At 35.1% G+C, this 144,179-nt stretch overlaps 1 protein-coding gene across 1 annotated transcript; it reads left to right on the top strand.

Moving 5' to 3' along the window:
• Window positions 1-36,008: 36,008 nt before the first annotated feature.
• On the top strand, window positions 36,009-134,748 carry LOC117341078 (nuclear hormone receptor HR96-like). The gene is made up of 4 exons (XM_033902911.1): window positions 36,009-36,115; window positions 118,188-118,346; window positions 130,287-130,404; window positions 132,092-134,748. Exons 1-4 carry the CDS (start codon window positions 36,113-36,115, stop codon window positions 133,474-133,476), a joined length of 1,665 nt encoding a protein of 554 aa, XP_033758802.1. The 5' UTR covers window positions 36,009-36,112; the 3' UTR covers window positions 133,477-134,748.
• The last annotated feature ends 9,431 nt before the right edge of the window (window positions 134,749-144,179 follow it).

Here is a 144,179-nt window from a genome sequence, read left to right as displayed (position 1 = left end):
CAGTATGATTCATTTTGGCTCTACCCTACTTTAGGGGTAGAAATAGGACCGGTAGAAAAAAACAATATACTGGTCTTACTGTAGATGGAGTGGCCTTTGGTCTTTGGCAGACAGAATGGACACGGGTGTTATCCCCCAAGGGGAGTGATAGGTCCGGTATTGTTTTAGATCTATGTAAATGACCTTCCAAAGATGGTAAATAATAATGTTAAACTTTTCCCTGGTGACACTGAAATATATTACATCGTTAATAACGTCACAGATAGGAGGAAATGGTAAAATGCTATGGACAATCTTAAGGAATGGTCTAATAATTGGCAGCTGAACTTCAACAGACGTCAATATCGTCTGATAAGAAATGACAATATAAGTTATTACCTGGTAGTACCACATATATTGATTAGACCCCGATGACACGAAACAGAGGTACCGGAAACATACAGGAATATAAAGCAAAGTTTTTCGGAGACAGTAAGAGAGCAATCAAATATCTTAATAAAACAACATTTATCAGATTGTACAAGTCATTAACACATGTAGGACCGCACCTAAAATATACCTCGGAGTAGTCATCGAAGATACAAAATGGCGTAGAAATTGAGGAGCAAGTCATCTACCTTCAGAGTACGCGAATTAAAGTATTTGTGAAATATAAGGGATTCACAGTAGTATGGCATGCATTGACAAGTGTGATAAGACAAAATTTCACAATCAACTGAAACAAAAAAACTGATAAAATCAGTGTGAGATCAACGTTCGGAGTTTACCACAATATGGAAGTACCACCAGCGGCACTAAATCGGATTGAATGCCACCTAACTACCGCCTGGAACGATAAAAAAGACAAGTTCTCCCACAGCAGCTATGCTTCAAGCCGCATGACGTAGACAAAAATGACAAAAAAAGCGATGGATCCAAGAGATCGCATGTACTTGCGGAGTGTTTTCCTGTTACCAGGGCAAAAGAACAAACAAAAAGCTAAACCTAAATATCATTGGTCATGTTCTCCAAGTAGTTCAGAAGTCATGTTTCAAATGATTATGGCAGTTAATTATTCAAGAATTTTATTTATGATTTTGAACTTTACAGAATCGTGCTGGAGGTAGACTGAAACTATATTCAATTGACGATAATCCACGATATCCTTACTTGATTGCCCACACAAGAGTTGGGGACGAACATGCCTGCTCTGTACCACTACATGTTGTAAAAGGCGACTAACTCTGTTCCCGGTGGCTGAATTCGTTCGCTTCTCCAAGGTATCTCGTTAAGGGGACAATGGAGAGCCCGAGAATAATGCCAGAATTAACAAATGCATGTTAGTCGCAGGAGGCGAGTTAAATATTTTTTTCAACATATCCATTATCGAGTACCGGGGAACACCAAACGGAATGATTAATAATATACAATCATTGACTTAGTTAAGGTTTATACAAGTATATTTATTTTCTGAGAAAAGGAATAGTCAGATGCCGAAGGCCTAGGAAAATGTCACATTCGAAGGTTTACAATTCCTTTTGTAATATGGCTGGAGTGTTTCCTTAATTTTCATTGGCCAATTTATTGCTTTCATCACAAGAACCTTTGAGTGATTAGACCTGTTCGTGCTAAAAATAGCTCAGCTGGGAAATTCCCCAGGCATTGCGGACATGTCCGTGCTATTAATAGCACGAACAGGTCGGCAATATTTGCCTCCAATCACGCAACGTTTTACTTTGGACAACAGACAATCAGAATGCAGGAAACAAACAATTGTTCGGCATCACTTTGTTTACAATATGGCAGACGAGATACCCCAACACGTTTCACTACTAAAAACGAAGAGGAATTACAAGGTATTTTGAAGAAGAAAGACTTGTTGAACACCCGGAAATATACTTTAGGTGCAACAAAACTATGCCCGCCATATTTAAGTGCCAAAAGTCAGTCTGCATGCCGACTTCGAAAACTTTAGCGAACGTTTTGAACAGGAGCCTTGGCATTTTTTCTGTTTATTTGTTTTAGTTGGCCATATTGCAAAACAGTTATTGCCTTTTGTGTTCGGTGTACACGAGACTATACGGACCTGGTCAAGAGTTTGTTCACCTCGGCCTGCGACCACGATTAACAAACTCTTGACCAGGTCCGTATAGTCTCGTGCGGCCGAGGTGAACAAACTCTTGACCAGGTCCGTATAGTCTCGTATACACCTCCAAAAAATGCAATAATTGTATAGTATTAACCTAAGTAAAGTCACTAACTGTTTTGTTATGCAAACGATGCATTATTACATGTAATTAAGATTATTTATTGGAAAATTTAATCTGATAAACAATAAAAACACAGGAGAATGATATAGAATAATTCAAATTGAAGTTTTATATTTCCCGTTAGAGAAACGACTTCGGCAGTATTACATGTAGCAGTAATCACATTCCTTATCTTCACTGAAAGTGTTACGACATCAACCAGTTAGATTTTGAAAGTTAACGTCATAACCGTGTTTCGCCGAATACTCCGGGAATAGCTTCACCTATGTCTACTTTCTTATTTTTTTGTGATTTCAATGCATGCTCAATATAATACTTTGTAAATAAAAAAAAAAAAAACAGCCAAAACCTTTGTATCAAGCCCAACATTAGTTTATTCTGCCATTTTTTCACACTTGTTACTGCCCGATGACCGATAACACTCTAGTGTGATTGTCCAAAAATACTTGGATGAAAAACTTTCATAAAAGCTTATATATGCTTGCAAGTATGTGAGAAAAATAATCAAACATGGGTCTGTTCCGCGAACAAGGATATCTCAACCCTCGTGTAAGAGTTTGTCTGGCAAGCACTCGGCAAGCCTCGTGCTGACTGGCCAAACTGTTACACTCGGGTTGGGATGCCACTGTCCACGGAACAGACCCGTGATAGATTCCATTAATCCCACATGGGTGTTCCACATGGGACAATTGTATCTTACATATACAAAGGTGTGAGAAATAACTATATAATATGTAATGAGAAAAATATTTTCTTCTTTTTTTGACTTTAAACATATTCTATTGTAAGAAAAAAGGGATTAGGCACAAGTTATTCCAACTTATGAAGCCTTCTCCAATAAACATATAATTATTTACAAACGATGACATAGGTATAATATATAGTAAAATCAACATTTATGGGAAGAAAAGAGAAAAAAAAAACTGAATAAATTAATTTAACATGCAATGTACATAATAAAGATATACAAGTATATTATATTCAAAATCTTCTGCTGGACTTTATGACTGCACATGTTCAAATACATAACAATTTACTTCCAAAGCCAAATTTTCATATGTTGAAAATCGGTACAACGATAATAAATTGGCGAAAACAACCGTCAATATATCCTTAATTACGATTATGACAGTAATCAAACAAAAAAAAAATATTTTTTTCATTTATTCAACTTTAGAATCGTTTCCCTGAAAACTGGACATATATTTTGCAAGTGAATATTGTATATCGCATAACTACAAGTGAAAAAGTCATTTAAATTGGGATTCGCCTTTGTATTGATCATGCCTTTATTTCAATGACTATGTATTGTATCATACATGTACATATTGTATTTACTGACGATAGGGAACAGGATGTCTACACACGCATTAGTTTAACACGTCTTATGGAATTCCATCTGCGTGTACTGTTTTTTCCTTCTGGTATGATGAATAGCCTGTTTATTTTTCCTCTCGTGTAATTGGGTTATCAAAGCTTGCTGTAGTAATTAAGGAGGCACAACAATGGTAACAGCCCCAATTAAATCAAGAACCGGATGATAATTCCATTATTGATCCAATATTACAATGATATCCTTGCTGACGTCCTAACAATGCAACGTTATAGCGAACCTGTTGCTCAACGTGTCAGTCATTAGTATTCTCTTATCCCTTAAGGTGTAAAAGTAGAGAGTATAAGGTCACATCACTTGCTCAGAATAGCGGGAATTTCCCTATAGGGACCACGGAACCAAATGATTTCCCATAGACGGTAATGTTAACGTTTACCACTGTACTGCTTAAATGGAGTTTTCAACACTGGTCCACTAGCCATAATTTTGAAGAATGTCATCTCAAAAACCTGTAAATAGAATGATTAAAACTTCTACCAATTTGAACTTTTTTTTATATGGGGGTCGCCATCTTGTATTGAATTCAGCACCAAAAATTCATCTAAATTTACAACAAAATACACACTTAATTAACTCCCCCTGACAAAAACAGGCTAGGAAAAATATAACTTTTTTTCAAATCATTTTACATTTACATGTATTGCCCAGCCCACACATAAAACTTTGGAAACTTCTCTCAACTAAATATCCAATCAGTAGGCCCCGATGCATTCACCTTCCTTTTAAATCTTCCCCAAACGGGGAAAACCCACAATCTATTTTTGATTTGGTTCTGTGGTCCCTTTAGCCTAATGGTAGGATGTTCGCATTGAGAGGGAATGGTCGCTCGTTAGCTAGACGTCTGGCGCTGTTACGGTATTTTTCATTACTCCTTCATATTATAGATCTGGTGTCGTTGAACACTCAAAGTGAAAGATATAGGAGATTGAGAGGCTTCCTTGGAGATAAAGATCAGGGGTTGTGGTTGTCGTCAGGGGCGACAACTTTGTGAAGGAGGGAAACGTGTAAAGGTAGAGAGTATAAGGTCGCCTTACTAGCTCAGACTAGAATTTCCCTTTAGCCTATCGTAGGATGTTTGTCTTGAGAAAGAAAGGTCGTTATTTTTCATGACTTCTTCTTATCATAAATGTACCTCCTAACGTTGGAGAGGATTCCCTACATCGCCTGCTGAGATATATCCATGGATATGATTATAGATTTGTTTGACATTAACATTTCTATGTACACTATCCTAGTGTTATTCATAGACTGGGATTCTTTGTTTGTTAGAATCCATGCTTTCATACGGTAAGTCAGATATATGATATCCGGAAAAGGTCACGTCTAATGATCTACACTTACTGTTCAAATGGCATTAGAAAGTCGACTACCTGTTGTCTACGATCCGGGATACATAAGGAGAGATATATATATATATATATGGGGCAAAGAAGTAATTCAAACAGTGTAAACAATAAGGTTTGTTAAATTTTCGAGGCAATCCGCCCCTTTATCAAAACACAAAAAATCACAAATACAATCACATAATATATATAAGAAGTACTGGAAATACAATAAAATACAATAAGAATAATGTTTTAGTAACTGGAGAAACCACAATGAACCCTTCGGCAAACGTGGGCCGAAGGCGGATACTAGCGTGACTGCATCATGTTCAAACACTAGAACGCTATGCGACCAACGGCAGAGATATTTTGAATTCCCCCGCACGTGAAAGCATTCCGAAAAGTTCAAAGACGATTCGTCCCTAAACACTGCTAGTGGACGACATTGCATTGATATAAAAACATGTTGCATTATCGTCTCTACAGTGATTGATTAAATATCGTGTACAAAGTCTGAAAAACTTTAGAAAAATATGTGTTAGATCATAAGAATTATAGAGAGTGGTGTGAAAAAACTGCTACAAATATTTATCAAGACTGAAAATATAAGAAATACGAATGCCGAAGTGTCCCTACAGGACGCTACGGGAAACAGACGATTCGGACCAACTCGGACCAAGATGCTGTTGCATGATGGCGGGAGGCGACTATATATATATCTGTTTGTGTGTGGTAGTAACGGTGGGAGAAACTACGCCATTTTAAAGCACGCGGAAGTTCGCTTAGAAGTAGACATGTTACTTTGGACTCACAGTATTTTTCTACTTGACCATTTTCTGCGGGTAAGGATGTATTTGAAAAGAAGTTTAGTATATTGCAATCAGATTTGCAAGTGTCGATTCATTGATTGCTCTCTCGCCTTCATCCAAGAGCTGACACACTGTTGTCTTCGAAACGTCAATACTGTTGACAATATACCACATTTTACTCAAAATGGGGTTAAACCATTGTTTGCGTTCTCGATAAACAAACTTCCCATGTTCATACAGATATCAATTACGTTTATATAAATTTATTTATTTTACAACTTTACAACAATAACGAAACAAAAAACATATATCAACTTCTATTAATCACGCTTGTCGGCCCGGATTGAAGCGCTTGAGAGGACTTACTGTGAGGAGGAAACCGAAGTACCCGGAGAAAACCAATGTGGTCGATCAGGTGACTCCATACCTTATAACCTCCGATCGGGGAATCGAACCTGGGCCGCCCAGGAAAAAGGCAAATGTGTGCATGCAAACTCAAATAAAAGTCTGCGAATTAAAATATATGTCAATATCGTGTGTTCTGTTATACACCACGATTGCTTGAAAAAAAATCTTGAATAAAGAATTCATTGAAAGAATAATACTGTCGTCTCGCACTTCCTCTTTCGTGCAGATTTGTTTCCAATCTTTGGGGTTTTTTCCCGCTAGAGGGCGTAGTATTTGTTTCTATAATTGGATTATCGATTTATTTGGCGAAGGCTTTTCCGAAATTCAAACTGATCCCACTCGACATTGGATATGTCATATCTACATATACTGAAAACCATTTAAGTTTCGCGAAAATGTTTTGTTTCTCGAACTTACCTCTTCAGACATATTCGCGGATACATGATTTCGCGATCGCTGATCTAGAAATGACTTTAACTTCGCGAATAATAAGTATCAAGATCATGGACTCCACAAGACTACTAGATTTGTATATCGGTAATTGGTAACGTAGCCGTCATCCCAAAGTGTTATTCACGTACAAATATTCGCGAAGGACTTAAATTCGCGATGGACACCCCGCCTAGTATTACGCAAAAGAAAGCCCATGCGAATGTATAGGTGCTTCTCAGTACTAACTACGGATTCTCCATCAATTTTGTATTATTTCTTCCCTGACTTTCATGCTGTTTATTTTATATTTATTTTTAAATCATGGATGATTAAAATTGTCATTTTAAAACAAGACAAATCTAATAAAATAACTATTGTTTTCATTGGATACTAAGTAATGTACAAATGTATATTGTTTATGATTTTCTCAGAAATGATTACATAGATAATGGAAATAGCCTTTAACTTGAACGAAATATTTGAAATGTTCGTAGAATGATGCATGGTATGTATATGTAAAATTGAAAAGTCAACCGTACAAAAACAGCCATATACAGGAATGACAGTACAGTATTACCGATTATATTGTAACACAACACATATCATGTCTGTCTCTTAGATATAACCAAACAGTTGCTGGGGAATATAATAGATAAAACAACAGGCATCTCTGACATAAAAATCGAATTCCGGAAATCCCAAAGACATTCTGCGTCCGATTGTGTTTCTGTTTAGATTAACAAAAGATAGGGATGATGTATCGCTGTTTTGTTTTTTTTCGGCATAGCCGTCTAATTTTGTTTTGGCCCCGGATATGACGCGACAGGTGGCGTTACTGGTCAAGATGAAGTACGCGATTGGTCAATGTAGCGGTCAATGTAAAATGCAGATATACAGTTTAAAACGAAACAAAGTTAAAGGGACCTCACGGTAAACCAATATTTATTTTGTATTTTCTATCATATTATTGGGTATATCTTTAAAAAAATAACCTTCTGAACAATAACCATTCGAATTTGATGATGTATGTACATAAAAACATAAATTATCAATTATTAAAAGGTTATCACTCTGAATATGCAAATGTTGTGACATATACGATAAACGCATGCGCACAAGAAACTAAAACACATGGAAACAAAAATGGCTTCCAATGTGAATCGACTGCGGTTGGAAACGATAACAGCTTCCGCAATGAAGAGAATAATAGGGAAATGGGTCAAACACAATCCTAGAATTAAACTTGGGAAGCTGTACAATAGATTGTAACAGTTCAAACATGAAAACAGCAGTAATACGGACGCCGCTCGTATTCTGCTTGATTGTTTGATAGTAGGTCATGACAATCTCGGTAGTATTTACACAAACTCTGTAATATTAACACAAACTCTGTAATAGTTCCACAAGCTCGGTAATATTTACACAGTCTGTACCAGTATGAACAGTGTTTACACTTATTTACACATAAATATGTGTGCCGTAATATATACAGAACGTGTTATTTAACATTTAAACCACTGTATAATATCGTTATCCAACTAACCCAGACGGAATATAGATATCGCCTTGTAAACTATCGTCTGTTTGTGTTGCCACGATTTCAAAACAGTCACGTAATAATTTAAAAATAATTTCCGCGCTAAATTAAGAGGGGGATTCCCAACTAAATCGAGTGATCAAGCTGGACATAGGGATTGACTGTGAACATTGGGACAGCACAGAAACATTCAGTGAAAATTGCAACGTTTATCGTGATGTCCCTTTTAAATTGAATGCAAGCTGAATAAGTGATGCATCTATTCAAATGACACATTTGCAGTCCTATTATCACCAAAAATGATTCAAACTGATATAATTTTGTTATCTGTGCTGAAACTGCGTATTTATTAATTAAAATGTAGTTCATTAATTTATTTCACCAGTAGTTTTACATTATAACCACCAGCATTAAAACTATGCCGTTTATCTTTTTTAAAGATATTTCTTGTTGTTTTTGTTTTTGTTTTGTTTTGTTTTTTGCTATATAAGTTAAAGCCACAATTTCCTGTTATGTTGAGATTTCTATGAATTTCACGTCTTTATACTGCATCGTTAATGATCATGTACATTCTATTGCCCATGACCTTGTTCTCGCAACGGAGCCTAAATACAGCCTGCATGCATGCAGCATATGAAATAACAATTAAATAAAATGTTCTGTTCCCAAGGTTTGATTTTCATTATAAACAATTTATTCAGAATCTTTTACTCTCTAATGGCATTGCTCTATATATTTCAGGCACAATGAATTTGTATTAGAGTAAAGACTATCGGTTTGACGTCATAGTTACTATGGCGACGGTGAGTACATCTGTACATGGATTAAATGCCATACATTTAGTTTCATATAATGGATAAGATTAAATAAGAAAAAACAGATGTTGACTGTGGCCTCAGTGGTCAAGAGCAGACGGTTGCATTAATTAAGAAGACTATTAACAGGTAACCATTTTCCTGTAGAAACTTTGAGTGAGGACAGAAAAATCCCCAGGGAGCCGAGGTTGATTTCCAGAAACCAATTTTCTATTTTTAGGAATGACTTGGACTTCATACATGAAGAACAATCTAATCACAGTATTTATCAAATCGAGCAAAGGATAATTTCTTTTTTGACAGAAACTTTTTTTTTCTTTTTTTTTTTTAATAATGACGATTTATATAATCTATATATTCTAACATGATAAAACAGGCAAGTTATGTGTTAAAAGTATTTGTTATGTTGATTGACGGAAATGTATTTGATAGCAGTCGACTCGGACACGGGCACGGACCTACTTATGTCACCTTTATTCACCTTTTCAAGGAAACATTAAAACAATTATCATGTTTGAAATAGTAGTTGTTTCTCCTTCTTAGCGCTCAGCATTTTAGGAATGGGACGACAGGTTTGCCCGTTGTCGGTATAATGTGACCGGGTGGGGTGTCCTGCTGGGTGTTTTCGGCTGTATGTTTCAGTGAGGTAGCACTATAAATCGCAAAAAGTTCCGGACTATCACAAGGAGACTTAACACGAACATACCGCAGCCTTCCTAAACACACATCCGCAATCACCATCCGCATGCATGTCGCACGTGCAAGAGGTCGTCCTTAAATGGCATTTGCTGTTGATAGAACGTTAAACAATTCTAAACCAAACCACTGTTCAATTGTGATTGTGATTTAGATTAATAAAGAGGCCCTCCACCTCTGGGTTGCGAGTTCGAAACCTACGTGGGGCAGTTGCCAGGTACTGACTGTAGGCCAGTGGTTTTTCTCCGGGTACTCCGGCTTTCCTCCACGACCCTGGCTATTAATAGGACGTTAAACAAAATAAACCAAACCAAATTAAGATCAATAAACTTATCTTTAGCCGTTGTATAATGGAAGCTCTGCTATAAACAAGGTATGCATGACTCAATGTGTGTATATATTATTTTTTATTGTGTAAATTAACTAAAAAGTAAAGCTAACATCTGCCAAAAGTCTTATACGGTTGTCGGAATCCCATTTACATAACTACCCTGCTCTCCGTTGCATGAGTACCCGTTAAAAGACTCGAACCCTAATTCTATAAATAGTACATCATGTAGTTTGATCAACATCTAGCAGCACAGAGATTTGTCTCCCTAGAGATAGATACATGTAATTCATCTTTGAGGAAGGTATCTAACCTGTTTTTAAAGTAGCTAAAATCTTGGATATTTTGTGAAGTCTTAAAACTGCCAATTATAGACTAATATTGTGTAAAAAATGTTTTTATTATAGAATCAAGTACATGTACACTGTATATATTTTCGCTGGGAAACTCACACTTTCGTTGTGTTCCTTTCCATGCAATTACAGAAAAAAAATGCTAAAGATAAAAAAAATTATGTATTTGAAAGTCACCAAATACGTTCGTTTAGAAGTATGTATGTATTGCATAATTGTTTAATGATATATAGATTTAAATCACATGCAGATGAATCACAATGGGTTAGAATTGATTAACATGAAATTGTATGAATATGCATTTTGGAGATATCAGATTGCCTTAACCAACAGGTCATGAAGTTAAGAGGTTCGATCTCACCAAATTTGGTTTGGTTTGCCTTTGTTTAACGTCCTATTTATGTCCTATTATCAGCCAGGGTCATTTAAGGACGTACCAGGTTTTGGAAGTGGAGGAAAGTCAGAGTACCCGGAGAAAAAACACAAACCTACGGTCAGTACCTGGCAACTGCCCCACGTAGGTTTCAAACTCGCAACCTAGAGGTGGAGGGCTAGTGTTAAATTGTCGGGACACCTTAACCACTCGTCCACTGCGACCCCCTATTCCCACCAAATAGCTGAACTTTGATATAATGATTGATAAAGACAATGGCCTCGATGTTGTAACCAGACCTAGATTTGTATGGCGGGTGTCGGCGAGCAAGGGGATGAGGTTATCCTTTCTGGAACGACTGGTCTTGTTAACCTGGTACGGTACGAAATGTTTCTGTGTGTCAATCTGTACATTTTATTCGTAACTTATCCTCGGGTGCTGTCGATTTTGAGTTTGAATTACGGGTTCGTTAAAATAATTAATTGGTATTCTGAACCCTACATGACAATGTAAACAATAATATCACATTTATAGATAAGAATAAAAATATCTAGTTATTTGTACTGCTCTATTTAAAGCATGATGCCATTCAAGGGAAATAGAAATGAAAAACACATACATATATATATATTTATGAATAGTGATAAGTTAAAGCATGCATGCACAATTAACATCTCTGACAGCTCTAGAAGGTAAAAACAACTGTATGATGTCCCTTACATCACTGACGAGTTCTAGGAGGCCAAAACAGTTGTCTGATGTCTCTTACATCACTGACAAGTTCTAGAAGGTCGAAACAGCTGAATGATGTCCCTTACATCACTGACGAGTTCTAAAATGCCGAAACAACTGTATGATATCCCTCACATCACTGTCGAGTTCTAGAAGGTCAAAACAGCTCTATGATATCCCTAACATCACTGACGAGTTCTAAAATGCCGAAACAGCTGTATGATGTCCCTACTATCAATGAGGAGTTCAAGAAGGGCGAAATAGTTTTATGGTGTCCCTAACATCACTGACGAGAGCTAGAAGGACGGGCCAGCTGAATGATGTCCTTAACATCACTATTAATAAAACCCTAATCTATTCGAACATGGAAAATGCATTATTAGATAATTATATTGTTGTTATTTTCGTCATACACAAATACAGGGTAACCTCTTTTGATAGATGGACATCAGTTCTATGTGAACAATTTTGTTTGTGTGAAACAGGAAGTAGCACATACATTCAAATTCATTATCTCGAACTCTGATAACTGAAAAAAATTGCATAACTATATGTAGATAAAATAGCTCCTAGAATAGCAATGCTATGTAATATAAAAGGTTTTTTTCGTGAATCTAATGACTTTCGGATCACGAGGTTCAATTATAAATTCAAAATCAAGTCCAGTACTAACCCATTCATTTTCTTCTCGTACTTAAAATTTGTTCAATTCATTAATGCCATTTTGCTGTTACAAGATAAATTTCAGTGCCACAAGAGATGCAGTACTACCTGAACCTAATTTTCATATGTCAAAGCTTGCACAGTGCACATTGATTATATTTACATATAAAAACCCCTAAATATTGTAATATCAAGGCCAATCATTCCGAAAAGCATGTTTAACCGGAACCGCCTCGAGGCTTGCGTAGGAGAAATAAGATTAGAAACAAAATTAAACTTGTGTTTTGATATCTTATAAGATTTTTTATCTTCACTCCTAATGATGCGTAGAAATCACTTGCGATGCGCATCGTCAGCAGTCATAGTTGATGTGTAAAATTAAGCGTGTACAAATCCTTCAGAAAGCCTTTAAGGTCGAGCACGTGTTCTCTACGTACCAATATGAGTGAAGATAGGATGCCATTGAACCAAAGGGTAAGTCAAATATCATTCTCATACTTCACAGGGTTATCCCACTTATCCCAGATTAATATACTTTTTCACCCCCGTTGAGGTGAGACAGTGGAATCTCTACCCGAGGGGAAGATTCTTAAGTTGCCATGCATAAGGCTTGCCGAGTGTTTGGCAGCTTAATTATCTAACCACCCCGAGGGGTGAGATTCCCCTGTCTCACTTCCATGGGGGTGAATGATTATTTTTCTCTTACCCTGTTTACCCTCTTATGTATCTAATATTGACGTTACAGCAATACAAGGAAATATGGTATTGTTGACGTGACGAATTACAATTGTTGAGAACGTGAGAAGAGCACGTGCAGCTGCCACGCGCAATATGATGCGCTGCTCACAATAACGTAACGTCATCATTTTACGAGTAACCATGTCGTAAATGATGACGTCATTAATTTTGAGGTACATTTCAAGGAGTATTGCTAATGGCGCGATGAAAAACTTTCATAAAAGCTTACATTTGCTTGCAAGTATGTGAGAAAAATAATCAAACATGGGTCTGTTCCGCGAACGAGGATATCACAACCCTCGTGTAAGAGTTTTGTCATGGTCAAGTGTGCTCTCTGTATCGGAGTAACATGACATGTTTGTGGGTCACAACGCTGTACAGTACAGATAACTCTATTTTGATACTGTGCCTGTACTTTAAAGAAAAAATCAGAACATAGATTTTGTTCTGCTTCAATAGTTGTCTGCAGTGTAATGAGTCATACTAAAATGCAGGAAGCTAGATACGATTAAGCAAACCATACATAATGCAAGTTCCTGAATGGTAGTTTTGCAAGACAACTACTCAACGTTTCGGATAGTGTCTACTTCCCAATGCGCTAAATTAACACACACGTTTTGGGATTCCAAAATAAAAACAGAATATTCAATAATAGTTTGTTTAGGTTAATGGTTAAAACACATATTTCGCTGGATGGACTATATCGTCGGTCCCGTGGAGTCTGTACGTTTCATTCGAAAAACATTTGGCATTATTATTCATATTTTTGTAGACCAATCAAAATGCTCCTTATTAATGAAACTCTTTTTTCAACTGGAAAATAGAAACGGTATACCAAGACGGCTGCGCCCATGTGTTGGCATTCTTTGTTATTCTATAAGGAACCAATAATATTACTGGATTTGGTTGATGAATAATTCATGAATATGTGACTGTACAAGTGTCCAAAGGGATCGATCAGAGCTATGCGAAGACAGATCACGTGGGTACCGACGATGGATGGTTTGATTCATTTACCCGGTATTCATCAAGTGAAGTAGCTACTAATGAAGAAACTCATATGTACCACGTGACCATATAACCCATTTTGCAACCACCTCCCCCCCCCCCCCCCCCCCCCCCCCAACAAAAAGAAAAAAGATAGAAAAAAAGGAGTTTTTAACCACGCTGTTTCGTTTTTCGCTCATCAAAATATCTCCAAGGCAACAAAGACAAATTTTCTTATAATGTTTTGCTGATTTTTGATGGCGATCATGCGTTTTGCTAAAAACGAAGCATGTTTGTGAAAACTGCCGAGACGGATACAATTTCCGTGTAATACTAGGTATCAGTACCGTCGAGAGCCTATTGGTTGAAAACAGATTAATATTTCTGCTGAAATTAATTAACTTAATGTAAAGATCACAACACCCCTCTAATCAATGTGCCAACAAAGTAGACTAGTGTTGCTTCTTGGAGAAGGGGAATATGCTCTACTGCGACTCTTGGGATTGGCTGACGGTCAAATACTGCTATAAAAACAATACTTCTACATATCACCAGGGCTTTCGACAGCATACATCTTGTAGAGTACTACTCGGTTGCGAACATTGTTATCAATACTTGATGCTTCACGAGCAACAAAGTCTGTGGCATATTTCAGTAGACAAGACTTGAGCCAATTAAGTGTCTCTGACTGAAAGCAGCTTGAAAGGGGGGGGGGGGGGGGGGGGGGGGGGGGGGGGGATTATAGCATACCAAGGGTCATAACAATCCGATATAGAGAGAAGTTTCGTTTCAAGGCTTCCCCGCGTAAAAATGAGGACAAAATGTCTACAAGATATATATTGACACGACAAATCTTGAAAAAATAAAATGATAATTTGACCAGGTGGCCCAGAAGAGTTAGCGTCACCAGCTTTATCAACTAGACTCGCCATATAAATCTTAGGTCAATCACAGGTAAAGTCATGTTTTTAAAATGAGAATCGGGGCTGTGATAATGAGTCTGCTAAGCCATTAGTGTACCTATTGAATAGTTTGTTTTGTCTTGGACTCTTTCTTTAATAACTATAAAATGTTTGTAAGACACCATTATTAAGTTTGACCAAATTCCATTAAAAAATGAAGCTGCTGAGTGTTTAAATTGAAAGATGTTGAGTTTTAATATATAGCAATTGCGACCTTGACCTATCAATCCAGAACACAACGATGTTCGAAGTAAAGTTTTACCAAAATATGTAATTGAATGAAGTCGCTTAATGTTCATATTGAACCTTGACGGGACAGGGTGGGACAGGACGGGACGGGACGGGGGCATTATACAGTGAGCGAATAGCTCAATGGACTCGCTGGTCGAAATCCCTACAAAAGTACAGCGTGTCTGCCTCTGTCAGAGTCAACTGTATTTAGCAACTGATTAATATTAAAGGTTTTTTGCCGCTCTCTCTATATATATAAACCAAAGCATTTATCCATCCCATTATTATTAACTTCAGTATGTTATTGACCTACGACCTTACCTACTTTTAATTCACACTAATCCAGTATCTTACGTAAACTATTACCGTTAATTTTACAGCGTATACTGTTTTAAATCTACATTAACACACATATATCTGCATGCGAATTAATCGTGGATGTTGTTGGAGAAGATATTGTCATTATTTAAATGAATGTAAGATTTAGTTTATGCAAAAACATATTTGTCGTTGTCATTGTATACATGTTTTATTTAAATGCTGTATGTTTTGTGGGAACAGACTTTATTTTTTATGTCCCCGCCACAAAATGGTCAAAAAAAGGTCCATTATGAGTATGTTTCTGACATTGATGTGTTTCAGGGTTTCAAGGTCAATGTCAAGGTCACTGTTGCTAAATATAGATAGTCTTAATCTGTTTCAGTTCCCACACCTAACAGCTACATTCTTTCAAAGATTTTAAGGTCACTGTTGCTAAATATAGAAAATCGTCAACCGATTCTTGTAGATACATAATTTCTTAGACATTTTAAAGGAACATCCGTCGTTGAAGCAATTTTATGCTATAAAATAAAGGTAAACGGGAACCTTTTATTTTTCTCAACTAGTAAAAATTACAAACTTTACCGTAATACCACACTCAAAGCCAGAAGATAACCCAAAGTTCTATGAAATATAAGTTTTTGAAAATGTCATTTCGACCTGAAGTGCGAAAATCAATCGCCGCCAACGCCTATAAATAAGAGCATGCCCAGACAATTTCAGGAACAAAACAGAAAGTGACGAACGCGGATCCCGAGATAGCATTTAGCTAATTGCTCATTAAATCAGAATCAGCGAGAGAATACGACATAATTGGGAATGTCATAAAAAAAAGTCGTATAAATATCGGCAACTAGTTAGAAAGATGGAGGAGAGCGTAAGCCACGGCCGTCGGTCGAACGAGGAATTTGCGTTGTTTTTTGCGGGATCCTCGACACGACAGCCTGGCAGATTCGTAATGAAGACATGCTTGAAGTTGCGCTTGCTACCGTGCGACAAATCATGCACAAACATTAAAACTAAATAGTTTTACCTCATCAAACCACAATGATTATACTGTGTATATGTCAGATCTCGTTACTGAATATGTAGCCATTTCCTCCATTAACATGCATATCACTAGTTTTGTTTACATGGTACACGTGTTTACATGGTACACGTGTTTACGTCCCGCGGTGCTCATTTTTATGCGACTGTGTGAACATGTAAGTTCATTATTGCATCATTTTTTTTATGTTTTTTTTTATATTCTGAACTCAGTTACTAGGTATGCATAAAAAGATCTGTAATTGGGATTGTGAAGCAATGACCTATTGTGTCACGTGATCTGAATCAAGCCGAGGAGACGTGGCGTAAAATTCGAATGTGGATTCACAGTGACATGAGTTTAAGCTTCTTTCATTTATAAATTTATAAATTACTGTGCAACTCATCTCTCCCGTTTGAACGAAGAAATGTCCCTTTGATGGAAATTTCAGTTTCCAAAGAATTTTGTTTTTGAGAAACACAAACACTTACAGAAATATCCTCATACAAGAGGGCTCTTACTCCAATCTGTCAGAACGCATGCAATGCATATTTATGATAACGTATTTCCGGATTTTTCTCACCACTTACGTTTCCCTTTCTTGACAATTACATGACTTAGTCCGTTTCCTGTCTCTGGATCATGTGATGGAAGTTAATACACAAACTAATGTCTATAAACAAAATGCAGCTTATACACAAAGTACCCCGAACATAAGTTTTTTTCTGCGTCAGAGTTCACTTCATAGACACTGTCCCGTCCCGATTCAATTTCATCACATACCTAGTTTATTACACTGTTGTGTTTCTGGGTTCCAAGATCAAGGCCAAGGTCACAGTAGCTAAACAACTTCATCAACTGTTTCCAATTTAACCCCAAGTAGCAGCACTCTTTCATAGATTTCCATCAAACATTAAATATAGGTCGAGTATGAGTATACTTCTGACATTGTTATGTTTCAGAGTTCCAAGGTCAAGGCCAATGTCTCTGTTGCTAAATATAGAAAATCATCAACTGTTTCTATTTTAACATCTATTAGCAGCTTTCATTCATGGATTTTGGTCAAACTTAGTACAAACACCGCATGATCACGCGATCACTCATACATTTATATTTGGATAAAAAGGTAAAATGAAAATTTCGTAAAGATGCACTAATATCATCATTATTATCATCTTTATTTCCTCCACAAAGAAGAGCATGATAATACAAATACAATCAATGTAACGTAGATAATACGTGACTATTTACATAGTGATATCAAGCAAAAAAGTGCATGCGAGTTCACAATATAATTTTATATACATATAGTTAATTATCATAGATATAAGCTGAGTAGTATATATGTCTAATATTCAATGTACATAAAAAAAAAAAAAAAAAAAAAAAATGCAATTCCTATAATTGGGAAAATTTTAATTTCCCTTACATCCACTACATAAGCAAGTATCGCACAAGTATGATGCTATTAATTATGTGTACAGGTCAAACATTCGTTTTATGGCATATATGGACTCTAATCTAAATTCTTCGTGATCAACTTCATTCACCTGATGGTTCATTGGACCACCTAGTAAAATATGTATTAATGAATAATCAGGTAGTGAATGCAGATATGTACTTAGTTCTAAACTTGAAATGGATGCTATAGTACACCATAGATTATCACGGAACACTGCAAAATAACATGAGTTACAAAATCTGTGTAGAAAAGGCCACAGTGGTGACATAAAAGCTGAACATTACTTACTCGAACAGTTACAATCAATTTCATTATGTATCCAATATTATAAAGACAATTTGGATGACGCAAAGCTAATTGCCATAAATAATGAGGTTTAAGATCGTCATGCAGCAATAAAAATCGTGTGAAGTCTGCGTCATTAGACATTCTATGCAACCAAGCATTAGTTTCATAATTTGATACAGATTTATAAATCAATGACTTCCAGTGTATTTTGTTTGGAAAGCTACCATCATCAAGAAAAAGTACAATATATTCATATAAGTTATACTTCTTAAGTATTCTAACGATATCGGGTATACAACCTTTTTGACTACAGTTGTTCACTATGTACATAAAAAATCTCGAAATGAATACTCTGCAGATTCAGTTATTTCTATTCATTCTGCAGATCCTACCTAAATACAAAAGTTTTTTAATATCAATGTACGCTTCTATAGAGAGCCATCCAATCAAGGAAGTACACATATCAGTTCTTGTTCTTTTTCCAAAACCTTGAGTTGACTTTACAATAAATGTTGAGCTCTTTCTAACATCAATAATTCAGTATTTGAAAGTACCCACAGTTCACATCCGTAGAGTGCAGATGGGTATACTTTAATTTTTACAATTTTAGCAATAGTTAAAGAATTTACACTCAGTCAAGTTAAGGTTAATTTTGTTAAATGTCCTATTAACAGCCATGGTTATTTAAGGACGTGCCTGGTTTTAGAGGTGGAGGAAAGTCGGAGTACCCTAAGAAAAACCACCGGCCTACGGTCAGAACCAGGCAACTGCCTCACGTGGGTTTCAAACTCGCGACCCAAGGATGGAGGGCTAGTGGTCAATTGTCAGGATACCTTTAGCACTCGGCCACCGCGGCCCCTTTAACTCTGAAAAAAATACATGTAATGAAATCCGTTGTTTAATTTATATCATGAAACACTGAAAATAGCCCTGATAATGTTTTTGCTTTTAGACCTGCTTGTGTTAAGCACATCCTTCACTTAGTCAAAAACTACATGTAATTAAATCCGTTGAAAATTTATATTATGAAACAATGAAAATAGCCCCGAATTTTCTAAAAAAAAAATTACTTTTAGACTTGCTTGTGTTAAGCACATCAATTTAAGACAGTTGACAAGAGAGACCGAATGTAAGTTTATGTAAATTTTATGTATTTCGCAGCACTTATAAATCAAGTTACACAACAACTGATATCATCACCTCTTGTTGTCACTGTCAGGTGTCAGGTGACGCCGAAAACGTCGCGTTCGATAGGTAAATTGAGCCCCAGCTGTCTTAAAGCCCCATATCCCCAAAGAAATATACATAAATGTTTACAATTTGACTTCTTTACAGACTTCAAACTTAATGTATACCTAACAAATTATTGCGAATCAAAAACAGGAGGAAGATGTGTATTAATGAAAATATACGGGAAATTCCCAAAAATGATAACTGGGTCTGACGGACAAAGTTTCTACGCAAATTAGTCCCACAATGCAACGGGCGGGTTATCAATAGTGCAGTGTACGTTGTTGTAGGCTCGTTCTCGACTCCATTACAAATCTCGCGATAAAAATAAATGCGGCTAGTTATTTTTATACACTAATGTCGCAAGGATTCCCCCGGTCAAGCGTTCAGTCCAACAGTCATTTCAATGATAGCGTGAATGAGCATCTTGGATTGCCATTTATGTGTGTAACTAGACTTTGAGGTTATTTGTGAGTGTGCAGCTCTAATGAAAACCAGTTTTTATTACTACTTCACCACCTGATCACATTATTGGTTGTACATGTAAGTGTGCAATAGATATCTTGACAAGGATTTCTTTATATATTTTTAATTATTCTTTCTTTTTCTGTATATGTAGCTCATAACTCACAGGGGGAGGGGGTAAACACTTATAAACTGTGCTTGTACGTAGATCTGACGTTCGATTGGAAATCTTTTTTTCGGGAGGTACCATTTTATGAGTGTATCATATAACCTTAATTAACGGCGGCGTCAACATTAAACGTTTTGAGTTGAATTAAAAAAGTTTAATAATCACGAGTGGTATTACAAAGTTACAAATTTGTTTTCTCAGCAATAATTTCAATTATAGGGCTTTGTTAATTACCGAACAAATATTAACATCGTCGTTTCGCTTAATTTCTCCCAAAGTACTTGTTCTTACATACAAATGTCTATAAACAGTCATCCAAGACATATTTCAGATCCTGAAACATATCAACTAGACTTGGTTAATTAATTGTAGAAGCTTGAAGCCAGCGACAACATTTGTGTTAAACTCAAAGTTGTTCAATAATAACAAGTGTTTTAATATGCCCCCCCCCCCCCCTTCCACTTGATAAGCGAATATAATCAAGAGCATCGCAGCACATCGTTTCAGATATGCTTAAATTAATTAGTCTGTGTAACATCGTAATTATGAAAGCAATGTAAAAGTTTTGCGTTTAATTCAATGTTGATTTCATTTTCTCTCTTTGTGCATACGGTTTCATCCATGCAGGGCCAAAAAACATACGGCTGGCTTTGATATTCTGAATTTTATCCATATCTTCGAGGTTACTGTCAAAATGGTATTGAACTGCAGGTGGGGTTTCAAAATGGCCTAAGACGCAAATACGATAACTTGTATGTCTATTGGTAGCCTCCGTAGTCCTACGTTTACAAATATGCATTGAAGTCCAAACATGTGCATACGCAAGAATATAACACTCGTTTTGAGCCAAAACAAATTTAAAAAATGTAAAAAAAAATTTTGATAATATTGATATTGAATGCATTAGGAAAAGGAGATAAAATGAATTCTGAGTAAGAACATGCTCTTGTTACATCAAGCGAAATATTCTCAAGGAAAAAACCTTCCTCTTTCAGTCCATTCGTAATCATGTGGTAAAAACATCTCCAAACAATATGAAATAAATTGCCCCGAAATAGTAATTAGGAGTTTTGTGTAGAGTAATTAAAATTGATTGACAATATTGCTATGCAGTTGTTGAAAGAAAAACGATCGTAGGCCAAATTTTGTTTTGCATTGAATTATTGTAAAAAAAAAACGAAATAAAAAGTTTATACGTGGTTTCAATAGTATACAGGGACTGACATCTACACAAGAATCCAACTAAATTGAATTTTATTTCTTTCATTTTCAAAATGGCCACCATGTTTCCTGATAACAACAAATATTAGATGTTCTTACAACTGTTGAATCAATTTTCTGACAAGTACGCTACATGATAGATTCATGCGTTGGTTTACACATTATAGGCATACCACCTAATCTGGAATCAAATATGGCTTCCTCGAATTAGAATCTGATTGACCATGTCAGTATTGGTCTATGATAAGACGGCATTTTTCATGTCAAATCACGTGATTCGAAATCTGGCAAAACATCCCCAAACCCTCGATCAACAACGACATTGTCCTCTTTCTCCGGTGAGAAGAGACTATTCATGGTGGCTTTTGTAATCTTCGCATCATTATCGCTTCCAGGAAAAGGTTCTACTGTGTCCAGAACATCAGGAAGGGCTATGCCATTGATCCGCTTCTTTCTGACCACAGTAGGAAATTCTCTGGAACTTTTGATCAAAATTCATGAATAAAGAGAAATGTACCGTCAAGTATGACAGTTGGTCGCTTGCCAATAAAATGCTTCGGAGAACAATGTGTTGTGTTTCAGATTTTCTCTTGTAAGATTTCACGTCCAAGGAACAATGGCAACATAGTTACGTCGAATGCTTTATTATAGAAGAAATATACTGGATATTGACATGTTAAAAAGAGTTGAACACGATATATTCGTCTTCTTGTTTACTCGGAACAACAGTAGTTCATCCTCGTGGTTTGGAGTGTAAATACAAGTGTAAATACAAGTGTAAATAGAGGAGGAACAATGTGAAATAATTTCTAGAAACTGTGTTCTTGTCTAGTATGTCCAGACTTTAGAATCTGCATCATCCAGAGAGGAGGAACACATAATAAGTGAAGACTTCTGCATAAATAGCATTAGTAATATCTTCAAAAGATCATTGATGATTTCCTTTGATCTGGAAGGTAGTCGAGACGTCAACAGTTCTCTTTCATCAGCGCGAATTTTAACTTTACAACTCGCACCTACACACCTATCTCTCATTGTGAGAACGACATTGTATTAGGTGTTTAATACGGAAGCGTATTAGGCTCACATTGGAGTATGTTTTTCATGGCATGCGGAAATATTTTATCTGGCGGCCGCCACTTATTATCTGGCGGCCGCCACTTAATTATCTGGCGGCCGCCGCTGAATTATCTGGCGGTCGCCACATATTTATCTGGTGGCCGCCATTTAATTATCTGGCGGCCGCCACATAATTATCTGGAGACCGCAATTTTGTTTTTACACTTTAATATGATATCTGCTACGGTAATTACAGTTATTGTAATTTATTTATTTATTCATTCATTTATTTATTTATTTTACATGTACATGTATGTATTATATCTGTTATTGGCTATTAAGTTTCTGATTTCCTGTTGAGGATTTTGAGTATTTATCATACTTGGTTATCTTTATTCCTATTTACAAATGTATCTGAACTTGTTTAGTTACATTTGTTAAATTCATTTTTATTTATTTTAAATTATGAATGTGCTCTTTTTTATTTTTATTTTTTGCTGTAATCTTCAAGGCGAACAAGTTCCTAGTATTTAGTTTTTTGTTGAGGACACAGTTTACCAGATGCTATACCATAAGTCTATTTAGCTTCTCAGTGCATGGCGGATGGATGTGAGTAATATCAACTGTTTGAAAGGGAAGTTTTCATATTGGGTTTGGGGAACGGGTTTTTCCATTTTTCTTATAAAACTTCATTGTTCATTTTTGCAACCATGATTCAATTGTTGAAGTTTATAATGATATCTAATTATGAACATGGATAGAATAAGAATAGGATGTTTGAATTGTCGGAGCTTGTCTAGTGATGGCATCAAGAGGTGGGACTTCTATCGATATCGATCCAAGTATGACATCTCTATTCTAACAGATACACATAGTGATTCAAGTACTCAAAAAGTATGGAGAAATGAATGGGGAGGAAAAGTATTTTTTGCCTCTTTCTCCTCTCAAAGCAGGGGTATTGCAATTCTTTTTAAAAACTCTTTTTAATATAAAGTTATAGATATTGTCTAAGACCAAAATGGAAACTATTTGTTATTGAATATTATAATACAAGATATAAAACTAACCCTTTGTGGCATATATGGCCCTAATGATGTCAATCCAGAATTATTTACTGACGTACAAAGGAAAATTGAATTCCTTGGAAATGATACTGTAATAATTGCAGACGATAGGAATGTCCCCTTAGAATATAAAATTGATAATAGGAATTATTATAATTATTATAATCATAGGAATCGTAATAATACAAAGGCCAATAGGGAAATTCATAATATCATACAAAATATTTTAGTCGATGTTTGGCGAGAGTTAAATGAAAAGTCAATGGAATATACATGATTTGGCCCTTATGGGAAAAAATGTCGGTTAGACTATTTTCTGATCTCATCAAACTTGCAACATTATATTCGAAATGCAGATATGGACATAGCATAAAAACCTGTCTATATTGAGTTAAAATTTAACAAAACAGAACGTGGATGTGGTACATGGAAGTTTAATGATAGTTTATTGGGGGATCCAGAATATGTAAACATAATCTAAAATACCGTAAACAAAGTGATTCCTCAGTATAGGACAGATGGTAACAATGATATAGTGAATGCAGTATATAGCATAGATGATAAATCATTATGAGAAACTCTGAAATTAATGATAATGGGGAAAACTATCAGTTACTCAGCTTTTAAGAAAAAAGAAAGAGATAAGTCAGAAAAAGAGTTGACAGATAAATTAAGAGATTTGTATAATACACATCGGTCAAATGATGTTGATAGTGTAAAACATGATATAGTAGATATTGAAGGACAACTTCAAACACTGAGGGATAAGAAAATACAAGGTATTATAACCAGAGTAAATGTAAGATGGAAGGTTGAGGAAGAAAAGAGTACTTAGTACTTTTGTAACCTAGAAAAAAGGCAATATACTGTAAAGATGATTACTAAACTAATTTCATCGGAAAGAAATGAGATTTATGACATTCGTGATATATTAAAAGAACAATCTCAGTTTTATTCGTATAGTAAAAAAGACACAGTTTTTATAGAAATACACCAATCAACTTTTTTATTTATGAAAATAGTCCGTATTTAAGTAAACTGACTATAGAACAAAGTAATTCAATGAATGGTCCACTCACGGTAGAGGAAGGTCTGAAAGCTTTGAAAAATATGAGCAATGGGAAATCCCCCAGGCCTTGATGGCTTTACAACAGAGTTTTACAATGTGTTTTTTAGTCTGACTTACATACATTCTTCGTTAAATCTATCAACCAATCTTTTCAGGATCAATCAATGTAAATAAGCCAACGTAAAGGAATAATAAAATGTATACCTTAATCGGGGAAATCAAATGTATACCTTAAAAATTGGAGATCAAAATACACTTTTAAATGTAGACTATAAGAAGCAGTATCTTCAATTGCCAACAGAATAAAACCCACTTTAGTGGATATAATAAATGAAAGTCAATCCGGTTTTGTAAAGGGTCGTTATATAAGAGAATGTTCAAGGATTATTAATGATGTTATATTCAAATCTGAAAAAATGATGTACCTGCTATTCAGTTAATATTAGACTTTGAAAAGGCATTTGATTCCCTTGAGAGGCCATTCATTGAAAAGAGTTTACAATTTCTGGGTTCAGTAATGATATTCTTAATTGTTTCACGACTTTGTACTCCAACATATCAACAACTGTTGAAAATAATGGACATCTTTCTATTTTTTTAATGTTACCCGAGGTGTACAAAGGAGGCTCTTTTTATCATCTGTCTTGAAGCTATAAAGTTTGATCCTGATATTAAAGGTTTTATCCAAAATAACTCGGAATTTATATTAAGTCAATACGCGGATGTTTCAACACTAATACTGGATGATAATAAGAAATCATTAGAAAAACAATTTATTATTGATTAACATTTTTGGAGAATGGTCTGGCTTGAAGGTAAACTTTGACAAAACTCAATTGGGGCAAAACGGGGCTGCGAAGAGGAAATTGAAAAAAAAAATCCAAAAGTGTATTGGAAGAACAGTGGTAAATTCAAGCTACTATATGAATCACATGTGATCTATCAAGAAAATATTTTTCTGATATTTAGAAATATTTAGTCTTTCCAAAAGCTATTCTATAATTTTATCTGGAATAGCAATGTAGATAAATTAAAAAAGAAATAATTTAATAGGAGACTATAAAGGCGGTGCCTTAAAGGTCCCTGATGTCTTTTCATACTGCAAAGCATTTTAAGTAACATGGATAAAAAAAATGTTTAGATTTGATAATCATTCAGACTGGAATAAACTATTCATTGACCATTTTGAAAAATATGGTGGCGATACAATATGGAGTTTAACCAGTTTTGGTCTTACAGAATTAAGAGAAAGGGAAAACTTGGGACCTCCCCTCAGCCCCTGAGGATTTTCTCTCCCAGTCTTTATGGTTTAATGAAAGTATCAAAATAAATAGATGACATGTTTTTTTAAAGAAAATTTGTGATGCTGATATATATTATGTAAAGAACCTTGTTGATGGAAATGGATTTCTTGACATATGAACAATTTATACATAAATATAAAAAAAATATTCACATTAATTTCATGAACTTCAATAGTCTCATTAGTGCCATTCCAAGAGGCTGGAAGAGATTGGTCAATGACCACAGACAAAATATTGAAAATATGGTACATACATGTAACTTAAATCAAGTTATTGAGTATTGAAAAGTTATTAGAAATGAAAGTTCTTGAACACGGAAAGTGCAGTTTTTGTAGTGGAGCACCAGAAACAATTTGCCATCTCTTTTGGGATTGCCCTCATAGCCAATCATTATAGACAAGTCTTATTAACTCTCTTTATGAATGTTATAGTACTTTTCTAATTGGTGCCACAGATGACAAGACAACCAATGGGTCTTAATCTAATAATTCTTTTGATTAAGAAATACATATCTCTGCAAAGACAATACAAACACATTCCAAATTTGGAAAACTTGTAAAACGTTTATTAAGAATTATAGAAGTTTATATTTATATTCCGTCTACAATCCTCCAACCAATGTGACTCAAAAGACCCGGCAAAAGTGGGAAAGTGTCCGATCTATCCTCATCTAAATCTAACAATTTCAATAAAAATGATTTATGGAATTTACTGTTGAAACTAAAGGTACCATGATGTAAATGAAATGTTAAAATGAATGATGCAATGGAAAATAAATATTTGATCTTAAGGCAGGATCAGGGTAAGTGATAAAGCTCTCTATAAGCTAAATGATTGTAAATGTACTGGATATAGAGGAAATTCAAAATGTAATCTGTACACACAAAAAGGGTCATTTTCCGATATTATCGGGGGCATACTATCTGTTTAAGTATTTTGGTATTTAGTTTATGGTTCAAACTTTCCTATTTTCGTTAAAATATTTCTTTCTGCTTTGAAACAGTCTGCGTTCTTAGTTTAGTAATTAAGCGACGTAATTGAAAAATAGGCAACTGCATCATCAATTAATTTGGGTTAATTATATAGCCAAGGGAACTAACTTTGATGCCACAAAGCAATGCATCGGTGAGTGGTCTCAGCGTGTAAGATATTATCTAGGCCGACCCCTATGGGAAATTAACGCTGCTGGAAACCACATCTTTCTCCTTTAAGTACATGTGCTGTCATATCACCAAACCTGAAATATACAAATATCTACGCATTGCCATCCTAACACACATTTCATATGCTGAATTTCTCTATAGTTTACTTTCACCTTGACTTTTCGTTTACTTGTTCGCTGTCAGTCCAATGTTGTTGTTTTTTTCTTTTTATGCTTGGTGATCTCAATACACATTTGAGATTGTGAATTCCGCCTACAGGTTACACTATTACTCGGACGTAGTTGTGTAATTGCACACATATTTTCTTATTTTACATATTCATGTAGCTAGATTATATCAGACATATATGAAAATTTAGTGATCTTGCGGAAAATTTTGAGTAGATTTTTGAAGAAAAAAAAAAAAAGCAAAACATAAAAAAAAACAAAAAAAAAACACACACATAAAACTCATAAAAATACAATTTGGAGATTTGGAGAAATATACATGTAGCTAAACAGTCTTTTAAAATATTTGTATGGTTATACAAGTGTACATATAGTATCACACACAATGTGATAAATACAACACATTTGCTTCATCCTTCCCCGCCACGAGTAGTTTATATCCTGATTTACGACTACATATGTTGGTATCCAGGGTTGAGTTACCGGTCCCCTTTTCTTCATAACGTATATAACTGATGCGATCTCTCGTCCTTGTCTAGACTATTTGCAGATAGTAATAACTTATTCGTTCCATGACTTAAAAATAGAAAGTGTTTGCAATTATTTTGTACGCTTCGTTGTGTTGGCTTACCCTTTTCAGCTCTCCTGCGTTCATTTGAAATGGTACATTGAACTTTGCTTTTTTTATGTTCGTGTCATAGTAGCCCCAAACAATGGCTTACTGAAGTATACCATTACAGTTTTACCTGTATATATATACTCACATGTGTGCAGAATGTCAGATTTTCTGCCTTGCGCATTTTTCTGTTTTTCAGCTCACTTGCACGAAGTGCAATTGGTCAGCTTATGCTGTGGTACGGCGTCTAGCATTCGTCCGTCTTATTTTTTTTTCTTTTAAACAATTTCTCGCTTCAACAACCAAAATTCCAAGAATCAAGATATATGTATTTGGGTGGTGGGTTTCTTGGAGGAAGTTCAAAAAAGTATGTGAAATGCACAATCCTGAGCCGTATTCAAACTCACAAGGTTCAAATTTGTTGAAACGCTTTAATTACTTCTTCACAATAACCAAACGTTCTAGAATTCAGACATTCGGCGTCAGGTACATGTACATGTTCCTCGAATGCAGTTTGGGAAAATAAATTACCTTGAACCATATTTAAGGTCGCGTGGGTACATTTTTGAAACCCTTATCCGAGCTGTTTTCAATAGCCATTGCCTCTAGAAATCAAGATATTTGGCTGTCAAATTCCTGAGATGAAGCCCGAAAATGTTTCTGGAAAAACGACCTTTATCCATATTCAAGGTCACAGGGGTCAATTATTTGAAACACCTTTTTTTGAACTTCTCTGCAAACTACTTTGAATCTAGACTGTTTGGTTATTAAGAGGGAGGAATCATATAAGAAAGACCTCTTCTTAATTACCCTTTGGGAAAAAATGGCCTTGAGTCACTCTTAAGGTCAGTGGGGTCAGAATTGTTGAAACTCTTATATAACTTAATAATTAAACGCCCCAATGTAAAGATATTTGCCCGAAGCCTGACAATTCTTGTGAATAGAAACGGCCTTGGCCCATACTCAATATCACAAGGGAGAAATTCGCTGAAACGATCACACGCACTCTGATTAAAAGGTCTCCTATCTTAATTTTAGCCGTAGGGTCCTGGTATAAAGCGAAACAAATTTCCATTTGAATCATGATGTTTAACTCAGTTCTTCTTAGGGGAAAATTCTAGAATAGTAACTGAAAAGAAATTATCTTGACCAATACACAATGTCACAGGGGTCGACTTTGCTCAAACACTCGAGTAACCTCCTTCGCATATCTGAAAGGCCTTGAATCATTAAGGGTCATCCATTTAGGAAAATAATGGTGAATCTAAAAAAAAAAATCAACAAATTGGCACAAAACTGAAAAAAAAGATATATCCACAAATTGGCACAAAACTAGTGTTATATTACAAAAGTATGGAATGGAATGTATTTCAATTCATGAAAATGTTCCTATTAGTAAGAACGATGAATCCAAGAGAAGAGTTTTAAAAAAGCCCTCAAACTCAGTGAATGAGCAATATTTGTGTTCAGAGTTTTTAATAAAGTTTCATAAGAGCATTTTTGGTTATATAAATGCCTCCCTATATGCCATATTTGTACGATATCATTCACAACGGCCATTTGCATTTCAAGGTCGAAACAGAATTGATGTGTATACGTAATGTACCAGGTAGAGTGAAATCTGGTCAAACAACTTCCCCATTGCTTGCTTTGGACACTTAATTGTGTTACAATGATACATACATTTTTCGCATGTTTTGTCGACATTTACAAACAGCTGATCAAATACCATATCATCAACAAGACCCATGCTTAGATGATACACACTAACAATGATCGATGTTAAATATCACCACTGTAGTGATGTATAGGCTTGTAAAAACATCACTGGATTTGCTTTTTATAACACCCTTGAAGCCGTGAGGTTAGCGATGCTAGCCTATTGGGCCGCTTGTGTATGCATTAAAAATTGTTGGTGCTTTACCATCATTGTAGTAGGTTATTGTATCATGTCTGATGTGTTGAGGTTTTCTGATGTGTGATGTTTTCTGATGTGTGCGGTTTTCTGATGTGTGAGGTTTTCTGACTTGTGATGTTTTCTGATGTGTGATGTTTTCTGATGTGTGCGGTTTTCTGGTGTGTGAGGTTTTCTGATGTGAGATGTTTTCTGACTTGTGAGGTTTTCTGATGTGAGGTGTTTTCTGATGTGTAATGTTTTCTGATGTGAGATGTTTTCTGATGCGAGATGTTTTCTGATGTGTGAGGTTTACTGGTGTGTGATATTTTCTGATGTGAGAGGTTTTCTGGTGTGTGATGTTTTCTGGTGTGTGAGGTTTTCTGGTGTGTGATGTTTTCTGATACGAGATGTTTTCTGATGCGAGATGTTTTCTGACTTGTGAGGTTTTCTGGTGTGTGAGGTTTTCTGATGTGTGAGGTTTTGTGGTGTGTGAGGTTTTCTGGTTTGTGATGTTTTCTGATACGAGATGTTTTCTGATGCGAGATGTTTTCTGACTTGTGAGGTTTTCTGGTGTGTGAGGTTTTCTGATGTGTGAGGTTTTGTGGTGTGTGAGGTTTTCTGGTTTGTGAAGTTTTCTGATTTTATTGTACCGTTGAGGCATTGAAGTAATGCGCTATGTCGGATTACTCGGCATTAACGGCATTAAATTCGTAGTCAAACGACTTTTTACACTGCTTGTAGTCTAGATAAGTACAAACTCCCAACAGACATTATACACTGATTTGAACTGAATGGACTGTGTAAATTACAGCTCTACCCACAGGGACTTGGCGCGAATTTCTAACCCACGGTCCATATATAAATGTGGCACTATTAGGGCACGAGTTGTCTTCCTTTGTCGTTTGAAGCACAATGTATCCTATATACTACGTGATGTTGATCCGAAGGTAAAGGTTTGAATGTCCTGCTGTTTTGTGATGAATATATGTAATATTATTATATATATACATGTATGTATGTATAACCATTGAAAATAGTGCTTATACACGTGCCCCCCCCCCCCCCCCCCCCCCCCCACACACACACACACCTGTGGGGGTGGGCACTTGATTTACAGAGTCAATAAAAGAGGCAGCCACTATCGTAAAGGTACAATATATATGAGCCATGGGGAGATCATGACCTACAAACCACGAGATCACGCGCCACAGTAAAACGCGAGGATTGCTACATAGTAACATAAACTACTGAAGCTGTGTGGGCGCAGACATGAGGAATCACCAGGCATTGATTGACAGCATACAACAACTTACACAGTGCTATAGACATTTTTAACAGACCAAAAAGGAAGAGTGGGAGAGGAAGAACGAGTAAAAAAAGAAAGAATCGTAAGATCGAAAGATAAAACAATGACAACATCGTGCGGGACGTCAAATCAGCAGACATAGATGTACAACAAAGTACATGTATGCGTAATCATCATCATCATCATCATCATCATCACCACCACCACCACCACCGCCACCATCGTCGTCGTTAGTTCGTTCATTCGTTCATTCTTCGTCACGCTGGTATCAAACTAAATGTGATGTAGGGACCGTAGGTTGGAAATTCGCGCCAAATCCCTGTGCCAAAAATACACCGGTATGTAAATATATAGTATTCGCCATCACGTGTCATCTCGCCTCCTCCCTCATTGTCAAGACCCCATTCCTCTGAAGTACTGACTGGTAGCAGTTTTCGGATTATCTGTATTCTCTGTTGTTTTCCGAGAACACGCGGATTGTATCGATATCATAATGGTACATCTGAACTGATTATTACGTCACTTTTAGACGGATACTCCGATTTCCAACGTATTAAAGCCTGGGTGTACATGTGGTCCTATGAACGTGATAGCCGTGATATTGTCATACGTACATTGTATAAAAAAATCATAAGTCAGTATCATTTCACTCACAGTGACCGTCTCGATCTGTATATAGCACACAAACAAATTCACAAACAAACAAACAAGCAAATAAATAAACTAAAATAACAAAGTAGTGTGCATTCGTAGTTTCATAAGGAATAATAAACAAGAAATATCTTTAAAAAAGTTAAACGGCATAGTTTTAATGCTGGTGGTTATAATGTAAAACTACTGGTGAAATAGATTAGCGAACTAATGAATGCGTTTCAGCACGGATAACAAAATTATATCAATAATGTCATTTGAAAAGATACATCCACCTATTCAGCTTGCATTGAATCTTAACTCTGTTTCGTTTTCAACTGCAGATACCGCATATTATTTAGGAAACCCTTTGATGTCGCACACAGCTCGGCGACTCTCATCAACGTTTCTGATTGGTTGACCAATCAGTGTACACAGAGACATATATAGAGAGATAAGAAACATCGCTATTTTCTCGTACAAGTGGTGGCTCCCTTTATTCGTGACCACTCAAGCATATCCCTTATCGAGAGCGCCTTGTCCCCTATCAAACACACGCGAGCACAGGTAAATCGGGCTTTGGGCATGTGTGTATCGATGTACCGAAACTTATTCGACATGTTCTGGTTAATCCGCCATTACGTCAGACCAAAACATCGTCAATTTTAAATACACACAAAAAGCGCATTTTATTTAGGCCACTTTAAAAGTTACTACATTATCCAAAAACTATCACACTTATGGGATATAGTCTTGATGATTATTTTCGAAAATCCATTGGGTCCTATTCGACATGTCCTAGTTTTGTAATTACGCCGCCATTATGTCAGACCAAAACATCCTCAATTTTAAACACGCACAAAAAGCACATCGTTTTATTTAGGCCACTACAAAAGTTACTACAATATCCAAAAACTATCATACTTATGGGATATGGTCTTGTTGATCATGCACATTGCTGTCATTAATCCGTATTTTCGAAAATCCATTGGGTCCTATTCGACATGTCCTAGTTTTGTAATTCAACCGCCATTACGTCAGACCAAAACATCGTCAATTTTAAACGCACACAAAAAGCACATCGTTTTATTTAGGCCACTACAAAAGTTACTACATTATCCAGAAACTATCATACTTATGGGATATGGTCTTGTTTATCATGCACATTGTTGTCATTTATCCGTATTTTCGAAAACCCCATAGGGACTTTTCGAAAATTGGAGATTCCCGCCGATCTTCCCTGCTGTGTGCTTGACTTTCACACTCAAAATACAAACACTTTGACAGCAAATTGTTATATATTTCATATTGATGACACTTCTGCACTTTGATATTAATAAAATTAAAGCATGTCATTGGATCTGGGTGATGATTTCAAATAGAAATTATCGATTATTATGTGTCTGGTTTTCAAGTTTTCTCCAATATGGCGTCAGGTGAAGACTGAACGGAGCGTCCGCAAAGGATTGTGGGAAGGACAGGGGCCACCACGTAAACATAGGGACAAGTAGAGAGTAGCCAATCTCTCTATATATGTCTCTGGTGTACATCACAAGTTTGAAAACAAAGGTTGGGCTAAAATGGTCAGTCAAATTTTCCATTTTTTTTCCAAAATTGTTTTTTTTTTTATATATATATACAATCACCAGAGACATATAAGTATCTTCCACAATTCAAACGAACGTTCATTTGAAATCACGTGGGTTCTTCGTAAAAACGTAAGGGTTGGGAAATCACAGCGATCCATCCCAATCGGAACTCCTCGTCATTTTCTACGTTCGCAGACGGAGGCGAGGTGTTCCGATTGCGATCCATCCGTCACGGTTACATCAAAGGATCGCGTGCATTACACATGGTACCAGGAATATTGCTATTCCCTCTCGATAGAAAACATTAATGTAGCATCTTCAACATGATTTGAAAAAAATCATGGATTTTATTTAGCTCGTTTCGATTGACGTCATAGATATCTTGAACTTTAACTAATAGTAACAATTACACTGTTCTAAAAATAAAAGAAGTTTGAAGAAAGTAAGATGGCTTTTAAAAAAATATGTTTGAGAACACTAGTACTTACGTTCCCTAAGGTACACTCTCTCACTTTAGGATACTCAATTTGGCATTACTGATATTATCCGAGAAAATTAATCACCATGTAACTCGTAATCCGCACGGTTTGGGCTGGGGACGAAGGTGTCCGGATTATCGAGGGTCCATTGTATATGTCATATGTGTTAAAATACTTATGCTGGTAGGAAGGGCTACTGCGTCTGCTGAAATGGGTGACATGGATCTGATTTTAAAGTCACACGGGTCAAAGCCGTTATGAATTTTGATAAGTCTTCTCAATAAATATAAGGCCCATTGTCATGATAAATACCTAGGCCAGTACAATCCTGGGACAAAGAGCTGAATTATGTAATAATTAGGTTTGTTCAAATTAATGACCATGGCCTATTTTCAAGATAACAATGGTTAAATTTATCAAAAATATGCCAATGACCTTCAAATCCACGGCAATGACATTCAGCAAGTAGCATGCTGGTAGTTTGTAGGATAAGGGATGGCTGCTCTGGGTTCTTTCTAGGTCACGTGGGTTTAATGTACGTGCTGAAATAATTTTGTGTTTGTTCTGGAGTACCAAAATTTCAGTTATGATAATTACTAAAGTATACAATCACAGGGACTTGGCACGGATCCTCAACCCTTAATTATCGATATATGTATTACACTAAATATTTTGACCGTTTGTACCGTGAACGCAAAGAGGTCTTCAGAGACAGATCCATGTGTCTTTTACTAAAAATCAATTATTTTACATGACTATATCATAAACGAATGTCTTGGTCAAACGAAAACGGTACTGGTGGTCCTGTCATGAACAATATTTAAGGCCATTGGATAGAGGTGAATTTCCATCATCCCTTTCTAGGCAAGTGTCCGATGCATATTGGATATCTATACATGTAGGAATAGTTTGGGATGGTTCCTTATAATGGATTCTCGAAAGCTTTCAACAAGGTTAGTCATTCTCTTTTCTGCCATAAGCTCTGATAAGTTTCATATCTGGATTGAAAACGTTTTGAGTAATAGAAAGCAGGATGAAATAGGTGAAGAAAAAAATGTGTCGACCTCAAGTCTGGGGTCTCTCAAGGCTCAGTTTTAGCCCCATCTCTTCTCCTTCTATATTAATGGCATCCCATCTGGTCCAAATTCCACTGCATGTCTCTTCGAAGATGACATCATCGTGTATCTTACTATATAACATCCCCTTCTATACCGGTCGTCTACAAGAACAATGTGTATAGACAAAGCAAGTTACTTTGGCATCACTATCCAGTAATTAACACTTGAAATGGAAGTATCATACTCAGATAGCAATACATTAAATGGGAGTCTCTTATACATGTATATCAAAGCCAATTCCACTCTGGGCTTCTCCGACCGTAGAAACCTCGAGAGTCAGTCATATCGAGCACAGAAATGATTCAAACAAGGGCGGCCATACATGTACATAATGTATCTTGTCACCAACAAGCACAGAAACACATCCAGTGTTTGTGACATATGTTACAGTGCCTAAACTGGCGCTCCCTAAGTTAGAACTTAATTTGAAGGAAGGATTTGGTGCTAACCATGCTACACAAATAGCATTCAATAGAATCACATTAAAAAGACCCCCTAAATTGTAGTCCCCCCAACCCACCTCACAAGACAAGCACACGAGAAAACATAGCAAACTCTGCCATGTAGAACACAGGGACTTCAGAATTAGTTACAGTCTACGTGTATTTGGACATTCCCTAGTGTGTATAGCACATTTTGAGACGTTTTGGGGGGCTTAAAATTCGGTCAAAATGAGTCGGTTTTTTTTTTATCTAGCCCCCCCCCCCCCCCCCCAACGTCTCATTTTTAACAAATTTTAACACCCCCCCCCCCCCCCCCCAAAAAAAAAGTCTCAAAATGTGCTATACACACTAGGGAAGGTCCAAATACATGTAGACTGTATCTAATTCTCAAGTCCCTGTGATGTAGATCACTGGTATTCACTCATCAGTGACCACCGATTATTGCATCAATTTCCTCAACTTCAGCCTTTAAGTCAGCAATTTGCTGTGTTTACTAAGTCAAGTCGGTCTCTTCTTCCCCTTTTCTTGTCTTTCCTTTAAGCATACACTCGCTCATCTGGACACAATTATCAGTTTGATAAAGGAGGTCAATAGTGTATACATGTACATTTGTAGATGGCCGCTTTTGGTCCTGTGCCATCTTTACGTAAACATACTCAACAATTCATATTATTTTTGCTAAAATTATACCATTGTGTTAAAAAGGTGGTAATTTATAATCAAAATAAATTTATGAAAATAGTTATTTACGATGCTAATCTACCCTAATCCTGCCCGATCCTGAAAATCGTCTAACGGTTTTCAACGTATCCAAACAATAAAAGTGTGTCATAACTTCGATTCGTTTACATCGAACGCGCCCAAGAGCTAAGCTGCAAAGGGCAAGGTCATGAGAAATTTTTATAATGGCTGTAATGTGAAATGATGTTACAAGCGAAGTGCAGCGAAGAGGATTACTGCACATCATCGACACACCACTCAATTGAAAAGGAGCATGGTAAGTTGATATTTTGAGTATTTATGTTGACTCCACTTGACATTTTCACAAACAAGCGACTGTTAATTTGTGTGGCCCTGGTTTCTAGCCGCGGTGACAACAGGTACACTGTACATAGGCCTAACAGTTAGACTACCATACGGTGCAGTGCGTTTTCAATCTAATTTGTAACATGTTGTAATACTTTTGACATTGATTCTTGTTTAATACTTGTAGCTTCGTCCCTGTATCAATCAACTGGTTTTAAATATAACATTCAGTGGCGTGGCTAGGTGAAAATTAAATAGTTAAACCTTGTTTCTCTCGGTTTTTTTTCTTTACTTATTTTTTCCGGAAAAAAATTGTGGATGCTTTTGCATAAAAAACAAATATGGTAGCTACACCACTGTCAATTTGTATGTAAGGTGAGGTACACCAATGCAATATAAATTATTTTAGTATGCAATATTTTTGTCGCTTTCAAAGCAATGTTAAAACGACATCATGTTGAAACATTTTTTTGCATATTTTTGGTTTAGTATTCCATATCTATCAACTGTATCGCCTTATGACCAATGGCAATTGGATTTAGCTGAAATACGTACATGAAGATGTGAATTAATAATTATAAAAGGGAAATATATCGCTGTTGATCAACAGTCTGGATATGTAATTTTTTTCATCATATTTATGATATAAAGCATCCACATGCACACCACACACCTATTTAAAATATAGCCTCGTATAATTCAACTGTTTCAAGTGTTTATTCCATGCCTGTATAACATAACTTGAATCAGAGTCGTAGTCGTAGCTTTTTCTCACAGGTTTGGGATGGGGTCTTTTTTTTCATTTTGGGAAGAAATTTGGTGAATTGGGAAAGACTTTCTCAGGAGTAAACTCAAAATTTTGGGAATTTGGCTTAAAATAAATAATTTTGATTGGGAATAGGGCCCATTAATGGCACCAAAAACCCTTGAAACTAGAAAAAATCTGGAAATAATCAAACAGATGTTTCAGTATATATATAACACTTTATGATTAAAACAGAAATGGGCTGTCAACATTATACTCAGTAATTTTTTTAGGTGTCTCTACATTTATTGTACAACTTAAATGTACAATAAATGAACAGAAACCTGAAAAAAAATAGTGTTTTATATTTTAACAATTTTTTCCCTGTTTTTAATTACCCTGCGTAAAAATTCCCAATGCAATATAGTCCCTATAAAAAATTGTAAGAAAATCCCTGATATAATGAGTGATGAAGTATCGATTTTTTTTTATTGTATTCCATTTATTTAAAATATTACCCATGTTTCCACCACAAGATTCAGCAATCCTGGATTCATTTATTCTTCGTTACTTTACAGTTTTGCTGAACATTAAATTTCTGATTTTCTTCAGATGGCAATTTTTCCAAATGGCCTGGGAAAACACTGATTATTTGAATTTAGACTGAACTTCATGCATTAATTCAATTGTAGCCTGTTTGAATTCGTCTATATCTGATAGAACAATTTGTCCTGAACATGCAAAAGGCTGACATCTGTTCGTGCAACTTGTCATACAAATAGCAAACTTTACTCACTGTGACCCAACAAATATTTAGAAATATATATATGACACTAGTAGAGCAGAGTATCGCAAGGTGGGTAGCGATACGATTCATATCGCGATACACAGATCAAGATATGATATATATCGTGATATATGAGAAGCTGATGACCTATCAGATGTCTGATAATCCATCGTACAGCTAGTAGTGATGTTTTGTTTGTGGTATTTCCAGAATATTAGAATCTCACAAAGCATTCTTGAATTTCTATAATTTGCATTTGAAAGAACTCCAACAGGCAGCATTATAAGCTGCTAGAATGGCCTTGTCAGCCATGTTGTTTACTACAAAGCGTAAGCTAAGGTTGGTCAAGGGAGATAACTACACATTTTCAAGTATCACAATACAAATCAAGGATAGACAATTCGTCAATTCACCACACTGCGATCCAATGCATCAGTGAATCATATACACCACTAGACACTGACCTTAATGGGGGGAGGGGTTATGATAATAATAATAATAAAGTCTTTATTTAAAAACTTGATAACAAAAAGAGTCAAAGACTCGTCTCCCTTTTGGTCAAGTTCACAAAGCATAATATGTACAGTATTTACAAAAGATAGGTTTCTTCCCGTCTGTTCATCCGACTGGCTGCTGTCTATCAGTCTGTCCACTCAGTTTTCTGCATTTTCTCAGCAATATGTCTTATGCCATATGTTGGTGAAAGTTGGTATGTAATTTAACTTCAGGGCATCCAGTAGACCCTTGAGAGTATGTTTTTGACTCCCGAAAATGAGATCCGACTCTTGGGTTGAAGGGACATGTCTATTTCAAGTATTTGACATATGTTTTAATTGACCCTTCAGATTTCTCAGAAATAGTGATTTGACTTCTGAAATTACTAAAAGTCAAGGGTCAACTGGATGCCCTGTAACTTCACTTTGAGTATATATCTACAGATCAAATTTGCGTTGCAGGTTTTTTGGGTCAAGGTATAAAGGTATTGTACTTTAGCAATACCCAGTGCTTGAATTGCATGTTCATGAAAAAACAAGGGATTTATATTCTATTGATTACATTACGGACACCTATTCTGATGCCATTTACCCATTATAAATCTGCTTCTCTGGCTATTTGCTTGCTCTATCATTATTCTGCTGAATAATGAATAGCTCAACATATGGGATACATTTAAAGTTTCAATATAAATGAATATAAAATTAATAAATATTATGCAACTCTAGATCTCTTAAAGCATTGAACTGTTTTTGTATAGTATTTATGATCAGTTTGAATGCCAGAGCTTTGCAAGCAAACAAATCATAATGTGTGTATGATTTGTTTGCTTGCAAAGCTCTGGCATTCAAATAGATCATAAATACCATACAAAAACAGTTCAATGCTTATATTTAAGTTCCTTTTACTTTTTTTATTTCTTAAATGCTATAAATTATAATTCCTATTCAAAATTCATAATTCCAGCCTTACCGACAGTCAGCAGATTTTTTGTCAGTCGTTGGAACAGCCGGAACACGGTCACATGCTTTTTGGCAAACAAAATAGTACATGGAAAATAAGAAAAAAAAAAAAAATTTGTTAATCATTTTAATACCAACTAAATGCGCAAATGGCATATTTTTCATAACAAGTAATGTAGACAAAATAATTAGTCGTTAAACTTAATTATCCTGGATATTGTAGTTCCGGTTTGTGTTGTATTAATACGCTGATATATAGTGTAGCGTGTGATGGATGGCATTTAAACGTACATCAATGCCAGAGCTCTCAAACAGACTATATAGTGACAATGCCCGACAAATGTAAATATAAACAATTAAATGCAAATATCTCAGGATCAGGAAATTATAATTTATACAACTAAACAATAAAAGGATATATGTAATAGTATTATCGACAACACAGCTGTGACAATATATGGCAAGGTACACTGCGCAATCGTAAAGACATTTAAGCAATGAACAGTGGTTTCAATGTTGTTATAGTCGATATGGCAGCAAGATGTATGGTGGGCAAATGGCATGGGAACCCGTTAGGGTTCCATGCTACGTTTGCCGACCATACATCTTGCTGCCATATCGACTATAACAACATTGAAACCACTGTTCAATACTTATATTTACATTGTCTTACCATTTTCGTCAATTTTGAAAAAAACTAAGCCAACCCAAAAAAATCCCGCCTTTTTAAAAGTCACATGACCCACTGGGTGTTATAGCCTGAGGCACTTGGTGTTATAGGCATATGGTGGCAACTGCCTCTTAGCATTGCCAATGGGGAAATGCGGAGCAAATGTAATTATAATTATATGTCTGTGGTTGTGAAATGAAGCCTGTTTGGGAACAGACAAAGATGATAAATACCAACAAACAAATCATATTACTCCAAAGATCAAGGCAAACTATTTAAAATCTAGATGGTCATTCTCACTACGTTACATGAACATCTAACAACACCCCATGAGGGGTCGGGGTGACATTTTGGATTTAAGCCAATCAAATCAGAATCTTGGAAGTGAATATTATATGTCTGAATTAGCATTCAGACTAGATCTAGAGTACATAGCTTGCATAATCTGTCAAATTGTTTCAAGTCATTTCTTCCCAGAAAGCATATATAGCTACATGTATATATGCTGTGCCGAAATACTTTGCTCCAAATGCATGCTGTGACGAAATGGTTTACTTCAATAACATCGATAAATTGACAATTCACCCTGAAAGTGAAATGCACATATCTCAAAGGTCATCAGAACGTGACCCCTTATGGCCATCTAGATTTTAATTAGATTGAAGATGTGTTATATTCAATCACTGTCAGTGTCAGGCAACATTATATGTGTGAATGCTTTCTAACTGGAAACAGTGATAAACTGTTAGTTCTGTCAAGCCAAGACTATCTTTTCGCTTCAAATGCTGTATTCAGATATTGCAGGTCCAAAGTGAGTGAAAGTATCAAAATTGGTAATTCCATTGGAATAAACTATATATTTTCACCATAAAACCTGATATTTCACTGAAAAATGCAATAAATTGTGATAATATTGCAGAAACTTGCTGCAAATATATTTTCACCATAAAACCTGATATTTCACTGAAAAATGTAATAAATTGTGATAATATTGCAGAAACTTGCTACATTAAATACTTAATAATAAAGAATGTTTATTCATTTATTTCAACTTGATTAAACTGCTTGATTTTCAAATTGTCTCTTCATTTGATGGCAGACACATTTGATTGACTTTAACATAGCAGCTGGATTTTTACATATACAGTATAACATCTATATAGATAGCAAAAATTGCTTCAAACTTAATTCTGATGTGGCTTACTCATGTATGTTTGTGTGTATACCAACTAATGAATTTAGCAGCTAGGACTTTTAAATCCTCTTGATTTATAGCCATATGCCTGGACATGTGTACTTTGAGAAAGATATAGTCTTGACGGGGAGTAAATTGGATATTTTGATGAATATACTGGACAGCATTTTCTGTTGTCCATTAATTACATCATTGATTATTTTCATTTTTTCACTTCTTGGATGTAAATTAATTTTGATTTTGTTTTTATTGTGGATGGCTTAATTTCCATGACCATGCACGTGGATGTGGTTTATGATTCACAACAAGTTTATGGTTGCTAAAAAACCTGTTTTCTTGAATGTTGCAAATTGGATTTTTATGCATGCAGGGAAAACACTGTCCTCTTGCAATTGGTTTTGATCTGGATATATTGACTGTAGTACGGTACCCTGTTCTCAAGGTACTTTGGAAAACGACTGTTGCCGTAATTGTTGTTGTAGGCATCCGATTCAGCTGAAAAGACAATGTATTATTAATGATTATGTCAATAATTGTTGAATGCATGCAGCCCAATACCACTAGTGTCTACAAATTACCTTTATATAAACAAAAAAGCTCATGCATTTTTATTTATTACATTTTTACCAGTGAAATATCAAAAATGATTCATTCTATAAAAGTGATATTTTTCACAAGTGAAAAATATCACTTTTGCTGATTTGACCAATCAAATTAATGATTAGAAAATACCAAAATAATTGACCAATCAGAAAGCCTGACATATATGTCAGCACCTGGACAGGGGGAACTACTTTTTTGTTTACAATTAATAATTATTATCGCTGTAGGCCTAGTTAGCATACGGGGTAGGTTTTTCGTTGATAAAAAATGTAATAAACAGAATATCTAACAGTGTCTTCAGTAATACCAAATATATTTCACTCGTGTGGCTAATATTTTGATATCAAAATATTAGCCCCAATCGTGAAATATATTTGGTATTACTGAAGACACTGTTAGATATCCTCTATGTATTAAACAGCCAGTTTTTGTAGTTACTGTGAGTATACATAGGGAACCTGCAACAATAGGATAACAGGGAATATATGGTAATTAATGTACACAAAATATTCCTGTCTGCTGAAATGTTTTCATTGTGTTTGAAATTTTATGACGGGTCTAAATTGGGTTATTGATTTGGCTCGACCCAAATGCAAATTTGTATCATTGACATTACACTACAGACTTTATAATGAATCAGTTTGGTCAGTTGGAGATTACGTTTTCCTTGGGTATCGATCCTTTTAGAAAATAAAATATACCCAAGGTGTCGACTGGATATTTTACAAAAGATGTCCCATTCAAATCTAATGGGGTTCTTCTGTACATACTTTAAATGGATTTCCTGAATATAAGGTAGCTAGCCTATGTCTATACTATGTATATATGTATATTTCGTTTGTTTCCCGTCTAAAGTTTGCAAACATATTCTGTTTATATATATCTACATTGTAATCAGTCCCTTACTTTAAACATCGCGAGTGGAATTGATGTGATGGCAGTGAGTGCTAGTACACTATGGATTGAATGTTTTTGTTTTTGTTTTTCTATGCATATACCGTTAAAGAAATAAATGTACATACATTGTTTTTTCACTTTCATAATCGTAATCAACCAAAGTTCAAGGTAAAAAAATCACATTTCCTGCATAATATCTGAGACCTGTAAAAGAAAATTAGATACATTTTTTTTTTCATTATATTTATATCATGTCATATGTCATTTCAAAACAGATCATGTGCCTTTAACTTTGAGGAAATAGATCAGGAACCAGAACATATAAGGCATCTTTGCTTGAAAGGGGGCCATGATACTTTTTGTAGCTCAGTTGGTTAGAGTGACGGCCATAAACCTCAGGTGAAGATCTGAGGTGCGTGGTTCGACATTCGATACCGGTGTTGAATTGTGTTCTGTGAAGCTTAGAGAAACAGGCCAGTCTGTGCTGTTGTGGTTGTGTCTTTGAGCAAAACACTTTACCCTAATTCCTCTTGATGGTTATGGGACAGGCCTACTCACACTATGTTGTTTAGTGAGGTAGTCACCTGCTACTACAAGGAGACCCAGCCTCAAAATGACCCTGGCTATTCACAGGGCGATAAACCCAACCAGGGCTTTTTCTCACTGGTTTGGGAAGGGGCCGTTTTGTCTCATTTTGGGAAGAAAATTGATGAGTTGCAAAAGACTTTTTTAGGAGTAAAGGGCAAATTTTGGGAATTTGGCTTAAATATGAAATAATTTCTATTGGGAGTGGGGCTCATTGACGACCCCAAAAAGTCTCCAGAAAAAGCCAACAAACAAACTGTACTTTAAAGGTTGCTTTTAAATAGTTGAAGCATGCTGTCACCAGTCAAATCAGTCTGATGTTATCTATAGTTGGGATAACCGACCTTATTGATTTTGTTGTGTAAAGTTAGAAAACCTCTGTTGTAAAAAATGTGAATATTTAATGTTAAGTGCTGTTTTATTGTAATAGCAATAATCTAGTTGATCAAAATACTTCACTCCTCCACAATATGTGTTCTTAATGCAGGTGAAATTGTTGGAAGGATGCATCTAATTTTCATGACCTATGAAATATTAAGGTTTTTTTTTTCTTCAGCAAACATATATATATATAAAGAGTAAAACTTGTAGGTACTATCAATTAAATAGTTGAAAATATATATATATATATATATAAAGAGTAAAACTTGTAGGTACTATCAATTAAATAGTTGAAAAATATTCAACACAACAACCTTAAATAAATTAATCGGCTGAAGATGGCCGCTATAGGCCTGAAAACGTTAGCAAAACACAAAAGTTGTTGTGTTGAATTTATATTTTTCAACTATATATACTTAAAATGTTTAATCAATTATCAGTTCTGCTTGTAGAAGGTATTTCTTGTAACATCTTCATGTGAAAATGAATGAATTAAAAGTAATTCAAACGAAAGTGTTGAAATGTGAAAGTACCAGCCTAAACTGGGAAGTATTTTAACTAGTCTTGTTTATAATTATTACAATCAAATTTACCGAACTTCAATCCTTCATTTAGCAGCTAGAGCATAGTTTCGGCTGTGCTGTGCATAGTAAATCAGAGTTGAAAATATTTGTTTATTTCAATATTTGTTAAATGTTTATTCTGGAAAAATGGAAAGAGATATTCAGTTGATTTGTAATTTAATTTAATTTGATTTAAATATATATATTAATAGAAAAAAAACAAGAACAAAAAACAAACAAACAAAAAAAAACCAACAAAAAATAAACACAATAACTTATATTCATGCAGACTGTCTAAAATAGTACGGGTTACTCTGGGGCCGTTTTTTTCTCCCCATGTTTTTGCTGAAAATCTTGAAATTCTCAGAATGTGCTTTATTATAGGGAATATATCATCCACTTTCCTCAAATCCCTGAATTTCTCCCATAACATGATCAACAAACAGAAGCATTGCTGCCTTCATGTAGAGTATTATGACCCTGGTACAGTGAGTTACAGATATGTTGTGACCTAGTATCTGGAACATGTGTTACTGAACTGCTTGTCCCAGTGTTTTTATACCTGTCTGGAAGGGTGAGCATCTGTATGACATATATATGTGCTTTGGCAAGACATACCGACTCAGGCTGGTGAACCCTCAGAGATCCACGATCTGGTAATTGTGATTATCATCAATTCTTAAATTATCTATATAGGAGTCAGCTTTCTGTATCCTAGCTGTACAACCACATCCTCTGATTGCCACTTGTATGCATAGAATGAGGGTAAAAAGACAGTTACCTGATGATGATGCTGATAGCAGTATAGCATTTGTCTATGGTGATACAGATCTCATATATCCTGTAGAAAGATTCTCTTAAGAAATTTCTTAACAAAAAAAGAAATTTGGATTCAAATTATTTAAAAATTCTGCTTTTTGAAGACGATTTCATTACAAAGACCTCAGATCATACATGATGCAGACATTTTGCATCATCTCTAGACATTTGTCTATCGATCTTCCTTTACTTTCACACTGTGATGGGTGTGATAGCTGATGCATGTGGATGTTGTAATGAGTTCAGCGACTTTGGTGATCATGAGGCGTGATGGCTTTAAACCATTCTTTCCAAACAGACGTATACTTGCCTCGGACTCCCCTTATAAAGTTTGGGAGACTCTGCTTCTTCGTATCGGACCATAAATTTTCACTTGAATTATTAGTGAATTTTTTTTTTCATTATATGATTTTAAAAATCAAATAAGTTCAACAGAAATTTAAGGGCAGCTTTAAATATAATGTTTTGAGTACCGGGGGGGGGGTAATTGAGTTTATAAGTTTATCAAGGTCGAGGTCCATAAATTGTTTTTTAAGTCCGACATATTGCCAATGAATGTTACATATAGAAATGTTGTTGGGTCCAGAGAACACCTTGAGTAACATTTATATCTATGATATAATCTATGTAAGCACTTCTCCAGTAAAAACACACATTTATGTAAGTAAAGGATAAAAAGTGTATATTTTTTTGTCATTAAGGTTAAGTGCCTTTGCAGGAACTGGGAAAGGAATATACTTTGCATATACATGTATATATGTATCTCTCTTCAAGTTGAAAGGAGCCAAAACGATTCATAGCAGTATAGATGACTACTGTGCAGCGTACCCCCTCCTCATCCCTCAGATCAGGGAGGGAGGGAGGTAATTAATAAGTGTCATCTGTTGATCATTGAAGGAGGTTATTTAAGGCCTGAAATAGTGCTTGACGTTTACAGATAAATACATGTAATAATGTTCATATTAAACAATACATCTGCAGGAATCAATTTCAAATTCACTAATATTATATTTTCCCTCATTTTTATTGCAATAATATACCAAAATCCTTCAGATTTGCTTTCCTTTTGCTGCTTTCACTTGGAAACAGTGTCTTTAAGGTAAAAATAAATGAAATTTGATGATTTTTCAAATTTCCCCTTTTCAGTATTCAAAATTTAGTCCAAAAACAGTTCCCCTTAATTCTAGATTTATATATATAACTGATAGTTAATTTTTGTTGTTGAAAACTGGGGATAAATGATCATTTAGTAAAAAAATAATACCAACTCATTGAAAGAAAAAAGAAATGTGGTTGATAAATAATTGATGAGTAATTAAATGTCAAACAGCTGAATCCCCCTCTGGGGTTGAGATGTACTTTACACAGTTTTTGGTGCATTCTGCATTTACATGCATTGGTATGGATAATTTTACATTCGTTTAAGTTTTGTGTAAATTATTCTTGTGTGAAAATTACATGAATTTTGGTGGCAATAGAATTGTATCCTGAACATTTGAATAGTAAAATAGTGTTCAAATTTTGGTTAGTAAAGTCTAATTTACATTATTACACCTGTGAAGTTGATACTGACACTACGATGTAACATACCAGGATTTAAATGTTATGACAAAATAACTTTATCATATGCCTTAAATATGTTCCTATATTGATGGCGTTAACTATTGATTCAGAGAGGAATCATTCAAGTTAATAGGACGTTAAACAAAAAACAAACAAATCCTGAGGGATAAAACATCACACAATTAAAAAGGACCATATATAATATCACAAAAAAAGTTAAAAGTTTTAGAGTTGTTGCAATTGGGTCAAGGTCAGCATGACTATTTTTTAGAAAATCCTTTTCAGCGCTTTAAGCAGCTTCATCCCTTGAAAAAGTTTGATCAAACATCACACACTTATAATGGACCTTATCTTTCAGACAGGTTTGAGTTTAAGGGCGGTGGGGCCAAGGTCAGGATCACCATTACAGTTTAAGAAAATTTTGTCAGCACTGTAGCAGGTTCAAGTTGATTCTTTAGAGGGAATTATATGAAAAAAAATCACACAATAACTATGTAGAATTAGATCTTGGACAAGCTTCAGTTTTAACCCTTATAACCCTATGAAATTTTAGTGGACTCTTCCATTCATTTATCATTTGAAGTCCAATATGGTCAGTAGGGGTGAAAGGGTTAATGAACCAAATTAACAGTCAGTTGCAGATTTCAATGTAGTGAACTTATAAAGAGCCAGCTATTTTGATTGGTCAAAAACAAAAGTTATGTAAGATTCTTTAATTTATGCATCACTGCGGTAGGTATATTACATTGATAAGCTACGTACATTTTCATCGGTTGATAATTTCATATTTTGCTCAATAAAATGAACATGTGTCTGGTTGAGGACGTAAACAAATGATACCATCTTATGTCTGCTAGCTATTATAGTTACTAAATATACATCCATATATTCATAAAAGATTTTAGGGGATAGCTAAGTTACCTTTTATGTATACAAATTGTGTTTCTAACTATGATCCAGTTCTTTGAATATAAATCAATTTACTTTAAGGTAATGAAGAAAGCTGAGCCAATCAAAAATGTACTGTAATACGAAAAAAAAAAAAAAATATGGTTATACAATGTGTAGTAGTGTGTGACCATGTGCCTTTAATTGAATCACCTTTACACTTCATTAGCCATGTGTGTAAGTAAACCCGTATATATGTCCTAGATTACCTTGTATAGGTTCAGTAAGTTTTCAGGTGAGAGGCACGTGTGGAGGATGTTTTCCTGTTTCTAGCTAACATATGGCACAAGATGAGGTCAGGTTACCCGGCTCTGAGGTATATATATATGTTCATTTTAACTTTAATAATGACCAGATTTTAAAATAATATCAAATATCCGTTATATTGTTACAAGGTACTGTAACTATATATAGCTATATGATTTGAAATACTGATACTTATATATGTGTACTGGTTGATATTGAAAATGACGAAGTCATATTGTACTTACAATGTAATATAACGATACGGGTCAGGGGACAATGTAATATAACAATATTGGTCAGGGGAAAATGTAATATAATGATACGGGTCGGGGGACAATGTAATATAACAATATTGGTCTGGGGAAAATGTAATATCACGATATGGGTCGGGGGACAATGTAATATAACGATATGGGTCAATGTAATATGACGACATAGGTCGGGGGACAATGTAATATAACGATATAGGTCGGGGGACAAAGTAATATAACAATACGGGTCGGGGGACAATGTAATATAACGATATGGGTCGGGGACAATGTAATATAACGATACAGGTCAGGGGACAATGTAATATAACAATATTGGTCAGGGGAAAATGTAATATAACGATATGGGTCGGGGGACAATGCAATATGACGACATGGGTCGGGGGACAATGTAATATAACGATATGGGTCAGGGGACAAAGTAATATAACGATACGGGTCAGGGGGTCAATGTAATATGACGACATGGGTCGGGGGACAATGTAATATAACAATATTGGTCAGGGGAAAATGTAATATAACGATATGGGTCGGGGGACAATGTAATATGACGATATGGGTCGGGGGACAAAGTAATATAACGATATGGGTCAATGTAATATAACGATACTGGTCGGGACAATGTAATATAACAATATGGGTCAGGGGACAATGTAATATAACGATACTGGTGGGGAAAATGTAATATAACGATATGGGTCGGGGGACAATGTAATATAACGATATGGGTCGGGGGACAATGTAATATGACGATATGGGTCGGGGGACAATGTAATATAACGACATGGGTCGGGGGACAATGTAATATAACGATATGGGTCGGGGGACAATGTAATATAACGATATGGGTCCGGGGACAATGTAATATGACGATATGGGTCAATGTAATATAACGACATGGGTCGGGGGACAATGTAATATGACGACATAGGTCGGGGGACAAAGTAATATAACAATACGGGTAGGGGGACAATGTAATATAATGATATGGGTCGGGTGACAATGTAATATAACGCTACGGGTCAGGGGGTCAATGTAATATGACGATATGGGTCGGGGGACAATGTTATATAACGATATGGGTCAGGGGACAAAGTAATATAACGATATGGGTCAATGTAATATAACGATATGGGTCAATGTAATATATCGATATGGGTCAATGTAATATAACGATATGGGTCAGGGGGATAAAGTAATATAACGATACGGGTCGGGGGACAATGTAATATAATGATATGGGTCGGGGGACAAAGAAATATAACGATACAGGTCAGGGGAAAATGTAATATAACGATATGGGTCGGGGGACAATGTAATATAACGATATGGGTCGGGGACAAAGTAATTATAATATAACAATATGGGTCAGGGGGACAATGTAATACAACAATATGGGTTGGGGGACAATGTAATATAACGATATGGGTCGGGGGGAAATGTAATATAACGATATAGGGTCGGGGGACAATGTAATATAACGATATGGGTCAGTGTAATATAACGATATGGGTCGGGGGGTCAATGTGATATGACGATATGGGTTGGGGGACAATGTAATATAACGATATGGGTCGGGGGAAAATGTAATATAACGATATGGGTCGGGGGACAATGTAATATAACGATATGGGTCAATGTAATATGACGACATAGGTCGGGGGACAATGTAATATAACGATATAGGTCGGGGGACAAAGTAATATAACAATACGGGTCGGGGGACAATGTAATATAACGATATTGGTCGGGGACAATGTAATATAACGATACAGGTCAGGGGACAATGTAATATAACAATATTGGTCAGGGGAAAATGTAATATAACGATATGGGTCGGGGGACAATGCAATATGACGACATGGGTCGGGGGACAATGTAATATAACGATATGGGTCAGGGGACAAAGTAATATAACGATACGGGTCAGGGGGTCAATGTAATATGACGACATGGGTCGGGGGACAATGTAATATAACAATATTGGTCAGGGGAAAATGTAATATAACGATATGGGTCGGGGGACAATGTAATATGACGATATGGGTCGGGGGACAAAGTAATATAACGATATGGGTCAATGTAATATAACGATACTGGTCGGGACAATGTAATATAACAATATGGGTCAGGGGACAATGTAATATAACGATACTGGTGGGGAAAATGTAATATAACGATATGGGTCGGGGGACAATGTAATATAACGATATGGGTCGGGGGACAATGTAATATGACGATATGGGTCGGGGGACAATGTAATATAACGACATGGGTCGGGGACAATGTAATATAACGATATGGGTCGGGGGACAATGTAATATAACAATATGGGTCGGGGGACAATGTAATATGACGATATGGGTCAATGTAATATAACGACATGGGTCGGGGGACAATGTAATATGACGACATAGGTCGGGGGACAAAGTAATATAACAATACGGGTCGGGGGACAATGTAATATAATGATATGGGTCGGGTGACAATGTAATATAACGCTACGGGTCAGGGGGTCAATGTAATATGACGATATGGGTCGGGGGACAATGTAATATAACGATATGGGTCGGGGGACAATGTAATATAACGATATGGGTCAGGGGACAAAGTAATATAACGATATGGGTCAATGTAATATAACGATATGGGTCAATGTAATATATCGATATGGGTCAATGTAATATAACGATATGGGTCAGGGGGACAAAGTAATATAACGATACGGGTCGGGGGACAATGTAATATAATGATATGGGTCGGGGGACAAAGAAATATAACGATACAGGTCAGGGGAAAATGTAATATAACGATATGGGTCGGGGGACAATGTAATATAACGATATGGGTCGGGGACAAAGTAATTATAATATAACAATATGGGTCAGGGGGACAATGTAATACAACGATATGGGTTGGGGGACAATGTAATATATCGATATGGGTCGGGGGGAAATGTAATATAACGATATAGGGTCGGGGGACAATGTAATATAACGATATGGGTCAGTGTAATATAACGATATGGGTCGGGGGGTCAATGTGATATGACGATATGGGTTGGGGGACAATGTAATATAACGATATGGGTCGGGGGAAAATGTAATATAACGATATGGGTCGGGGACAAAGTAATATAACGATATGGGTCGGGGGACAATGTAATGTAACGATACGGGTCAGGGGGACAATGTAATATAACGATATGGGTCAATGTAATATAACGATATGGGTCAATGTTATATAAGGATACGGGTCAGGGGGACAATGTAATATAACGATATGGGTCAATGTAATATGACGATATGGGTCAATGTAATATAACGATATGGGTCGCCGGGACAAAGTAATATAACGATATGGGTCAATGTAATATAACGATATGGGTCGGGGAACAATGTAATATAACGATACGGGTCAGGGGGCCAACATATTAGGAAAGATTTTTATTATTCTTATACATTTTGAAGAGTCTCCATCCAAATCTATATTTGAAGCTCATATCTTACTCCATTCCGGGCTGGTGATCAGCTTGGCATAATTATGTGGTTATTTGTCAGGCGTCCATTCCTGTTTGTTGATCGTTACTGTTCCTAAAACTTAAAAGTTACTAAGTCATGACTGAAGCTGTGACTCAGTAGATTTTGAACAAATTTGGTTCACAGAATTCTTAAGTGAAAAGGAAGAAGTTTTGTAAAAAGGGTGGGTCTGGCCTTCTAGGGGCCTGAGGATCAGCAGGACCCGATAAGGGAAAGATAGAAAATTCTTAGTGCAGCTTTCTGATTGGTTGAGTTTTTTTTTCATACCACTATGAAAACAATTCCGAGAATGGCGCGAAAAATGTGACGTCACAATACAGCAATTGACGTTGTGTATTGATTTGAGAAAAATAATCCCATATAAAACCAGTAAAATTGTACATGAAACATGTTTTAAAGTAGAAAATTATTTTCAAAAAGTTTTGTTTGCAAACTTCATACAGATTCATACAGTTTGCAAACAAATTTTTTTTCATACCCCGATGAAACTGAAAAAAATTGACATCAATGCTATAAGTAGCAATGACAATTTTTGGTCCATATTTGGTGTGCAGCATCCTTATGTAAAGGGAACCAATTTAGTATAAATCGTAAGTGTTGGCCCCCCAGGGGCCAGGTGATGTGAGTATTGCGTAGTGCCAAATTATCAGGGAAATATAGCAAATTCTTTAAATCTCTCTCTTTTTGTAGAAATATAGAGACAACTGTTTCCCCATATTCACCACAATATCTTGGTGAGCAACACAGGTCCTTTATGGCTCTTGGTGATCATATTTTGCCCCTGTAGGAATGATTTTCTGTTGAAATTATGGTTTCATTATTATGTCAGTATTCTCTGTTAATTATTACAAATTGTCAGCACTTTTACCATAAACTAACATTTAAGAGCTTACATGGGCATTTTACCAGGCATTTGAGCCTAGCAGGATGAATATATTACAACCAAATGTTAAAAATTTAAACTAACAAATGTATTATATTCTGATTTAAATAACATCAATATATTTTTTAAAACTGAATTATTTGTAGATTGAGTAAAGCTGTTGACTTAATGCATACAGATATTGTATAATATGCTTCAAGTGGTTATTTTAATTATAAATATTTACATTTGAATATAAACTAACTATGACAGCATAACTGGCGTTTGAATCACAATTCCTTGTGTATATGAATACATTAACAATGATAGGACTCTATTTATTTGTGACCTCAGTATCAGATTTGTTCCTAGCTGCTTTTAATTATTGTACTAAAAATGAAGCTGTTGTAGCAGCTGTCGACCTTGTATAGTCATGTCTCTGGCAGTAGATGGATGAGTTTGCACTATGTAACAAACACAAATTCTTTGCTATTTAAGGTACAGTATATATGTTAATGGCAACTCGACTGTAAAGTGATTTCATTATGTGCAAAATTTAAATTGTTCTGGGTGACAATTTGAAAAAAAAAATCATATACTGATCATGATGTAAAATATCACATTAGAAGAAATAGTACTCTGAATCTCTCCACCTATATTTGCAATTGTCACCCAATACCAATGCTACATAATTAGCCTTGCATATGTGAATGAACAGGGAGAGACGCTGTGTGACTGGAATCGAATCTGTTTTTCCGGTGTTATTATCCCCGGCTCTTTAATTATACAACCTCCTAGCCAAAAGAAGCATATACTCTGTCAGCTGAGTGACATCTTTGCTAACCAAGGGTTACACTACCCTAAGCTCCCATTTCTCTGAAAGGGAGCTTAGCATTATATTGCCCTTGGTTACCAAAGAATAGCATAGTGTAACCCTTGGTAATTAGCAAAGAATAGCATAGTGTAACCCTTGGTTAGTGAAGAATAGCATAGTGTAACCCTTGGTAAATAGCGAAGAATAGTATATGGTGTAACCCTTGGTAATTAGCGAAGAATAGCATAGTGTAACCCCCTTTGTTAGCAAAGAATAGCATCGTGTAACCCTTGGTTAGCGAAGAATAGCATAGTGTAACCCTTGGTTAGCAAAGAATAGCATAGTGTAACCCTTGGTTAGCGAAGAATAGCATAGTGTAACCCTTGGTTAGCAAAGAATAGCATAGTGTAACCCTTGGTTAGCGAAGAATAGCATAGTGTAACCGTTGGTTAGCGAAGAATAGCATAGTGTAACCCGAAGATGGCTGAGTGACAGAGACCTTAATTTTACACTATGTACAAAATTAAGCCACAGCGACCCGCTCCTTTTACACTTATACAACCAACTGAACAATCAGAATGGATAAATTTCCTCACTTTATAATCTGTTGGTTTGGTAATAAAACAATGGGTGATATTCTCTACAGGTACACCAGCAGTGTATAGCAAACTTTGGCTTTGCAATTCAGGAAGGTGACTCTTACGAGAAAAAACCAAAAACATACATGACATTTTTTTGAAAATCTGCAGGGTCATTACATGATTTCTTTTGTGCGATAATTATGTGTCCGTATAGCCACAAGTCAATGCTAAATTTGGCATTGTATTTGCCCAAAATAAAATTATTGTTTCAGAATTTTATTCCATTATTAATGTATAGTGTTTAATTTGTCAAATTTTGGTTATATAAACCAAAACCAGACACGTCCTTAAATGACCCTGCATGGCTGTTAATAGGACGATAAACAAAATAAACCAATAAACCAATAACATATTATATCGCCACCCTTGTTTTACTGCCAAATTCGGCGTCAACAAAAGGTGGCAGTATAATTAATGAGAATAGACTTAAAATAACATGATTTCATTAATGTTTAATAATATGATGAGCACAAAAAAAAAAATATCACTTGACTTTTCAGGGACTCTGAACACATAAACTGCATCAAACTGTTTTGAGTATTATGATATGCCAGATCTAGAGCTTATTTTGCACACAGAGTTATCTAGAGGTATAATAAAATTGACATTTTGTCATTTAGATCTTGTCATTTAAATAGGCCATTAAATACCATCTCAAGACAGTTTAATGCTTACAGCATGCCCCATTACTTTATCCTGTTAGGGATTAAGTGTACCCCTCCTCTGAAAATCTGAGTGGTATATTATCAAAGCATGAATCCAGGGGTACAAGTACGAATCTTAAGGGACACAATCACAAATCTAGGGGTACAAGCACGAATCTTAAGGGGCACAATCACAAATCTAGGGGTACAAGTGTAGTAGGAGTGGAAAAATGCACAGCCAGACCGGGGTTCGAACCGGGGACCTCCAAACACTAGCCGGATGCTCTACTAATTGAGCTACCTGGTCGCCGATGATCGACCTGGTCCAGTTCCGCTACACTCTTCCCTCCCTTTTTTAAATCTTCGACCCCGAAGACTTCACAACCCAGGTTCGGGTATCCCCTTATCAAGTATTCACCTCACTTGAAACAAGGTTTGGTCACAGGCACCAAATGTAGTAGGGTGGAAAAATGCATGCCTAGACCGGGGTTCGAACCCGGGACCTCCGAACACTAGCCGGATGCTCTACCGATTGAGCTACCTAGTCACCGATGATCGACCCAGTCCAGTCCCGCTACACAAGTACGAATCTTAAGGGGCACAATCACAAATCCAGGGGTACAAGTACGAATCTTAAGGGGTTACCAAGAAGCACAAATCTAGGGGTACAAGCACAAATCAGTGTAAGTATCTACAGATCAATTTTCAGGGTTTATTGTGTCAATTGGTCAAGGTCACTGTAACTATTTTTAGCGAGGGCCAGTAGGGAACATGTATTTAATTGCTTTAGCAATTACCCAGCATGCTTGTTTTTACAACGATAAATGTGAAACAAATTACATCAACTTAAATCTGTTAGCTTACTGGCCCTGAGGTGGAATGTCGTGATATGTCTTACTGTGGGAGGAATCTGCAGAAAATTAACCCACATAGTCAGACAGCTGACTGTGGTACCCTATAATTACTTCAGCCACCTAGGTGATCTAAAGACAAGTATGTAATTATCACTGTTCCATCTGAATATCCAAAACGTTAGTACTACACCTACATTGTACCCAGATGAATCTGCAATACTTCCACTGAGGGAAACATTAATTAAACTCAGTATCTTGATCGTATAAATTTTTGGCAAAAGCTGCAGGTGCAAAAAAAGCAACAATTGTCACTTATAATATTTAACCGTGGCACCATAGGATTTTGTCTGTGTGTTTAACACTAAATATCAAATCAATGAATCAAATGTTCCTTAAGATTCTATTTTCTCATAGATTAACTAGTAATTTGTCAAATTTCAATCTTATCAATTATTTTATTCTGCCAAAATATTAGGCATAAATTGACAAAATGTGCTAAAAGTATAACAAGGGTATATTGAAAATTACATAATTTTGTTGGAATAATTAAATAATGATAAAAATTTGCATGTTTATTCATTTTACATTAACTATACATATATATTTTGTTTACCGATCTGCACATGACTACAAGCTGTTCCGGTTGTTGAACCCACTGCTGAAGAAGTCATTAAGGCAGGGATTTAAAACGAACTTGACTTTTATTCACATTTTAAAAAATTTAAGAGACTGCACCCAATAAAATGGCGTTAAATTGTCTTGATATGGTGTCTATATGGGTCCAGAGCTTTACACATAAGCAACTAGAGCAAGTTATGGCATCAATATTTATTTGTCTGTAAAGCTAGGTGTGAAATTTAATTGACATTAAATACCATATTTAGACATTTTAATGCTTTTTACTTGATAATAAGATGCATAGATATCTTTTAAGTGAGCATAACTTTTTCTGACTGGATGTCTCTTTCTAAGATGCAAATTTTTGCATGACTGAAAAATCTTTAATTAGTTTAATAATATAAAACTGCTCATGGAGGTAATTCATGCTCTACTCATATCATTACGTGTACGTGTTCCTTCTGCCTCTCCGGATCCCTCCGCTACCTGTGATTATATACACATGATATAAAATTTATTTATTTCAAAACATTTGTGAAACAAATTATATCAATTTATGTTAATTATCCTTGTTGGCCTTGATGATAGCGAGTGAAGGTCTCTGCAATACTGCATGAAAAAACTAGAGCAATCCCATGTGATCAGACAGCTGACTACCTCATACCTAAATGTCTGAACACCTGATCAGGAGATTCTAACCGCCCAACCACTGAAAGGCAAGTGTAGTCACACTGTGCCATCCAGCCGCCCTTGCAACACATGTACATGTACCCTGATGAACCTGCAGTACTTCCTTAAGGGATTTAAGCACTTTCTCCAATATTGATATATCATCGTATTCATATGAAAACAGGCTGATAAGTGTTTTATATGACATATGATCTACCAGCTTTTTACCTCACAAAATTATCTTTCCGTGCCATATGGTAGATTTGACATTTATAAAATTCAACATCAGAAATATTAAGTTAAACTGTATAGATAACTTAATATTGTTTATAATTCAACAAAGTTTGAAACTGTTCTGATGAATGCTTATTTCCACATTTTTATTGTAGAAAACATTTTTCCTTTCCCAATTGGTCCACCCTTGCTGAGTGGTTTGGACTGATTTTGACAGGGTCAGATCTTTTATATTTTTGCAGGTAATTTTTTTTAAAAGGGCAAAGGGCCTTCATTATGATATATATCGTAAATTCATATCCATTAATATGCATATGCAAATGATTAATTTACAACTGGCATTTAGATGGAAATTTTATTTTAAGACATTGGGTGCATATACAGCTTAATGTCCTTTGCAGCAGCTTGAAAGTTTGAAATTCAGACTTATCTAGTGGCAGAATGGGTTGACTTAATTTGGAGCCAATAATGATCCCATGTTGCAATGGAAACAATGGCGATTATTTTGGATCATCACCATTTCCTTTAATTTAGGCCTCAGCATAAAATCTCAGGTCAAATAAGTCGATCTAAACTAGTGGGGACCACGATATAAGCTCAGTTGGTTCAAGTGTCTTCACATAATCAAGATCCGAGGTGTGTGGTTCAACCCTCCCTACTTGTGTTGGTTTATGTTTCTCAAGAAGCTGAGAAATGGGCCGCTCTGTGCTGTCATGGTGTGTCCTTGGGCAAGACAGCTGACTCTAATTATTCTGGACCGCATGCCACAGAACTCCCATATATTGTTCAGTGAGGTAGTCACCAACTTTTACAAGCTAGGAATTTGATATCTCAACCAGAGTGTCAGAGGTCAACAAGAGGCTGATGAAGCCAAGGTCGAGATATCCTTGTCCATGGTACAGGCCTATTGTTTGATTAATTTTCTTACATATTTGAAACAATAAGTAACAAATTCTAAGGCATTGTGAAACCTTTTCATTATACAATCACAATGCCGTTATATATATCCGTTATCACGTTATTAATTTGAGTCGCGGTTACACAACAAAGTGATGATATTTACTATTGTTGGTGGCGTCACATAGTGTGTGACAGCTTGTTGGGTCAAATACAGCAATTTATTTACACGCACTCGGGGACAATGGAATTGTGTTTTTGTTATTATTTCATTGAACAGTAATAGGCGAATGGGTGGGCGGGCTTATTAATGTATATATACATGGGGTTATTGTAAACATTTTACAATATACTGTACGTGTAATGAATGAGGACAAATTGAGGTGAGCTGTTGGAGCTAATAAAAGTATATGTAATACAGGTTTGAGTGTCACTGTGTGTATGTCAAACCTCTGGCCTTGTGCCTGTATAGTCATTTTATGTTACCTGTTGTACATGTAGGCCGATGGTTCCGGTCTAGTTAACTCGGCACTTGGCCTTTAACTGTATTGGGCGAATTATAAATGTACACGTATAGTATTATCAAGTACTTTAAGTGAATGTATAGAAAATATAGAAGTTGGTGTAAATGTTAGTCTGCTTATAATTACAGTATATATGTACACCTAGTGCAGAACATACGTCTGTCTGTTACGTGTACTCGTGTGTTATAAACATGTATATACCTTTATCAGGTATTTTCAGAAATTTTACGTACCCAACTGACCCAAAATGAGGGAAATCTGTCAACATTTAACTGAACTTTCAGAAAAATTGTTAAGCATCATGAACAAAGTGTTTTGATGATTTTCATTTCACCGGAGGAAATATATTTAAGAATAAAACTGAAAATAGATATTTCATATATGTTTTATAATATTTCATGTTTTACAATATTTCATGTATTATGATATTTCATGTTCTATAATATTTCATGTTCTATAATATTTTTTGCTTTACAATATTTCTTGTTTTATAATATTTCATAAATAATTTGACGCATTCCTACATGAGTACATGAATACTTTGACAAAAATTTTATTGTAAACATAAAGATTAACTAATCAAAAATTATAGAATTGTCTTTTCACAAATTGTGAATAGTTACTTGTAATTGCTGTTTGGGAATATTTGAGTCTTTGGGAAATTTTCGATTGGGAATGGTTTTAATCCTGCACATTTAATGTGGGCTAGTAACAGTCCTCAGCCAAATCAGTCATGTATATATAATTATAACATATAAAAGTGAAGTATATAGCACCATTTACATCATCAATACTCACTTAAAATGTACTCAGTTACTTATTATGAATATCTTTTTAAAAGTCATAAAGGGTTTACGATATTCACAGAAAAAGGTATGTCCATTTTTTCAGGAAAATGATGATTGAGTCTCAAGTTGAGTAAATGTCAGTATTTCAGGGAAAATAAATGGCGTTTGACTCTCAAGTTGAATAAATGTCAGTATTTCAGGGAAAATAAATGGCGTTTGACTCTCAAGTTGAATAAATGTCAGTATTTCAGGGAAAATAAATGGCGTTTGACTCTCAAGTTGAATAAATGAATTTTAGAAAAAGATTACATGGTTCAGTTGTCAATGTGTCACAATTGTAGTTAAAGGAGACACTTAAATAATTGTTTTCCATTACTTATTATATACCGATTTTTGACATACAAAAATTACATTTCCTGCCCAATACTCAAGATAAAAGAAAAGTTCATATATATGTTTTCATTTACACATTAAATAATTAAATTGTCAAAACAGACAATTTTTTGAAGGAAATATCATATCTTATGTGTTTTGAAGAACATGAATATTTCATGATCAAATGCACCTTATACATATTTAAATATGCATATAAATTCATCTGCACCAGTTTAGGTCATTTCATTTATAACGATTAATTGATAGCTTGCAGGTAGCCTATTGCACTTGATCTCACTACTAATTAGCATGAAAATGTTGCTTATAGGTAAACATTTTCACAATTGAATATTTTGCATTATGTGAATGGTTATGCATGTCAACTGTACATGTCCGTCCCTGCTTTAGGGACTCAGTCGATTTACCCAAAGTTTAGCATGAATCACCACTGAAATTAGGTGATTATGAAAATTGCTCATATTTTCATAGTTTCAATAAATCCTAATTACTACACCAATCATGATTGTTTGGATATTAATTAAATCATCACTGTTAAAAAAAAACAAAAAAAACCAAAACAACTCATTTGCATGGACTAATTAATTATATAGAGATACATAATGCTAATGTGTCAATCATTCTGTTTTGTTAAACTCATTCTGCCAATATGATCTGAATTGATTATGGTATGACTTGGATTTTGGGGCTTTGGAACATCAATCTGTCATTTAAATTATGCACTGATTAGTGATAAAGTTCAAGGGTTGATATTAAAAGATCCTTAATCTAGACCAATATATGTAAAATGCAAAGAATAATTATAGAACTTGTCTGATTAAAGAAATGAGTAAAACAATAGCTCTCATTAGTGGCTGCTCTCATGATCATTAGCATATAATTACATATGCAGATCTAGATAAACTGCTTAATTCAAACCAGTAAATTCCTGAAGAACTTTGTTTTGATTTGCCTGGAGAAATGTCACAGACATTTTAAAGGGATGTCAAAATGATGAACCTAATTGTCATGAAAATTTACATGAGTGGCCGTTCATTACTGTGCCTTTCCATGCTTATTTTCTGAAAAAATCATATTGCTTTTCTTGCAGTGTAAAATTATGGTAAATTCATGTAAGATTGTGGAAACACATAATTGTGGTCTTTCTTTCTATCACATACAGGTCAGTTATCTCCCCTTGATATTTAATCATGTTGCTGAGTTGAATAGTCAGCCCAACATGCCACCTGTCTACAATATCAGTGCTATCAGGGGGAATAACTCTTACAATCTGTACTCAAATGTTCTATACATGTATGTCTGACATATCCGATTGGAAATCTTTTTTCCCGGGAGATAGCATTCTATGAGTGTTTCCTATCCCATTAAGTGTGATGTAACATAAGTACTTGTAGGTAATGATAATTGTTCTGGTATCAGGCCTACAAGATAAAATATCTGTGCTTTTTTTTTGCCTTAATTTAATTGTCCTGAAATTATTCTGAACATTTAATGAATAACTTTCAAAGCCATGATTCTTATTGTCTATGTAACTTTGGCAAAAAACTATCCAAACATTGTAGATTCGCATACCTTTGATGCTGCCATTTTTTTTTCCTGCCATGCTAGTGCCAGTGGAAACGCATGTATTAATTATATCTGCTTCATTGAAATTTCCTCCTTCTTTGATCTTTCTTCCACCACAAAAACAACCTTAGATTGTTTCTTTAGCTCATTTCATAAGATGTTAACTCAAAGTAGAAGTTCTGTTATGTTAACACACATTTAACTTATTGAGATACCTTATGTACTTGTATTCCTGATGTAATGATGATATATTTGAACCTCGAGAATCGTTGTAAGGTCAACTGTATATATACTTATAGCTCCAATTTGTTTGTTGGATATGTTAAAATTAAAAGCCTGATCACTCATGTATGATACACCAATATACCCATTCATGATCGCTCATGCATGAGACACTGATATATCTATTCATGATTGCTCATGCATGAGACACCAATATATCCATTCATGATCGCTCATGCATGAGACACTGATATATACCATCATGATCGCTCATGCATGAGACACTGATATATCCATGCATGATCGCTCATGCATTATAGACACTGATATATTGTATGCCATTATGATCTCTTATACATGAGACACCCATCTATCCCATCATGATCGCTTATGCATGAGACACCAATATATGCCATGATAATCACCAATATAACCCTCATATCGCTCATGCATGAAACGCGTCACGATAATGGATTAACTCAGTCCTTAGTAGGTCAGTTAATTTTAACTGGTAGGGTCGGTTTTCAAATTATACCAACATGAACTCTGTCAAAATCAGAGTTGTCTGCATCAATCTTAGATGTTTTGGAAATTGCACTTTTCCTATGATACATACACTGCTCACATCTTTAAATGTACATGTATATATAAACATATTTTTTGTTTGTTTGTTTGTTTTTGTTTAACGTCCTATTAACAGCCAGGGTCATTTAAGGACGTGCCGGTTTTGGAGGTGGAGGAAAGCCGGAGTACCCGGAGAAAAACCACCGGCCTACGGTCAGTACCTGGCAACTGCCCCACGTAGGTTTCGAACTCGCAACCCAGAGGTGGAGGGCTAGTGATAAAGTGTCGGGACACCTTAACCACTCGGCCACCACGGCCCCTATACATATCGGAGTATAGTCATGAATATGCAAGTTAGTACATATATATGTATATATGTGTGCTGAAAGAAATTTGTGCTGAAGGGAGAAGGCCGTTATATTGACATCATTATCTGGGTTGCTGGAGTACGTATCAAAACACTTACATCAACATTTGATTCACAGCAAAAACATATAATTTAACCCCTCCATTAACTGATAACATACCTGAATAATTGAGACTAAATCTTTGCATATATCCTGTGTTACTAATATATAGAATGCTATGGCATCATTATAGGGTGTGTTATATGGCCTGTAGAATTTGCCAGGATGATGGGGAGGAATTCACAGAACCAGTCGGTAAAATAAATGGCCACCACAAAAGATGCGAACACCACGGAATCGATCTTTACATTCAAATCCCTGTCACCAGATGAGCCTCAAGCTCTTTCAGGTCTTTACAATGTTTTTCATTACAGGGCCCAACACAATGAATTCAAAAGCTAGTTGTCTAGTTTAAGATGAAGTCTTGTGTGACCTAATATATTGAAATCACCTTTTGTCATTTGTCAATTATGTGTCATCCATCCATAAGCAATTTGCTTTTTGGACTCCTTCAGAGAAACCAGGACTGAACTATTGCAGAAACTTTTCATGGCCAAAGGGCAACCAAATTTTTTTATATATATATGGTCCCCACCCTCTTAATAAAGGGACCTCAGAGTGGTGAGGCAATACGAATATGTCAAATTTCAAAAATTTTCTTTTCAAGACTAATTAATATGGAAGAATCATTATACTCTTAATAGATGCCGGGAGGGCTTGAAGGTGCTTTACCAAAATTGTAAATTTCATGACCCGTATAGAGATGCCATCACATTTCTTCCTCAGGCCGGGGAGGGGTTAAAATTCACTATACATTTTTAGCTCACCGGTTAGGAGTAACCGTGAGCTATGGCTGTACCCCCGGCGTCGGTGTCCCACCCCACTTTAAAGTTTTTGGGATCAGTTTTTGGAAAGCTTCTAAATCCAAAAGTATACACCTCCCACCTTTCTAATTTGGTTTATACATTCATTAGAGGTCTATATGAGTGATGTTATGGTAAAATCATGCAGAAAAAAATTGTGATTTTTTCGCATTTTACCATTTTGTGGACTTAACTTTTTTAGCACCAAAATCCACTTTAAAGTTTTTGGGATCATTTTTTTTAAAGCTTGTAAGTCCAAAAGTATACACCTCATGCCCTTCTAATTTGGTTTATACATTCATTAGAGGTCTAGGAGTGATGTTATGGCAAAATCATGCAGAAAAAAAATGTGATTTTTTTTTGGCATTTTACCATTTAGTGGACTTAATTTTTTTGGCACAAAAACCCTCTTTAAAGATTCTGGGGATATTATATGACTTACAATGCTTATACTTACATAAAAAAAATGAATGCATATATATAGTGTGATTGCTGCCGCTGGTGAGCTTTCGCAATCATTGATTGCACTTGTATGTACTAGGGAATTCACATTTTTGAACATCATATTTGTTGAATTGCCATTTTTACTTTATACAATTATCAGTTTGAGATGGCATTTTACACATATTGGCCTTATACAATCATTGACCCCCAAGGGCTGTAGGGCAGGGGTCATGGCTGAATAGTGAAATGCACAACTCAAAGAACTTGAAATGTTGCATGACAAATGATCATCAGTCATAATGGAAGTTTACATATAATTAGAGGACTCTTAACCAGCTACAGATCACTGGTAATTGGCCCAAGTCATGACCTCCTAAGCTTGTTTAAAATTCTCTAAATGAATAATCTGATGATGATTGCAGTATTCATTTATAATTATGATAACTATCAATAATATATAACTATCGTGTAGTCCACTTGGTAACATCATTGCCATGTTTGGTTTGTTTGGTTTGTTTGGTTAACGTCCTAATAATAGCCAGGGTCATTTAAGGACGTGCCAGGTTTTAGAGGTGGAGGAAAGCCGGAGTACCCGGAGAAAAAACAGTCAGTACCTGGCAACTGCCCCACGTAGGTTTCGAACTCGCAACCCAGAGGTGGAGGGCTAGTGTTAAAGTGTCAGGACACCTTAACCACTTGGCCACCGCGGCCCCCATTGCCATGTAATATTGTTCCAAACCATTAACCGTTCCTTACATTCACAGCTGATATGTAAATGATATGCAGGGCTTGTGCAAGACTCGTGTTATACAATTAAAAAAGTATGAATTAACTAATATTCCTGACAGCTAGCTGTCATGCATAAATAATGAAAGTTCTAAGGGATTCCATTAATCATTTATTCACTTGAAACAAATCTATGGTAGTCTTTTCCGGGGATAGCCGTACCATCGTCATTTTCACTTTGATGTTTCATGTCAAGATTTGTTTCTCAAAAAGAAGAAGTCCAAACTTGGCAACAGTATATATTCAAATCAAATAGGGGATATCTCAACACACTGCTTTCATGTATGGAATATCATCCAGAATTTATGATCGAGTGACTTTGGAAATTTTTGGGATGATTGGAATCTGGACTGTTCTGTGTTTAGCAGTATCTCAAAAAGTATCAGTGGTTTTCAAATAAACCTAGAATATAGTTGCTTTTGCAGTATGGACATCTTATCACACCCTATATAAATAGATTACATGGATTTTGATTTTCAGGTCACCAGTGGGCAGTGGCCTAGCTGAAGGGCTGGTGATCATGAGCTTTAGGCCAATTAATGTGCAGCGTCTGTTGTTTGTCATTCTCCTTTAACATTTCTTTAAATCCCTACTTAAATTCTTTAAATCCCTACTAGTCATGAACACTGGAATGGATTTTGATGAAATTTGGTCTGGTGGATTATTGGGTAAAGGAAATGAAACTTTGTATAAATGGAGGGTATGGCTCCCTATAGGCCAGAGGGGCGGGACCCAATAGGGGAAAATGAGGTCAATGATCTTTACATCCCTACTAGTCCATAACTGTAACACCCTGAGATCTTATAGATCTGGTGTCTGATACACTTGTTCTTAATCATAATAAGGATCACTAGATAGCAGGTGAGTAATTCAGGCCCATTTGGCCTTTGTTAGAGGATTGAGTTGCAGTCCTCATGCATATTCTGTATGCATACAAAGTGTTTTTGTAAATGTGACACATTATTATGCATCATGCACCAGGATAACTATAATGTAATGATATAAATCAGCCAGTTATATATATATGAATATTCCTCTTCAAGTTAACAGTTATAATTATTTACAGGACAAGCAAGGTAAGTATGCCCTAAGATGTTCGTACATTTGAATACAGAATATTTTATAATTTGAGGTTAGTTAATTTTTCCTGCCTTAGGTTATTTTAACTTTCAGGACTGGTGCACTTGTCTCCGTATTTCCTTTTTGGTGGATCATATTCCCAAAATTAATTAGTGTAACTAAAAATAAGATAAGAAAAATGTCAGTCACAGGGGACAAATCCAGTCATGATTCCTGTGATATTTTACTTTGCTCTGTATAGGAATAAGTAAACAAAATTACCGCTCTTGAAAACAATGATCAGCACTTAATTTTCTTCCGCAAAGATGTGTGTTTGTTTTTCAAACCTGATATTATACAATAAAGTGTGGTTTTGTGATACAGTACTTATTCAGATCATTGGGAGCAAATTTAAAGCCGCTGTTCTGATTGTTTAGTTTTGATTAAATGTGTGTGTTGCATGTCGATAAGAATTAGGTAACAATAATTACTCTAAGGATTGATTTCTGTCCCGTCCCGTCCCGTCCAGTCCCGTCCCCAAATTGGATTATGCCCTTGTGAATATAATACCGTATATCAGGTTTTTTTTAGCGAGTGTCTAATTTTCGCTATTTTCGCGACCAGACTCGGTCGCGAAAAATAAGTTATCGCTAAAATTGGTCACATTTTACAGTAAGAGTTAGCTCCCTTGTAGGAGTGTTGTCATTGTCCGGTCACCTGTTTACACATACCGTATACAGGTGTGCTTAATTGGCCGTGACTCGACTGAACTGTTTTATTCAATAAAACTGTACTCACAGTTGATCTTATGTTTTGTCCTTTGTATACAATGTAGATCGTTTTGAAATCATAACGAGAGTGGCATTGCCAAGTGAAACATGGCCATGCTACGATTTGTAACCGTTACACGGAAGGACAAAAAAAATCCGGTCAGGGACAGACCTGAGTTTGCTAAAGCAAACAAACGTGTAAATAAATTATTATTACTGTACTTCTTCGTTTTTGTTGTATATGAAACATATGTATGCTAAAATTTGAATTATACATTGTGAAAACGCTAAAATTGAAATACGCTAATAATAAAACGTGTCATTTTGTACAGAAAACGCGAAATTTGGCATACGCCAAAAAAACCCGATATACAGTAACTGATTACTGGAAAATCCTGAGATATCCCTGCACTTTTCCTTGACAAAGTCTGGATAAGAAGGGAAAAGTAGGGATTAAATTCCATCCTTAAAAATCTAGGGATATCTTGACTTGTTGCTGTCTGGATAAATCAAGATATCCCTAGAACAACAGTTAATTGTCCTGTCTTATCCAGCATGTTCTTCACTGAGTACTGTAGAGATTTCACTGGATATTTCAGGACTTCAAGTATTGCATATTGGAATAGTCAGGACTAGAAAGGACTTCAAGCGAATTCAGTAGATGATTGAAGTCCTGTGGTTCCCATTAAACACTGGCAGTGGGGACATTTATGTCTTACAGACATTTTCCTGTTTGTAGCTGCATCAAAGTATAGGTACATATTGCTTGTTGCGCGAAAGCGCAAGAAGTTAAATATGTACTTTCCCCAATGAAATACATTTCGTACACTTGTAACAAAATGTGAATATCAATCCTTATATATTTACATTTAATCACGATGACATTTTTTTTTTAAATTAAAAAAAAAAATCACCTAATACACATTGTTGGAACAGCGGTCAGCTCAAAAGAATGTGCAGCTAAATTATTCAGAAAACACTAGAAGGCGCTGCCGTGGTGTCATTGATGAGTGACAGCAAACAGAACAGTTTTGAAGGAAAACAATATAATCAACACGTTTGGCAATATTTATTAAAATATTTAGACATTACGTTTTATTTTTGCTAATCAACAATTCATCATTAACATATATTTCTTTGATTGTATAGCATTAAAATCATAATTTACCACCTCACGTTTGTAATTTGACAAGTGCCTAACGAAGCTGCCCGATATAGATGGGCAATCCTAGTCACTGTACATGTTTATCGAAAATTACTAGCATTGGGCTGGACACCCTTGATCTACTGACAATGCAACGCAAGTGTAAATATAATTAAATGTCATTCCTGTAATTATTAGGGGCCACAGTGGCCCGAGTGGATCCTTAATCATTAGCCGAGTCCACCTCTGGGTTGCGATTTCAAACTCACGTGGGGCAGATGCCTGGTACTGACCAATCAGGTCAACGGTTTTTCTCTGGGTATACTCTGGCTTAAATTCTTCCACCTCCAAAATTCCTCCACCTCCAAAACTGGGCATGGCTTAAATTCCTCCACCTCCAAAACTGGGCATGTCCTTAAATGGCTGTTAATGGGACGTTAAACAAAATAATTTTTTTTATAACAAATTATTCCTGAACTTCAATGATAAATTAACATATAGATATACATGTGTTTGCAAAATGTGTTATACTGTTACCTCTAAATGCCAGTTATCTTTTTTGATGATAATGTTTTGTTTCAAGTAAAATAAAATTTTCATATCATTGTTTATTTTCCCCAATTTTGTTAAATTTGATTTCCCCCAAATCATTTACCAAGGAAAAGATTCAGTAACAGCCTGGGTTAATATATAACCTTCCCACTACAACAGTGAATCATCGAAGCTGTCATATATCGTCACTGGATCTAATCTATAGCTATCAATAGGTCAGCAAACCAGGTAAGTAATGAAATATACATTTAGAATACATTTCGTATGTGTCGTACAAAAAAGTCAGCCATCCTCAACAGTTTTCGCATTATTATCAGTAACAGTCGCTCTAAAATATGAATAGGATTACCCTACTTCCACAAATCAACATCAGAATATATATATATAGCTTACACTGAAGTAATAACAAGGAGATTGGACAGCAGATGTGTTTAAGTAATGACTTACGAAATATCTAAAATTTTCTATATCAATAATTTTGTATTGATAACTTGTATTTAGAATGTGAGCCAGTTGCATATGAGGATTAATATTTGTAAATATGAAACATTTACCTGTGTATCGTTGGATTGATGGTCGTAAAACCGTAACATTTGTCATAATATTTTTTTTAGGTCATTCTTTGAATAATCTTCAGGGTACCTGAATGGTATATAGTGTAAATATTGGACTCATATTGATCTTCTTTAGTGCTATCAAAATAAATACATCTTATTATACAAATATATCATGGGTGGTGTCTGTGCAATAGTCAAGAATATTTGACACAATTAAAGGTACTGGTAATCGACTGATGTTCTATTGCACGAGGCTTCGGCTTCGGCCTCATGCCAAAGAACATTGGTCGATTACCGGTACCTCGTGTCAAATATTCTGGACTAAAAAAAATATTTGCACATGCAGACACCCATGATATGTTTTATTACATAATCACTAAAATACACTAAGAGAAGTTTCCATGATTGTTGTCTGGCAGTGTTGACATCTGAGTGACTTAGATGTTTGACATGGTAGGACTAAATTCCGAAATGTCACAGGTCCAGTTAAAGAGTTCGCACATTATCAAATTCTGAAACATCACATGTGTTCAATAGTTTGTATGTGACCGCGCAATAGTCATTTTAGCTGTGCAAAAGTTAAAAATGTAGCTTATGCGTATAGTTAAGGAAAATCAACCGCATTATGTAATAAATACATGTATATATATGTATCAGATTAATAGAATTTTGTGTTAGTGCAACTTTGGTAAACAATAAAAGAAAATAGTTATTGCAATTTTTTGAAATTTTGGAGACAGATGTTTTTACTTTTAGTGTATTGTACTAAATGTGGCTTAATAATCTTGATGACAAGGATGAAGTTAGATAAATACAATAATACCGGTTTGGTTTGTTTTTGTATTGTTTAACGTCTTGCTGTCAAAAGCAAAAGTTACTTTAGGATGTGCCTCCGGATGTACATGTACGTGTGCAAGATGCATCTATTGGTGTGGTGATTCCAGTGTGTGTATGTGTTACGAAAATTCCTTTTTCTCTCCTTGTGATATCGAGGAACTACATGCCGACCTGTAACATTAAAGACCCAAACTTAGGTAGTAGAAGACTTTTGATTGGTGTTACTAATTGTCCTTACAGCTATGCAGGGTCATTTTAGGTCGGAAGAGTTTGAAGGATTTCACATGTTTGATGGGGAATTATTAAATTAATTTTGTTCATTGTTACTTGATTTCTGCTACATAATTGCATGGAACATGTTGAATATGACTTTGACATATTGTATGCATACTGCACTGACATGAACATAATGTTTCTTTCACGTTAGTAGACTAATATACAGTGGATTATACAAATATATATCCATAATGCCTATTACTCCAAGATCAAAGAGAAGGAGAGGGCGGTCAGGTGGCACGATGGAAAATTAATTAACACAATTGCATTTCATCTAGGTACCCCAGGGTTCGATTAATTTGATCCCCCTATTGGAAATAAATAGGTAGGGTTACCTTTCCGACCACCTGCCCCCTGGTTTCCTTCCACACTATATATATTAGACCCCTCTTGGGCTTCCATCTGGGCCGACAAGTGTGATTTGAATAGAAGTTGATATAAACTTCTTTCATAATTCTTGTTAAAAAAAATAAAGTTCACATTCGATCATTACATTCAATAGATTTCATCAAAACTTCTTCCATGGGTTGCCTCAAGTATGTCAAAATCTTCATTATGTATGAACATTGTTTATATTTATTTATGACCGGCAAATGCTTGTTCCTGCGTATAGTGTGCAATGGATTTTTAGCTTGCCAATTAATTTTTGAAAAAAGTTTGCACTATACTCGCATATTTACGGTATTTATGCACAAATGGCATGTTTATAACTTGGTAATAATTTAGTCTAGCTAGCTGCAGCTCTATAAACTGAAAATTTGAAATATTACAGAATTTATGGATTGATGTTTGTTTCAAGATATTTTTTTTTGTTTTGGCTTAAATTCAATAAAACGTATCTACCCATGTATATGAAATTTCAAATTTTAAGAAATTTAATTCTCTTAAGTTGAAGAATATTGATGAATCAAAAGGGGACCAATTGCTATATATACTATATGTATATATATATACTGTGAGGATCGAGCCTCCATCATCCGCGGTGGCTGAGTGGTTAAGGTGTCCCGACACTTTAACACTAGCCCTCCACCACTGGGTTGCGAGTTCAAAACCTACGTTGGGCAGTTGCCATGCAGGTACTGACCGTAGGCCGGTGGTTTTTCTCCGGGTACTCCGGCTTTCCTCCACCTCCAAAACCTGGCACGTCCTTAAATGACCCTGGCTGTTTAGGATGTTAAACAAGAACAAACAAGCCTCCATCATCATCACTAATCCATGTGTTACGATACGCCCTGTTTATTATAATGAATGGGCAGGGCAGACAGTTTTTGAGATGAGTAGATGCGTGGATCAGATACATTGTATTTAGATTAAATTCTTAAACAATAGTTAAATCACATTTTAACAAATAGGATGATCATCACCAGTCCATGTGTTCCAGTACGCCCTGCTTATTATAATAAATTGGCAGTGCAAAAAGGTCGCTGGGCAGTTGTTGTTGGTGTACTAATAGACTGAGAGCGTATTTGGTAGCTGTTGTGTGGATATCTGGAGATACAATGTATAAGATAAAAGCCTAAACAACCGTTATATATATATATAATCACAATAGGTTTCTATATTTACATCAGACATCCTCTGTAACCATTCCAAGTGTGTAATCAAAGCAGTGGAAATATTGAATGGTGGGCCAGCACGGTGTAGTACTCTATGTAATGCTATAGCCTTCATTGTGATATATGGAAAGGCTATAGGAAAAGAACTATGAAATGGACCCGTGACGATCAGAAAACAATGGCTCAGGTCCTTCCTAACTGGAGATGGTTCGGGGATAAAACATTCGAACCAGAAAGACACGGCCAAAGTATTGTTACGGTAGATATTTTTTTATTTTTTGTTCTGTGTGCCTAATATATAATTCATGTCATTATATATATATATGTATATAAGATTATTGATCTGGACTGTGTATACCTGACATTTAAGTTGGTGTGTGGTTATTTAAACTGTTCACCTCCGTCATGATCAACTACTTGTTTCGGACACATTGGTCATCACTCAATCAACACGTACTGATTAGAAAATGAAATTTTAAGAAACTTAAGGTGGACCACCTGCAAGAATATGTGAAATACCAGGAAAGAGTACGTCATACACAGCTAGGACCTAAAAATGGCTTCGCGAACATCGGTTGGCCCTGTCTACCTGTTAATTATATAATTAGTGACTTCAACATTTAACTATATGGTGAATAGGGAACGATCGATCGATACTTGTGACCATGATGTACGTGTTAATCAACAAGATAAATTTAATTCTAAAGACTTGTATGCTAAGGTCAATAGCTCGCGACTTTCTGTGAGATTTTACTTTAAATCTTGCAAAAATATGCATCAAATTTATACATTTTATTATAGTTATTATAAGTGTGACAGTATGTTGCTGGAATATAGGAGTTTTGATGTTGATAATCTTAAGTGGTAAGGAAAGAAATTATTTGATGTTAGATGACAGCGATGTTTGTATTCAAAGAAAAATGAACCCAGATGTGAGATAGCAAATTAACCCACCAGTAAATATAGAACCAAAGGGATTTTGCTGATCGTAAAGATTTTAATTAATTATCTCACTCATTCAAGGAGGCAATTAAAAATTCAAGCTTTATGTGAAATTATGTTGTGGTGTGGTGTGTGTGAGCCCCGGCATTAATTTCTGTCTTCACCTTTTCCTTTCAAAAACTTCTATTGAGATTTAATTTGAACCAAATTTCACAAAATCAAGTTACGTTTTGGCTGGTTAAGGTTCCTTTAGATGCTGCCTAACAAAATTGTCCAAAAGAAATCGCCTTGACCCCTAATTCTGGTTAACCAAAAGGCTTTAAAATCTTAGTCATGATGTTTAATTAACTGCTGATTTTCATGAAGTTGAGCATATATAAAATTTGAGAAAAGAAATGGTCTTGACACATACTCAATGATACAAGATCAACTTTGCTAATTAAAACACTTAAGTTATTAAATTTGTTTCATAAACTCGAGAAAGGCTTAGAATCATTTAGGCAGTGAATAACATGCAGGCCCATGGGGCCTCTTGTAGGTTCATATGTTTTATATATAAAAGGTAATATATATCTCCCTTATCTCAAACGTTCCCCTTATGCAGGGCCATGTTGTAAACTAGACATTGTCTAAATATGTTACCCTGGTTAAATAAAAGATATTATTATTATTATTTATAATTATATAAGTAATGCCAGTGTGACTGTTTGTTACATTTGTATTGTGTTGGTTTGTTACAGATATAAATTGTGACGGTTTGTTGGTTTAATTGTTACAGATATATATTGTGACAGTTTGTTACAGATATATATATTGTGACAGCTTGTTACAGATATATATTGTGACAGTTTGTTGGTTTGTTACAGATATATATTGGGGCAGTTTATTACATTTTGTATTGTGGTGCGGTTTGTTACATATGTATTGTGGTGCGGTTTGTTACAGATATATATTGTGACGGTTTGTTGGTTTGTTACAGATATATATATTGTGACGGTTTGTTGGTTTGTTACAGATATATATTGTGACAGTTTGTTGGTTTGTTACAGATATATATATTGTGACGGTTTGTTGGTTTGTTACATATGTATTGTGACAGTTTGTTGGTTTGTTACAGATATATATATTGTGACGGTTTGTTGGTTTGTTACAGATATATATTGTGACAGTTTGTTGGTTTGTTACATATGTATTGTGACGGTTTGTTGGTTTGTTACAGATATATATTGTGACAGTTTGTTGGTTTGTTACATATGTATTGTGACAGTTTGTTACAGATATATATTGTGGCAGTTTGTTGGTTTGTTACATATGTATTGTGACGGTTTGTTGGTTTGTTACAGATATATATTGTGACAGTTTGTTGGTTTGTTACATATGTATTGTGACGGTTTGTTGGTTTGTTACAGATATATATTGTGACAGTTTGTTGGTTTGTTACATATATATTGTGACAGTTTGTTACAGATATATATTGTGGCAGCTTGTTACATATGTATTGTGGTGCGGTTTGTTACAGATATATATATTGTGACAGCTTGTTACAGATGTATTGTGGCAGGAGGTAAATGATGGTTATTATAACCATGTGTGCAAGCTGATTGTGGGGATTGCATATTAAAATACTAGCTGGGCAATTTTGTATTGCTCAAACAAATTGCTCAGAATTTTAAACAAGTCATGAAGGCCATAAAAAGATCACATTCATTTATTTGTTATTCATTTGTTCCTATTCATTTATTTCTCAATTCACTATCGTACATGTAATATGAACCAAATATTTACATTATTTAAATACCTACAATACACATTCAAGAATGAATTATTAGAGACAGGAGGTCTCTTAATTCTCCTGTCTCTTAATTTAGGTTCTGGTGGCTATACATATATTATATATATATAGTAATTGTATAACATTGCAATGGAAAAAATATGGTCACCTGAAAGGGAGTCGCTATAACTCAGGTGTTCGATCTCTATTAGGCACGCCCTGCGAGATGGTATTCATGAATGTTCATGAATCATTCATGAATTTTTAAGAATACTGTAAGTTTTTGATTCATGGAAAAATGTTCATGAATATTCATTGAATACTTCTCATGAACTATTCTTGAACTTTTATGAATAACTTTACAAATTCACTAAGATTCATGATCGTTCATCATATGTGATTATGAACTATTCATGAAGTTTCATGCATAGATGATATTCATTAAAATTCATCAAAATGAATGAAATAGTAAGAACAGTTGATAATGAATTTTGAAGAACTTAAATGAATGAGAATTTTATGTGATTATGAACTATTCATGAATTTTCATGCATTGATGATATTCATTAAAATTCATCAAAATGAATAAAATAGTTACAGAACAAACTTGATAATGAATTTTGAAGAATTTTAATGAATGAGAATTTTACTTTAAAATGAAACATTTTCTTGAATAAAAGAATACCTTACATCTTAAATAAAATTGAATAACTTCAACTTAATATCTAAAATGTTTTTAAATTTCCATGTCTATATTACAATTTTGTTGTTGGCTTTAAAGAAGAATAAGGAAACTGAACAGGCTTAATAACTAAATCCCTTTACAATAAGAAAAAGTTCAAATTTCCCGCCAAATTTTCCCGCGCCCCATAACTTCTTGCAGGAGAGTTCCAATACATGGCAGCCATGAGGCTTTTCTCACAGAGATGAATAACATGTTATTTTACAAATGAAGGCAAGTATTTATCTTTCATACCTTAGTTAATGATCAATATAAGATTTATTCAACTCTGGAAGTATGTCAACCTGTTTATAGGTAAGAATTAACTTAAAACCAATCACCATGCATGTGACCTAAATCTACACAGTGCACATAATATATAACATAACAGCTTTGGCATTTCTTAAATTGCATTGCCCATTTAACTAAATTGTACAAACATACATCATATGTACAAAGAGAATTAATGCAATAATGAACATGAATCACTCTTTATCAGAAGAATATTAAAAGAATTTTAAGGGTCTACATGATTGTGTACATATACCCATTTCAAGCAGTTATAAATTTGAAACAAGTGATGGATCAATTTGAATGCAATTTTTAATGAAAGGATTACAAGGATATTGGCAGACATGCGTAGTGATACAGTTCATGACGAACTTTGATGAAATTAAGTTGTAAAATGCATGCAAATTCATTTTCTAAACAAGTTTCATGACTCATGAATGATCATGAATTAAAAAAAATTAATTCTGGATTGTCTGATTTCATTCATGAATTAATCATGAATTGTCATGAATAGAAAAGTTCATGAATATTCATGAACTATGATGATTTGATGAATGAAAATCTTGATTTCAGGATTAATGAATGTTCATGAAATATTTCATTCATGAATATTCATCATAGTTTTAAGTTCATGAATATTCATGAACTAATCATGAATTGTCATGAATGAAAAAGTTCATGGGTATTCATCATAGTTTTAAGTTCAAGAATATTCATGAACTAATCATGAATTGTCATGAATGAAAAAGTTCATGAACATTCATGAACTATGATGATTTCATGAATGAACAATTTTCCTACATAATTCATGAATATTTATGAACATAATTTGAAAAAAAAATATTCATGAAGTTTTAAGTTCATTAATTTCATGAAAATATTCATGAATAAATCAAGAATATTCATGAATTTTGTTCATGAATAATTAATGAACGTTTCATGAATGTTCTTGAATTATTCATAATCATTTCACAGGGGTCTAAGGTTTGACTGCTGTCACATATAATGTAGTACATATCACATACTGATTGCGATTATTATAATGCAGTCTATAATCTTTAAACATAGTTTATTATTTTAAATTATATGAAAAGACCAGGGGATCATGCAGGCACAAGTTAAATTTCCCTCTCCCAACTGTGTGGGGAATTATTTTATTTTCTAATGAATGTTTATTGACTCTTTTTGAAGCCAAATCAATTCTATACTTTTAATTGAATGCCTTGTCTTTACATAATATTACTTGGTTTTTCTAGTAATTTTCTTGAACATGCAAGCAAAAGAAAAAAAAATGTGACCTGAAATCAGAATTGATTGAGAAATACTGTGGTTGTCTCCCTTTCTGTCTATGACTTTATACAGTTAAAGATATTGATCAGTGTCGTATTGACTCTGTTATGGGCTTACTTTGAAGTGTCCCCATCCTCTTTCCTAGAAAAACTATGGCTGGTTTGAAGTTTGAATACATGTAGTAATTAACGAAAAATAGTGTTGTAAATAAAAAATTTCATTTTCAATAACACGCAAGAGTTAGCTGAAATATATAACTAACTATTCTTCTTTTGATTGGTAATTTGCCACTTGGATGCCCAAGAGATGTAGCTTATTCGGTGGAGAGATCTAGAGACTGAAATTAAAAAGATTCTGAGAGACAAGAAAATGATGAGGTTTACTCAATTGAGAGATTTACTGTTGGAGAAAAAAACAGGAAAACTAAGGGAAAGATTCCTTTATATATATATGTAATGTAAAACATTTGATGCAGGTGTTCATACGCAAAGAACTGAATTACAACATTTGTTGGCCCTAAATATAGATCTGGAAACATGATTTTATTAAATGGCCCCATTATTAACACACAAAAGTTAAGAACAATAAACATCAAAACAATATACTGCCTCACTTGTAATGATAAGAACATCTCCGATATGGAATGTTAAATTAACTTACAGGGTATGTTTTTAAGATCCAGGTTTACAACATGATGAGGTAACTAAATGATTTGAAATGGCATACTGATGTATCATCATGTTGATGTGGATTAATGTTCATCCATTTAATCTGTGAGCTTCCTAGGTTTTTATCTTCAGCTCATGCATGGTCAGTCAGTACAGAGCATCAATACCTGTGAAGACCTACTGTGAGATGTCCGATTCCTTACTTAATTGAGTAGTAACTGGTTTAAATTTGGATTTCTTGGTGATCTGAGATGTCTGCAAATTCCTCACTTTATTGATCATGAGTGGTAACTGGTTATGATTTGGATTTCTTGGTGAGATGTTTGATTCCTCACTTAATTGATTGAGTGGTAACTGGTTTAGATTTGGATTTCTGGGAAAACTTAGATCAGACCCTGCATTATCCTGCTGTGGTGTAATAGTGGTTGCAAGTAATCCTGAAATTGCTCCCAGGATGACATGAAGAGAACCTCAATCATGTTTATAGGTGTAATTTTCAGTAATAAAGTAGTTAACAGCTACAACAAGACACGCTTCCAAACCACTTAGGCTGTAAACCTTATAACTGGGAGGCTAGTATATGTTATCTATATATAAACCATTGTTGCTGGACTATATAGCTGTGAGCTCCATCCACTTGACTAGGTCATATATCAGTCATGCCCTACATTTTCATCAATGTTAAATCCTTCACTTAGAAAATTTCTTAAATTAAATCTATTCCCATATATAGGAAAGCATTGCATACTGTAACTCAATGGAAATTGAATGAAATTAAATAAAAACATTTTTTTAACCCAAATAATGTTTAAAGTGCGTCGGGGAAAAAGCTTGAGCATTCTTGTATTAAATTGTTTAATAATGGCGCCTTAGATTGACCTGTTATCATTGTAACCTAATTGATTTATTCATCTGAGAATGATCAATGGTCACAGGACATCTGGTAAAATTTTACTTAAATCACTGCAATTAGTTGTAGTTGTAATTATTATACCCCCCGCAACGAAGTTAGGGGGGTATACTGGAATCAGGTTGTCCGTCCCTCCGTCCCTCCGTCCCTCCGTCTGTCTGTCTGTAGACGCATTTGTCCGGACAACTCCTCCTAAACTGATGGGCCGATTCCAATGAAACTTCATACAAATATAGAGGACCATGTGTAGATGTGCATGCCCTTTCTTTTTCTCAAAATTATTGTTGCTATGGCAACTGGTCACTATAAACAGGTTTTCCGATAAGAACCCCAACTTTAAGTTTGTCCGGACAACTCCTCCTAAACCGAAGGGCCGATTTCAATGAAACTTCATACAAATATAGAGGACCATGTGTAGATGTGCATGCCACTTTCCTTTTCTCAAAATTATGGTTGCTATGGCAACTGGTCACTATAAACAGGTTTTCCGATAAGAACCCCAACTTTAAGTTTGTCCGGACAACTCCTCCTAAACCGAAGGGCCGATTTCAATGAAACTTCACACAAATATAGAGGACTATGTGTAGATGTGCATGCCACTTTCTTTTTCTCTAAATTATGGTTGCTATGGCAACTGGTCACTATATCACTGGGTTATCTTAGTTAGCCTCTAATTAACAGTTCCAATTCACCATTGACTCATGCAGATTGCGGGGGTATTAGTCAGCCATCCTGGCGACAGTTCTAGTTTTTTTTGGCCTATTCTTTGTTGTTTTTGGACGCGAGACCCGGCCTGGAACAGCCCTGGTGATGCCTGCTTTTAATTTGTGTACTGTTTTCTTGCATAAAATGTAATTCCATGTGATAGTATGCTATAGTACCAGATCATCTGTTATTATTAAGTGATCCTTAGTTATCTGGTCATGGCCATTGGTACTATTGTCTCATGTTAGTCACAGACATTTGATAAAACAGGTAAAAATTATGCGACACTTGAACCCACTAATCATTTTGCTAATTATTAGTAAATGTCACATTCGCCAGAATCACTTATTTGAAGTTCTATTGATGTGAAATTTATATCAAATTAAAGGTTTTAGTTTCTCCTACCTGGAAAAGCATGCCATTACATTGGATTGCGTAGTGAGAGCTTGAGGTTTCCTGGAAAATAGATCGAGCTAGTACACCAGTACTATGAAGATATAACCTTGGTATAATAACCCTGATATATATAGTAACCCTGATATAATAGCCCTGATATATATAGTAACCCTGATATAATAACCCTGATTTGGTATCCCTGATATAATAACCCTGATATAATAGCCCTGATATAATAACCCTGATATAGTAATCCGTCTTTTGTCTAACACGCCATTCTATTTACAGTTGTAATGTTATTTTTTTTCGCTTTTCAGATTTGAAGACCTTTGATTAAGAAACATTTGAGAGAACAAAAAAAAAAAAAAAAAAAAAATCACCACCTCATCATGATAAGATAATTTAGTAGTGTATAAGACCTCTATATATTGTCTCCTCAAACTCAAATAGAGACACAGAATATACCAGCAGCTTATTACTGCAGTAAGGTCATACAGTGGTCAGATTTACAATGCTGGACATATATAACTGACCATACCTATGTAGGTCACTAGCTATAGCTGGTCCTGGCCTTCTAGCAAAATAGTACACTAAACCAATCACCCAAATTATATAATAGTCAGTGTGCTGCAGCTCCAGATCAGGTTAACAAGTTGGTGATGTTATATATAGTATTATGAGTGTTATTATAAGTTCCCTATGATGGGTCAGTGGGTTGGATCTGGTAGGTTTCTCCCTGGCAGTTTTGTAGGTTAATTATTCAAAAGCCAGCACTGATAAGAAGCTTCATTCCTTGAGGGATTTTGATCAATCTAATTAAAATCTAGATGGTCATTATCACTACGTTACATGAACATCTAACAACATCCCATCAGAGGTCACGTCCTGATGACCTCTGAGATGTGTGTATTTCACTTTCAGGGCGAATTGGCATTTTGTCGATGTCATCGAAGCAAAACATTTCGTCACAGCATGCATCTGAAGCAAACCATTTCGGCACAGTATTTAGCTATATGCTTTATGGGACGAAATGACTCGAAACAAATTGACAGATTATACAAGCTATGCACTCTAGTCATGCTAATTCGGACATATAAAATTCACTTCCAAGATTCTGGAAGTAGTCCTTTGATTGGCTAATCCAAAAGGTCACCCTGACGTGACCCCTTATGGGATGTTGTTAGATGTTCATGTAACGTAGTGAGAATGACCATCTAGATTTTAAATAGATTGAATTTTGATCAAACTGCACATAATGATACAGGACCATAATATATCACAAAACAAGTTTTAATTTAGTGTCAGGGTTTAAAGGTCAAATTCAAGGTCACTGTTCTAATTTTATGGGGGCCATGCATAGGGGAAGCTTGCATTAGTTGCATATATTAGCAATATAATGCTTGTTATAATTATATGAAATATCAATGGCTATAAAATGTATTTAGCTCACCTACTCATTTCGTTATAATAATTTTGAGCCCACCTCATGCAGAATTGGGAATTTCAATTTGTGTCCTTCATATATGCAATGCAAGATCGCGAAAGTCGAGCAAAAATTGAAATGCCAACTTTTCTAACCTTCTGCTGAAAGGTTCACTAAAATTTTAGAGCATAACTCAGAATTTGATTTGGATGCACCCATGGTTTTGTATGCTATAAATACACAGAAAGATAGGCTGTAGTCTATTTTACTTGATTGTATCTTTTTTAGATTGTTCCAATTTTTACAAATTGTTTAATTGCAGCAAAAGTATAGTTGTACATGTTTTGCAGAAATTTGCATAGAAAATCAATATAAGTAAAAGAGCTATTTGCTTCATAATGCCATATTAGGATATGTTTGCGATATAATCAATTTGGCCTTTGGGATGAAGGATGATGAAATTAATATCCGTGCAATATGCATGAAGATCGATTATGGTAATGATTCCTCTTGACATTTTCTTGTCCATTAAATTGCACTACTGCATACCCAAGCCCTTAAAACGGCCATTAAAAACCTCATTAAAATTTCCCATAATAAAACCATCAATTATGCTATTAATTTTGTACCTTTAATTGCTATTAATTGAAAAATTTTAATACAAGTTTGATAGTCTTTAAATGTGACAGTTTTCAATTTTAATGATCATCAAAGGGTTGAAACAAATCAATTAGTTCATGGTACTTAATTAATACATTTTAATGGCTATTAACAAAACATTTATAATGATCATTATTTATTTTATTAATGGCTTTTAATTTAACATTAATGACTATTAAAGGTACAAAATTAATGGGTCTGAAAAAAAACCAATAAAATTTAAATGCATTTTAAGGATTTTAATGGTTTGACAAAAACATTAGTAGTCATTAACTCTTATCATTACTGTCAAATTGCCCATTACAAACCCATTAAAGTTTTCACTAAGTAATTGCCATTACAATGTAATAGGGCCATCAATAATTAGTTTTCAATGTAATGGACATCAAATCTTATGGTGTAATGGGCATTAAACATTTTGGTGTAATGTAATGGCCATTTGGTTTGGAGCAAAACCATTTTTGTAATGCCCATTAACAGTGTCATTACTTTCTGAAGTGTACTCTGTAATGGCCATTACATTTCGTCAGAAAAGGTGTAATGGCCATTAAAGGTGTACAAAACTTATAGACCATTACAAGAAAATACACTTTAATGGCCATAATTTTTACAAATATAATGACCATTACTTTTAAAGTACAAAAACTGTTTAAAGATCAACACAATGGTAATGGCCATTACGTTTTTACAAACAAAAGTGTAATGGCCATTATATATATACAGGTATACAAAATTAATGGACCTACATGTGACCATTACATTAGACGCATTCAGAAAATTTAGAAAATGCATTTTACCACTTAATTTCATCAAAGTTCATCATGAACTGTATCACTATGCATGTTTGACAATATCGTTGTACATGTAGTCCTTCCATTAAAAATTGCATTCAAAGTGATCCATCATTTGTTTCAAATTGATAACTGCTTCAAAAATGGGTATTCACAGTACACAATCATGTGGACCCAAAATCCTTTTAATATTCTTCAGATACATGTAAGAGTGATTTATGTTCATTATTGCATTAATTCTCAATGTACATATGATGTGTGTTTGTACAATTTGGTTGAATAGGCAATACAATTTAAGAAATGCCAAAGCTGTTTGAATATAATGTACACTATGTAAATTTAGGTCACATGCATGGTGATTGGTTTTAAGTTAATTCTTACCTATAAACAGGTTGACATACTTCCAGAGTTGAATATTTCATTTCCTGGTAGTCTTGTATTAATCATGATCCAGGTATTAAAGATAAATACTTCCCTTCATTTGTAAAATAACATGTTGTTCATATGTGTGAGAAAAGCCTCATGGCTGCCATGTATTGGAACTCTCCTGCTTGAAGTTATTGGGCGGGAAAAATTTGGCGGGAAATTAGAAGTTTTCGTATTGTAAAGGGGTTTAGTAAGCCTGTACAGTTTCCTTATTCTTCTTTAAGCCAACAACAAAATTGTAATATAGACATGGAATTCAACAATAACAATATAATGAAAAATAAGATACTGAAATAATACATTAATTTAAGGTCAACAATTCATGGTAGTATATTAAACATTGTCATATATATTACAATATGATGTGATGATATTTGTAATATTTGTAATGGCCATTACAAGAAAAAAAATGTTACTTATGAGGAATTGCACATTGGAATAACAAATGTAATGGCATTACATAAAGGTACCATTAAGTAATGGCTATTGCATTATGACCATAATTTGTTATGGTCATTAAATGAAAAATGTAATGGGCATTACATGAAGGTATCAATAAGTAATGGCCATTGCATTGTGATCATAATTTGTTATGGCCATTAAATGGAAAATGTAATGGGCATTACATGAAGTTACCAATAAATAATTGCCATTACATTGTGATCATAATTTGTTGTGGCCATTAAATGGAAAATGTTATGGGAGTACATAACATCCACAGTTAGTAATGGCCATAACATTATGATGACTCCACTCTAATGGCCATTACAAACAGAATAAAGGCCATTAAGAAAAATACAAAACATGAAGTAATGGCCATTATTTTGTTAATGACCATTACAAAGAAAATATTAATAGGAAAGTAATTGAAATTTAGAAAAATAATGCCCATTACATTACTTAACTCCAGGTTTGTCCCAAAAATGGAAACGAGAAATAATGGCCAATTTTAATGGAATCAGTGTTTTTAATGGTTTTGTAATGGGTTTGTAATAGATTTGTAATGACTTTGCTGGGCAGTAGTGTTGGTAGATAATGCTTTATGGTGAGGATAGATTTAATTGAATAATGATTTTGCAGCGCATATTGAAAGAGGCTTTCAATTTTGCTGTCTATATTAAAGGCCTTGAATTTACATTTGGTATTGGTTGCTGCGGCTCAGTATTGTTTTGCGTACTATTTATAACACATATTGAAGGTCATTTTACGACATACCGTAATCTTTAAATTATATATAATCACTAAGCCCTGAAAACTTCACTTTGGCCTAATGAAAAGCCTGACAGCTTTTGGTATCTTGAAATGTCCTTGAAATTATGCTATACATTAAAATTTGCTTCCTGTTTGTATCTAGATTAAACGAAGATATGTTTATGTGATTATGTAATACACATGTAATATCAAAATCAGAAGAGCAAGTAACACTTTGTCCAAATCAAAGGTCTGTAAATTGAAAGGTGATCGCTAAACAAGTTCCGACAGTCATCACCAAATCAGAAATTTTGTATCCAAAAGCTAGTCAATGACAATACTGAATTCACATGTTAATTTCTTGTATAATGCCTAAGTAAATGCTCTTTGATGTATCTGACAGTGTTTATTAGTAAAGATCAATAATGTCTGAACCAGAACACTGCAATTAAACTGAAAGTTCACTCGGATTAAGGCTAGCTGCAGTGCCACATCATAGCGCTTCATTCATTGCATTCCTTAAACCTGTACCTACGCGTGCTACCTGTGAATTCAGGTCACAGTTCCAGATTTTGATGTACAAAGTACACATACAAGGCATCGATTGGAACAGCTCCTCATTACAGTGTTTACAACAGCATATCTTCTATCAGCCATCAAGATAGATACGATCGGAGACAAAGATTTGTTATGTGTCAAAACTTTTGTACTCTGATTGTTAACCAGCATTTATATTTCAGAAAGATGACATGCAGTCTCATTGATTTGTGGAATAGCCTGATCTGCTAGCTACCATGTGATTATATACTTACTATAACCTAAAGTCCAAAATATTCACTTTTGCTTGAAGTTGCTTGCATTCCTATATAGGGGACTTTGCTGACAGTTCAGTGTTTTAAAACTTTGGTTATAAAGACCAACAAACCACATCCAAAACCATATTAGTTATGATGTCCATGCTGTGTGACTTACAGGAGAAAAGATTGAACATACAGGGAGAAAGGAAAAGATAAGAGATCCAAAGTATTGTCGGGCAATTTATAGATCATTGTTGGTCCCTCCCAGGTATATAGACAGGTATTATAGATCATTGTTGGTCCCTCCCAGGTATATAGGGAGGTATTATAGATCATTGTTGGTCCCTCCCAGGTATATAGACGGGTATTATAGATCATTGTTGGTCCCTCCCAGGTATATAGACAGGTATTATAGATCATTGTTGGTCCCTCCCAGGTATATAGACAGGTATTACAGATCATTGTTGGTCCCTCCCAGGTATATAGACGGGTATTATAGATCATTGTTGGTCCCTCCCAGGTATATAGACAGGTATTATAGATCATTGTTGGTCCCTCCCAGGTATATAGGGCGGTATCATAGATCATTGTTGGTCCCTCCCAGGTATATAGGGGGGTATTATAGATCATTGTTGGTCCCTCCCAGGTATATAGACAGGTATTATAGATCATTGTTGGTCCCTCCCAGGTATATAGGGGGGTATTATAGATCATTGTTGGTCCCTCCCAGGTATATAGGGGGGGTATTATAGATCATTGTTGGTCCCTCCCAGGTATATAGACAGGTATTATAGATCATTGTTGGTCCCTCCCAGGTATATAGACAGGTATTATAGATCATTGTTGGTCCCTCCCAGGTATATAGGGGGGTATTATAGATCATTGTTGGTCCCTCCCAGGTATATAGACAGGTATTATAGATCATTGTTGGTCCCTCCCAGGTATATAGGGCGGTATCATAGATCATTGTTGGTCCCTCCCAGGTATATAGACAGGTATTATAGATCATTGTTGGTCCCTCCCAGGTATATAGACAGGTATTATAGATCATTGTTGGTCCCTCCCAGGTATATAGACAGGTATTATAGATCATTGTTGGTCCATCCCAGGTATATAGACAGGTATATAGACGGGTATTATAGATCATTGTTGGTCCCTCCCAGGTATATAGGGGGGTATTATAGATCATTGTTGGTCCCTCCCAGGTATATAGTCAGGTATTATAGATCATTGTTGGTCCATCCCAGGTATATAGACAGATATTATAGATCATTGTTGGTCCCTCCCAGGTATATAGACAGGTATATAGACAGATATTATATATCATTGTTGGTCCCTCCCAAGTATATAGGGGGGTATTATAGATCATTGTTGGTCCCTCCCAGGTATATAGACAGGTATTATAGATCATTGTTGGTCCCTCCCAGGTATATAGTCAGGTATTATAGATCATTGTTGGTCCCTCCCAGGTATATAGGGGGGTATTATAGATCATTGTTGGTCCCTCCCAGGTATATAGACAGGTATATAGACAGGTATTATAGATCATTGTTGGTCCCTCCCAGGTATATAGGGGGGTATTATAGATCATTGTTGGTCCCTCCCAGGTATATAGGGGGGTATTATAGATCATTGTTGGTCCCTCCCAGGTATATAGGGGGGTATTATAGATCATTGTTGGTCCCTCCCAGGTATATAGACAGGTATTATAGATCATTGTTGGTCCCTCCCAGGTATATAGACAGGTATTATAGATCATTGTTGGTCCCTCCCAGGTATATAGTCAGGTATTATAGATCATTGTTGGTCCCTCCCAGGTATATAGGGGGGTATTATAGATCATTGTTGGTCCCTCCCAGGTATATAGACAGGTATATAGACAGGTATTATAGATCATTGTTGGTCCCTCCCAGGTATATAGGGGGGTATTATAGATCATTGTTGGTCCCTCCCAGGTATATAGGGGGGTATTATAGATCATTGTTGGTCCCTCCCAGGTATATAGGGGGGTATTATAGATCATTGTTGGTCCCTCCCAGGTATATAGACAGGTATTATAGATCATTGTTGGTCCCTCCCAGGTATATAGGGGGGTATTATAGATCATTGTTGGTCCCTCCCAGGTATATAGACAGGTATATAGACAGGTATTATAGATCATTGTTGGTCCCTCCCAGGTATATAGACAGGTATTATAGATCATTGTTGGTCCCTCCCAGGTATATAGACAGGTATTATAGATCATTGTTGGTCCCTCCCAGGTATATAGACAGGTATTATAGATCATTGTTGGTCCCTCCCAGGTATATAGACAGGTATTATAGATCATTGTTGGTACCTCCCAAGTATATAGGGGGGTATTATAGATCATTGTTGGTCCCTCCCAAGTATATAGGGGGGTATTATAGATCATTGTTGGTCCCTCCCAGGTATATAGGGGGGTATTATAGATCATTGTTGGTCCCTCCCAGGTATATAGACAGGTATTATAGATCATTGTTGGTCCCTCCCAGGTATATAGACAGGTATATAGACAGGTATATAGACAGGTATTATAGATCATTGTTGGTCCCTCCCAGGTATATAGGGGGGTATTATAGATCATTGGTGGTCCCTCCCAGGTATATAGACAGGTATTATAGATCATTGTTGGTCCCTCCCAGGTATATAGGGGGGTATTATAGATCATTGTTGGTCCATCCCAGGTATATAGACAGGTATTATAGATCATTGGTGGTCCCTCCCAGGTATATAGACAGGTATATAGACAGGTATTATAGATCATTGTTGGTCCCTCCCAGGTATATAGACAGGTATATAGACAGGTATTATAGATCATTGTTGGTCCATCCCAGGTATATAGACAGGTATTATAGATCATTGTTGGACCCTCCCAGGTATATAGACAGGTATTATAGATCATTGTTGGTCCCTCCCAGGTATATAGACAGGTATTATAGATCATTGTTGGTCCCTCCCAGGTATATAGGGGGGTATTATAGATCATTGTTGGTCCCTCCCAGTTATACAGACAGGTATATAGACAGGTATTATAGATCATTGTTGGTCCCTCCCAGGTATATAGACAGGTATTATAGATCATTGTTGGTCCCTCCCAGGTATATAGGGGGGTATTATAGATCATTGGTGGTCCATCCCAGGTATACAGACAGGTATTATAGATCATTGTTGGTCCCTCCCAGGTATATAGACAGGTATTATAGATCATTGTTGGTCCCTCCCAGGTATATAGACAGGTATTATAGATCATTGTTGGTCCCTCCCAGGTATATAGTCAGGTATTTAGATCATTGTTGGTCCCTCCCAGGTATATAGACAGGTATTATAGATCATTGTTGGTCCCTCCCAGGTATATAGACAGGTATTATAGATCATTGTTGGTCCCTCCCAGGTATATAGACAGGTATTATAGATCATTGTTGGTCCCTCCCAGGTATATAGACAGGTATTATAGATCATTGTTGGTCCCTCCCAGGTATATAGACAGGTATTATAGATCATTGTTGGTCCCTCCCAGGTATATAGACAGGTATTATAGATCATTGTTGGTCCCTCCCAGGTATATAGACAGGTATATATATATATATTATAGATCATTGTTGGTCCATCCCAGGTATATAGGGGGGTATTATAGATCATTGTTGGTCCATCCCAGGTATATAGACAGGTATTACAGATCATTGTTGGTCCATCTCAGGTATATAGACAGGTATTACAGATCATTGTTGGTCCCTCCCAGGTATATAGACAGGTATTATAGATCATTGTTGGTCCCTCCCAGGTATATAGGGGGGTATTATAGATCATTGTTGGTCCATCCCAGGTATATAGACAGGTATTACAGATCATTGTTGGTCCATCTCAGGTATATAGACAGGTATTACAGATCATTGTTGGTCCCTCCCAGGTATATAGACAGGTATTATAGATCATTGTTGGTCCCTCCCAGGTATATAGACAGGTATTATAGATCATTGTTGGTCCCTCCCAGGTATATAGGGGGGTATTATAGATCATTGTTGGTCCCTCCCAGGTATATAGACAGGTATTATAGATCATTGTTGGTCCCTCCCAGGTATATAGGGGGGTATTATAGATCATTGTTGGTCCTTCCCAGGTATATAGACAGGTATATAGACAGGTATTATAGATCATTGTTGGTCCCTCCCAGGTATATAGACAGGTATATAGACAGGTATTATAGATCATTGTTGGTCCCTCCCAGGTATATAGGGGGGTATTATAGATCATTGTTGGTCCCTCCCAGGTATATAGACAGGTATATAGACAGGTATTATAGATCATTGTTGGTCCCTCCCAGGTATATAGACAGGTATATAGACAGGTATTATAGATCATTGTTGGTCCCTCCCAGGTATATAGACAGGTATTTAGATTATTGTTGGTCCCTCCCAGGTATATAGACAGGTATTATAGATCATTGTTGGTCCCTCCCAGGTATATAGGGGGGTATTATAGATCATTGTTGGTCCCTCCCAGGTATATAGACAGGTATTATAGATCATTGTTGGTCCCTCCCAGGTATATAGACAGGTATTATAGATCATTGTTGGTCCCTCCCAGGTATATAGACAGGTATTATAGATCATTGTTGGTCCCTCCCAGGTATATAGACAGGTATTATAGATCATTGTTGGTCCCTCCCAGGTATATAGACGGGTATTATAGATCATTGTTGGTCCCTCCCAGGTATATAGGCAGGTATTAGATCATTGTTGGTCCATCCCAGGTATATAGACAGGTATTATAGATCATTGTTGGTCCCTCCCAGGTATATAGGGGGGTATTATAGATCATTGTTGGTCCCTCCCAGGTATATAGACAGGTATTATAGATCATTGTTGGTCCCTCCCAGGTATATAGACAGGTATTATAGATCATTGTTGGTCCCTCCCAGGTATATAGTCAGGTATTATAGATCATTGTTGGTCCCTCCCAGGTATATAGGGGGGTATTATAGATCATTGTTGGTCCATCCCAGGTATATAGACAGGTATTATAGATCATTGTTGGTCCCTCCCAGGTATATAGACAGATATTATAGATCATTGTTGGTCCCTCCCAGGTATATAGGGGGGTATTATAGATCATTGTTGGTCCCTCCCAGGTATATAGGGGGGTATTATAGATCATTGTTGGTCCCTCCCAGGTATATAGACAGGTATTATAGATCATTGTTGGTCCCTCCCAGGTATATAGACAGGTATTATAGATCATTGTTGGTCCCTCCCAGTTATACAGACAGGTATTATAGATCATTGTTGGTCCCTCCCAGGTATATAGGGGGGTATTATAGATCATTGTTGGTCCCTCCCATGTATATAGACAGGTATTATAGATCATTGTTGGTCCCTCCCAGGTATATAGACAGGTATTATAGATCATTGTTGGTCCCTCCCAGGTATATAGGGGGGTATTATAGATCATTGTTGGTCCCTGTCAGGTATATAGACAGGTATTATAGATCATTGTTGGTCCCTCCCAGGTATATAGGGGGGTATTATAGATCATTGTTGGTCCCTCCCAGGTATATAGACAGGTATTATAGATCATTGTTGGTCCCTCCCAGGTATATAGGGGGGTATTATAGATCATTGTTGGTCCCTCCCAGGTATATAGACAGGTATTATAGATCATTGTTGGTCCCTCCCAGGTATATAGACAGGTATTATAGATCATTGTTGGTCCCTCCCAGGTATATAGACAGGTATTATAGATCATTGTTGGTCCCTCCCAGGTATATAGACAGGTATTATAGATCATTGTTGGTCCCTCCCAGGTATATAGACAGGTATTATAGATCATTGTTGGTCCCTCCGAGGTATATAGACAGGTATTATAGATCATTGTTGGTCCCTCCCAGGTATATAGGGGGGTATTATAGATCATTGTTGGTACCTCCCAGGTATATAGGGGGGTATTATAGATCATTGTTGGTCCCTCCCAGGTATATAGACAGGTATTATAGATCATTGTTGGTCCCTCCGAGGTATATAGACAGGTATTATAGATCATTGTTGGTCCCTCCCAGGTATATAGGGGGGTATTATAGATCATTGTTGGTCCCTCCCAGGTATATAGGGGGGTATTATAGATCATTGTTGGTCCCTCCCAGGTATATAGACAGGTATTATAGATCATTGTTGGTACCTCCCAGGTATATAGACAGATATTATAGATCATTGTTGGTACCTCCCAGGTATATAGACAGGTATATAGACAGGTATTATAGATCATTGTTGGTCCCTCCCAGGTATATAGACAGGTATTATAGATCATTGTTGGTACCTCCCAGGTATATAGACAGGTATTATAGATCATTGTTGGTCCCTCCCAGGTATATAGACAGGTATTATAGATCATTGTTGGTCCCTCCCAGGTATATAGACAGGTATTATAGATCAGTGTTGGTCCCTCCCAGGTATATAGACAGGTATTAGAGATCATTGTTGGTCCCTCCCAGGTATATAGGGGGGTATTATAGATCATTGTTGGTCCATCCCAGGTATATAGACAGGTATTATAGATCATTGTTGGTCCCTCCCAGGTATATAGACAGGCATCGGGCATAACTGGTCCCCTTACTAATGGGTATCTCTGAACAAATTTCCTATTTCTATACGGTTTCCATACAGGATTTATAAATCCACGTGGGGCAGTTGCCTGATACTGACCGATACTGACCATATAGGTCGTAGGTTTTTCTCTGGGTACTCTGGATTCCACCACTTTCAAGCTTCAACCAGGCATATATGTCCTTACATTGTCCTGGCTCTTGATGGGATGTTAATTGAATAATAAACCTGAAACCTGTATCCCAATATAGACATGCAAGTTGATCATTATGTTCCCCCATGAGTCCCACTCACTCCTCCACCCACCCACATTCAGTCGCATATCTTTAAGAAAATTATCTATTGATCAGATGTATTCTATACCCCCGAGGAGGATAATCATTTGGAGGATAATCATCGGGTAATGGTTTTGACAGCATGTGTGATAACCCAACTACAAGATCTGACAATCCTAAGGTGATTTTGACATCATCTTCATTGCATGAATCCTGATCAGACATATGCCTCCAGGTCGGATGCTTCTGACAGTATCTTCAGCTCTTGAAACAATATTTGACCTGGGTGAACTCACATGAACTGTCTGTTACACACATCATGTGTTTGGTAAGCTAGGTCAGTACTTGGTTGGTGTGTTAATTAAATTACACTAATACAGTATCATTACCAAGTCCAGGCCTAGGTGGTTGATATGATTCCTGCCCTAACAAGTTATTGATTTTACAGACATTTAAATGTTAGGCTTGCTGGCTCCTGATCTTGTTAAAGATAGACTATCAATTCAGCAGGAGACTATCTTCTGTATGTATACATTAGCCTCTAATTATTATGAAAGGTTTCCAGTTCAAAGTTGAAGTCATAAGTCTCTGATCATTTTATGATTATACCAATCTCCACCAACATGTCCCTTTTGCCCCACCCCATCTGCTCTTCAAGTCTAACCTGTCCTTTTCACCTGCTCATTTTAGGGGTTCCCTTTCGCCCCACCCCACTTGCCCTTCAGCCTCCACCCACCTGTCCCTTTCACTACATCCCATTACTGCCTTTTCGCCCCACCCTACCTCCCTTCAGCTCCACAGCCCTGTCACTTTTGCCCCACCCTAGCTGCCCTTAAACTGCGGCCACCTGTTCTTCAGCTCCAGGCACCTGCCCTTATAAGCTCAATCCACACTCTTCAGCTCAACCGCCCTGTTCCTTTCGCCACGCCCATCCTGCCCTTTTCCCCACCCTACATGCAAGTAGAAGGTCTTTATCACATAACGAGCCCTTTGCTTTAATTTAAGAATATCAAAGGATGATCTAGACCAATGATTAAAAGGTTCAAATCTATCGACAGTGTCATATATAATACGACCAAGCTCCATTTCCATCAGTATTGCTTGATTTATAAGAAAGAAATACATTAACTCAAGACAATTTCCATAGAGAATTAATGCAATGCTCTTCAAATTTTCTTGTGTGCTTCTATGGAAAATTTGATTGATGTCATTGAATTGAAACTTAAGGACCAGCTAAGGTTTGATACTGTCATGCCAAGGTGTGATATTTCATTGTGATAGCACTATAAAAACATCTATACTGAAAGGAAAACTTAAAAATCGCCTATTTTACAGGAAAAAGAAATAATTTCAGGGTAATTTGACCTGTCGCGATAGAATGATTTTGAGACGAGTTTGATAGAAGAATAAAACATAGGCCGAACGCTCCAATCAGTGCTGCTCTGTTGACATTGGTATTGGATGAAAAATGGAACCATGCATCAATGAGGAGGGTCAATACCCTGATAAATTCACCTCTATAAAAGTCTTGTCTATCAAGGTCAGATTAACTATATCAGAGTCTAAAGTCCATCCCTATAACAAATCTTGTCTATAAAGGTCATATTTAAATTACCCAGAATGAAAGCCAATATGAGGTCATATTAACTATATCAAAGTCTTAAGTCCATCCCTATAACAAATCTTGTCTATAAAGGTCATATTAACTATATCAGAGTCTAAAGTCCATCCCTATAACAAATCTTGTCTATAAAGGTCATATTAACTATATCAGAGCCTAAGCCCATCGATCCTTATAACAAATATTGTCTATAAAGGTCATATTTGATATATACCAGAGTCTAGGCCCATCCCTATAATAACAAATCTTGTCTATAAAGGTCATATAATATACCAGAGACTATAAGCCCACCTTTGTGACAATAAAACAATTAAATCTTGTCTGTTTATCTGTTATTGAGTTCACAATGTAAAAACAACAACAATAACAACAACAATGTACATTGTATACGTATATATAATTGACCTTTATTTAAGACTGTCAGCTGACCCTGAGTCTAATATTCTGTCTGTCCTTGTGATTGTTCAGTCAAGGACTATATAGATATGATTTATATCCCTTCGGGATGTTTATGACCCTGGCTGATGCTATGACTTCTTAAGACAAAACATAGGTGTATATATATTCCTGAAATGATTCACTGACTGTGTTAGTGTTTAGAGTACATGTAGTAGTTTCATTTTTGTAAGGTCAAGGCCTCCTAGTAGACATCAAGTAGATTTGATATAAAGTGAAGCAATTAATACGTTTATTGGTTTATTTTGCTTAACGTCCTATTAACAGCCAGGGTCATTTAAGGACGTGCCAGGTTTGGAGGTGGAGAAAAGCCGGAGTACCTGGAGAAAACCGGCCTTGTAACGGTCACATAGGTTTCGAACTCGCAACCCAGAGGTGGAGGGCTAGTGTTAAAGTGTCGGGACACTTTAACCACTCGGCCACCGCAGCCCCTGATTAATTAATACAGTTCAACTGAGATTGTTATTTTTAACACTTTATAATGGTTATTAATTGCTGAAGACTTCATTTAATTTAATTGTTACCATTTTGTCTCCTTTAAATTACCTTGGCATGTACCAATTGTATCCAGCAATAAGCCCCGGGCTGACTGTAACGATTTGATTCTGCCAGAATTACCAAGAAATATTTCAATGTCCTGTTATAATTAGCCCATATGTGGCTTAGAATAGTAATTAATGTGGCAAGTTCCGGGACCCATATTTGTTGCTGTTCAGTATAGATCCAAATACCAACAAAAAGGTATCTGAATGTCCAGTAATATAATTATAAGCCCAGTACGTATAAGACCAACTGAGCCAGAGCGAACTTAAAAAGTTTATACGAGGTCAAACCAATGCTGCTATTAGTAGATCCTTGTGGGCAAAACGACATGGCTATTTTCAAATTTGTGCAATTTAAATGATACAAGTGAGCTAGCTAATCATGTCCCATTGAATCATACCTTTTTCACATGTTTTCGTGAAATTTACGAACAGCTAAACAAATTACGTGTCAACAGCAAGTCCCATGGTTTACCATTATACACATTAAAAGTTCATTATGTTACTAATGTGAAATTGCACCATAGTAGGAATTGATAGGCTTGTAAAATATCACTGTTTTGACTTATTTTCTGTTTAGATGCCCCTTTACTGTGCATGACTTGCTGATCCTATCAAAAATGAAGTTCTATATATAGCCTCTGGTTGAAATCAATAGAGTTTTATATTAGCAATTCAACAATGATTGGAAATAATAATACAATACATTGTATATGCTAATTAAGACCATGGTCATGCAAATGTCAGAAACAATTGAACAGGAATTATTATGTTTTTTTTAAACATAAAAATTATACTTTCAGAAATTTTCAAAATTCTAAATTTTCTTGAACCAATTATTATGTGGTGTCAAATTAAGATAAGACATTCCTGAATTTAAAGGTTTTCAATTTTAATTGATGTTAATGTGTTAATTTATTTTAGAAAAGTTAGGTTATTAGGACTCAAAATTGATTTTCGGGAGTTTATCCATAACATAAAGTTAATTAATCTTTGTGCAGTAGTTAAAATTATGTAGCTTTTCATTTTAACATGGTCTGAATTTTCAGTTTATGAAAATGAGTTTTATAGGTCTGAATCTGCATTTTATGATCTGAATCTGCATTTAATGATCTGAATCTGCATTTAATGATCTGAATCTGCATTTAATGATCTGAATCTGCATTTAATGATCTGAATCTGCATTTTTATTATCTGAAGGTCAATTTTATGATAATGAATTTTCATAAATATGTTTATGATATGAATTTTCATTTTATGATCTGAATTTTTTCGTTTTATGATCTGCAGGGTCCATTTATTTAAATGCTTATGACTTCTAGTTAAATCACTAATTCACTCTTGATATACTAACCATATTCGGCCTAATACAGATTGAAGTGTATTTAAGCTAGCTTACAGAAACACAAAAGGGGCGTCGCCTAATTAAACCCTGTACAGGGAAAAGGTTCCATGTGAAATCTGGGTGGAAGATACGATTTAAAAAAAAAAAATTTCATTTACATACGTATATCATTATGTACGTATAGCAAAAACCAATCCAGATTGAGTCTTAATTTGGTTAAAAGAAGTTATATTGGCAGATCGGTAAAGGTCAGAAAAACTTTTTATGTTTTAATAATGCAACATCCTTCTACTTGTTTGCGCTTATTAGGTCGAAAATAATATATTTAAAATAGCTTGTAATATATGTATGGTATAACTTAACGAGCTTCAATTTATTTGCATCATTCGTGAATTAAGTAACATTAGTCTTGCTTTGTGGGTTTTATTATTCAAGTATGCATTACTTTTTTCCTAAATTTCTACACAATTTAGATTTCTCTCAAAAATGAATTAGTCAACATGAAAATGAAATTGCAATTAATTCAGAAAAAATCTTGCCTACTTGGGTCCTTATATGAAATTTGCATGAATTATTTCAGAATTAATTTCAAAATCATACACTGTATTATTCTAAGCATGAATCATATAACATTGGTTAGAAGTGGCTTTATCTTTGATGTTTAACTTTATATGCTGAATTTTCCCCCTTAATTTTCACATTATCATTCAAATTCTCCTGTGAATACATTAACGGCTCCCACACCGAAATAAAGTACAAAAAAAGTATGGGAAAAAAGTACTAAAAAAGCATAGAAAAAGTATGCTTTTTTTGACTCAATTTGGAACCGATATTCCAACACGGTTCCAAATTGAGTCAAAAAAAGTACTAAAGTACAAAAAAAGTCTAACAAAAGTATACCTTTAGTACATTTTATTGTTTTCATTAAGTACAGAAAAAGCACAAATATAGTACAGAAAAAGTACATTAAAAGTACAATAATAGTATAAATTGAACAGGGCCAAATTGATGGTGTACTTTTTTTGTGCTTTTATACTTTTTTAGTACTTTTACAGGTAAGTCCATAAAGTACAAAAAAAGTACAAAAGTACAAAAAAAGTATGAAAATGGTACAGAAAAAGCAGGAAATTAGTACTGAAAAAGTAGGAAACAAGTACCAATAAGGTAGGAAATTAGTACTGAAAAAGTAGTGGAAAAGTACTAGAAAAGTAGGAAAATAGTACTAAAAAAGTAGGAAATTTGTACTGAAAAAGTATCAAAAAAGTAGGAAAATGGTATTGAAAAGAAGGAAATTAGGACTGAAAAAGTAGGAAAAAAGTACCAATAAGGTAGGAAATTAGTACTGAAAAAGTAGTGGAAAAGTAGGAAAAAAGTACTAGAAAAGTAGGAAAATAGTACTAAAAAAGTAGGAAATTTGTACTGAAAAAGTATTAAAAAAGTACTGAAAAAGTAGGAAAAAATTACCAAAAAAAGGGACTTAATTTAATGGTGTAGGAAATTAGTTCTGAAAATATAGGAGATAAGCTTAAATGAGAATACTGCATGCTTAAACAATACATACATCGGTCCCATTCCTAAGAGAAATGCACAATTGTATCAAGTGAAAACAAACATTGAAATACAAGATTAGTTATCCTCCAATCACAATTCCACGGAGTATAATTTCATGCCATAGCAAAGTCTTGATCTAATAAGCTCGAAATTTGTTTAAGGGTGAGGTTAAGGATTTACAGATGGACATTTATGTATAAGGGCAATATCTTTTGATAAATTATTCTAATATTTTTTTCAAGCAGGAAAACACAATTTTATATCATGTGTATGTAGGAGATCCAGACAAAAAAAATATACTATTCTAAATAAAAAGGGCAATAACATTTGTAAAAATTGTCGAATCATAATTCCTCTTGAGGAAACACAACAAAAAAATGTAAATAAAAAACAATGCATAAATGCATACTGAATACAATGAAGTATGGTATATGCATAATGTTGCTTGCTTAAACTGGTCAAATCCAAGTAAGTGTGAATTCGAAAAATAAAATGTCTGATTCTCTTCATTCCTTTTTTGCTTTATGCGAATCATTGCCCTCAATTCGGACCACAATGCAATATCTTCAAGCTTTCCGTCACTTCAGAATGTACTGCATAATCTGTTGGAAGAAAGAGAAAATTTTAAAATATTTTTTATATCAAAACTTAGAATAATTGTGAAGATTTGTTCAATATAAAAATGTAGATAATTTTCCTTATATATGCACCTGATCACTTTACTGTCATTTATTACATGCATGTCTGCTTGGAAGTCTTTTTATCAAGAAAAGCTAGCCACAGGTATACAAGTTTAAAGCTACAACATAAAACTTTTAATTATAAGGATGAGTACTTTAATAAAAATCAAGCTACTCCAGAATTCTATGACAGTTAAATTATGCAAGTAACTATCTAAATACTCCAAAAGACAGATTTTTTTTATTCACAATCATTTCTTGAGATCATTTTTTGTGAATTGATCATGATCATGACGTACAACAAATTTTCAATGGATTTTATTGACTTCGTTTTTGAATGTATTTTCTTCAAATTCCATATACTATAGTAGACAATTATTAGTTCATTTACCGATATTTTTACATATATTCCCTAAAATAGATATACACATGTTGCCCGAAATGTGACGTTACTTTCGTTCTTATATTCTAACTTAAAAATGTTATTGCTATTTTTTTTGAAATTTTATGCAATATCTCTTGAAATCAACTACAAAAAATTCTGTAAATATTATCAGATGAATAAGCAAATAATTCTTTACATGTAAGTGAAATTTCAATAAATTCCATTGAAAAACGAAGTCATAAAAATTAATTGGAAATTTGTCAAAATGCATGAAATATGTAGTAATATTAAGAAAGATATTACGATTTACCGTTACGTGACAGAAATAAAAATGCAATATAACTACGTCGAAGTTCGTCAATAAAGAAATAAAATTCTTCTTGTTCTCAATATTTGGGTGCTATCAATCAGGATGCTTATAAAATCCCAGGCGTATGGTAGCATAAATCTGTAAATTGAATACTTACGATTGAAACACACGTAGATCTAGCAGTTCTTTGTTAATTAAACTCGGGCCGTGTAAACTGTAATCGGTGATGAATTCATTATGAAAACCCTGAAACACGAAGTAATCAAGTATTAATATTAACATGTGTAGGCCCCTATTCACCTATATAATGTGAAACGATGTAGGAACGTGCAGAAGACGAAATAGATTTAAATAATAAAATTGTAAACTTACCTGGTCGCGATATCTGATATTTTCGGGTGAAAATGAGCATTTGTCGCCAAAAACAACAAGAAAGCTGATATTCTTTGGCCACTTACTGACAGATAGTCGATCTTCTTCAGTTAGGCAAGAAAATGAATTTCGTTTTTAGGCTATTCTATATCAAAATCGTGTTTGTTTATGTTTCTTCCGTAGATAAACATCCGGTGAAATTCAAACATGGCTATCAGACTTCCCGCTAAAATCTCGCTGTTTGTTGCATCATGGGATAAAAAAAAAAATTGTCGGAGATCTACTGTATCGATTTCATTCTTTTATTACTTGTTTTTTTATATTCTACTTCCTTAACCTCTATTGTTTCATACTTTTGGTATTACTACTTCAGCATTTAAAGCTTGCACATTGCACAAAATGATCGCACGAAGCGAACTCGTCAAATCTCGGTAGATTCCGTAAACCGAAGTAAACAAACGAGATCACGGCCCCGAGGTCATAGGTGAACCGACCGATGGTAATCTGACACAGGTATAAGCCTCGTCAGTACCTGTTATGTAATCCGGATGTTTTGTTTAAATGAGGGTAGGCACCTGTGATCTGATCGTAGTGAAAGGCAGTCAAGCTTGACAATATAAATTGTTATAATTAACGCCGCGGGCATATGACTTAATCTAAGAGGGGCGATATGTGTACAGGTGAGACGGGAGGTACACAGGTAACTCCAATAAACAATAAAGCTAGGTATGATTTGCCATTACAGTCGACTGTCGCTTATATTAATTAACACCACGGGTGAAATTAACTTTCGGTACGACGTTAAGCATATATCCTGATCGCTTTGTTAGCTTAACACACAGGTTTCAAGATTTAGTTTAAAACAGTTGAAATATTTTTGATCGATCTTGGTGTAGCAGTTATTCAAGCCGTCTACTTTATCAATTAAAATATTTATGATAGATCTTGGTATTGATCTTGATTTTTGTATACAATAGAGTATTTTATTTGTACACACAACACTCCTACGAGATCATTCTACAACAGATTAGAGTACAGCTACATTGTGTCAGAGACCTATATACTAGTATATCTGATTGTGTCGTTGTCCGAATTATCGTACGATCTTGCTAAATAAATATCAGACAAATTAAAGTTTTCTTTTTGTGTTCACTTTCACCATTTCAATGAATGCGATGTAATTCTGATTTAAATACCGGAATATTGTTCCTTGATCATGCCTGTTTGTTGTCAGTCAAGCCATATCGAGATCGAGATCATCACAGCGCTTGACTTCAATATACGTTTTACAAAGAAGCGTCCGAGTGACTATATCAGTATTACACATGTTTATATGAGTATATCGGTGAATATTTTGACAGAACACGACGTGATTTCGGGTGCAATTATCAGATGTAATCTTAAAACCACGTATATCCAGCAAGTATATGATATGCAGACAAAGAGCAGGTGCTTTTAATTTCATTTGAATGAATTAAAAGCGTATTACAGGCACGGGCACATGTGTGTTCGTAGAGTGATCCCCGATCTGGTAGAGGTTAACGTTTGGATAAACGAAATGTTTTAAACTCCGTTAAAGAGTTTATAATTAAAGCCAAAATACTGTAACTTCAAAGAACGATCTGGAACAAAATTTTTATAGAGCTAAGTTTTGACGTTCGTCACATGAACGTATAGTAACATTCATCAATGTGAAGTTTATTGCTTCTGAGATGCATATGGAAATACAAACGAAAAGTGACAAAGAAATCACCGTTAAAATGTGTGAACCTTACTAACAAAGTACATTGAAGTGAAATACTTATGATAATAATTGTTGAATTTAATTATTTTTAGATAAATTTCTGTGGTACTGATCAAAGTATGAAAAGTATTTTTTAGAACATAAAAAAGACAAAAAAAAAAAAAACAACAAAAAACGAGATCAAAAACATTTAATATTTCCAAATGATAATTTTCTGTATCTTATTTGATAGATATTTGTTGTGGTTAATCCTGGGTATTATTTTTTTAGTCTTAGATTTGTAGTCGACTGAAAAAGTCAGATTTAATTTTGAAAATATTAATATGCTATAACCCCTCGCAATGTCTGAAAATATTCTAAGTCCATAATAAGTACAAAAAAAGCACAATGGCATTAGCTGAAAAATTCTAAGTCCCAAAAAAGTAGGAAAAAAGTACATCCATATTTTCACAATCTTTCAAAAAAATTCTAAGTCAGATTTTAGCACAAAAAAAGTACTCTGAAAAATTTCAGAGTCCAAATAAAGTACAGAAAAAGTACCCTGAAAAATTTCTAAGTCCAGAATAAGTACAAAAAAAGTACTCTGAAAAATTTCAGAGTCCAAATAAAGTACAGAAAAAGTACCCTGAAAAGTTTCTAAGTCCAGAAAAGTACAAAAAAAGTACTCTGAGAAATTTCAGAGTCCAAATTTAGTACAGAAAAAGTACTCTGAAAAATTTCTAAGTCCAGAAAAGTACAAAAAAAGTATACTTTTTTGGTACTTTTTCAAAAAAGTAGGAAAAAGTGTATACTTAAAGTAGCATAAAAGTATACTTTAGTGTGCTTTATTTCGGTATGGGGCTGTTACATAAAAAAAAAAACATTGTTATTACGTAAGTATTTTCCTGGGTGGCATTTTGATTCAGCTATTTTTGAAAAGTTGTTGTCCTAGCTTGTTAACATGTTTATTCATGGAGATCTTTATCCTATGGGTTTACAACCATTATATATTCCTTTCCCATTTTGTATATTTTGCGATGACTTTGAATTTTACTTTCTGGGTGGCATTTTGATTAAACAATCTTGCATTTTGATGTAATTTTTTTTTTAGTTTCTTCGGGGTATGAAACCCTGATGAAACTAAAAAATAATTGACATCAATGCTTATAATTAATTGTTGAAAATGATTTTCTAATTTAAAACATGTTTTATGTACAATTTATCTCAAATCAATACGTAACGTCAATTGTTGTATTGTGACGTCACATTTTTTGCGCCATTCTCGGAATTTCTTTCATAGAAGAATGAAAAGAATTTACCATGAAAACAAAGAAAAATTAATTATTACAATTTGTATATTCACTTGATACAATGATGCATTTCATTTTGATGTGGGACATTATAAATTACATGTACAATGTATAAACATATTGTACCTGCTTATTTGCATATGCCCCGATAAGTGCACCCGTACTAAGGAGGATTAGGTGGGCTATTTATTATAATTGAAACTTATAAACGTTCTTTTACTTTTACTATTGATCTGCTAATATAATCCTCAATCTTTTAAACAGTTTGAGACTCGATCGGGATTCTTTTCGTTACATGAAAATGTTAATATTATTGAAAAAGAAGTTATTTTTTCTACTCGAATTCCACATGGACTTTTTTCTCTGTATGCTTTTAGTAAGCACACAGCTTTTTAGGTCACCTGAGACGAAGTCTCAAGTGACCTATTCTAATCGCCTTTTGTCCGTCGTCGTGCGTCGTGCGTCGTGCGTCCGTAAACTTTTTACATTTTCGACTTCTTCTCCAAAACCGCTTAACAAAATTCAATGAAATTTGGCAGAAAGTTTCTATGGCTGAAGGTCAACCAAAATTGTGAATTATATGGTCCCCACCCCCCAGGGGCCTGAGGGGTGGGGCCAAAAAGGGTCAAATTGACTAAAACTTCAAAAATCTTCTTCTCTACTCTCAGATATGGTGGAGTCAAACACTCTTTATAGATGAAAGGGTCTTGTGGTGCTTTACCAAAATTGTGAATTGCATGACCCTGGGGTCTCACGTTTGCCCCTGGGGAGGGGGTAAACTTTACTATAGTTTATATTGGGAAATCACATTTTTGACTATTATTTGTTGGATTTGTATTGGAATTCATTCTAACTTGGTTCAAATTATCAGCATGGGATGACACTTTGATGGTATGTACATGTTGGCCCTGGTTGACCCCCAGGGGCTGGTGGGCGGGGCCAAAAAGGGTCAAATTGACTAAAATTTCAAAAATCTTCTTCTCTACTCTCAGATATGGTAGAATCAAATACTCTTCATAGATGGAAGGGTCTTAAGGTGCTTTACCAAAATTGTGAATTTCATGACCCTGGGGTCTCACGTTTGCCCCTGGGGAGGGGGTAAACTTTACTATAGTTTATTTAGGGAAATCACATTTTTGACTATTATTTGTTGGATTTGTATTGGAATTCATTCTAACTTGGTTCAAATTATCAGCATGGGATTACAGTTTGATGGTATGTACATGTTGGCCCTGGTTGACCCCCAGGGGCTGGTGGGCGGGGCCAAAAAGGGTCAAATTGACTGAAATTTCAAAAATCTTCTTCTCTACTCTCAGATATGTTAGAATCAAATACTCTTCATAGATGGAAGGCTCTTCAGGTGCTTTACCAAAATTGTGAATTTCATGACCCTGGGGTCTCACGTTTGCCCCTGGGTAGGGGGTAAACTTTACTATAGTTTATATAGGGAAATCACATTTTTGACTATTATTTGTTGGATTTGTATTGGAATTCATTCTAACTTGGTTCAAATTATCAGCATGGGATGACAGTTTGATGGTATGTACATGTTGGCCCTAGTTGACCCCCAGGGGCTGGTGGGCGGGGCCAAAAAGGGTCAAATTGACTAAAATTTCAAAAATCTTCTTCCCTACTCTCAGATATGGTAGAATCAAATACTCTTCATAGATGGAAGGGTCTTCAGGTGCTTTACCAAAATTGTGAATTTCATGACCCTGGGGTCTCACGTTTGCCCCTGGGGAGGGGGTAAACTTTACTATAGTTTATATAGGGAAATCACATTTTTGACTATTATTTGTTGGATTTGTATTGGAATTCATTCTAACTTGGTTCAAATTATCAGCATGGGATTACAGTTTGATGTTATGTACATGTTGGCCCTGGTTGACCCCCAGGGGCTGGTGGGCGGGGCCAAAAAGGGTCAAATTGACTGAAATTTCAAAAATCTTCTTATCTACTATATGTTAGAATCAAATACTCTTCATAGACTGACCCCATTAGGACTGATGGGTGGGGCCAAAAAGGGTCAATTTAGTTGGCCGAAATATTTCAAATCTCAGGTGACCGTTAAGGCCCTTTGGGCCTCTTGTTTGGGTTTATTTTCAGTGCCATGTTCATATTAGGTCGAAACTATGGTATAAATTGGTTGGATTTATTCTGATCCAAAGTTATTGAGAGTTTTCATATACATGTATATACTGTTGTAGACAAATAGAAAAGCTGCTGACATAAATGTTCAGCATTTTTTACAGGGTACTGTATTGCCAGATTCTAAGAACAAACTACATCCACTAATGGAAGGTTTATATGATATTTTTAGCTTGATCACTTGGGGATTATCTTGTGGCTGTTAAAAATTTGTTTGGTGGATTAAAAGTTTTATATCTCGGTCCTCGTGAGATTTAAAAAAAAAATTGTAGAATTTTATGAATTCATAATCAACTTCATATAGAAAATATGAATGAGGCAAAATGGTATCGTATATTAGCTGCCAAGTATGTATACATGAGGTGCTTAAGTTTATATTGATGTGGTATATCATCCCAATATACGTCTTCATGATGCACATGAATGAAAAAGTTCATGAACATTCATGAACTATGATGAACAAAATTCATGAATATTCACGAACATAATTTGAAAAAAAAAATTCATGAAGTTTTAAGTTAATGAATTTCATGAAAATATTCATGAATAAATCAAGAATATATTCATGAATTTTGTTCATGAATAATTAGTGTTCATGAATTATAATCATTTCACAGGGGAGACATAAAGAGTGTACAGCTTATTTCTTAACTAGTAATTCAGACATGGTTTGATTGGTCAGGTACAAAAGACAATTTATTCAAATGAGATATGTCTAAGCACCTTTAATACAGTTATAAACTTAAGAATTAGTTCGGTTATAAGAGTTATGGAATATTTTTAAAATAAGCACAGATTTTAAGGTCTAACTACACTACTGCATACCCAAGCCCTTCAAACGGCCATTAAAAACCCCATTAAAATTTCCCATCATAAAACCATCAATCATGCTATTAATTTTGTACCTTTAATTGCTATTAATTGAAAAATTTTAATACAAGTTTGATAGTCTTTAAATGTGACAGTTTTCAATTTTAATGATCATCAAAGGGTTGAAACAAATCAATTAGTTCATGGTACTTAATTAATACATTTTAATGGCTATTAACAAAACATTTATAATGATCATTAATTATTTTAATAATGGCTTTTAATTTAACATTAATGACTATTAAAGGTACAAAATTAATGGGTCTGAAAAAAAAAATTAAATGCATTTTAAGGATTTTAATGGTTTGACAAAAACATTAATAGTCATTAACTCTTATCACCACTGTCAAATTGCCCATTACAAACCCATTAAAGTTTTCACTAAGTAATTGCCATTACAATGTAATAGGGCCATCAATAATTAGTCTTCAATGTAATGGGCATCAAACCTTATGGTGTAATGGGCATTAAACATTTTGGTGTAATGTAATGGCCATTAGGTTTGGAGCAAAACCATTTTTGTAATGCCCATTAACAGTGTCATTACTTTCTGAAGTGTACTCTGTAATGGCCATTACATTTCATCAGAAAAGGTGTAATGGCCATTAAAGGTGTACAAAACTAAAAGACCATTACAAGAAAATACACTTTAATGGCCATAATTTTTAAAAATATATAATGACCATTACTTTTAAAGTACAAAAACTGTTTAAAGATCAACACAATGGTAATGGCCATTACGTTTTTACAAACAAAAGTGTAATAGCCATTATATATATACAGGTATACAAAATTAATGGACCTACATGTGACCATTACATTAGACGCATTCAGAAAATTTAGAAAATGCATTTTACCACTTAATTTCATCAAAGTTCATCATGAACTGTATCACTATGCATGTTTGACAATATCGTTGTACATGTAGTCCTTCCATTAAAAATTGCATTCAAAGTGATCCATCATTTGTTTCAAATTGATAACTGCTTCAAAAATGGGTATTCACAGTACACAATCATGTGGACCCAAAATCCTTTTAATATTCTTCAGATACATGTAAGAGTGATTTATGTTCATTATTGCATTAATTCTCAATGTACATATGATGTGTGTTTGTACAATTTGGTTGAATAGGCAATACAATTTAAGAAATGCCAAAGCTGTTTGAATATAATGTACACTATGTAAATTTAGGTCACATGCATGGTGATTGGTTTTAAGTTAATTCTTACCTATAAACAGGTTGACATACTTCCAGAGTTGAATATTTCATTTCCTGGTAGTCTTGTATTAATCATGAACCAGGTATTAAAGATAAATACTTTCCTTCATTTGTAAAATAACATGTTGTTCATATGTGTGTGAAAAGCCTCATGGCTGCCATGTATTGGAACTCTCCTGCTTGAAGTTATTGGGCGGGAAAAATTTGGCGGGAAAATTTGGCGGGAAATTTGAAGTTTTTTTATTGTGAAGGGGTTTAGTAAGCCTGTACAGTTTCCTTATTCTTCTTTAAGCCAACAACAAAATTGTAATATAGACATGGAATTCAACAATAACAATATAATGAAAAATAAGATACTGAAATAATACATTAATTTAAGGTCAACAATTCATGGTAGTATATTAAACATTGTCATATATATTACAATATGATGTGATGATATTTGTAATATTTGTAATGGCCATTACAAGAAAAAAAATGTTACTTATGAGGAATTGCACATCGGAATAACAAATGTAATGGCATTACATAAAGGTACCATTAAGTAATGGCTATTGCATTATGACCATAATTTGTTATGGTCATTAAATGGAAAATGTAATGGGCATTACATAAAGGTACCAATAAGTAATGGCCATTGCATTGTGATCATAATTTGTTATGACCATTAAATGGAAAATGTAATGGGCATTACATGAAGTTACCAATAAGTAATTGCCATTACATTGTGCTCATAATTTGTTGTGGCCATTAAATGGAAAATGTAATGGGCATAACATGAAGGTACCAATAAGTAATGGCCATTGCATTGTGATCATAATTTGTTATGGCCATTAAATGGAAAATGTAATGGGCATTACATGAAGTTACCAATAAATAATTGCCATTACATTGTGATCATAATTTGTTGTGGCCATTAAATGGAAAATGTTATGGGAGTACATAAAATCCACAGTTAGTAATGGCCATAACATTATGATGACTCCACTCTAATGGCCATTACAAACAGAATAAAGGCCATTAAGAAAAATACAAAACATGAAGTAATGGCCATTATTTTGTTAATGACCATTACAAAGAAAATATTAATAGGAAAGTAATTGAAATTTAGAAAAATAATGCCCATTACATTACTTAACTCCAGGTTTGTCCCAAAAATGGAAACGAGAAATAATGGCCAATTTTAATGGAATCAGTGTTTTTAATGGTTTTGCAATGGGTTTGTAATAGATTTGTAATGACTTTGCTGGGCAGTAGTGCTAGACCTTATAAGAAAGGAACCAGATGCTGTATACAAGTAGAAGGAACAGCAAAGTTATGATGTTTAGTTTTGAACCAGGACAGATATTTATAGAAAAAGGGGCCCTCCCTGGTACAGGAAAATAGGAAGAATACATACAAATTTTCAAGTTATTATTATTATCATAATTTGGAGTTTTATACACCGCCAGATCACCGTGCCTTCAGTATTACACTGAAAATATTTTGATTAATTGTAATTAAAACAATATTAGATTACCAGGAACTGAATGTAAGTAGCACTGCAGGATGTTAATTAACCTTTAAATGAAAACAAAAAATCATTAATTATTATATTGGTATTTCAGCCTTCAGATAATATTATAGATTATATCTTAAATATGGATTTTAATATAAGAGACCTCACTCCGGGCTTGCGTCCATCATTATCGTATAATATCATCGTACAAGGAAGTATAAACTACATCATTTAACTAATGAACTTGAAGTTCTTGGACTCACCAGTGATGCTATATATAGGGCTTGGAGTGTTGATACCTTTTATAAGCACGCGATCAGAATTAAGAAACTTAAAAAAAAAATAGGTCAAAAGATAAAAAATTCAAGATGTTGATGGAGATCAAGTACATTAGCCCATGGATCAATAAATCTAATAAACTTTCATTATTGGATTTCAAAATAATGTCAAGTTAGTGTCAAGTAATGTGACAAGTAATGTGTCAAGAATGTGTCAAGAATGTGTCAAGTTTGTGACAATTTTTTGTCAAGTATATATATCAAATATATGAGAAGTATGTGATGAGTATTAATATGTGACAAGTATGGGTCAAGGGTGTATCAAGTTTGTGTCAAGTATGTGAGAAGTATTAATATATGTGTCAAGTTTGTGTCAATTTAAGTATATATCAAGTTTGTGACATCAAGTTATAATGTGTCAAGTATGTGTCAAGTATGTGTCAAATATGTGTCAAGTATATATCAAGTTTATGACATCAAGTATGTGTCAAGTATATATAAAGTATGTGTCAAATATGTGTCAAGTATGTGTCAAGTATATATCAAGTTTATGCCATCAAGTATGTGTCAAGTATGTGTCAAATACGTATCAAGTATGTGACAAGTATATGTGAGAAGTATTAATATGTGTCAAGTTTGTGTCAAGTATGTGAGAAGTATTAATATGTGTCAAGTATATGATAAGTATGTCACAATGTCCTGTCAAGTCTGTCAAGTCTGTGACAAGTATATATGGGTCAAGGATGTATCATGTTTGTGACATCAAGTTTGTGTCAAGTAATATATATATGTCATACATTTTTCGACTGATATCTTAAACTTAATAATTTATGATAATCATGATTTGAAATTGTGTTTCCCCTGAAAAGAATTTTGGTTCCACTTAATTTTTTCAAGTTATTACCCTTGTTTATTTCTAGTATTTGAATCTTGTCCGTAGATCTCCTAAAGTTCTCGATCAGTTGCGTTAAAACTTGGTAGCAGCAAGGCTTTATAAACATGGTATAATGTTGTGTCTTAATGAGGTTCAGCCTTGATTACTTGTTTTCCTCAAAGTTTTTGAAAATTGAACATTACTCTTCAACGAAAGATGAGATTTATAACATATGTCAGGCAATTGATGTCATAATGAAATCTTAATCTAATGCAAGTTATAACACTATATGGCATTCCGCAGGCATATGTACCGCCCTCTGATAAAATGATTAAAATATGTACAGTGTTACAGTATATAGTACATATATTTGTTGTATGACAGTGAAGCCCCTGTGTAGGTATAGGCCAGCTGTATTATAGGTTACAGGATTAAAAGATGTCCCTGTCGAGTAGTGTATTTATACATAATCTGAGTGACAGCCTGGTCGACCTCCAATGTCGGGTTTAATACAGACATTCTTTTCCACTCATTGACAGTACGCCTGGCTACAATGTTTCTAGGTGTAGGATCAGATGTGCTTTTATGTTACAAAGTACCATTTATCCTTGTATTAGGTACTTCGTTTTTGAGGCCTTAATTAGTGCATGTGTCTATCAAGAAACTTGATGGATCAATATATTAGTTCAGGGGATCATATATATAAATATCTCAGAGATAACAACTCTTGGTGTGATCTGCTGACAGCATGGCATTAGGGTCAACCTGGTGTTTAGCATGGCTTCTGTATGGATAATTGTGAAATTTATTTATGTGTCTATCATCAGGGGAAATGGACATTGAAATATGGATGTTTCTGTCTGGAAATCTATATGTACTGCTGATTGTCATGTGATTTTGGTGTGCTGTACTGCAGGGATATAGATGGCAGTCTAGAATTGTATTATTCTGAGTTGAGTGATTATCGCCTCTGATATGACCAGGTGACATATTACAATGACCAGCAACATGTCGCAGATTAAATAAATATCTAATTTAGATACAAGATATGTATCTATGGTGACAGGTGGTATATATGATACACACATATTGACATGACATCAGTGGAGGGTGATAGATTTATCATAGAACCGCAAAATGACTTGAAATGAGATCAAAGTCAGATTTGGAATAATTGTACGGATACTTAATTTCAGAGAGCCGAAAGAGGAGTTCAGATCTTAGTTGCACAGAAGCTTTAAGCAACATAATGCGATTACAGAGAGGATGTTTTGAAGGATTACGGAGGAGGAATTTATAAGTTGTCCCTGTACTATATAATGGTGTCAGTGATGTGATTTTGTGATCGATACAGCTGTACGTATCATCTACATAAGAATTATTGTACACATTATGCGATGGCAAGGAGAGTGTTTGCCATCTACACACCGAAATGACTATGACTCCCGCACACGATCGAGTCTTGTCCATTTGGGAGATGGATAAACCATACGCCATCAGAAAACAGGTATCAGAAAGTTTTAATTCACCTAGTTCAACATATTCATATAGGGCTATCTTTAAAAATATCTTAAGTTTGCTGTAAGCTGACCAGAGTTTTTTACATATTGGTAGGTAGCTATAGGTTACAAAGTGCTGACCTTTTATTTTTTATTATTTAGTTCTGAAACAGATTTTCAACCTTCAATACAAAAACAAATCAGAATATAAACTGTTTGGAAATCATTATTTATTTTATGATCTAATAAACTTAAGAAACACACACCAAGCTTATTTGGGTTTGTGAGACGTATTTTCAAACCTGCAAAGAAACTTCCGGACATTAAGTCATTCAACAAAAAAAAAAGTATTATGTTTTCAATAAAATTTTCAGAGTAGGCACATTTTTTCTGGGTTTGGCTTAGTAAAACCTGTTTATCAAGACCTAAAGGGTTTGGTTGCACTAATGGTAGAACCATGTTTTATATGACAAGCATTGTTTGTACGATCATTTATTATTCTACTAAATCATTTTAATTCAGTATTCTGCTAAAATTTGAGCATACCTGTGAAAACAGGTACGTTTACATGTACTTTTGGAAGGAATATAGGTATGGAAAGAATTTTTATAGAGAAAGGATTGATAGAATCTTCACCCCATTGGGAAAGTTACAGGGAAATCTCAACCGGAGGGGGAAAGATTCTTAAGTTGCCAAACACGAGGCTTAAATAATTGTCAAGTGTTTGACAGCTTAATTCTTACCCCGGGGTTGAGATTCCCCTGTCTCACCCCCAAGGGGGTAAATGATTATTTCTCTCTTACCCTGTTTATCCTTTTATGTATTTAATATATGGATTTAACATCAATGCAAGACAATGTTGACATGACGTCATAGTATCGTCTCCGTGATGTCATGGTATTGTTGACATGACGAAAGCAATTGTTGAAAACGTGCAAAGAGAATGTATGTGTAGTTAATTCGTCTCAACCCTAAGGGTGAGATTGATAGAATCTAATACGGGTCTGTTCCGTGGACTCATAGAATCTTTCAACCCTTTTGGGATGAGATAGGCGCATCTCAACCCGAGGGGAGAGATTGTCAAATTCCCAAACAAAAGGTTTGCTGAGTGTTTGGGAACTTAACAATCTCCCTCCGAGGGTTGAGATCCCCGTATCTCATCCCAAAAAGGGGTGAATGATTATTTTTCTCTTACTCTGTTTTCCAATCGTAGTGTGAACCAAATCCAAATGTATGTAAACAACAACACGTGGACGGCAACATTCTTTGAACATAACATTTTTAGTTCTAATCGCTTTAAATGTATCCTGAATTACACCTTGTTTTCCAATTGACCAAACAGTTAGTAATTCACTAATTTTGAAAATGTTCACTACGTTTTAAATCTTCCTCAAATAGTATACACACAGCTAAACAAGCAGACGAACATATGCATGTGTGTGACGTACCCCGTAAAAATAGTTTGGGGTCAGGTCATAGTGACGTCACCCTATACAGAACAAGATCACTTTCAAAGAGCATGTGTAGCTTGTCTTTTCCCTAGGATGAAAAGAAAATCTCACCCCGGTAAAACTTTGGATGTCCCTGTCCAGGATAAGAGAAAGTGATATCTCAACCGTCGTGTAAGAGTTTCAGGCCAGTGACAGCAGGAGACTTGCCGAGTGCTGGCCAGCCAAACTCTTACACGAGGGTTGAGATCCTTGTTCGCGGAACAGACCCATGTGTGATTATTTTTCTAGCATACTTGCAAGCAAATGTAAGCTTTTATGAAAGGTTTTTCATCTCGCCATCTGCAATGCTCCTTTGAATGTGCATCAAAATCAATGACATCATCATTTACGACATTGTTAGTTTCGGTTTAAATGATGACGTTACATTATTGTGAGTATAGCATCTTATTGTGCACGTCAGCTGTTTTATGCCCCCGTGTGACATTGATTTATCTTTTTCTTGGCAAACGTGTGGTAACACCTTGTAGTATGTGATAAATAGAGGTTACACAATGAGTGATAATGTTGGATATGGAATTTATTTCACACGAGTAAGTTATTTTTCAAAAGTTGCAAAAAACACTCGCTTTTTAGCGAGTGTTTTTTGCAACTTTTAAAAAATAACTTACTCTTGTGAAATAAATTCCATATCCAACAATTTCGAGTCGTGTGACCTGTTTCTACCACAATAATATCGGCTTGAATCAAAGGGAAACGTGGCCAAGTAAAATTTCGCGTATGCAAATAAAGTGTACCGGTAACGTCCGGGACCCAGTGATGTGACGTCATTCACCTAACTATCATGTGGGAGTAGGGTACCTATAAAGTGCGAAACGAAAGCAAAACGAAACAAAACAAAACGAAACAAAATCAAACGAAACAAAACGAAATCAAACGAAACAAAAAATGAAGACATTGAAAAAAATAAAAATCTAGACTTCACAAAGGCCTAAGTGTCCCATTCTCATCGGTGTTTAAACAACACACAGGAAAGAATGAATTTATCGCAATATTCACTCAGTTTCTTAAAATATAGAATAACTCTATTTAAAAATATGCTTAGTCCACGATTTATAGGCCTGCGAATCGCATAGTGTATTTGTGCACGTTCGATCTAAAATCATGTAACGGAGGTAATATTGTAAGCAACTCCTTTTATGGCAGGAAATCCATGTGTGTATCTGAACGTGAAAAGTTATAGTTCAGGGAAAATTGCTGTACTTTAAAGGCACGATTCTTATAAAAACGCATGCTGGCCTGGGGTCCTGTGTTTGCCCCATGGGAAGGGATAAGCTTTACTATATATAGTAATAGGGAAATCACATTTGTTTTATTTGTTTTGAAATTCATTCTAAATTTGTTAACATTATTTTGAGCATGGGATGACTGCTTAATGGTATGCACATGTTGGCCCTGACTGATCCCTTAGACTGATGGGTCAGGCCAAAAAGTGTCAATAAAATTTACTGAAATATTTCAAATATGAGGTGACCGTTAAGGCCCATGGGTCTCTTGTTTTTTATTATTTTCAAAGAGATACAGATACAAAAATGTCCTCATACATGAGGGCTAGCATTCTCCGTGCTTCTTTCTTCTTATTGCGGGGAATTTATTCTTGTGTGTTGTTTTTACACCAATGAGAAAATGGAACACTATATGTAGGCCTTTGTAAAGTCTAATATTTTCTTTTTTTGTTTTTTTTAAACAATTTTTCAATGTTTTCATTTTTCGTTTTGTTTGATTTCGTTTAGTTTGATTTTGTTTGATTTCGTTTCATTTTGCTTTCGTTTCACAATTGCTAATGACAATTTTATTTGTTAGTGTATGAGAAAAAATAATTGTACAAAGGTCTGTTCCATGGACAAGGAATGTCTCAATCCTGATGTGTCCGGTAATAGTTTTGCTGGCCAGCACGTACAGTGCACGTGCACTCAGCAAGCCTAAATGTGCTTCCTCAGCTCTGGTATGATATATATCCAAGCAAAATGAACAAAAAAAATAATTTAAATACTCAGAATGTCCCTTACTCTTAATTAGCTGAGGGTTAATGGCCAGTCAACTTTATTTGCACAGGGATTGAGATATCCCTGTCAGTGTTGGCCAGCCAAACTAATATACTTTACACGAGGGTTAATGTAGATCAGAGTGCTAATTGGCCAGTCAAAATTACTTACACAAAGATTGAGATATCCCTGTCCAAGCGGAGTGCTTACCAGTCAAACTTACTTACACAGGGATTGAGACATCTCTGTCAGTGTTGGCCAGCCAAACTTACTTTACACAAGAGTTGTAGCTCAGAGTGTTGGCCAGTCAAATTTACTTACACAAAGATTGAGATATCCCTGTCCAAGCGGAGTGCTTACCAGTCAAACTTACTTACACAGGGATTGAGACATCTCTGTCAGTGTTGGCCAGCCAAACTTACTTTACACAAGAGTTGTAGCTCAGAGTGTTGGCCAGTTAAATTTACCTACACAAAGATTGAGATATCCCTGTCCAAGCTTTAAGTTGTCACTGCTGGCTGGCCAAGCTTATTAGGTTATCTGACCCAAAGGGTCAGGATGACCTATAGTCATCGTGCTTCGTCCGTCGTCGTCCGCCGTGCGCCGTGCGCCGTCCGTAAACTTTTTCTTTCAAAACGCTACTCCTCCTTAACGCTTGGGTGGATTACTTCCAAATTTGGTTTGAAGCATCATTGGGGGAGGGCAATCATATTTTATATAAATGAGGCTGGTCTGACCCCTGGGGCCAGAAGGGCGGGGCCCCAAAAAGGGAACTTAGGTGAATATTGCTATAAAATCCTACTCCTCCTTTACCCTTGGGTGGATTACAACTAAATTTTGTGTGAAAGATCATTGGGGGAGGGCGGTCATATTTTATATAAATGAAGTTGGTGTGACCCCTGGGGCCTGAGGGGCGGGGCCCCAAAAAGGGAACTTTGATGAAATTTTGCTATAAAATCCTACTCCTCCTTAATCCTTTAGTGGATTTCAACCAGATATGTTGTGAAACATCATTTGGGGAGGGCGGTCATATTTTATATAAATGAGGCTGGTGTGACCACTAGGGCCTGAGGGGTGGGGCCCCAAATGGGGAACTTTGATGAAATTTTGCTATAAAATCCTACTCCTCCTTAACCCTTTAGTAGATTTCAACCAGATATGTTGTGAAACATCATTGGGGGAGGGTGGTCATATTTTATATAAATGAGGCTGGTGTGAGCCCTGGGGCCAGAGTGACGGGCCCAAAAAAGGGAACTTTGATGAAATTTTGCTATAAAATCCTACTCGTCCTTAACCCTTTGGTGGATTTCAACCAGATATTGTGTGAAACATCATTGGTGGAGGGTGGTCATATTTTATATAAATGAGGCTGGTGTGGCCCCTGGGGCCAGAGGGGCGGGGCCCCAAAAGGGGAACTTTGATGAAATTTTGCTATAAAATCCTACTCCTCCTAACACCCATAGTGAATTATTACCAAATTTGGTGTGAAACATCATTGGAGGAGGGTGGTCATATTTTATATAAATGAGGCTGGTTTGACCCCTAGGGCCAGAGGGGCAGGGCCCCAAAAGGGGAACTTTGGTGAATTTTTGCTATAAATCCTACTTCTCTCTAACCCTTGGGTAGATTAATACGAAATATGGTGTGAAACATCCTTTGGGAAGGGTGGTCATATTTTATATAAACGAGGCTAGTGTGACCCCTGGGGCCTGAGGGGCAGGGCCCCAAAAGGGGAACTTTGGTGAATATTTGCTGTTAAATCCTAATCCTCCCTAACCTTTTGGTGCATTACAACCAAATTTGATGTGAAACATAAGGTGACGGCAATCATATTTTTTAATGAGACAGGTTTGACCCCTGGGGAAAAAAAGATGGGGCAAAAGGAGCGCTTAGGTTAAACATTTCTTAAAAATGCAATTCCTCCTTAATGCCTGAATTGATTACAACCATATTTAGTATGAAACATCATTGGGGAAAGGCAATCCTAATTGATATAAATGAGTCTTGTCTGACCCATTGGGACAGAGGGGCATGCCCCAAAAATGGGAACTTGGCTAAAGTTTTGCTTTATGATGCTGCTCTTCCTGGACAAGCTAAATGGATAAAAACCAAATTTGATCTAAAACATAACTGGCTGCGATAAATAATTTATGGTAATAATGCTGGATTGGGGTGTGTGTCCCTGCTGTAAGTGTAAGTGTTTGTCAGATGACCGTTAAGGCCCATGGGCCTCTTGTTTACACAAGGGTTGAGCTGTACGTCCAAGCTGAGTGCTCACCACCAAATTCTTACACAGGGGTTGAGATAATAAACCCTGTCGAAGCTGATATTATGCTTGCCTGAGCACTCTTCCACTCTGGTTGAAATATCCCCAAAGCTCATGCCAGCAGTGATTGCCATCCTAACTTTACACATGAGTTGACATATCCCTGTCCAAGCTGATCAGTACGGCCAGCCAAATTTCAACTTACACAGGGTTTGGGATTGATATCCCTGTCCAAGCTGTTTGCTGGTCAGCCAAACTCTTACACAGAGGTCGAGATATCCCTGTCCAAGCTGTTTGCTGGTCAGCCAAACTCTTACACAGAGGTCGAGATATACCTGTCCAAGCTGTTTGCTGGTCAGCCAAACTCTTACACAGAGGTCGAGATATACCTGTCCAAGCTGTTTGCTGGTCAGCCAAACTCTTACACAGAGGTTGAGATATACCTGACCGCAGAATTGACCCATGTTTATAACATTGCATTGATCTTCACCTAACTATCATGTGGGAGTAGGGTACCTGTGAAGTGCGAAACGAAAGCGAAACGAAACAAAACAAAACAAAACAAAATCAAACGAAACAATATCAAACCAAACGAAACGAAATCAAACCAAACGAAAAATGAAAACATTGAAAAAAATAAAAATCTAGACTTTACAAAGGCCATAGTATGTATCCAATTCTCATCGGTGTTAAAACAACACACAGGAAAGAATGAATTTATCGCAATATTCACTCTATGTAGATAATATGCTTAGTCCACGATTTATAGGCGTGCAAATCGCGTAGTGTATTGGTGCACGCTCGATCTAAAATCACGTGACAGAGGTGATTGTAAGCAACTCCTTTTATGGCAGGAAATCCATGTGTGTATCTGAACGTGAAAAGTTAGAGTTCCGGAAAAATTGCTGTACTTGAAAGGCGCGATTCCTATAAAAATGCCGACTTAACGCGCTGTTCCCATATTGCTGGTGTCGGGAGTGTAGACAGAATGGAAGCATCAGAGGAAGACTCTATTTCTGTAACTTTGATGAACTGTGAATAATTCTGGATATGTTTTAGACAATATTTAAGTACTGGATTAGTTAAGTGGATTTCCTAAGGTTGAAAAAGGAATATATTTTATTTTATTTCAGCTTTGCAGATTTTCGTAAAACCAACTTGTTCTTTTCATCAGGATGCTTGAAATAACGCTTTTAGCAAGTTGAACTACGCTAACTTATAAGAGTAATATATATGTCCCTTCATTTAATACTGTAGGTCCAGGATGTATTGCTAGACCATTTAATAGCATGCTTTTATCTCCTTGATCAGTTGAATATGACCAATTGTTGGACATGTAAATCCGAAATGACCCTTAATGGACCGGTTCATTAATGTATTGAAAATAAATGATAAATGACCAATCTGTTTCTTTCTCACCTTAAAGTCTTTGTTGTTTTATCTCATACATCAATCAACCACAAATGACTGAATTATATACTAAGCCGATGGCCATTCCACCAGTAACATTGAAAATCTCCACCAAAAAGCCTACAGCTTCCATGTTTCATCATTGTTAGCGTCTCGGCTTCTGTCAGTCATTTTACCATAAACAGACAAAGGGATTAGCTGAATGAAAAGGTCATAAAAGTTTATAAGTACAAGGGTGTTATATTATATTCCAGTTTAAAGCAGATTTTCTGTCCCTAGTGGCAGGTTGACGAAAGTGCTAATGTGCAAATGATCGATTTACTGCCTTCTGCATGCAATATGAGCTAAATTATCTGTTTGCAAAGATCAAACCTAAGAACCGGATTAACAAGGAAAATGATCTATGTACTGTAGTCCTATATAGATCTTGTCTTGGAGATAATGAGTGTTTTGTTATCAGCAGGATAATTGAAGTACATGTACATTACAAAAAAGAAAAAGTTCAAACTTGTAAAGCTGTTAGAATTTTGTCTTTCAATTTGGTCTTGAATGATAATGCTGTTTATAGTTTAATGCCTTCCTCTGACAAAGCTTAATATAGCTATATAGTCTGATCGTGTTGCCGAGGGATGGCAATTTCAGTGCCAGAGGTGAGGGTACCCGCCGGGAGTGAGTGAGTGATGTACTATATTCCATCTCCAGACAACTATTATAAGTGCCCTTAAAAGAAGGCAATAATTATCTAAATCGTCACTCACACTTCCGTTTTACTTTCAATACTTCACCTACACTCATGTTCAATATTCTTCTACCAAATTAAGATAGTGCCCAGAGGAGCTGCCCAATCACTTCAGTAACCTGTTTTTAGCCAATGGGAAGTCAGTATTTTATATACAACACAACTTTTATTAACGTACAAGTGTATTTCCAGTTCACACAACGTTACACTTGCCATAATACCACAGAATTTTTGAGAGTTGGGCATGTGTGCTGCCTGAAGATCGAGTTGGACACATTAATGCATTAGAGTTGGGTACATATGCACACACACTGGTATATCACCATATCTATCTGTAAATAAACCCCTGCCCCTGCTGTTTCTTACATTTTACAGAATCTTTGATTTTAAAACAAGTTACTGTTGGATGAATGTGTTGGATGGAAAATATTTTTTTTTAGCTCCTATCCAAACTTCAGAACCAAACTTTTGCAATAAAGGAGGGGGCCAGCTTATTTGAGAAATAGCTTCCATAAAACTTCCTGTTTCATGAATGTGTAAATTTGTAGCTTCGGCAGCTGGCATAGTTAATGTTGCATGCATCAGCAAAATATGTTGTTGTTCAAGACTGCATGATCTATCTATATATAGCCAGATCATAATTATGGTTTGACGTTTCGTGTTACAAGAATGCAACAGTCTTGGCAAAGTTATTGCTACATGTTTTCGAGATGGCACAATTTGTTTGAAACTCAGATCATAAGCTATAAATTGACATTTCATGTTACAGGAGTGCGACAGTCGAAGCCAAGACTGGACCGTTTCATCCCTCACAGGCAGTAAGAAGGAAAAGCTATGTCTGGTGTGCGGGGACAAAGCGTTGGGTTATAACTTTAATGCCGTCTCCTGTGAGTCGTGTAAGGCATTTTTCCGGAGAAATGCACACAAGGTAAGTAAAACTGACTTTCATATTAATTAAAACCAGTCGCAATTAAACAGCCCAAGTGTTACTGAAAATAGACCATAATTATTACGTAGCTAAAAATAGCACACAAGGGAAATATTGTACCCAGTTAAACAACCTTGGACAATTAACACAGTGCCAACTGAGTGTTCATCCCAGCAATCCTCACACTCTGTCATTACTCAAACAACATTATCATTTTCTTTGAATATTGTCAAATGATCATATCAATTACTTTGAATTATCGGTGTTTTTGTCTCTTTAAAATTTACAGGTCAACTTCTTATCTCCTGTATTTAAGGGAAATCATAGTATATGAATGCTGCTGTCCGTCGTTCTATCTGTCTGTTTGTCTGTTCGTCCGCATCACCATTCATGGACAAAAACGAAGTTTGAAGTGAACCATTTATCAAGCTCAAATACTGCTTCTTCTCCAAAGTTGCTTACTTTAGATTGATTATCATGTCAAAAGTTCGAAGGTCAAGATCACTGTCACTACCATATATATATTAATAAAAATAAAAATGGTTCTGGACAATATAGCAATTCAAGTTCATGTATGGAATTCTTTTTTTTCGGTAAAAGAAAGATCAAAGGTCAAGGTCACTATGACTATTAAAAGAAACTGCACTTCTGTGAAATAACTTGATCCAGTTCAAGTGGATTGATCTGCAAGCTCAAACTTTATACATTGATTCCATATTCGAACTGCTTGTTAGTGATTATATTTGGGGTCAAAAGGTCAATGAATTTGATCAGCAGGGGAAGTAATATCACCTGGTCTAGCTATTACCTTGTTATTTTCAAACAGTTTTCAAGGTTGGTTAAATACAAGGTTACAAGTGTCCTCAACACTTCATTTTAGCTGTTATGATAATTTTATAGTTACAAGTAGATTAAAAAAAATTCTGATAACATAACTGCTTTGAAATATGTTTTTTGTTCAAAATGTATTTTGTATTCAAGATGTTGTAATGGAAAAGGATTTGTTCTTGTGAAAAAAGGCATATAAGTGATGAGGAAAGCATGCAAATATTCTTCCATAGTGATTTTATCTTGCTTGTTAATGGCAATACGCAGCATTGTAAAATTTGACATTAAAGCCTGAATTTAAAAGTCATGTTTAGTAACTCATTTTCTTTAGTATTATCAAATGCATTCCAAAATTTCTTTTGATATTTGAGATAGTAGGCTGTAGATGAAAAATATGTACATTTGCATGTATTTGCAAATGGCTGCAGTTAAAAATCACATGTATTAAAAATGATGTAATAATAACCTTTCAGCTCACCTTAATGGATCTTTTTCAAATTTCATATTTGAATTTTGTTTGGTCCTACAACATGCTCAATTCTGAGACCAATTTGAAAGCAAAATGGCAGACAGGTGGCCATTTTAAATGTTTTATAAGTACTACTCAGAAGATTCTTCATTGTGTCTCTCCTATTGATCTCTGCTCCACTTGGTCCCTTGAAAGTTGTAGATATTGAAGAATCAAAGACAAAATGTCAGACTGACTTCCATTTTGGATTTTGACAGTTGGAATTGAAATTTTCCATGGATCTTTAATTCTCAAATGTTATGTGTCGGTTCCCATTGTTTTCAAATGATTAAGACAAGAGACAGGGAGAGAATTGTTTTTTTTTGAATAGAGAAAAGGCTAGATAGACCTAAAAATGATCATTTATTGGTGGGTGAAAATAACTTGATTTACTGTTTACATATATATAAGTCATCACAAAATCAATTGTTAGTATAATTTGAATGCACTGGATTTTGTTTTCAGCTTCAAATACGAAATTGCATGGTGAAAATTTCAGCAACATCATAGATCGATGAACAATATACACTAGATTTGTTTACAATAATAATCAAGATATTCAAGTCAAGCACAAAAGCTGGAAATGCATGTATACATCAAATTCTTTAGCTAGATATCTAGAGGTATACAATATTTCTTAGTATGCAGCTAGCAATTAATGATTTATAAATGGGTTCCCATGTTTATATTTATTTGTTTCCATGACAACATGGTATTCATGATAGAATGCCTTTATGAAAGACTAATTAATGATTGGAAAAGGTTAAAAATAGCATGCATACATCATTTCAGACTTCGATATTTTATAACTTTTCAAAGAGAATTGTCGCTCATTTACTACCATGTTCACTTCATTTGTATGCGTAATGGAATGTCATTTGATCGTTCGCCCCTGTGAGGAAGGCCTCGGGTTCTGTCCCCTGGCCGAGGCATACCACAGTCTTTAAAAATGGTAGTTGCTGCTTCTGCTTAGCGCTCAGCATATTAGGAGTGGGACGACTGGTTCGCCCGTTGTCAGTATAATGTGACCGGGTGGGGTGTCATGCTGGGTGTCTTCGGCAGTATGCTTCAGTGAGGTAGCACTATAAATTGGCAAAAGTTCCGGCCTATCATAAGGAGACTTGAAACGAACATACTGCAGCCTCCCAAAACACACATACGCACTCACCACACGCATGCATGTCGTACGCACGGGAGGCCGTCCTTAAATGACCTTAGCTGTTGATAGGACGTTAAACAAAATAAACCAAACCAAACCAATATAGGCTAAGGTTTTAAGTCCAAGAAAAAGTTAAATTACTTATACTGCAAGTTACACTATCTAAAATTGATAACTGTCTATAGGCATTTAATGCAGGAAAAATTCAAATCATGAATATTTTCACAGGAAAAATAGATTGAAATCATGCAGGAAATAATTAAGCCCTCATCAAAGATAAATGATGACTCAAAATTTAAAAAAAAATGTTTATGATTGATGAAATGATTCATCATTTTAAAGAGGAAATGAATTTGTGAGGAATTAATCAATTTTAATGTGTTTGTAGAAAATCATTACGTTTGATTGACTTTTGTTTTAATGTTTCCTGTTTTACTGATACCCTGGGTAATTATTACTAAAAAACGAAAATACAGATCATGTGTACTGAGAGTATATATAGGATTGAGCATTATCCTGAATGGTCTGAGAAATTGATACTTTACGGTATTTGATCTCCATCACAGTCGGTTGGGCCCATGAAAAGATATAAAGACGGAGACTCACCAACTTGATTCCCAGTGTTATGTGTTTTTATGATGGCCCAGGCTATATATATATCTGAATCATGTAAACCATAAATAAATCACAAAATCTTCATGGCTGTATCTAGATGTTGCGATACTTAGTCTTTAATTTATAAATTTTTTGAATTGGAGTTGCTTTGAAGGTTGTTATAGTTGAAAACAGAAAGTCTGCAGCCAATGCAAGCTCAGATATGATTAGATATACCATTAGTTTTGTCTTAATTGTTCACAATTAATTAGCTGTTTGATTATTGATTATACAATATATACTTCACTGTTCTTAATATTACGGAAGAAAATTTTTGGTTTTGATTTCTTGCTTTGCTATTAACAAAGTCTTTTATAGGTCATTGCAGACTCCAGCATGGCCGCGGTGGCCGAGTGGTTAAGGTGTACCGACACTTTATCACTAGCCCTCCACCACTGGGTTGCAAGTTCGAAACCTACGTGGGGCAGTTGCCAGGTACTGACCGTAGGCCGGTGGTTTTTTCTCCGGGTACTCCGGATTTCCTCCACCTCCAAAACCTGGCACGTCCTTAAATGACCCTGGCTGTTAATAGGACGTTAAACAAAAACAAACCAAACCAATCACAGCATGGTTTAATAATGTAAGACTTTTAGTAATCAAATTATCTTTATGATTCAAATTTGGAAACATAATTTCAGAGAAGATTCAAAAGAAGAGAATTCTAGGATCTAGGGAAAGGTTTGTTAATTTGTACTCTTGATTTAAGCTAACTAGCTATAGATTTCTGAAAATATTGTCTCTATCTCTTCTAAATTACGACTAGAGCTTCGTAATTAAAGCATATCCAATGGAAGTTAATTACATGTTTATAGGGAGAACAGAATTTAACACTAAAACACATTGATTTTAGTTTTACATTATTATACACGCTGAAATATCTCTTGCTCATTTAAATGTGAGATGATTTCCCCTAACAAACATTACATTTTTAGAGCGGAAAAAATGTTAACAATAAAGTTATACATGAAAGAACTGTTAGATTGGAAATGTTGACAATAAAGTTATACATGAAAGAACCGTTAGATCGGAAAATTACACTCCTGCCATTTCAAGTAGCAGTAATATCTTCCTGGATGGATATCTTAGAAATTGAACTAAACCACCAATGACCTACCTAAAATGTGGTGATCATTATACATGTATTTGGAAACTAAAGGCTTCTTGACAATGCCAAGAACAGTAATGTAACATGATCTCTATATTGTGGTTTCCTGATGTCGATCATCAACACAGTTTTCTAGGAAGCAATGCCACCATGCTGGGCGACTTTTACAAACTTGCCCAGAAGTACACTTTTGTGGTTCAAAATGGTTGGATCATCACGGGAAGTATATATAATGAAACATGTACAGGTGTCCTGCTGTTTTAACTTTCAATTCCTGACAGATTTTAAATCCTATTTGAGTAATGTGTTGAAAGATGTATAATGATAGGTTGTATTGTTGTCTGTACAGATCTACAGTACATTTATATACTTAAACGAATGTCTTGAGACTAAAAGTGTTCTGCATTCACAAACAGGGACATGGCAGAATTTCAGTCTTGTTGGTATAAAAACATGCATTTACTGTATAAAAATCAGTTGTCACTGGGAACAAAATATTTGGCCAGATTATGGCTTCACCGGGTGTTTGTTAATAGACTATTTGGTCTGTTTATGGAGGTATTGGTTAATAGACTATTTGGTCTGTTTATGGAGGTTTTTGTTAATAGACTATTTTGCCAGTTTATGGAGGTGTTAGTGTAATAGACTATTTGGCCAGTTTATGGAGGTTTTGGTTAATATACTATTTGGCCAGTTTATGGAGGTTTTGTTTAATAGACTATGTGGTCGGTTTATGGAGGTTTTGATAAATAGACTATTTGGTCTGTTTATGGAGGTTTTGTTTAATAGACTATTTGGTCTGTTTATGGAGGTTTTGTTTAATAGACTATTTGGCCGGTTTATGGAGGTTTTGTTTAATAGACTATTTGGTCTGTTTATGGAGGTGTTGGTTAATAGACTATTTGGTCTGTTTATGGAGATGTTGGTTAATAGACTATTTGGCCGGTTTATGGAGGTGTTGGTTAATAGACTATTTCATCAGTTTATGGAGGTTTTGTTTAATAGACTATTTGGTCTGTTTATGGAGGTGTTGGTTAATAGACTATTTGGCCGGTTTATGGAGGTATTGGTTGAAAGACTATTTGGCCAGTTTATGGAGGTGTTCGTTAATAGACTATTTGGCCGGTTTATGGAGGTATTGGTTAATAGGCTATTTGGTCAGTTTATGGAGGTTTTTGTTAATAGACTATTTGGCCAGTTTATGGGGGTGTTAGGGTAAATAGACTATTTGGCCAGTTTATGGAGGTGTTCGTTAAAAGACTATTTGGTCTGTTTATGGAGGTGTTCATTAATAGACTATTTGGTCTGTTTATGGAGGTTTTGGTTAATATACTATTTGGTTTGTTTATGGAGGTGTTGGTTAAAAGACTATTTCTTCAGTTGATGGGTGTTCGTTAATAGACTATTTGGCCAGTTTATGGAGGTGTTGGTTAATAGACTATTTGGTCTGTTTATGGAGGTTTTGGTTAATAGACTATTTGGCCAGTTTATGGAGGTGTTCGTTAATATACTTTTTGGTCTGTTTATGGAGGTTTTGGTTAATAGACTATTTGGCCAGTTTATGGAGGTGTTCGTTAATAGACTATTTGGTCTGTTGATGGAGGTTTTGGTTAATAGACTATTTGGCCAGTTTATGGGGGTGTTAGGGTTAATAGACTATTTGGCCAGTTTATGGAGGTGTTCGTTAATAGACTATTTGGCCAGTTTATGGAGGTGTTCGTTAATAGACTATTTGGTCTGTTTATGGAGGTGTTCGTTAATAGACTATTTGGCCAGTTTATGGAGGTTTTGGTTAATAGACTATTTGGTCTGTTTATGGAGGTTTTGGTTAATAGACTATTTGGCCAGTTTATGGAGGTGTTAGTTAATAGACTATTTGGTCTGTTTATGGAGGTTTTGGTTAATATACTATTTGGCCGGTTTATGGAGGTTTTTGTTAATAGACTATTAGGCCAGTTGATGGAGGTGTTCGTTTATAGACTATTTGGCCGGTTTATGGAGGTTTTTGTTAATAGACTATTTGGCCAGTTTATGGAGGTGTTGGTTAATAAACTATTTGGTCTGTTTATGGAGGTGTTCGTTAATATACTATTTGGTCTTTTTATGGAGGTTTTGGTTAATAGACTATTTGGCCAGTTTATGGAGGTTTTGGTTAATAGACTATTTGGTCTGTTTATGGAGGTTTTGGTTAATAGACTAATTTGGCCGGTTTATGGAGGTGTTCATTAATAGACTATTTTGCCAGTTTATGGAGGTTTTTGTTAATAGACTATTTGGTCTGTTTATGGAGGTTTTGGTTAATAGACTATTTGGCCGGTTTATTGAGGTATTGGTTAATAGACTATTTGGCCGGTTTATTGAGGTTTTGGTTAATAGACTATTTGGTCTGTTGATGGAGGTGTTCATTAATAGACTATTTGGTCTGTTTATGGAGGTTTTGGTTAAAAGACTATTTGGTCTGTTTATGGAGGTATTGGTTGATAGACTATTTGGTCTGTTTATGGAGGTGTTGGTTGAAAGACTATTTGGTCTGTTTATGGAGATGTTCGTTAATAGACTATTTTGCCAGTTTATGGAGTTGTTCGTTAATAGACTATTTGGTCTGTTTATGGAGGTTTTGGTTAATAGACTATTTGGCCGGTTTATGGAGGTATTGGTTGATAGACTATTTCTTCAGTTTATGGAGGTTTGTTTAATAGACTATTTGGCCGGTTTATGGAGGTATTGGTTAATAGGCTATTTGGCCGGTTTATGGAGGTATTGGTTGATAGACTATTTCTTCAGTTTATGGAGGTTTTGGTTAATAGACTATTTGGTCTGTTTATGGAGGTGTTGGTTAATAGACTATTTGGCCGGTTTATGGAGGTATTGGTTGATAGACTATTTGGTCTGTTTATGGAGGTTTTGGTTAATAGACTATTTGGTCTGTTTTTGGAGGTTTTTGTTAATAGACTATTTGGTCTGTTTTTGGAGGTTTTGGTTGATAGACTATTTCATCAGTTTATGGAGGTATTGGTTGATAGACTATTTCATCAGTTTATGGAGGTTTTGGTTGATAGACTTTTGGCCGGTTTATGAAGGTTTTGGTTGATAGACTATTTGGTCTGTTTATGGAGGTATTGGTTGATAGACTATTTCATCAGTTTATGGAGGTTTTGGTTGATAGACTATTTCATCAGTTTATGGAGGTATTAGTTGATAGACTATTTGGCAGGTTTATGGAGGTTTTGGTTGATAGACTATTTGGTCTGTTTATGGAGGTATGAGTTGATAGACTATTTCATCAGTTTATGGAGGTTTTTGTTAATAGACTATTTGGTCTGTTTTTGGAGGTTTTTGTTAATAGACTATTTGGTCTGTTTTTGGAGGTTTTGGTTGATAGACTATTTCATCAGTTTATGGAGGTATTAGTTGATAGACTATTTCATCAGTTTACAGAGGTGTTAGGGTAATAAATCGTTTGGCCGGAATATGGAGGTGTTTGGTTAATAGACTATTTTGCCGGTTTATGGAGGTGTTTGGGTAATAGATTGGGCAGTTTATGTAGGTAATTAGGTCAAAGTCTATTTTGCCAGTTTATTGAGGTGTTTGGTTAATATACTATTTGGTCGGTTTATGTTGGTATTTGGGTTAATTATCTGACTAGCTTATGAAGGTGTGTAGGTAAAAGACATATACTGTTATAAAACAATAGAAATATGTATCTATATTCTTATATGTGCCTTTAATAATAGTTTCTGACATTGGTAATGATTAATTATCCATATATCATAATGGAATGGATGATCATTTGATGGTGACAGCTTAATGACATATGGCAACAGTTCTGTTGTAAAAATAAATAACAGTTCAAACTTGGCCCCGGGTTATCTTTAATGTACAGATTGACATTATTTGTCTGTTCTCTGAAACAATTTTTTGTCAGGATGACCTATAGTTATCATTCTTCATTTGTCGTCGTCAGCCATGCGTGGACTTTTTGCATTTAAACTAATCAAGTTCCACCAGTGGGACTGAGCTCTAACTTGCCTGAAATGATCCCGAGATGGTCCTGACCAAGGGTTGTTATTTTTTCGGGATAGTTCTGAAATCCAAGATGGGCAGGGGCCACTATGGCTGAGTGGTTAAGGTGTCCCGACACTTTATCACTAGCCCTCAATCCACCTCTGGGTCGCGAGTTCGAAATCCACATGGGACAGTTGCCTTGTAATGATCATAAGCCGGTGGGATTTCTACAGGTACTCCGGCTTTTCTTCACCTCCGAAACATAGCACATCCTTAAATGACCCTTGCTGTTAATTATAAGGACATTAAACAAAATGAACCAAAGAACCAATTTGGCCGCCAAAGTGTCAGTCATTGTCAACATTACCATTATACTCGCTACTGTTTATGTATATTACAATTGAACATGAGTCTTTAGAGTCAATGACAGTTAAGGCCCTTGGGCCTCTTATTTTGATGAGCCCTTTAACACATTGTACAAATTTCATCTCATGCATGTCAGCTTTTTAGATTGCAGACCAATTCAAATAGAGTCGCTGAATCAGTTAATATACAGCTATAAATGGATTTTGACTGAACGTTGGTTTAACACAGGTCAGCCAGCATGCTTAAAGTTACACCGATTTGTTTGAACATCATCAGGTATGCGATGATTGTGAGTATGAGGACTTTATAAGGTCAATGTTTCCATGTGAGGATGAGGACTTTATAAGGTCAATGTTTCCTCAATGTTTCCAGCTAAAAGGTCAAGATGATAGGGTTCAAATTTGGTTTCTGTATTACAACATTGTACCAGAAGATTTTTTGCTTGTTTCGGTTATGTCTTGGGTATATACACGGGGCCTCGATCGGTGGCCGAGTGGTTAAGGTGTCCCGACACTTTATCACTAGCCCTCCACCTCTGGGTTGCGAGTTCGAAACCTACGTGGGGCAGTTGTTAGGTACTGACTGTAAGCCGGTGGTTTTTCTCTGGGTACTCCGGCTTTCCTCCACCTCTAAAACCTGGCACGTCCTTAAATGACCCTGGCTGTTAATAGGACATTAAACAAAAACAAACCAAACCAAATTTGGGTATTTACTCATGATACAGTGTTCTTTGATAACGTCACTGCCATGTAGTAATTGGTCATCACAGTGTATGCAAAACTTCCTGACCTAACATAGGACATTCAGAAAGACAATGTACGTGTCTGCAACCAGAAAAACATCAAACAAATGAATCCAGTTACTTTATATTTTCTTCTTCCCTTCCTTATTTTTTCAAATGTTTTGGAGTCTGTAACTGGTAAAAACTAAGTGACAAGCTGATACCAGACATTTGGTTCAGTTTATTAAAGCAAATTGTTGGTCTGATGAAAGTTTTTACTGGTCTGAACGGGCGGTCAGATGTCTGTGGCTTTATACATGGACATTTACCTTCATTTGAAATTCAAAAGTCAAATCAGTGTAACATTTTAACTACTTATAGAAAGGAGAGAAGGCAATCTACTTTTTCAAGTAAATTCACAAACCTGCCAAATTAAGAACTTAAACTCAGACTTTTAAGTTTTATATAAAATATTCTGAAAGGAATTTAAACCATACAAGAGGATAGAGATCTGTTTGACCTCTTCTCCCTAGTGCATTAATCAAAGAGACATACCAGGCTTAAGATATTATAAGTACATTAAATAACAGATTTGTTCCATAGTACAACCTTGTCAAACTGATTTATATCAAGTCCAGTCTGTTCTATTCTTTGGTTGAGCAATCTATTGTAAACATCTGTTTCCTGGTGACCTATATACTACCAAGACTTTATAGGGAGGTATTTTTATAGATCAGATTTAGGTTACCCGTGGGCTTAATCCCTATAACTAAACCAATATTGATTTTCCTAGCTGTGAGGGTCAAAAACCCTTAGCTGTGTCAGGCAATATGATTAGGCAATTAAGTGTTTCTGTCATGGCCAAGCTAATATGTGTTTCGGGGTTTCAGGACAGACAAAAATAAAAATTAAAAAAAATGCTTCCTTACTATTGAATTCAGTTGATAAATTAATTGAATCATTGGAAAAGTTTCTAACTTTTAGGCCAAACAAAAATGTGTTTCACGGCAACCATAATCATTTCACTATAGTGTTTCTGACTTTTAGGCAAAAAAAAACTGTGTTCATCATAACGGACATAATCATTTGAATATAGTGTTTTTGAGATTTATGCCAAACAAAAATTAGTTTCATGGCAAATAAAATCATTGGACAACTAATCTTTTTCAGTTTTATTTAAAAAGCATTTGCTAACTGATGATATATCATTGTATAAATATCTGGACTTATTAAGGCCAAACAAAAATATCTTGATTAATAGGCCAAACAAAAGTTTTTTTATTGAGAAAAAACAAAACAAAAATTTCTAGACTGGTTAGCAAAACAAGCTCCTTGATTGATAATAGTCCAAACAAACAATTCCTGACTGATAGGCCAAGGACAAAATTATTTAATGATAGATAAAAATAATATTGACTGATAGGCCAAACAAAAAAATCTTGATTGATATATAGGCCAAACAAAAATTTCTTGATTGATAAAGGAATAACAAAAAATTCTTGACTGACAGGCCAAACAAAAAAAAAACAACTCTTGACTGATAAGCTAGACAGAAATTACTTTATATGGTAGCCAAAATCATTTGTTGGGTGGTTTGATTGCACAAGCTTACATAAGCTGTATTCACATCAACAATTTAAGAAAGGTTTGATCACATTCAATCTCGACTCTAATAGAAAATTGTATCCTAGTTACCCTTACCCCGAGACTGAATTCGTTGCATATCAAATATGCTGTATTTTGAACCAGGGAGAGATTGCATGGAACACTTGAAATGCTTCAAACATACAAATGGCTTCAGTCTAAAAAGTTAGGCTGAAATTGGAACGGAACAGATTTCTATAGCCTGAAAATTTGTAACTTTCTCAGGAAGATATTTGGCCTGGTGATTTGTGTACTTAATAACTGTCACATGTAAGGCTTATGGAATTGAGGAATATTGATCTTTTGACAGAAAATGATTCAGTCTTGGTGGCATGACAACCAATCTAATGTTCTACTTTTTTCCTAGATACTCCACTGGTTTGTATTTATTTTATCGTTAAGGATAGGGCCACTCAAAGTTATTTTCATTGTGCTCTTTTAATTCTGCTGATGTCAGGGAAATTTTACTATAATTCAAAGGAAAATTAGTCAGTTTCATTATAATTGACAGAAAATAAAAAGATAGAAATAAGATTCACCTTTTCAAAATAACATGAAACCCGAATTATTACCAGCACTAATAAAACTGAATTATTTTCACTTTAATTGGAACTTTATATATTCTGGTAAACCTCATACAGCAAACATTTGTCATATGAGACAATATATTTTCTTCATATGATCTATCAATTCTAATAATCTTTTGTTTGTTGTCCGTCCATAAACAATTTCCCAACATCTTCTGTTGAACCTCTCAACCGATTTCAATTTTGCAGTAATGAAAATCTATGGCAAAAGGTTAACCAAAATTATGAAATATATGGGCCTCCTATATTGGTGGCTGAAATATTTCAGAACTCTGGTGACCAATTTTAGGTGCATTCATGGGGGGTCTTGTTTTTTTTTTTTTTTTTGTTTTAAATTCTAATTTCTTTTTTTTTATTTTACAGACTATACGAGGGCGCTGTGAGGGAAAGTGTGAGGTAAACGTGGAGTCGCGCTCATTTTGTAAAAGATGCCGCCTCCAAAAGTGCTTTACCGTTGGCATGCGCAAGGATATGATACTCAGTAAGGGGTTTATTTATTATAACTATCCATGTACTAGAATAACTCTTGTCCCTTACAGGTGACTTAAACATACCCAATATAGAGTGATACTGTTGCAGATTCTCTGTAATTAAAGTTATAATCTTGGATTATGACCATTGAAGTTTGATATCACTACTTCTCAAGAAGACTTTGATTGATATACAATTATCACTATGTAAATTCCTTATTCATTTTGGGTTTTGTAATTTCCATTTATGTTTTTGTGCTGTGAAAGTAATGAAGGGATTTTCTTAAGTTTGAGATGTAAGCTTCCAATGGTTGTTAGTTTAATTTAGTTTAAGTACATTTGTGAAGCAATTTTGAGAACAGAAAAAGATATTTGTCAAACAGCTATCAAAAATCCATTTTGTAATTTCCATTTATGTTTTTTTGCTGTGAAAGTAATGAAGGGATTTTCTTAAGTTTGAGATGTAAGCTTCCAATGGTTGTTAGTTTAATTTAGTTTAAGTACATTTGTGAAGCAATTTTGAGAACAGAAAAAGATATTTGTCAAACAGCTATCAAAAATCCATTTTGGTCAAATTGACTTCAGCTGTCATTTGACCCTAAAAGAATGATACCAATTAATTTAGCTGTCGATTGACCCTTAAACAATGGTCTAATTTATTGACTTCTGCTGTTGTTTGACCCTTACAATGATACAAATTAATTCAGCTGTCAATTGACTCTTTACCAATGTCACTATCTCATGACCCTAAAACCATGGCGAGAATAACTGCATAGCGTTTATGCTTTGCAGGAGTTTTATTTTCGCTTTATTTATGTTTCCACATTAATCCGCAATTTATAAACACCAACAAAATATTCAACACAACACTGATATTATAGAGATGTGTCAAAGATCATGGAGTATCATTACTCTGTGAAAATATAACTGAACAACACCACAAGATTTTAAAGTACAGGTTCGCCAAATGAGAAATAAAAGTAGGGATGTAAAATATAATCTGACAATAGATAAATGACATTTGTTACCTTCGCAGAGATGTTTCAGTTAAAGTTCTAGAGACATGGGGAATATACAGTGCTGATTTCTAGACAAATGTCTGTCAAGTAAAAACAGAAATAAACTGACCAAATCGTACATGTTCTAATAATAGACCAGTTGAAATGCAAACAAGACCAATTAGTTGATTACAATTCGCTCTCCTATTACGTATGATAGCCTTAGTATTTAAAGGTACCTGTGAATTTTTTCGAGTGAAATCACTGGTGCAAGACAGTAGTTTGGACGTTGTATACAAATTTAAAGAGCTATAAAGTAATTAAGCTGTCAATTGACCTTAAAACAAAGACATGAGTTGATGACGACAGTTGTAGATTGACCCTAAAACATCATGACCACATTTAGTCTCAGCAGCTTATTTCTTAAATTTCATGGATATATATGTATTTTCAAGAATATGGATTTTTAGTAGGTTTTACTCGGAAATAGCATTTTATAAGTAATACTATGATGTGAGCTGTGAAAACTAGTTATTCTAAAAGTTGAGGTTTGTTATGTTATTATCCACTTATTATATAGGATGGTCAGATGAGATGATGTTCTAAATTCATTAGAAATTCATTTCATATAGGGTGGAAAACCATGCAAAGGTATCATTTGAAAAATACATATATATAAATTACATTCTTTTCTCTCCAGATGAACAACAGAAAAATGTTCGAAAACAGAAGATCATTATAAACAAGTTAAAGAAACATGGGCACTGTCCTCTGGAGGATTCGTGTTCTGGCACATCCGAGGTTTTTTCTGAGGATTTTGAGGCAAAGATATACTCACAAAGTCTCGACGAATTGCGTTCAGAATTTCCAAATCTCTCTGAAAAAGATTTAGGAATGCTGACCAAATTAAAACAGGAAAATATTGATGAGAAAAATGTGTGTTCAACCTCGGAGGATTGCACGTTTCCCAAATGGACTGACCCGGAGGAGCATGTAGAGGAGATTATCAGTGACATGTCAGAAATCCATCAAAGTTTAGTAAAGGAACTCTTACGCGCTAATGAGCAGAGTTTCTTTCTTGCCAACACTTCCACGGAAGTCAGAAGCATACCAACAAATGCTGCAGAGTTCATCAACATAGCAGAGGGCTTCATACGTCGATTGATAAAATTAGCGAAAAACATTGAATTTTTCAAAATGATAGCAAAAGAGGACCAAATAACTTTGCTCAAAGGTTCTGTGACCGAAATCATGATGTTGCGATCAGCTGTTAATTATGATGTTAAAACTGAATCTTGGAGCTTGAGCACAAAACGTTGTCTGAATAAAGACACTGCTAAAGCTTCAAGTAAAGAACCTCTCGGTGCAAATCTACCTCATAGCTCTCACGCCAACAATGTAAACCAGTCTGCCAGCCGTGACCTCACAAACCTACCAAATGTGTTACCTCCTAAAGACAAGTCCAGTCACGTTCTGCCGGACACGTCTGGAATAAAAACAGAAGTAAATACGTCATCTACCTCATGCTCCGTGGTTGGGGCCTCGCTCAACATTGAAAAATCGCATGCCCAATTGCCAGTCGGTTCTGATATAAGTCACTTGCGCACTCGATGTTCAGGGGATGCTGATCTTCGTCAGTTGCCTGCTCAAGTTGAACAGAAAAAGACGGATGAAAGCCCTAGTAAGTCAGGTTTAACAAACATAAAAGCAGATCTGCTAAAGAATAGCAACACTGAAACTCGTGTAATGTATATGTCATATTCTTCATTCATCAAATCTCTGATGAAAACTATCCATGGCGATGTCCTAATGCTCAAATTGCTAGTTATGCTGTCATTGTTTTCGTCGGATCGGCAGGGCCTTGAGGAAAAACAAAAGGTTGAAGAGATTCAGGAATGTTATGCGCAAATCCTTCAGGGTTATATTTTTGCCCGATTTCCACACGAAAAGAGCCTCTTTGCCAAGGTTCTAATGAAACTCACAGACCTTCGCGATATCAATGAACTCCACACCAAGATGTTACTCAGGATGAAGGTCGAAAGCCTCGAACCATTACTTATAGAAATATTTGATCTCCCTTTTTGATTTATCTGTCAGTCTTAATTTTGTACAGGTTTCAAAGGGTTCAAATCGTTTGCATTTTTCAAGGATAAATTGCAAAAATTCTTAAAAGCATTGCGAAGATTATGATTCATTTCATAGTTTAAATTTGCAAAAATAATATCTAGTTTTTAACAGTGAAAATACTAAATCATCAAACAAATATCCTTTGAGAAACCTGTGAAAACTTGACATATTGTAAGTTTACTTGTATCATGTTGCATGTATTCGTGTAGTATTAGGGGTAACTAAAGTGCTATTTAATGAAATATTTTCTTTATATACAGGAGGCTCATTATGTGATAAATATAATGTTATGGGATGGATGCTTAATGGTAAACTTCTCTGTCATGAGTATATTTTAAATCGTTATTGTTTATAGGGCAAACAAATATATAAACAGCTCATAAAATATACGATTATTTGAAGAAACATACTACAGAGAAAGAGCAGTGAAAACCGGATAATAACTAATTCCAACTGAAAGTCGATTACAAAGGAAAAATATGAATGAAAAGGTATGGAATTTCATGTAGACCCTCCAAAGAAACACAAGGATAAACCATTAACTTTGTTCTAAAAGGATGAATATATATATATATATATATAAGTAACATTGACATGGAAATAACATTTAATCTGTAAATTTGTCAGTTAAATCTCAATCATAAAAACAAAAATCCTTTACCTCATCGGAAAACTTATTTCTGAATTACATATGTACTATCTTCATACAAATCTTGGTAGGTTCTTACAAGACTTAGGGTGAACAACTCATCACAAACTTTAGAGAACATTCACTGTTCGTGAGTCAGTCCAATAGATAAAACTTAATTTGCAATTTTTGGAAAACAGATACCAAGAAATAAATAATCTGCTGAAATTGTATAAAAACGAAACAACATGTATGAGATATTGATTATTAGTTACAATTCAGATACCAACTGCAAATAATGAATTTATGTAAAAAAATACATAAACAGTTAAAAGAAAGTTAATGTATTCTTAAATGTGATGTAATATGTGCGTCTTATATTAATTTGTTTCAATAATAATATGAAAAAAGGGCGGCAATTATTGATATTTAAGAATTTTTTACTTTGGGAAGAAAAGGAAGGTAGGAGAACTAAAGGGATTGTCATAAATATGTAAATGTAAATGGGGAAAGCTTAATTTAATACTTTAAGTTTAAATACTGCTAATTGTTTTGTCATTATACATTATGTTTATTTAGATTTTTTTTATTTATTTATATATATGTTGTTTTTTTTTGTTTTTTTATTATTTTTTAGGGGCCGCGGTGGCCGAGTGGTTAAGGTGTACCGACACTTTATCACTAGCCCTCCACCTCTGGGTTGCGAGTTCGAAACCTACGTGGGGCAGTTGCCAGGTACTGACCGTAGGCCGGTGGTTTTTCTCCGGGTACTCCGGCTTTCCTCCACCTCCAAAACCTGGCACGTCCTTAAATGACCCTGGCTGTTAATAGGACGTTAAGCAAAAACAAACAAACCAAATTTATATTTTTCAATACTACAAGATAGGTATAACTACATGTACAGAGTATGAATAAGTGAGCTAGATTAAAAGTTTAACTTACAAATTGAGATAATTATAAAATGGTAAGTAATTGTAAGTATATTATTGCACATAAAATAGTCAAAATATTGAGATATAATATTTATGTAACGGTCCTTATAAACGTCCGTAGGAAAGATATATATATATATATGTATATAGTTCAACTTGATGGTGGCATTGTGTATCGCTTAAATATGTAAACATAAATGACACAACAAGACAATTCCGGTTGAATATCGCTAACGTTTTCAAGCCGTGTATCGGCTATCTTCAGGCGATTACTTTTTCATACTTAGTAACAACATTATGACGTAATACAATCAATAACATAATGGGGACGTAATAATTACGTTACTGTATTTTAAGGTTCTTAACTTGTAAAAGCAAGAATTTAATTTACTGTAGTGTCTGTGGTACTTGCCGCGAATATTATATCGGACAAACGGGAAATGCTCTGTCGGAAAGAATCCGCGTTCACAGACAACAAATACGTACGCCCGAAACACGTAAAATTCCGCTAAGTGAACATCTGGATATTTGTGGAAAAGGATTATTCCGTGTTTATTCATTTCACAAGATGTCCGAGTGTAATGCTACAAAGCGAATATGCAAGGAAGAAATGTTTGTTAAACTTTTCAAACCGGCACTCAATGGTTAGAAATTGGTGTCGTCACACCTTAAAATACAGTAACGTAATTATTACCTCCCCATTATGTTATTGATTGTATTACGTCATAATGTTGTTACTAAGCATTAAAAAGTAATCGCCTGAAGATAGCCGATACACGGCTTGAAAACGTTAGCGATATTCAACCGGAATTGTCTTGTTGTGTCATTTTTGTTTACATATATGTATATATATATGTTGTCCAAAAATTAGAAAAAAAACTTGATTAATAGCTATTCTTTATTGGTTATATACTTCCTAGAATTATTGAGAATACTGTTTGTGATTTAGAGATCTCAAAGTTGAGGGAGATATTCAGTTCTTTGCGGATATCCTTTTCATATTGATATATTTTATTGCTGTTAATAGAATACATACCGGTTCATTATCTATGAAAATCAAATTAGAAAAAAAAATTGTTATAGATATATGCTCAAGTTATTATTTGCCATGTATATATATACATATGAACCTGTTACGGATTTCGATGTTGATCACAGTTAGTGTTTCATCACGCGATGGTGTTGGTTGTTGTCTAGAGTGCGAGAACCCGGTGCAAATTAAATTGAATGAGTTTTAATCAACATGTGATGTATCATGATCCTGGTGGCCTTTTTGACAGTTTATTTCAGGCATATATATCTGGTCCAGAGCTCATATGATTTATACCCACCAAGGGCATGCAGTTTTCTTCGTCCTGCATAAAGATCACTCTCTGTTTTGAGTCCATGTTAATTTGATGGACTCCTTGAGCTGTTTACAGGGTAAATACGGTATAAAATATAGGATTTTTTTCCCGGTTTGTCATGAGACTTTTAATGATTATTTATTATGATATTATAATTGTGGTATTTATCTTAGATGAATATGCAAACGTATATTGATTAACCTGAAAGGTGTTATATTGACCGATCGAGGCGAAGGTCGGTCAACATTCTAGATAAATATATCTCTTGATTCTACTAAACAAAAGAAAATGACAGTTTTATTATTATCATTATTATGTAATCTAATTTTAATATCACAGTATCAGTAGAGAGTATACAAGTTTGAAATGGAAAATGTGAACTGAAACTATAAATGTTTAATAGAATATGTTAAATAGTCATTTTAAGTGACAGTTATTGTAGAAAGATCTATATAATATATTATAGTATTATTTTATGTCTAGTTTGCAATATGGAGGAATTTGTTATAAGAGACCATTATACCATTATAGACAGGGGAGAGTTGTATAGAGGTGACCATTTTAAAAAGGTGATTTCACACGCCCCAGGAGCCTGAGGGTTGAGGCCAAAATGGGTTTAATTGACTGAATTTTCAAAAAGGTTATACCCATATATAGAAGAATCAAAAATGTAGATGAAAGGGTCGTGGTTATAAGAGGTCTTACCAAAATCGTGAATTTCATGACCCTGGGTTAACACGTTTCCCCCATGGAGAAAGTGTAAAAGTTTGAGCATCATTTGTTGAATTGCCATGATTGGAAATAATTCAGACTTGGTTAGAAGTATCCGTTTGGGATGTGAGGCTGACTAACTGACTGTTTGACCGAGGGGCTGATGTACGGGGCCAAGACGGGTAATATTGACTGAAAGATGAAATAACTCCGGTTACGATAAAGGCACATGTAATTCATACCAGTGTTATGTAAAACCTTAAACATTGATTGTAAATTGTTTATTTCTTAATTTTATTCTTTATTCTTAAATTCACTATACATGTGCACTTGTATACTACATTTTTAATGATGATATAGACAGACATTAGTGATTCTATCGCTAAGCTGAATGAATAGTGCTACCATTGTAAAATTGACACATTTTTTTGTTATTTGAGTAATATTTTTACCCCAGTAAATTCACAAAATATCATTAAGTCTATGAGTAGTGTTACCATGGTTACAGAAGCAGCAAATAGTCTAACCATGGTGTAGTATACAAAATTGTAAATTTGATGCATTCATTAATATTATGTGCAAATAGTGCTACCAAAGAAAGACCTATAAATGCTACAACATTAGTAGAATTGACGGAAAAGGAACAATCGCACTGCAGTTAAACTTCAGTGAAAGTGATAAAATCTTCTCGCAGAAAGATGAAAGGTATAGCGCTCTAAGCTAACATTACAGAAACTAATACATTTGATGCTGAGAATTTCATTTTTAATATTACATTTTTAAAAATGTAATGGGAAGATTTCTATCAAAAGAATTATTCTTGTCAGTGAATCAATGTTTTGTTCAGTTTAATTTCAAGGGCTAATATTTCGAGGTTATCTTGGTCGAATCTAGTTTGCGGGTTTTAAATTTCGGGCAACCACGCCATGTTGACATTCTGAAGTATACATTTGTGTGTATTTATATATATTAATATTTGCTGGATAAATATTTTAGCGCTATGTGAAATGACCGCGAAATTAAATCATCCGCGAATAAAACCAACTATAGAGAAATGCGAAATTTATAATTTTTCCAATTAGTTGATACTCCACTCTCGCACAGGTCGTCGGATTTCAAAGGGTTGACATTTGTCATTACATTCTCATTAAATTTGGCTGGCAGTCATGTCAGACCATCTTTTGACCTGCAAACTGTGGTTGCATGGCGACATGACATTGTGAAAATCATTTCTGATTGGACGGGAGCACGATGAAGATGTATCTCTCCATCCCTTTAAGCTTTACTCCGTGTACTCTTTTCTCCTCTTTCAAGGGCTATTCCGCACAATTGGAAAATATATGGATGTTCTGTAACTTTAAAGGGGCGTTCCTTCGTCCATGCATCAGAAACATGCACAATTTCTATTGGTGAAATCAATGTCCGATTATATGAGGGTTTGTGCCTACAAGTAATGAATTAAACACCGCAATGTACAGGGAAAAGGCGTATCGTATACAAATACCTATGTCCTTGCTGTAATTAGTGATACTTTGGGTCGAATTAAGAATTTTCAGGACTGAATACTCGAAGAACTTTGATTCATCTTGAGAGTAAAACTGCCGTATTAATGTAAAGATGATAACGTTTACGACTTGGGAAACATACATCTTTTCCAGTAAGTTTAATGTTGACGATCTAAACTTTATTCAAACGAAGGAATTCCTCTTTAAGAAGTTCAGACAAGGAAATTGTTGGGAATACCCCGAGCCAATATAAAATTAGACTAGATATAAAACATCGGGGAATCCGGGATTGAAGGGTCACTAGGTCATAGGAAGTATTGAGTAAATACTCAAGTGTGTATACTGTTCGTTTATAAGTTTGTTTGGAGTATCTCTTATGGATATTAAAATGTACATAACATGCAAACCAAAGCGTGAAGCAAAACATGGTCGCATGAATCATTATGAGTTAATTCTATATCAATTGTTCTTAAATGAAATATTGTACATATATGTATATAAAGATGTTTTTGTGGAATTTATTTATAAAGAAACATTTAACATTTATAATATTTCTAACCTGTGCAGAATTTCATTTTAAAACAAGTCCTCCTCCTCGGGGCTATCATAGATAGTTAGGGAGTGCTCTCAAGATAAACATATATGTTGTAAAAATAAGTATGGTTTAAGTTTTAGTTATTTCAAAAACAGAGAGGTCATGCTCTCTCTTTAATTATTGTTTTGTGTTGACGTTATATTTTGTTGTTGTCGTAAACCTGTATCATAACAATGTACTAGCTTCAGTATTGCCCTTGCCCATTGAACACGGGGCAATTTAGGATTAGGATTTTAATATCAAATTGAATTTCTGGAAGAAATATTAATTAAAATAGAAAATCCTAAGTAAAAAAAAGAAGTTATTCCCTTGCTTTTAAAATGTATTTTGACATAGTAGAATTCATTGACAATATTTGTCAATGAAAAAATATTCAAGATGCTTCAAATAGCTCCACTTTGCATTTTACAGTTTAAACAAATTTGAAAAAAAAATCATTGTTGGTGTGGATTCAATTCCTCTACATAGAGGATAGTGTTGCAACATAATATTTGTTCTTTTTTTTTGTTTTTGTTTTTGTTTTTGTTAAACAGAAATACGATTCTGTGACTAAACCACTTACGTGTATTGTTCAGCAAACTCCATATCATGCAGGTCTGCATCAGTCTCCTTATTGACCAACCATCGGAAACCATCCTTACCTGTTTTGAAAGGATTGTACAAATGAGAACTTTGAATACAAAGATTCAAGATTCAAAAATAATAATTATTATAATAAATGAAATAAAATGCATACTACTGCTGTTCTGTACTTCTAGGACTCGTCAGTGATGCTACATCTAGGTGTCTAAAGTATTGATAACAAGGATGTGATCAGGAGAGAAAAAAAATCAAAATAGCTCGAAATCAGGAAAGAGATGGAATCACCCTGCGATACAGCTGGATCTCATCGTTTAATATTCTGAAAATAAAAAAGATAATAAGTGAACTGTAATACAAGTACATTTTAATGACATCAATGAGTGAACTGTAATAGAAGTATATTTTAATGACATAAATAAGTGAACTGTAATAAAAGTACATTTTAATGACATCAATGAGTGAACTGTAATAAAAGTATATTTTAATGACATAAATAAGTGAACTGTAATACAAGTACATTTTAATGACATCAATAAGTGAACTGTTATAGAAGTATATTTTAATGACATAAATAAGTGAACTGTAATAAAAGTTTATTTTAATGACATCAATAAGTGAACTGTAATACAAGTACATTTTAATGACATCAATGAGTGAACTGTTATAGAAGTATATTTTAATGACATAAATAAGTGAACTGTAATATAAGTACATTTTAATGACATAAATAAGTGAACTGTAATACAAGTACATTTTAATGACATCAATGAGTGAACTGTTATAGAAGTACATTTTAATGACATCAATGAGTGAACTGTAATACAAGTACATTTTAATGACATCAATAAGTGAACTGTAATACAAGTACATTTTAATGACATCAATGAGTGAACTGTTATAGAAGTATATTTTAATGACATAAATAAGTGAACTGTAATATAAGTACATTTTAATGACATCAATGAGTGAACTGTAATAAAAGTATATTTTAATGACATAAATAAGTGAACTGTAATATAAGTACATTTTAATGACATAAATAAGTGAACTGTAATATAAGTACATTTTAATGACATTTTTCTGAACGTGATAAACATGTCAGTAAAATTCTCAGCAGGAAGTGACACAATGCAGTGTCGTGATATATTTTTGCATGTCAGACATTCATAGTTTACCTAAAATATCTTAGTTTTACTTTAAATAAATAAAAAAACACAATTAAGATACAACCGTATCTCGAAAATGAAACAAGAGTGCACTAAAATACAAGTAATAATGGGTTTTAGTCGATTCCACTGTACTTACGATCATGTGTTGGTCATGTGATGATCACGTGACACTCTAATATTTGTGTGATATTTCATCATCTGTATGTTTATTTAATTGGTACTCAGGGTGATTGCTACCATTATACTTTGTTCAATTTTCCTGAATTGTATAGCATGATATAATATTGAGCTATATATTGATATAAAAGTATAGTATGTATATGTCACGTGTTTGCTTGAACGTACTTTATGTACTAAAAGATTATCGAAGTTAAAAATAGCTTAGAATGTCATTTTGATGTGAAGAATCGAAGAGTTGACAATTATTTGTCTTTAATACTTGTGGATAAATATTTTCTGAATATGGTTGTTTGCAAGAATGGAATGAGTGATTGATGGGAATGTCGATCGCATGCGGAAGTAGGTAACTGATATTAATTGTTATATATATTTTCGAAGATTGTGCTAGAAGATGCAACTGAGTGATGGACTGACTCTAGGCGTGTTACATGTAACTCAATACTGTATTCATGGACTCCACCAATTTTAATTTTAGCATGTTGTACCTGAAATGATATATCAAGTTTCTAAGAAAAACAAATTCTTATTAGCGCACACAATTTTTTTTCCCAAATAACTTTTTAAAAGTAAATTGCTATGACTTGCGAAAATCCATATTTGGGTATAACCAGCATGTCGTGAATAACAGAACGCATTCATTTCAGAAATATTAAGAAAAAAATCAAATGTTTTCCCTTCCCCTGGGTGATATTTAATATTAATGCAACTATTTTAACTTCGACTTTCTAGAATCGTTTCAGGATATTTATGGTTATATGGGTAACGTACATATTGTATATATTACGATAGTATGTCAATGTAAATGTTTTCATTATTTACCGAATATATGTGTCTGCGACCAATGCTAGCTCTTTACGAATGTTTAACATTATATTTGGTAACAATTATTTCTTTGATTATTGCCTGTCTTCGTATTTTGTTGAAAGTGAACATCGTTTGTATTCATATTTGGACATAACGTCCTGCACCTCAGGACTTATCTTGAGGGAATGGACATTTTTTTACAAATCATTTCAAATATACTGTATCATTAATTTTTCATTTCCATTATTTTGCATACCAGCACTGTGAATGCTAACATGTTGATTAAAACCGTATTCGACCTAAAAGGCGCTCCCCACCCAGGACGAATGCGTTAATTTAAGCACATTAAATGTTCTTTTCCTCACTGACCTGTCAATGAAATCTTCAGTCTTTAAGCAACGACTCTGGATTTTTTCGCAATATGAAGGTATGTAATTGAAAGAAAACGTTCTTTTCCACCCAGATTTCACATTGAACCGTTTTCCATGAATGGTCCTATTAAGCGAACATTGCGCTTATTAGGTTGATTACATACCAAATCATTTAAACTGATTTTGGAGAGATACAAAATACACATTATTTTAATAGCCATGAAATATTTGACAAAATGTATACCTTTAAAGTAGTGTGATCGTTTTATATCTGAATTAAGTTTTTTTTTTAATTAATATTTAAAGTAAATGCTTTCATTTAGAATGCATCCGTCACGTGCCTTTTATAAGGCGATCTAGATCTTCATTTAATCAGATACCTCCTCCAGACGGAGACTAGATACAGGAATTGGTTGTGTTTTTAATATATGTCGTGGGGTTTCTTGTTTATAGATTACGATATTTTATAATGAAATTGTGTAATAGTTGTACTTATTGTACTTTGACAAATGGCATTCTAGAGAATCTCTTGGACTTTGTTGTCCCTATATCAGGGTGGGATACACTGCCAGCTCTCGGCAGAATTTAACAAGAATACTCTGGTATGGCGTGTCATTAATTGCACTGCATGTGTTCGATATTTCCTTGTTGTGAAACATTTATCATAATTTTATTTGAAGGATTGACGGACAAACGATGAGCACAGTTAAAATGATTTCTTTTATAACGTATAAACCAACAAAAATGATATACAATTGCGAAATGTACGTTTTACAATAAATATAAACTATTATGTTTTTTAGCTCACCTGGACCGAAGGTCCGGTGAGCTTATGTCATGGCGCAGCGTCCGTCGTCCGTCCGTCGTCCGTCCGTCCGTCCGTCCGTCCGTCCGTCAACATTTGCTTCAAATCGCTACTAGTCAAAAAGTTCTTATTGGATTTTGACCAAATTCGGCCAGAAACATCCTTGGCAGAAGGGGAACAGATTTTGCATAAATGGTGACTCTGACCCCCGAAGGGCCAAAGGGGCGGGGCCCAATAGGGGAAATAGAGGTAATTCCTTTAAATCGCTACTAGTCATAAAGTTATGAATGGATTTGAACCCAATTTGGTCAGAAACATCCTTGGGGGAAGGGGAACAGATTTTGCATAAATGGTAGCTCTGACCCCGGAGGGGCCAAAGGGACGGGGCCCAATAGGGGAAATAGAGGTAATTCCTTTAAAGCGCTACTAGGCATAAAGTTATGAATGGATTTGAACCCAATTTGGTCAGAAACATCCTTGGCAGAAGGGGAACAGATTTTGCATAAATGGTGACTCTGACCCCAGAGGGGCCAAAAGGGCGGGGCCCATTAGGGGAAATAGAGGTAATTCCTTTAAATCGCTACTAGTTGTTAAGTTATGAAGGGATTTGAACCCAATTTGGTCAGAAACATCCTTGGGAGAAGGGGAACAGATTTTGCATAAATGGTGACTCTGACCCCCGAGGGGCCAAAGGGGCGGGGCCCAATAGGGGAAATAGAGGTAATTCCTTTAAATCGCTACTTGTCATAAAGTTATGAATGGATTTGAACCCAATTTGGTCAGAGACATCCTTGGGGGAAGGGGAACAGATTTTGCATAAATGGTGACTCTGACCCCCGAGGGGCCAAAGGGGCGGGGCCCAATAGGGGAAATAGAGGTAATTCCTTTGAATCACTACTAGTCATAAAGTTATGAATGGATTTGAACCCAAGTTGGTCAGAAGCATCCTTTGGGGAAGGGGAACAGATTTTGCATAAATGGTAGCTCTGACCCCAGAGGGGCCAAAGGGGCGGGGCCCAATAGGGGAAATAGA

The sequence above is a fragment of the Pecten maximus genome, chromosome 13 (assembly GCF_902652985.1).
Source record: "Pecten maximus chromosome 13, xPecMax1.1, whole genome shotgun sequence".
Classification (NCBI taxonomy): Eukaryota; Metazoa; Mollusca; class Bivalvia; order Pectinida; family Pectinidae; genus Pecten; species Pecten maximus.
This window is presented reverse-complemented; position numbering and strand designations above follow the sequence as displayed.

Bases quoted from the DNA above. Each gene is read 5' to 3' on its own strand.
- LOC117341078 (XM_033902911.1), top strand. The intron at 118,347-130,286 runs GTAAGTAAAACT...TTTATTTTACAG, and splicing joins TCCGGAGAAATGCACACAAG to ACTATACGAGGGCGCTGTGA. The intron at 130,405-132,091 runs GTAAGGGGTTTA...TTTTCTCTCCAG, and splicing joins GCGCAAGGATATGATACTCA to ATGAACAACAGAAAAATGTT.